At 28.0% G+C, this 121,896-nt stretch overlaps 1 protein-coding gene across 4 annotated transcripts; it reads right to left on the reverse strand.

The window, feature by feature from the left end:
• Positions 1-8,756: 8,756 nt before the first annotated feature.
• Positions 8,757-121,585, reverse strand: LOC136988825 (serine/threonine-protein kinase mig-15-like). 4 transcript variants are annotated; one of them, XM_067286807.1, is made up of 28 exons: positions 121,288-121,585; positions 104,033-104,098; positions 84,068-84,124; positions 78,703-78,747; positions 77,322-77,402; positions 74,556-74,604; positions 72,967-73,028; positions 72,735-72,825; positions 70,152-70,224; positions 59,847-59,904; positions 51,351-51,405; positions 49,699-49,947; positions 46,772-46,850; positions 43,811-43,989; positions 43,537-43,703; positions 42,816-43,075; positions 31,521-31,612; positions 30,452-30,537; positions 27,704-27,982; positions 14,700-14,924; positions 11,707-11,935; positions 11,427-11,638; positions 11,266-11,332; positions 10,940-11,190; positions 10,730-10,808; positions 10,576-10,656; positions 10,361-10,500; positions 8,757-9,281 (listed from the first exon to the last, which is right to left on the reverse strand). In XM_067286807.1, exons 1-28 carry the CDS (start codon positions 121,348-121,350, stop codon positions 9,198-9,200), a joined length of 3,459 nt encoding a protein of 1,152 aa, XP_067142908.1. In that variant the 5' UTR covers positions 121,351-121,585; the 3' UTR covers positions 8,757-9,197. The 4 variants fall into 4 exon arrangements, with proteins under 4 accessions (XP_067142908.1, XP_067142897.1, XP_067142890.1 ...); XM_067286796.1 differs by having other exon boundaries at positions 10,940-11,332; positions 11,707-11,926; XM_067286789.1 differs by having other exon boundaries at positions 10,940-11,332.
• Between the last annotated feature and the right edge of the window lie 311 nt (positions 121,586-121,896).

Genomic DNA, 121,896 nt, shown 5'->3' on the forward strand with positions numbered 1-121,896 from the left:
GGAAACAATAGTAAACTGATTTATCCTGTTAGAGAAGCCGTTAGTACTATCCAGTCATGAAGTGTTAAATAACTCAGAGTTATTTAACACTTCATGAAGCTCATTTGTCCATTGACCACGGGTGACGTGACAGAATGTTGAAAGAACTTTCGCCCAAATACAAGAACGTTACTCGTCATGATATTCAACTGTACATTAATCTTTGTGAGCAGTGCCAGAATAAACAAAAAGGTATTAAAAAAAGGTGGTGTTGTAAAACCTATAGTTTTTTTTTTCTGAATTCTCATTGTCGGGTCGATCTCATTGATTTTTAGTTGCTTGGGGCACCATCCACTCTTCAGTCTGACAACGGTAGAAAATTTGCAAATAACGTGCTGAGCAGCTTGAAGTATTGACCGACACCGAAGATCGTCCGTGACAAGCCTTGACACTTTACAAAGCCAGGGTAGTGTGGAAAGAGCTAATCAAAGCATTGACAATATGCTGTGTACTTACATGCAGGATGAGGCACTACGTTTTGTTCAACTTATGTAGAACAGGGCTTATCATTCTGGGATAAAAAAACACCATATGAAGTTTTCTTTGGTTGTACAGTTAAAGTGGGTCTCACGTCTTCTCTACCCTAAGATGTTTTACAAAACATACAGACTGAGGAGCAGCTAGAAAAAATAATAGAAAGCATTCAAACAATACAAGACGAAACCGATCACTCTATGCAAGAAAAACAAACAGCCTATTGCACAAAACGAGGATGAGACTGTCGTCGACGATGGAAGAAACAAATATGATGATGAATACAGTAGAGCGTCGATAAGTGGAACGTCGGTAAGTGGAATGGCCGGAAAGTGGAACGATTTTCAGTCGGACTGTGTTGTGCTGAATCGAATGTTTTTGATACTAAATTTACTTCTAAAGTATAATTTTCATGTTTTTTTATATTCTTCAATATATTTATTTTGTTTGTACAAAATGCAGAAATAATTTTTAACGATACGATAGCCTCGATGATTATTATAAAAATTTTCGTTAGGCTTAAAATCGACGAAAATTCAACGCGAAGCGACACGCAACGGAGAAAAATTTGAACATCGGACAGGTTAATGTATTTTTCCGTACAGTCAGAAACTGGAACAAATCATTAACTGGAAGGACCCCAGTCCCCAATTGGTTCCACTTATCGACGCTCTACTGTATATGTTTACCGTAGAGCTTCCATTTCTACAACCCGCTGTATGTGTGTGTTTAAAGGAAACCAGTGATGCACATGCATGCAGAAAATGTCGTCGAATAATTCATAGATTCTATGGCCATGCCAGTAAAGATGATTGAAATGAGAAAATTGATTCTAAATTCAATCTGGAAATACAAGCTAAAAAAGATGAAAATGAATTCTGACAAGAAATTTCCTCCTGCTTCTTCGAGAGCTACTGTGCAAGTTTCTATTTCTAATGTCGACAAGGGACGAGGTGATTCGCGCAATCTACATCGGCGGTTGTTATGAACTTGATAGAAGACTGTTTTCACCGACTTGGAACTTCTGAAGGAATTTTAAAACAACTGTATGCGAGATCACAAATCACTTTATACCCAAAGAATTTACTCAGAATTGAACACATTCCTGAACGCGAAATACCTCTCCGGTTAACTGCTATTGCCCAGTCTACAGGAAGCGTCCAAGGATTCAAGTGTCTGTGTAAGAGCGAGTATCAACACATGAAGTGCTTTTGCGTAAAAAGCAATGAAGTGCAATTCAAAATTCCATTCAAGCCTTCCTTGTTGCAACAAATAGCTTAATTTTTTTCTATTTTTTCAGCAAGTCCTTTTATTTCATGTTTTCTTTTTTTCATTTATGTATTTTCAATGAAGGTGTTTCTATGACTCTCTTTTCAAGTTTTACTTTTTTGTGAGAAAGACAATTAAGTGCAATTTAAAATAAAATTCTTTCCTTTCTTGTTGCAAGTAGGTTCATATGTTCATATTTTATTTTCTCGTTTTCCTCAATAAGAAAGTCCTATACTTTGTACGAAAAAGAAAGAAATACAAAATAATCTTTTCAATAAAAGCCTTTTCATGACCCTCTTTTAATACTTTGCCTAAATAGCATTTGTCATTCTATATAATGTCTAGGGAAAGTATATATAATATTAAAATAATTCGGATATTTCATATTTTGCCCAAAAAACGCCAGGCATTCTATACAATGCCGGCTATTCATACATTGTCGGTAATATAACAGCCGGGATACTAAAATGAAATTTTTGCCGATTTTCTTGCTTACTATTTGTCTGCAAGGTAGATCTTGTTAAAACATGTATGGTCTTCCTTTGTATACTTCGTCTACCCATTAATGTTGCTGGAGACAGTTGTTAAGACCCCTTGGAAAGATGGGTGGCATACACGATACACGACTTTCGTTGCTCACTACTACGAAAATCATCACAGTTGATGGAAATTTAGTGCGCATCTGAGGACGTCAAAGAATTTGCACATAACCATCTTTCATTCCTCAGAGATTTTTGGACATTGGACCTATTCGAAGTTTTTCTCATCAGTTTGCAACATTTGCAAAGTTGGCAATTTCTAAATTGCTGTGATCCGCACATATGACAACTATAACTGCATGTTTCATTTGTGTTAGCGTTTTATCTGCCACGAGGAATTTGAAAGACGTTTTAATTGATTTACAGTATAAATGTATTGAAAATTAAGTGTCCCTAAATACCCCTCCCCCTCGTGTTTAATTAACCATCGAAAGGGAAAGACTTAAATCATCAAAGATGGAAGAAATATGGCAATTATTGGCTTAAATGTAATCTGTCGTAAATTTAAAAAATACTTACTAGTTTGAAAATATCATTAAAGAAAATTGCGGATAAAAATGATATAATTTATTGTATGAAAATTACTTACATTATATTGTATTATACAGTAGTCACCACTGAACTTAGACCAGGCCACAGTTAACGTGTCATCAATAAATAGTGTAAGTTCGCCGACCTTTAGGGGGGAATCGTTAATCCCGCGACAGGATGGTCTAGGGTCGTTCGCGTGTGGGTGTGAGGGAGGTGACACAGACGACAAGTGTCTCACAAAAGTCGTTTATTTAGACGTAAAGGAACTTACACCTAACACAGACTTCTTCGAACGATAAAATTTTTCGAAAAGTCTCAGTCACGCCGGCGTTTTCCTGACGTCTTCTACTGTAGGCCCCGGGGCAGCAACAGGTGGAGAGCAACAGGTGGAGATGTTCGCCTCTGGTCACTGGTGGTCTGTCCTTAGTGGCACTAATTAGCAGATCGGCATGATGCAGGAAAAATAAATTGTCTTTGTGCGCGCATTAGCCGTTAGCGGATTCACAGTTTTTGTCCGGCCTCTCCAGGCGTAGAAGGAAGAAGACGTCTCTTCTTCCTCGCTCTGCGATTATCTCGATCTCTCTTTTTCGAATTGTTCATGTTGATTGGCTCTACGTCCCTCTTTTCTCGCTTCTCGATTGGTCCCTCGCTTGTCTCCAAGCGAAAAACGACCCTTGTTCGAATCACCAGAAAGAACCGCCTCGACAAATCTACTTGACACCCTCCGTTTACTCAGGATGGAAAGAATTGATGGAACTTTGAAACTTGCGCTCATATTTTCCCTATTGTTATCTAGTTTGAGAGATTTTTGAAATTCAATGCTTTGATAAGATGTTCCTTTTCATAATTAACTTTTCCCTTTTTTCAAATATTGATTGATCTAAATTTCGTACACGAGCGACTTATCAAAGGTCCATCTCTGCTGGAGGACGTTCGTCTACAATTATTAATCATTACAATTATTGCGTTTTATTTTACATTAGGCCCTTTTTGCCTTTCGACATCCTTCTCCTTTTTTTCATGTGTCCCGGTTTCAAATGACTAACGCGTCTAATCCGATCTTTGATCGGTTTTTGTCCCCTGTAACAATGGATTATTTTCTACATTCGTTTTGACAAATTTTCTAATATAAATGATTAATGTTAACCCGTTTTTGGGACTTCACAATAGGTTAAAAAAAAAGTATCTTTGATTCATTGCATAAATGTTTTACATAATTTAGAACAAATATCTTGCAGGTTTAACAAGATTGAGCCAGTCAAACTTGAGACTCAGGCATCAAAAAACATAGACCGCTGCGTCACTCCCGTCAATGAACATAGACCATTGCATGTTTAATGTTTTGTTGCATCACCTTTGCGGCCAAAACACCTTCCATACGTTTCGGCATGCTGTTCACTACGTGTTCACATTCATCTGCCGTTATGGAATTCCAGATAGTTAAGATGAAAGCTTTTAGTCCTTCAACTGTCCGAGGGCGTATTTTTCGCAGACGTCTCTTCATAATGTTCCATACATTCTCAATTGGTGAGCTGTTGGATGGCCAAGGAAGAACTTCTATGTTCTTTTCTGCAAGCCACTGTTTTGTTTTTCTGCTTGTATGACATATGGCCCCATCCTGCTGGAAAAATGCGCGTTCTATTTGGATATAGCTTTGCGATGGACGGAAGTAAATACTGTTGTAGAATGTTAATGTATATATTGCTCTGAAGCAAGTGTTCCATCGACAAATGTCAACTGAACCATACCACTGGCGCTCATACATCCCAAATCACGAAGCTGGCAGGAAACCACTGAGCGATATAACACTGGCTCGATAGCTTGACGACTGATCGAATGACACGTTTGCTTTTGTCTGTTGCTGATAATTCAAAGTTTGATTTATCAGACCACAGAATTTCATGTCACTTTTGTTGAGACCAGGAAAATGTTCTTTGGCTCACTGTACCTGCTTATTCTTTTGACGTGCTGCATAGAACTGGAAATGCATTTCTTGCAGTCTCCCGCGTGTTGTCGAAACATACATTCTTTCCACTTGTATCATTCCATATTATAGTTACATTCAATATCTGTGACACGGCAGTTGTTTTTACGATTCTTTTAAAACTCCTATAATCAACTTTTGAAGTTTTTCGCTGATGTCCAGCAGTTTTGTTAGGTATAATGTGACCGTGATTAGTGTAATAAACAATAATCTGGTGCACTGTTGTCTTGCTTAGCATTAGCTCTTTTCTAATAGCTCTTTCAGACACGCCACGACTTTGTTTAGCAATGATAGCATTCTTTAAATCTTCTGAAACAGCTTCTCCGCTGGTCATTGTAGACAAAATGCAAAAGTTCGTAAATAAAACTAAAAAAGCACCTTATATCATTCACAGGATTACTTCGGACTAAAGTAAGGCTAAAATAATCAGTTGTTTCAGAAAGACTGCAACTGTAACATTATTTAAATGCAAATTATCGACTGGTATATGTGCATTGACATGGGTGACGCAGCGGCCTTTTTTTCATGCCCGTGACTCAAGTTTGACTGACTAAATTTTGTTAAACTTACAAGATATCAAGTTGATATTTAGCAAAAATAAAGATTAATTACTAAATATTTGTTCTAAATTATGTAAAGCATTCATGCAATGAATCAAAGCTACTTTTTTTTACACCTATTTATTGGATGACATGTTAACTGCGGCCTGGTCTAAGTTCAGTGGTGACTATTGTATGTTTCTGTTATAGAGTTATATTTCTGTTTTTGCTTTTAAACGTACAATACATTTATTTAATAGAAACAAGTTTTAATTTTTTTAAAAAGTTTCTATACATTTTGCACTTTCAAATCAGATTTTTCTTTCTGCATACCGAAAACATTAGCATTTTCTAAACCAAACACGCGTTATAATAATGTTGCTTAAATTATCTGAAATGGTAACTAGGAATTATGTTTCCATTAACAAATAAAATAGATACAAATATCACTTTTGTACTATGTACAGTACGTACTGTACATACGTGTGTGTATATATATATAAACAAACTGCATGTCTCTAGTATGATAATGATGATGATAAAGATAAAATGCAGCTGAAGAAAAGAACTTATAAATAGAAAAACAGCAATAGGCGTAATCATCGTCATCGTTCCTCCAGTGTTCCAGCTTTTTCTAGATCAGCCAAGTCTGTCTTCTTGCTTCCAATCGTTCCACACTATTCTTCCTCCGTTCTAACATCCAATTTTAATAGAAAATAACGACATGCACCAAATTATTACTAGATTTATACAGGGTGGGAAAGAAAGTCACTTAACATCCCTGCTACAGAATATAGAATGCACACAAAGAATGTACATTGAACATATTATGTAACGTGCATAACTCTAACCGTTCGTAGTAGTCAATAAATCTTTCATCAATCAATTTCTTGTGAAATTCTGACCCAAAACCTCCTTTCTATTTACAGTTTCGGAATTGCATTCAAGATGTGGCCGTGCGTGTAACACACATCAATCAGTTTCCCCCTTGGTCTAATGTGTTCCTGACATGAGCGAATTAACTTTGGCTACATTCTATATTCTGTAGTAGGGGTGTTAAGTGACTTTCTTTCCCTGTTATTTATGTGAAAATTAATTGTTAATGTAGAGAAAATTAGAGACGTGCATTTATTTTTCTTTCACTCGTTCTCTCCAGTTCTTTCTAGACTTTATTTTCATTCATGCTCTTCTCCATTAGTTCAATCATCATAAAAACACAGGAAAGGATAACAGCAAAACAAAAATACAAATCAGTAGGCAATTGTATGTATCAAACAAGAGATCTTTCTGGAAAATGTCACGGATTACCACTTTGAATGGCATTGTATTATTAGTACAGTATTCTGATATGTGACTGATCATTTGAGAAAATGCTAATGTTTCCTGTACATGTTAGAAATTATCATCCCGCTTTACGCTGCAACAATGAGGCACAATCATCACTTATGCCTTCTTATAATGGCAAAAAGTAAAGTCTTGTTGGAAAATACTTAAAATTCATTTTTTTTTCGTATAAAAAATTTGAATGTTATTTTTAATGAAAATACAACTTGAGTCTACTGAATCTTTAAAAGCGATAAAATAAAATTATGTTCTAAAATTTACAATATTGAATTATGATATTAAAGTGTCGACTATAAAAGAACAAAAATCGAATCTCTCAGTTAATTATTTCCAGTAATAATAATTAAGCCTTTAGAGTTTATGTACTAACATTCTTTTATTTTCAATAAATATTCACAATGAAATATGTAAAATTATTAATTAATTTTAGCATATTATAGTTGCATTCTGCGACAAACAGAAATTAAAAAGTAGAATAAACTTAAGCAGTTAAAAAAAGTTTAATATTACAAACAAACGTATTATTTTTCTATATTTTTATATACATTAAATTGTTTTGTTCCTTTATTTTAAGTTTAAAATAACTAATCTAAGATCAATATTTTACAAAAACTTTAAAGAAATAAATAAGTTCCTTAATCAAATCGATTAACTTTAAACCGGAACTTAAATATCTAAAAAAAAAAATTGACTGTGAAAAAGTTTGAGGGGGGAAAAGAAATCAAGGCTGGTCTTTTTTCTAAAAATAGAAAACAAATCCGACTTCGAGTAGAAATTTCGGTAGCTGCCGCCCACCCGTCGCGAGGGTCCGAACCTAGGACCACCAAATCAAGAGGCCAGAGAAATAAGGCCCCAAATTGGACTTTAATGAATGCATTGCTAAGCGAGGCCCTCGATGATTGCTAAGTAAGGCTGAGGATTCGTTTCCCTCTGGACCTCGAAATGGTCTTGGATTATGCCTTATTTGTACTTGTTTTTTTTTCCTTTTAAGATACAAATAAATGCTACTTTTGACACGGGTAGTCGTTTAGCTTAAACTCTAAAAAATCTGATTTTTCAAAATCATCGTGCAATATATATACATAATGATGAAGTATGAAGAGTGCTCTCCTAAATTATTAGTAAGGGAGTGAATTAGTGTGATATGGCAAGTATTTTTTTTCTTTAATCATCCAAGAAGTTAGCAAATACCCTTTGCAAAAAGTCAGTGGAAAGATTGATATACAGTATTCAAAATTATTGAGAATAAAACAGAAAAAGACCAGCCCAAATGCAACAGACCATCATTGAACCTAACATTCCAACTCTACATATTTATTTTTGTTTCGTTAATTAAATTACAATTTTTTCTAGCTCATTACTTTTTAAAAAAGGAAAAAAATCCAATCAGTACAAATATACATTTTGTCTTTACAAAATTTATATAATAAATTACGAATTTGCCGAATGTTGGAGAATATGTACAGTTTCGAATGCTCTAGTTTGAATGAAATGTAATAACATTTGTGAGTAGAGACTAATTGGTAACGCATAGAAAAATTAAACGTTTATTTTTTGTATTTTTTTTCACTGTTCTTATATAATATTCATTGAGCAAACATTTAATACAATCAATGTATTCTCAATATCCCATAGTAACAATTTCAGGGGGACAAAGTATATAAAAATCTATCAAATTTAAATAATTTCGAAGGACGTCGACCAGCCAAAAATCCCAACCTCTTTCCTAAACTAGTGGCCTAAACATCCGGAGAATTTTTCTTTTCCTTTTCCAGTTTCTGTCATTTATTTATTTATTATTTTTGATATTACATGTCTTGGCGAGGAACAAACTCATAAATTAATTCGTTAGAATAACTTAACTATTATGCACCCAAATGGTTCATCATTCTGCACACAATACACTGAAGCGCCGATACATACTTAAAAAAACAAATTAAAATATATCAAAATAATGAAAGTGATAAAATATTTCAGAATATCAATTACAGTATAACAAAGACTCTTAATTATTTATAAAAGCTTAGCACCAATATATCAAAGTGAAACAGCACCAACTTTATTAACATTTTTAAATTCTTCTTAATTTCTTTTTAAAACAAAATACAACTCGTTTAAGGCGGACGCCAGTCAACGACAGACAGATAGAGCAAAATCGTTACAAACAGAATAAAAACTAAATTATTATAATTATAAAAAAAAAGAGGGAGCAAGAGAGAGAAAGAGAGAGAGAACTACTTTTATGTACATTATCAAATAACAAAGGATAATCATAATGAATGATAAAAACTCATCGTTAAGAATGTTGAGCAAAGTATAAAACAAACGAAATTTATACAGTAGAGGTGCTGCAGAGTAGAGTTATTTTAAAAATTCCTTGCTTCTCTTGTTCCGTCGAAAAGCAACGTTATATAAAACTACCTTCGGTACTTCTCACAAACATAGTCTATGAACTGTGATTTATTATATTGTACAACGTTACCAGTTTGCCATTCCAGGCTTATTAAGAGTCATGAAATATATTTGACAAGATGAACCACCTTTAGCTGAAGAAAAGAACACCTGAAATTAAATAAGTGATCGTTAAAAGAGTTCTACATAGTTTACAATTAATATTTGTTTAGTCAGTTTAATAATATAGATGTTAATTTCTGTATCAAACTAAATCCTGAATCTTTTGATTAATCTGATTTCCTCGTATTATAATGTAAATGCTAATATGTATTATAATGAATTCTTTTTCTTATTTTTTAGAAATATCCCTCTTTTTGTAAATGATTGTGACAAAAGTTAATTGTTTCTTTGCAAGTATAATTTCTAAAAATTAAATTAGTATTTTAATAAGTCCAATTTGAAATTTGTTATTGACATTTTTTTTCTGAAAAACATTTGTTGCAATTTTCTTCATTTTTCTGTAATTGTGATATTCATATTTTTAAGAAATGATTTTGCATAAAAATATTTTATTTGAAGAATTAAAAAAGATTTAAGTTCTAGATTAAATACTCTTAGATTATACTTTATAATTATAACAGTAAACAGTATATTAATAACCATGTTGTATAAAAATAATGGTAACTTGTAAGAATTAAATTGACAATTTGCATATTAAAATCAAATTTATAATTCTCATTATTTTAACTTTTGGTTAAAATTAAATAAATGTTAGAGTCGAACATGATGAGTTTATTGGTTTCCTCCCTTTAATTCATATTTGTATGAAAACAAATAAATTAAATTTTAAAAATTATGTTTATAGTAATTCCAAATAAAATTAAAATTCCTAAGGTATGTTTGTAAATTAGGGTTACACTGTATTTTAAAAAGCATTAAAGTTGATTATTGTAATTAATTTAAAAAAATTCCTTTTTGAGATTTTTAAAATTTTCTTAATTTATAAATCAGAAACCACACACCGGGTTGTATATAACAAAACAAGATCTACATAACAAAACAAGATCTACTTGAACCAGTTAAAGGTTCAAGTAGGTCTTGTTTTGTTATTAATTTATCACTTCCAAACTAAAGAATGTATTTTATTTATAATGATCAAGAAAATAATTATATGTTATTAAATATATTATTTAACTGAGTTATAAATTAGATAAAAATACATAATAAAAATTAAACAATACAATTACCTTATCATTCCTTTCACATAGAAATTTCAATTTTTGTGCTTTTTTATGCATAAAGACGCCATCCAAATGGCCGGTTTCGACATTTCTGATCTCGATGGCCTTGTTACCCCAACCCATAATCTGTCCGGTCCCGATGTATGCTAAAAATAAATTAATTTAGGGAAAAAAATTCAAATAAAATTTAATTTCTAAATATAATATGGCAGCCTACTTACCCACTGATGTTGGCATTTCTCCCCATTGTAAAACAATATTTTTACTGACTTTTCCGTATGTATTAACATATACACCTTCATCTATTAATCAAACATTAATTATATAATTTATTGTTTAAATATCGTTTCTTTAATTTTACATTTTTGTACTTACTATCATAACATAACAACAGTTGCAATCCTTTAGAATTTGGCAAAGTTACAATTGTATGGGGAGAGATAAGACCTTGGGTCTGAAAAAAAAAATTAAATTATATATTCTGGCTGTTACAAGTTGTGTGTATGCATGTGGGTACTCAAAATAAGACTTATTTTACAATATTTAAACTATTTGACTATGTGCTAAGAAATTAAAAACACTCACATGAGCTGGAATGTAAATATCATAAACAGCACCCGAATCAATGTCAACAGCATGAAAACCTTCTGGAGAACCATATATGACTTTTAATCGTATACCCTCTTCTATTGTCATATCCACCAATAACGGCTTGTGTATTAAATCAGGAAATGATTTAAATGCCATAAACTTATGGTAAGGTTTTGGAGCCCAAGCATAAATTTCAACACTCTCTTTTAAAGCAATGACCAGAAATTTTATCTTTTCATATTTAACTAAAAAATAAAAATTACAAATAAATGAAAAAATATTTAAATTAAAATTAACTGTATGACTTATAAAAAACACACCTATCCTAAAATGTACAGCACCCTGTAAATCTCCAACATTAATCCAGCCACTTCGTTTTTCTACTTGCTAATATAAAAATAATTAAAAAGATATACAGTATATGTAAAATATTATTTATTTATTATGAAGTATTGCTTTGTAAACAAAAATATTTACTTACGCCATCAGTTCTTAGAATCTTGCTCTTTAACCAAGATAAGTAATAAACTCGGACTCTTGATTTTTTCCCCGACACAGTGACAAGGATATTCTGACCTTCTAAAACCTCCATTTGTTGGAATCGACGCCTAGAAATTAGTTGATATACTTTTCCTTGTCCACTTCGATCTAGTAGCATCAAGCCATTTTCAGTACCGATTAGAAGATTCACACCTACAAGTAATTATTATTTTTAAAAAGTTCTCATATATTTTGAACAGATTAATTATCATTTTACATACCCCAAAGTGCTGCACATAAAATTTCGGAGTTAAAACGCTTCTTATATTTCCTAATTTCAGGAGTGTCTGATGTTGTCTCGTGCGACGTAGGTGTAACATTGACGTTAACGTGACTTTCACGACGCGGCGAAGGAGAAGGACCTGTTCCTCCGGCCCCGAAACCAAACGTGAGGAACGAACGTTGTTTGTGTTGAAGTTGCGGCGGGGTTTTACCAATAGCCTGTCGATACTGAATAAAAGTTAACTATACTGTATTTTATAAAAACTATATTTTATATGTAAAAGTCATATATTAAATCTTTGTGAACTACATTTACCAAGATTTAATATACAGCCAAATATTTCAAATATGTTAAGACAGCTAGTTTATAAAATTCACATATTTTTAATAATAAGAGGTAAATACAGTAGAGCATCGATTATCCGACTTAATTGGGGACTGGGGTTGGTCGGATAACTGAAAAGTCGGATAACCGAAAAGTATGAAAAATACATTATTAGTATAGTGTATTAGGCCTGGTTTAAATACTAGCCTCCCTTTCATGGTCGAGCCAGTGCTGCCAGCTGAAACATGCAAAAATTTAACAAAAATAATATTAAAGTAGCCAAGACATAACCAAATATTGTAGTGCCACATCACTACGGGACATTTGAATTTGCCGACTAGAACGCGGTCGGTTAACCGATAAGTCGGTTAATCGGGGGTCGGATAATCAATGCTCTACTGTAATTATTATTAATGCATATTTTATTCTCAAAGTTTAATCTAAATTCCACAATTAAGTTTCATGAAAAATTGTTTTAATTTAAACATATTAGTCACTATTGATTCACAACAATTCATAACTTAGTTTTATCACAATAAAATGATTACTAAACCTTAGAACATCTACATTTAAGAATGCAACACACAATCATATGATGTATATCATATAAATGAATTTAATGTTTTATTAAAATATATTTTATAAAAACTTGTTTGAAATCACCACTCACATTTTCTGGTGTTAACAATTCTCTTGTGTTATTACTGCAATTTCATGTATGCTTTATTACAGAAATCAACCGATAACAAAATTACATTCATTTTATGCAAATCTTAAACAAATGAACAATAGTTAAATGCAAAAGAAAAATTTACTTAGGACAAACACAAACTCATCTTGGAAAAAAATTTTGTATTATACAAGGCTGTCGAAGAAAGTATGAAATGTTCTGCTTACCTATTTAAAATAAGCAAAGTCTATGCAAATTAGGTTTTGTGTATCTAATACAAAACTACATAAATACCCAAAGCTGCTTTGTATGCCTTAGCTGCTATCAGCAGTTTCTAATATGGCACTTGAAATGGTTCCAATAGCTAAACTATCTCTGACATAAAAAAAACTATATCGTTACATTGCTAAAGAACAGATATTCTCGACATTGCATTGTCCAGACAATAGGGTGTTCACAGTCCACTGTAAGATATAAAAGACGTATACAACAAGAAAAACTCAGTTCAGATGTGAGAACACTAACCTCTGAATACCAAGACTGAATGTTGTACCAAATTTGCCACAAGAAACCTCAAAGCAACTGAATACTGTTTGATCCAGAATCAGCGGAACAATAATAAATTGTATCCATTTCATGGGTTATTCCTAAAGAAAAAATTAAGACAAAGCCAAGGTTAACCAAACTGGTTTATTCACTGGCTTAAACAGGTGTTGTAGACCAAAGAATGAAAAAAACTGAACTAGAAGAATAAATTTGTGTTATCTTCAATGAGTCAAAGGTCATCATCAACTATTGTGAAAACTAATACTCATTTGTGAGATGAAGGAAAGGTGAAGGATGTCAAGACAAGCAGGAGAAAGGAAAAGTCAAATTTCTTTAATCTCTTGTGATATCAACTTGTATCTCAACATGATCATCTGAAAAACTCTGCATTCCTTATGTCACTTTGAATGCCAAAGTTTATATAGAGATGCTAGAAGGATTCCTTATCTGAACAAATGGAAAGTAGTTTGGAGACAAACATGTCATCTTCCAAGATGACCCTGTGCCACTGAATGACATCAGTTGCAAAGTATTCTTCACTCAAAGAAATATGGAAAAGATGGACTAATAAGCAGACCAGATTTAAAATCAATTGAAAATATATGGTGTGTATTGAAGGAATTTATGAATTTTAAGCATCCATAAAACAAAGAAAGACTAAAGAACACTATTAATCATGCTTGGAATAAATCAATGCAGAAATTTGTAAAAAACTTGTGGAATCAATGCATAAAAGTGTTAAAGCTGTAATTAAAGCCAAAGAAAAATTATTAAATACTGATTTTGTATGTGATTCCATAGGCACAACCTTGTATACTTCCAAACTTTTTCCAAGATGAATTTGTTATGTTTGTTATAAGTAATTATTATTTTGGATTTAACTGTTATTGGTTGATTTCTGTAATAAAGAATACACAAAACTGTAGTAATGACTTGAGAATTTTATGCCAGAAAACACAAGTGTGATTCCTAAGTTTTTTCTGAGGGTTGTAGTAGTATTAAATGAACCATATTCAATTTTTCAGTTGACAAGAAATTGAATATTCTATAATGATATGAGAAAGATTTCACTAAAGAGCAAACAATATGACATCAATTCAGATTAAAAAATAAAAAAACAACTTTTCTTGCAAGGATGAGTGCAATGCTTCTTGCTGAATCTTTTCAGTACGAAAATTCAGCAAACATCTATTTTCCTCAATAAAATTGCAATTTAATGAATTTGTCGAGCAAAATATGATAAACTTAAATCATACAAATAATTTCATGAATAAATTATTTTATTTTGGTCAAATAAATTTTACATATGATCAAATTTTGAACAATTTTTATGGTTAATGTTTAATATATCAGATGACAAGGTTATTTCAATATACATATTCACAATTTTTATTTATAATTTTCTCAACTACCACAAAATTAAAGAACAAAAAAAATAATAATAATTTTACCTCCTCTGATGTACTTTGATCTTGAGACCTATGCTGAGGTGATGACGGATGAGCTGATGTTGTATGTTGAGGCAACAGATCTGGAAGAACATTACTAGTATTGGATCTTATGACGGTCATTCCAATATTGCTGGGTGAACTTTGTGACGTTTCTATTCTTTGAATGTTAGAGCGGCTTCCACTCTCTCCTGTTGAGCTATGCCTAGTAGATTCTTTATGTTCCATCTGTCAAAATAAATTATATCAATTCACAATTTACATTTATCAAGACACGTTAAAATAATACAGTAAGATGTAAGAATAGGTAGTAAGAACTATAATTCATACTGTAACAAGCAAATAATAATTTACTTATTACAGTAAGAAGAATATAGACTTAATTAGAAAAATAAAATGTGATTTACTTATATAAAAGATTATTGTTATAAATCTTAAATGTTAATTAGTTCTATTAGATATCTACCTATGTAAAAGTCCTGCAACATCTCACATAATCATGGATTTTTAGATTTTGAACCCATGAAAAGTAAAGCTAATTCCAGACATAATAAATAATACATCATTTGAAGACAATTTCATAAGAAAATCAAAAATTTTGACAGAATTAAAATATCAGCATTGTTTTACATGCTATGGGTGAGAAGACAAGGAAATTGCAAAGCCGTGAAATATTTTATTTCTTGTAAATTACAAGTAACTGTTTAAGTCAGGAGAAAGAAAAAAATACAAAACACGACTGCATGTAAAACTTTAATGAGTTTCAATAAACATTAGATATGTTTGAAGATGTACAGACAATTAATATTTAATTGGAAAGCCTTTATTTTTAATTACTAAGGTACAACTGGGTTTATTACAAGTTTTTCAAGTCTAACCTGTAATGTTAAGTGAAACTATAATTTCAAGCTGGTATCACCTAACTGTAATTTATTTGTTGAATTCTTCTCATTCACCTTCTGTTTTAATTTCATCCAAAAGCTTTCAGTTTGATTAAGATCCAGCAATCGTGCAGGCCATTGTAATCTCTGGACTGAATTAGAAACGAACCATCTGTCCACTGCTTGTGCCTGAAAGCAGAATGCATTGTCTCCTGGAAGATAAAATTGCTATTTCCAAACATGTCAACAGATGAAGGAAGCATTTTGTTTTCCAGAACATGGATATATTGGGAAGCATAGTTTTACCTTCAACAAAATGCAACATATCCATTCCACTAGTTGAGATGAAACCCTGAATCATAAAAGCAGTTGAATGATTTATTGCTTGAACAGTACAATAGTATTTGAATATCTGTCATTTTTTTCAGTATCATACAAATGTTGCTCCTTTGTTGGGTATCAAAAAAATTATTGTTTCATCACTCCAAATGACTTTACACCACTCATCATAGTCCATCCTTTATGTTCACATACCCACTGTAGATGAATGGTCCCCTTCTCTCTCTTTTTTTTTTAAGCTTTGAAAGGCTTCTCACAGGTTGTGGGCTCTTAAGCCATTTTCTTTCGGTCTGTGATTTGTTGTCTACCTGGAAATAGTAACCAAACTGCATAGCTGCACTTTTTATAGCTTTAAAGTGGTCTTTCAATCTCAATCAAATAAAACTGCAGTCATTTCACATGGTAATTTTCCTTGGTCTTCCCTTTCTGAGACAATCTTAACTGTTAGCCATATTGAAATGACTAATTCACCTGCTAACTGTCGACTGATGACAGCACATTTCATGGCAATTCAGCACCATGGCATTCCTTCATTATATAGAGTAATAATCTTAGCCATGTAAGCAGTTTGTCTCCAAGCAATACACTTTAAACTAACAAAGAAAAACCTTTCAGAAGTGTAAAACAGGTCTCTCAACTTGAAATGAGTTGTAGTAGATTGAGTTAACAGATTTCACTTTTTGTTGGCCATGGCCACTTGTTTTTCTCAAGAGTATTTCTTTTTATCATAATGGCAATTTTTTTGAATTCCTTACGAAATTATCCTCAAAACAATATAATATTTCTTATGTTTGAAACTGGTATTACTTTTCAAAATGGATTCAAATGCTAAAAATATACATTTATGTGAGGTGTTGCACCAAGCTGTATACAAAATCAAAGCATTATAATGGTATACAGAATTTTAAAAAACTTTTAAATCTTTTGTATAAGTGTATAAAGCAAACAAAGATTTATGAAGTACTATTAAATAAGTCATTATGACATTCCATTTGGATGACAAACTACTCATATTTCTTATAGTATAAATGCCTTTATATTATTAAATATTAAATTAGAATTATGATTACAGCAAAAGTGTGAAGGAATAAAGATATTTATCTAGATTTTACTGAAGTGATAAAAGGATAGCAAGTCAAAAATGTGTTAATCAATCAAATAAAAAGAGAGAGAATGAAATCAATTATTTTGATACAATTATTTGCAGGAAGATGGTAGTGACTCACATACATAAAAAAACTTTTAACATAACTGTTCAGTATGAACTGGTTCATAAATGTATTTTTATATTATGTATAGCAGTCATTCTCAATTTATTTAACTCTCAGTGGAACCTGTCTACATCCCATTCCCAGCAAAGTCAAGCTATAAGTTTATGGCACCCTAACTTCAAAAATGTATATTCAATCAACAGAGATAAAAAGCTAATAAAAAATAGAATAAAATACCAACAATTATTTGTCTTATTTCTAATGTGTAACAGGATTCTCTATACACTATTAGTAATTAAATGATTACTTTTGAATGTGCCTACATACAAATTTAAGACTACAAATAATTTTTTTTCCTGCCATTACATATTTTTATCTTAAGGGATCCCTTCTACAATATCTGTACAGCATTAAAAAAGTTCCATTGTATTCATCAAAACATGGAATACTTTGCAGTTAAAATTCAAGATAAAATAATGCTTTATATAACTGATTTTCAAGATAAATAAATAATTTTTCAGCATCAAAAATGTTTAATTTTTAAAACTATTTTTGGAAATTGCTTTTGCTTCAATTATCAGAATACACAACTAAAACGTTTTGATGCTACCGTGAGGTTCCAAGCCAAGTTCAAACCTATTATTAATGGTACTAAAAATATATATTTAAAACAAAAAAAAGAAACTGCATTAAATGAACGCAGCACGAAGTAATGCAACACAAACAACAAGAGTCTCGAGCGAGACTCAGACATGTGTCAGAGAATAGATCAATGTCAGTCCCGAAGAGTTCAAATTTTGACTGACATTCATATGCAAATGACCGAAGTTAAACTGAATTGGAAAACTGGAAAGTCTAATGAAAGAAAAGCATTGTGTTTAGTAGTTAAAATTCCAAAATGTCATTGTTATGATTTAAAATATGAGTGCAGGTTTTGAAGTTCCATCAACATCATATCAGAGTCGAGAGGTGGCATCGAGTTGAATACAGAAAATTGACCTTTCTCATGACCTAATCCAATCTTATTTTCATGTGAAAACAAGGGAGGAGACCAATTAGGAAATGACAAGAGGGAATCAAAACAAATCAGAGCAAGAAATTCAGGGACAAAATCCCTTAAATTCACCCAGATTAAGGACAGAGGTGGATTTCTGTCATTTTGAACATCACCAAGTGACCTGTGCACTCCTTTCACCTTGTGTTGAGTTCCATTGTACTGTCTTCACTTCGCCAGTGACTATCATCCACCATCTGCCAGACTTACCCACAACACTGCACCGAGGCTGCCGACTACTCCTCAAGGATCCACCACAGAAAATCATCGTCTAAGTAGGAGCATCCCTCCAAAAGACTTTGTAAGCCGCCAGTTTACAAATTTTAATAAATTGGTTTTAATTGTAATGGTGCCCAAGTCAGTGTGTGTCCACCACCACCCACCCACATACAGTCTTTTATCCCTTGTTCATCATGACTGGAGTCTGACTGACTCTCCCTTCCCCAGCTGACAAACTTTACACTATTATTATTATTCACTTTTCCTATTTAGTCGTACATTCAGACAATAGGATCAAATGTACTCTTGATAATATTTAAAAAGAATAAGTAGTTTTGATATTTTCAACAAACAAAGCTAAATATTTGTTATGAATTTTTAAGAAGTTTAGGTATTTTTTATTTTCAGTAGTTCTTGAAAGCAGCTATTGGTGCAGAAAGGGATAAAAGATGACATCTAATAGCAGTAAAAAAGGTTCAAATCACAGAAAATTTAATGGGAAGGAAAAATGATAAGAGAAAATGAATAATTAGATTCATAAATGTGGACATAGATCTATAAAAAAAACAATGACAGTAATGCTTTGGCATGAAGTTTACATATATCATTTGAGGAATTAAAACTGTAAATATTCAAAGATGATAAAAATTTTATAAATTTATAATTATTAAAATAGAATCATATAAAAATAGATAAACACCTTGTATTTAAAATATCAGCTAGATAAAATTTTAAGTTTTTAGATTTACGTTTCTATTCTCTAACATCAAATTTTAACAGAAATGTTTAAATTTATTTCAACATTAAAAAACTGTATAAAAGATAGTGTAGAAAGCTTTTTTTTACATTTGTCAACAGTAACAAATATATATTTGTTTTATTACTGTGATATACTTTTGATCTCTATTCAATATACGTTCGATAAAATTAGATATAGTCAACAGAGAAAGTTTCCTGTATCATATCTATTAAACAGAAGATATAGGAATACTGAGTGCCACATAAAAAGAAATAATATCAAAGCTCTGAGGGTATTCTAAAATTATCTTAAATATAGATAACTTTGAAATATAAGGACATGTTTTATGATGCGTAACATTATAATTATTCAAATTATAACTTAAAAACTTTTAAAACTAGTTTTATTATCATTCTTTGTCATTTGATTCAACATATTGAAATATTAGAGCAATGTAAAATTACTTAAAGATTTGCATTATGATACTAAATGAATATATGCATTCACTGACAAAAAGTTATGCAACAAGATAGACTTGTCCATTACTACAAAACTCAGCATACAGTTATATATAAATGATCACAGTTGTGGCCTGATTATACATGAAGTAATGCCACCAGAGTGCCTTAAAATTCATAATCCAGTATTTTATTTAAAAAAAACAAGTTTACAGAAGATCACTGTGTACAGAATTTTCAGCATGCCTGAGATTCAGAGATCTTCAAACACCAGGCATGACTGCATGATATGGTCAAAAATGTTATGCACAGCTGATGGAGTTTGTTTGACAAATGCTACATCACTGAGCTGAGAGATGCAGGATGGATGTCCCACCATTTGGGTCATTCTGACCTGACTGTGAAGAAGTGTTGGGGTAGTGGATATGTGAGTGCAAATGTATAGGGGAGGCAGGCTCTGGATTTCCCAGACAGATTGCCCTGAGAGATGACTGTTTGGTCATAAGATAAACACGAACAGTTTCAACAGTATCTTGTCCACCATCCTGAAACAGGTGAAAGACTTATTACAGAATCCTGCCTTTTTTACCAAACCATTGGTAAGTGACTAGCAGAGGCAAAATTGCACACTTGGCAACTACTATCATCCTGTCACTATCATTGGCTATGTCTACATGACACAGAGAACTTTACTGTTTACTGTAACAGAGAAGCATGAACTGATAAAGACTGGAAGCATATCATTTTTAGTGACAAATTCTGGTTCTATTTGCAAACGAATAATCACTGCCATGAAGGGCCACTGGCAAATGCTTCAATCCTACTTTTACTGTTGCTGGTATGCTGATCTGGGAAACCATATATAAGTCAGTCAGTCACTCCTAGTAATGGTGCAAGTGACATTGACAGCACAGTGATACATTCAGGAAATCTTGCACACCATGTGTTGCCTTTTACGGCAAGACTGCAAATAGCCATTTTCCAGCAAGATAATGCGAAATTAGAGGAATGCTTGTGATGAAAACACAAAAAAATTAATAATTATCATCATCATCAACAATTAAAAATGTTAATTATGCAATTACAAAAATTTCCGTTGGAATGCATCATATCTTTATGTAAGCTTGAAATAAACAAATCAAATCTCATTAAACAAAAGTTAAATCTTAACTTGTTCTTCTTTGATGTTTATTTTAGTATCTTGTCAGTCTTATATTCTATGACACTGTCTATTTTCTATGCTTGATACTGATATGGAACTAGCTTTTTTTTTTTTCAATTAACATTTGCAAATAATTTAAAACTAATCTCAACATAAAATAGAACCTTGGAGTTAACTTATCTTGGAGAGTACACATGGTGAGAAATGCAAATCTGAACTAAACTTTTACAGTTTGTAGGATGGAGCTTCTTAGTACACACACAAAATATTAGGTGTAGATGGGCTGCCATTCAATAATAATTACCAAAGAAAGATTTTTATGTCCATTGTAAAGAGTGGGATAAGGATGACATTTTAATGTGCTGCATGGTAGCATTCTCAGACCTCCACTACTATATTGTTGTCCTGAGTTTGGATCACAATGTTTTTGGAATTTTTTTCATACTTTTGTTAAAATAATATTTAAACAAAACAACTTTGTAATGTTGTTGCCTGCAATTTTTACCATTTCTGAAATACTTGCTGTTGGATTGTCTACCACTATACTGTCAATTTTCAATAATTCTTCTGCACATATTTTAAAAGTTATTTTGAAACAACTCTTGAATATCTAAGTATATAATAAACTGTGTGAAAAGCATTAGGAAATGAAACTTTAGACAATGGCACTGGCTCAATTTTACAGACAATGACAAAAAAAATTTTGATCTTATCATTTTGATAGCTCATAACCAAATCCGACTACCATGTTTAAATTTGTAAGTACAGTAACAAGGCAATAAAGTAATAAAACTAATCTGTTTCAAATACCTAGGTCAAGTACTACTAGTCAAGAAATTCTTTCTAACAAATTAAATATATATTACTTATAAATAACTAGCTGACCCAGCCACGCGTTGTTGTGGCTCAAAATGTATCTATTATAAATGTGTAACACTTCCCCCGTGGGGGGAATTTCAAAAAATCCCTTTTTAGTGTATATTCTGTTGACGTCACCTATTAAAACGCAATTAAAAACGCAAAAAAACCGCATGTAAAATAATATAAATAGAAGCCGAGTTCTTCACAGTAAGCCTTAATCCTGTCCCTTTCCCCGCTGGGGAATATCGAAAAATCCCTTTTTAGTGTATGTTCTGTTGACGTCACCTATTAAAACGCAATTAAAAACGCAAAAAACCGCATGTAAAATAGTATAAATAGAAGCCGAGTTCTTCACGGTAAGCCTTAATCCTGTCCCTTTCCCCGCTGGGGAATATCGAAAAATCTCTTTTTAGTGTATATTCTGTTGACGTCACCTATTAAAACGCAATTAAAAACGCAAAAAACCGCATGTAAAATAGTATAAATAGAAGCCGAGTTCTTCACGGTAAGCCTTAATCCTGTCCCTTTCCCCGCTGGGGAATATCGAAAAATCCCTTTTTAGTGTATATTCTGTTGACGTCACCTATTAAAACGCAATTAAAAACGCAAAAAAACCGCATGTAAAATAGTATAAATAGAAGCCGAGTTCTTCACGGTAAGCCTTAATCCTGTCCCTTTCCCCGCTGGGGAATATCGAAAAATCCCTTTTTAGTGTATATTCTGTTGACGTCACCTATTAAAACGCAATTAAAAACGCAAAAAACCGCATGTAAAATAGTATAAATAGAAGCCGAGTTCTTCACGGTAAGCCTTAATCCTGTCCCTTTCCCCGCTGGGGAATATCGAAAAATCCCTTTTTAGTGTATATTCTGTTGACGTCACCTATTAAAACGCAATTAAAAACGCAAAAAACCGCATGTAAAATAGTATAAATAGAAGCCGAGTTCTTCACGGTAAGCCTTAATCCTGTCCCTTTCCCCGCTGGGGAATATCGAAAAATCCCTTTTTAGTGTATATTCTGTTGACGTCACCTATTAAAACGCAATTAAAAACGCAAAAACCGCATGTAAAATAGTATAAATAGAAGCCGAGTTCTTCACGGTAAGCCTTAATCCTGTCCCTTTCCCCGCTGGGGAATATCGAAAAATCCCTTTTTAGTGTATATTCTGTTGACGTCACCTATTAAAACGCAATTAAAAACGCAAAAAACCGCATGTAAAATAATATAAATAGAAGCCGAGTTCTTCACAGTAAGCCTTAATCCTGTCCCTTTCCCCGCTGGGGAATATCGAAAAATCCCTTTTTAGTGTATATTCTGTTGACGTCACCTATTAAAACGCAATTAAAAACGCAAAAAACCGCATGTAAAATAGTATAAATAGAAGCCGAGTTCTTCACGGTAAGCCTTAATCCTGTCCCTTTCCCCGCTGGGGAATATCGAAAAATCTCTTTTTAGTGTATATTCTGTTGACGTCACCTATTAAAACGCAATTAAAAACGCAAAAAACCGCATGTAAAATAGTATAAATAGAAGCCGAGTTCTTCACGGTAAGCCTTAATCCTGTCCCTTTCCCCGTTGGGGAATATCGAAAAATCCCTTTTTAGTGTATATTCTGTTGACGTCACCTATTAAAACGCAATTAAAAACGCAAAAAACCGCATGTAAAATAGTATAAATAGAAGCCGAGTTCTTCACGGTAAGCCTTAATCCTGTCCCTTTCCCCGCTGGGGAATATCGAAAAATCCCTTTTTAGTGTATATTCTGTTGACGTCACCTATTAAAACGCAATTAAAAACGCAAAAAAACCGCATGTAAAATAATATAAATAGAAGCCGAGTTCTTCACAGTAAGCCTTAATCCTGTCCCTTTCCCCGCTGGGGAATATCGAAAAATCCCTTTTTAGTGTATATTCTGTTGACGTCACCTATTAAAACGCAATTATAAACGCAAAAAACCGCATGTAAAATAGTATAAATAGAAGCCGAGTTCTTCACGGTAAGCCTTAATCCTGTCCCTTTCCCCGCTGGGGAATATCGAAAAATCTCTTTTTAGAGTATATTCTGTTGACGTCACCTATTAAAACGCAATTAAAAACGCAAAAAACCGCATGTAAAATAGTATAAATAGAAGCCGAGTTCTTCACGGTAAGCCTTAATCCTGTCCCTTTCCCCGTTGGGGAATATCGAAAAATCCCTTTTTAGTGTATATTCTGTTGACGTCACCTATTAAAACGCAATTAAAAACGCAAAAAACCGCATGTAAAATAGTATAAATAGAAGCCGAGTTCTTCACGGTAAGCCTTAATCCTGTCCCTTTCCCCGCTGGGAAATATCGAAAAATCCCTTTTTAGTGTATATTCTGTTGACGTCACCTATTAAAACGCAATTAAAAACGCAAAAAACCGCATGTAAAATAGTATAAATAGAAGCCGAGTTCTTCACGGTAAGCCTTAATTCCTGTCCCTTTCCCCGCTGGGGAATATCGAAAAAATCCCTTTTTAGTGTATATTCTGTTGACGTCACCTATTAAAACGCAATTAAAAACGCAAAAAACCGCATGTAAAATAGTATAAATAGAAGCCGAGTTCTTCACGGTAAGCCTTAATCCTGTCCCTTTCCCGTTGGGGAATATCGAAAATCCCTTTTTAGTGTATATTCTGTTGACGTCACCTATTAAAACGCAATTAAAAACGCAAAAAACCGCATGTAAAATAGTATAAATAGAAGCCGAGTTCTTCACGGTAAGCCTTAATCCTGTCCCTTTCCCCGCTGGGGAATATCGAAAAATCCCTTTTTAGTGTATATTCTGTTGACGTCACCTATTAAAACGCAATTAAAAACGCAAAAAAACCGCATGTAAAATAGTATAAATAGAAGCCGAGTTCTTCACGGTAAGCCTTAATCCTGTCCCTTTCCCCGCTGGGAATATCGAAAAATCCCTTTTTAGTGTATATTCTGTTGACGTCACCTATTAAAACGCAATTAAAAACGCAAAAAACCGCATGTAAAATAGTATAAATAGAAGCCGAGTTCTTCACGGTAAGCCTTAATCCTGTCCCTTTCCCCGTTGGGGAATATCGAAAAATCCCTTTTTAGTGTATATTCTGTTGACGTCACCTATTAAAACGCAATTAAAAACGCAAAAAACCGCATGTAAAATAGTATAAATAGAAGCCGAGTTCTTCACGGTAAGCCTTAATCCTGTCCCTTTCCCCGCTGGGGAATATCGAAAAATCCCTTTTTAGTGTATATTCTGTTGACGTCACCTATTAAAACGCAATTAAAAACGCAAAAAAACCGCATGTAAAATAGTATAAATAGAAGCCGAGTTCTTCACGGTAAGCCTTAATCCTGTCCTTCTCCCCGCTGGGGAATATCGAAAAATCTCTTTTTAGTGTATATTCTGTTGACGTCACCTATTGAAACGCAATGAAAAACGCAAAAAACCGCATGTAAAATAGTATAAATAGAAGCCGAGTTCTTCACGTAAGCCTTAATCCTGTCTCTCTTCCCCGCTAGGGAATATCGAAAAATCCCTTTTTAGTGTATATTCTGTTGACGTAACCTATTAAAACGCAATTAAAAACGCAAAAAACCGCATGTAAAATAGTATAAATAGAAGCCGAGTTCTTCACAGTAAGCCTTAATTCTGTCCCTTTCCCCGCTGGGGAATATCGAAAAATCCCTTTTTAGTGTATATTCTGTTGACGTAACCTATTAAAACGCAATTAAAAACGCAAAAAAACCGCATGTAAAATAGTATAAATAGAAGCCGAGTTCTTCACGGTAAGCCTTAATCCCGTCTATCTCCCCCCCAGTAGGGGGAATTTCGACATGTATATTATATAAAAACACGTGCGTATTCGAATGCAACGTTGTGTCAAAATTTCAAAGGAATCGGTAGGAACAAACAAACGTTATATTTTATTTATATAGATAGGTAGAAAATGATCTGCTTTAGGTCCATTCTCACAGAACAAGCAAGAAGCAAACTTAGGTCGTCTGAAGTTAGCGCCATCTGTTGGACATAAAAGCTTTAATCCATATATAAATATATTTTTGAAAGGGGGAAATGGTGATCTTCACATATGCCACAAACCTTCGCGGGAATGTATTAAACAACTTCCCAAAGTTTCATGGAAATCGGATAAATGGTGTGGTAATGCATGAAGGACACAAACACACACACACACACACACACACATTCGTTTTTATATATATAGATAATCAACTTAATTTAACAAAATAATTTTTGTTTTAAAAAAAGTTAGAAAAAGTTCTAGAAACATTGTGATCTGAAGACAGAACAGCATTACAGCCTGCAAAGGTTTTAGTACGCCACCACGGAGTGCTTTAAAATGTCATTCTTATTGCGCTCTTTATAACAGACACTAAAATCTTTTCTGTTAATTATTATTAAATGGCTGGCCATTTACACCTAATATTTTGTATGTATACTCAGGAGACCCTCACCTACAAACTTTAACAAAGTTTGTAGGTGAGGGTCTCCTGAGTATACATACAAAGATTTGCATTTCCCACCATGTGCACTTCCCTTCTTATTTAAAAGAATCTGCAAAAAGAAAAATTTGGCTTATAAATATTTTTTGTATATAATCACATTTATTATTTATGGAATTTTAGATTATTATTTCTTAATTTTGTATGCTTTTTTTACAAATAAAATATTTTTCAGTATGTTTCATTTAGATTTTTTCTGATTTTTTAAGATCTGAAAGTTTTATATTAGCCTGAAAATATTTAATTTTAATAAAAAACAGATAATAATTAATTAAAATTTCCTTTTCAAAAAAAAAGAAAAAAAATTCTGCAGATTAATGATATTTAGTAAAAAAAAAATTATACAAATATACCAATAAATATGTTATGAATAACTATTAAATTAATTGTAAATCATCAATTGATAAAAACTAGAAATTTATATAAAATAAACATTATGTTATATAAAATATTTATGAAATATAAAATCAGAGAAGAAAATTCTTTAGTAAACAAAAATGAATACATTAAAATAAATATTATTCTTAACTAGTAACAAGTGTATGAGAGATAAAAGTTAGAACACTGAAAATAAAAAAGTATGACATTCACTAGTTCATGGTTGTAATCAAATCAATAATGTTACCTGAAGAAAAGCCAAAAGCATCAAGAATATCAATGAAAATTACATACAAAATAAATTTATAATTGATAATAAGAAATACTAAATGGCAGTTTAAAACATTTTTTGATCAAATAATTAGTTTAAAGCAGTAATCTGTTAATATATAATAATTATTTTAAACTGCTAGATAAATTAGGAGTTACAAGAATTACAGGGAGGAAAAAATTAGATAAACTTTTAAGCAATTTTTATTTAACAGAAATGGAAAACTGTTTTACAATAACTCTAGATATAAATATTTAATAAATGTAAGCCAGACATTCATTTATAAAATATTAATAATAGAAGCTTCACAAAAAAAAATAATGCAGAATAAAAAAATGGGACAGGAAGATTAGGTTTTATATAAAACAACAATCATTTACAGAATTTATTGATAATTTTTCATTAAATTCTGTTATTAATTATGTGGTATTTGAAAGTTATTTAGTGCTTTTAAACAGTGAATTAATGCATATTAAATGTAGCAATTATTTGTGCAAAAATACGTGAAATGAAGTTTCCAGACTGAGAGTAGAACATATTCCATATTCTCTCTATGAATGTAATAAACAAACATAAAGAAACAAAAGAAAATGTTAAAAAAACCACCATTGAAGAAAATAAAGATAAGAAATTATCTATATGTAATGTGTATATAGATATACATATAGAATATATATATATATATATATCATATACTAAATAAACAAAGAAAAATTCTACATATAATATTTAAAGTAAAATGAAGTAAAGCTAATAACGAAAATAAAAATTAATGTAACTCATTATTAAAGATTATTAAAGAAAAGATTCATAAAAGATAAATATTAAATAATATTAAATTAATTAAATATAACCTTCACCAAAAGACATTAAAGTAAAGCAGAGAGAATATGGTGATGTTTTCTTCACTGACCTTACTCTCAGTCCTAGAAGGAGAGTATTTATCCCACTTTTTGGACTCTCTATTGTAGCTCGAAGGACCAATTAGGGGAAATGGTGATGAAGAAGTCTTTTGAAGGGGTGTTCTTTTAGCATCATTCTTATGGGATTCCTTTTCCCTGTGATTTGAGGGATCAGAATCTCTTTTTCGATGATTTCTTTCTAGATTGGCACTTGATCTTTCTTTTACCCTATGTTCTTTTCCTGATGACTCATGTTTTCCATGTCTCGAGTCATGCTTATTTGAATGATTCTGGAACCATATCCACATTAGTATAAAATTAAGAAGAAATTCTATAAAAATTCTTTAATTTACAGAATTATTTTGTTGACAAAATAATACTTATAAGTTTAGTAATGTAAAACTTAAGATTTGTTTTAACACTAACATAATGTATAATATATTTTTGAACTGCAAAATATTCTAATTTAAGCAATAACTAAAATTGTACAGATATTATTTCATAAAATTTTGTTGGTACCCTACTAAGTTCTAATTATCTATTAAAAATTTTTTAATTTGATCTTTGAATACTATTTTTAAAATTATATAGTTTCATACACTATATAATTTTAGAAACATGTTCAAAAATGAAATTAAAATCAAAAATTAACTAATGTTCAAGTATAGAAATGGACCCAACAATAATTATTAATACAAAATTTAAGTTGCTGCAATAATAAATCTCAATTCTAGAATTTCAATGAAATGTATTGAACCTTAATATAAGAATGAAACAGAACTATTCATCATTTTGTTATACATGCAACTCAAATTTTAAACTTTTTAGGTAGCTTTCTGAATCCATTTCAAAAATAAATCTTAAAATATTTTTTGTTATTATTATTTAGAAAACATCCTAAAATTTTGAATAATTTTTTTTGTAATTTATTTTTATGTGGAAAGATGATATAAACTTACAGAAGAACAATTCAGTTTATTTATCAAAACACTTACTGATTTGTTAATTGATTACAATGATTGTCCAAAACTTTGTGCTGATTATTTTTAATTTGATAGTAGTTATGGTGAGGTAATGATCATCATAATCATTTATCAGCATAAACTTGTATAGAAGCATGTATAAAAACAAAATAAAGCAATTCTTGAACGAATAAATTAATTTAAAAAGCATACTTTAAATTATTAAAATAAGTGAAAATACCAAAATCCAGAACGTGACTCACCCGGAGATCACCAAATATCAGAACTACATCATGGTATTTATCATCATGCTCACTATTTGTGAACTCTCTCTGTCTCTTATGATGATAAGCACAGGAGATAGATTTAAGTATATTTATTGATTTATAATTGTGTTTATTTGATAAGATCTAGTAAAATAAATGTTTAACTGTGAACCAGTTTAGAGTGAATCACTTCCAGATTCTCTGTCTCTCCTATCCTTTTTCAAGCCATTTACCCTTATATGCGGCCACTTGTAAACTAAAAAGGTTTCCTGTGAGCCACAAGTCACAGACGATGTCAGATCCTGACTCGGGATTGCTGTTTTTATACCTTTCACGTATGTATGTCTTAGTTAATTCTCTTATTTTGTATTAGGTCCTTTTATACTGGTGAATAATTTAAATAAAAGTATTAATAATTAATTTCATTCAGAATTATTAATTGATAGGTAAGGAGGCATTTTTTAATACTTTACTTATTTGAAAAACAGGAGTAATGGGTAGGAGTAATGGGTCAGGTTATGCTGGAAGAAAGTACAAATTTCTTCAATTTGTACTTTCTTCCAGCATAAAAATTTTTTTAGAATACTGTAGAATTATTAAGAAATCACATAATTTTTCATTTGTGTTCCCTCTGATTATCATAATTTACCTTTCCTGCAAACCTTTGGTAGGAAAAAACTTGATTGATTAGAAAATTTTCAAAATCATACTTAAGACATTTTAAAATTCTAAATCCTTTATATATTAGAGAATCCAGAGAAATATTTTCTACATATCAGAACTGTAAGGAAACCAAAACATACATTTTTGGTTAAATTTCATAACAAAATATGTAATTTGTTTTACTTAGTAGCTGAAAAAAACCAGCACAAACTTTCTGGACAATCCAATAATAATAGATAATATATATTAGCTTTAATATATGGTAAAATATATTCTGTAAAAACATTTGAATAATTATCTTGCAACATATCTATCACAGAGAAAACATGGAGAGAGTATTAAAATAAAATTCCTCCATTCCACATTTGTGTATATATAAGCATACATACATACACACACACATTATATTATTTGTCTATATACACAAACACACAACAAATATCATAAATTTATTTTGTAAACTGACCTGTATATAGTAGTTACTTATCAAAGTTAAATACATAATTGAGGAATTATATTTCGTGTGATTATGACAATAATTGATTTCTGGTATTTATTTTATGCTCAGAAAATATTTTTTTTATAGGATTATAACATAATATCAAATGATTTCTTTTATTATACAATACTTTTCTACCTTTGACAGAAATTCATCAATGTTATTACAATAATCTTTACATATTTTCTCTGCATCTAAACAATCTAGAATAATTATTATGGAATATTTCAAATATATATTCTATATGATTTAAAATAAATTATAATGTTTTATAAGATAAACATAATTTAAGTGTTTATATTCTGAAATATGTTAAATAAAATGCGTTATATTATAAGTTTTCTTATTGAAACAAAAAACTAAACTTACTCTTCTTACTACTAAAGTTCCGTCGTTATTTTCTTCATCTGGAGTCGGAGGTAGAGGACGATGAGGAGCCTGACTGTTTGAAGATTCTAAAATTCAAAATTCAAATGCATTAAATACTATAAATAATTTTCAAACAACAAAGAAAGGAAAGAAAAATAAATGTGAAAGATATAAGGTACCTCCAAATTTATTCTGGAATTTTTAAATTATCTCATTTATGAAACGAGATCTGAATTAAAAAATCTAACATCTAAAACAGTTAATAATATATTTCAACATAAATACATTTTTTCAATAGTAATGAAGAATTGTTTAAAAATATCATACCGAGTTGTAAATGTCTAATATACATATAAAACGTGTATATATTACAACAATGTAGATAAATAACCATGGCAGCATTTTTTTCATAATAAACATTTCAAAATTATATTATTATTATTATTATTATTATTATAAGTTATTTCTCTCTCGAAATAAGGATAAATGCCTTTTATTTGATCACAAAATTTAATAGAAGCTAATCACTACAATAAAAAAAGTAATAATTTCTTTGTTTCTCAATAGTTAATGCAGACATGAATGTTATTAAAATCCAATAATTACTGCATTTATAACTATATTCTTTTCCCATTAGATTTACATTTTTTTATTCTGACAATTATTGAAAAGATAAAAAGAAATGTATTGAAAATATCACAAAAGAAAACTGAATAATTTGTCTTTTCGTGATTTCTTCACAATAAAAAAAAAAAGAAACATTAGTTAAAAACTATAATAAAATAAAAGCTTACAAAATTTTTGTTAAAAGCTAATAATTAATGTAATAACTTAAGACATAGGAACAAGTAATAAGGACAATTTAATAATTGCAGAAATATTAGAAGAAATGTCAAATTTATTTCAGTTTGTGTATCAATAAATTTAATATTAAATATTTCTGAAAATTTTACACAACTAAAATTTTAAATTTTGCTTATTAAATACCAGATTTATTTCCAGAGAAAATTCTCAGACACCCTATATTTTATTAATTTTATACTACTAGAAGGTTATTTATCTCTCTTACCTTCATGGACAACTAAAGTCTTCATAGGATCATGACTATAGCAGTCAGGAGGCCTGCATGCACAAGGCAAATTACAGGAATCAGAAGAAGAGCTTTAAAAAGATTTTTTGAGAGAATATAAACTAAACATCACTTTCAAAATTTCATAAAAATCATCTTGAAAATAAATAAAATTAATATAATTTAAAAACAAAAAATAAATTAATAAAATGATAGCAAAATTGAATTAATGATAAAATAATAATTAAAAAAAAGTATTTCAAAATTTTTAAAATAAATAAAACAATAATTCTCGCTTCCTATACAACATGCTTTTTTAAATCTATTTTTGTATGAAATTATTAAAATAATTTGGATATATTTAAAACAGAAAAAAGGAGTATAATAAAATTTAAACTATAATTGTATATTATAGTTTTTAAAATCAGAAATAAAATAATAATTGAAGAGTAATGACTAATACATAAAAATTTATAAACAGTGATGTCTTTAATTGACTAAAATTTGTTATCCAAGAAGCTAAAATCCGATAAATATATTTAAAATATAATTACTTTTTATCCACAAAAAATTCTAAACTCTTCACAGCCATTAAATGATAATATAGATCAAAATACAAATTACAATATAAGTATAATAAAAAAAAAAAAGAGAGAAAGAGAGAGAGAGAGTAAGTTATTTTTTTAAATAGGTATGTTCAAATATAAAGTAATTAGTATGGTCAGTAAATGAAATGATGATTTTAAAAAAACTATGAACTTTTGAATTGAACTGTGTTTCAATTTTTTAAAAGGTTTCTGTTAATTATTCTTCATTAGATTTTGATATAGATACAGGATATCTTAAAAAATAGATGGCATAACCTCAGAAATGAATTCCTCATACAGAGACAATAAAAATACAGTGATACCTCGGTTTTCGTTGAAAATTCGTCCAAAAACAATCAACAAAATCCGAAACTGACAAAAACCAAGGCAATTATTTCCATTTGAATCAATGTAAATCCAATTAATTCATTCTAGACAGTCCAAAATACATAACAAAAACACATTTTATAGAGAATTAATATAGTGTTAAATACTAAAAGCAATAAGAAATTAATATAAAAAACTTATCTAAAGGAAAGCAATGGAATTGTTTGGCTAGACGTGCAGGGTAATGTCTTGTCTTGTAGAAGTTAGTTGGACATGAGCTTCTAGTCTATATCACCCCGTGGTAAAGTGTGACATAGTTGTTATGTAATAATAGTTGTATGCGTTTATGATGACCGTATTGCTGGGAATAATGCCTTCTGGGAGATCTGTTTAAGGGTAACTGGCCCCTATTCAGGCATTACAGACGTGGAGAAAACCAGAAAACTCCATGTAACCAGCCTGTCCTGGTGAAGCGCAAACCCACAACTGAACTCCCAGTGTTCAGGGAATGGAACCGTTGGCCAATGGTGGGCCGTTGCAGGGTAATGCTCACAGAATGAGAAATAACACCACACAGATGGAAAACACGTGGGTCACCCTTTGTTTTTGAAAAATTAGCAGCAAGGTCACTTGTCACGCCGACGAAATCTGAGGCAATCAACGAAAACCGAGACAAATTTTTTGCGAAAAAAAATCGACAAAAGTCAATGAAAACCGAGGTATTACTGTAGTTTATATACAGGTCCAGAAATGCTTGGTTTCTGAGTTTTAGAAGGTCTGTCTGTAATACAACTGTTCACATCATCTTACAAAGGTCTTTTGGTTTCTGAGTTATCAATGGTAATGTCTTATCTCCCACAGGTGATATTCCTTCATCACAAGATACTGACAGAATCTGATAGCTTTCCATTTGACCATGTACTCTGATCAGGAACACTTTAAATGCATATCTGCTTGCTCCTAATTTGAGTACATGGTCAAATGGAAAGATATCAGATACTGTCAGTATCTTGTGATGAAGGAAATCGCCCATGAAAGATGAGATATTCCTATTGATAATTCAGAAACCAAAAAAAGGCCTTTGTAAGGTGATGTGAACAGTTGTATCATAGACAGACCTTCAAAAACTCAGAAATCAAGCATTTCCAGACCTGTATTGATATAAACTATTTTTATTGTCTCTGTACGAGGAATGCATTTCTGAGGTTATGATGGGTATTTTTGAGACATCCTGTATATAATTTAAAAAGTTAAAACTGAAAGCCTAAAAAATGTTAAATATTACTTGAATAAATACTACATTCATATTGTCATCCAAAGAAAGAAAAAGTGTTTTAAAATCAGAGAATATTTTTATAACACCCTTAACAATGTTAAAAACTTATCATCATCTATGGAATATCATAATTAAAACATCAGTGAAGAGATGACCACTTAGTTTTCTTACAATCCATTTAATATTAAATTAATAAAAACAAATGGTGTGAAATTAATATATTATTGTCATTTACGAATAATTATTTTACTATTAATATTGCATAAATATCATGTTTATTTTAATTTGTATTAATGACATTTAAGAACATTACTTCTTTGTTAATTCTGTCTGTACTATCAATGAAAACTTTATATTAATTAAAACTTTATCACTGTCTTCTGTTAAATAATGCCAATTTCATAATTTATAAACTGTTTAAAAATTCAGAAATATTCTCCCCATGTCAATTAATTATATAAAATATAGCTTTGTAAATATTAGATTCACATTACAAGTTAATTAGTTAAAGATTATTGTAGGGAACAGTAAACTATACATACAGAAATATATTAGAAATTGGATTAGCATAAAATTGTTTTTGCATATTTAAATTTAATTTGAAATTAAACATCAGAATTTTTGTTTTTTTATTTCTTTAAATTTTGGATAATAAATCAATTGGTGCAATGTTACTTGATATTTAAGTATGAGAATTTCTCATTAAACTTCTTTATAAATTATATATACCAAAATTTCAGATGGATGACCCATGGGTTAGCTGTGTTTGAAAAATAATTTGAAAGTAGGTGTGGGTTATTTGTAAATTTAATTTCTAATCATGAGTTAAAGTTGACTCATGATTAGAAATTAACTATATGATTGCCGATGGCAGGAAACAGAATCACTGGATGACAGTTACCAGGATTTTTATTTATATATTTTAGTTATCTATTTATACACTTGTGAGAGATGACACCAAATGTTTAACTATATTCTCTACTGTATTTTACAACTCTGATCTATTTTGATAGATTAAGATTTAGTTTTTTAATAAATACTTGCAATTAAGATACAGATTAATTTTCAGTCTAATATAAAATACAAGAAGCCAAAAAAAATTAAATTTTTATACAATAACTGTAATATTTACCATTAAAAAAAGCTTTAAGAAATAATTTTAATATTGATAATAAAATTACATTTAATTTTAACTTTATTATTATTATTATTATTATGTTGGGTTATGTGAGATATACTCGGTTAACACCGGTGGCTGTGTACTATGCCGGATCAAAGTCAAGGCATAGTAACCAAAACAGAAATTAAAGAAATGTATCAGTTTGTGTCTGTATTCAGGAATTTCCTAACGACATGACATGTATTCGTAGTAGTAACTATATAGTAGTCTTCTGTAGTGGGATGTAAGTGTTTCTATTCAATTGTAATGTGCCCAGCTTTTGTTTAGGGTGTGTGGTATGACACCTGTAGAGGAGAGAACAACAGGTACAGTACAATAAGCATCCTATCTATCCTCCACAAATGCCTTATTTCCTGGGCAAGTTCTGTGTACTTGCTAATTTTTTCAGTGCATGCGTTTTGTACATTGTGAGTGTTTGGAATGAATATGTCTATAATGTATGTGATTTTATTGTGTTTGTCAATGAGTGTGATGTCTGGTCTGTTGTGGTAAATTGTTTTATCTGTGATTATGGCTCTGTCGTAGTACATTTTGTGCGTGTTGTTTTCCAATACTGTCTGTGGGATGTATTTGTAGTATGGTTTGTGGATGTCTACTAATTTGTGTTTATTTGCAAGCTCTTGGTGTATTATATTTGCTACTTGATTATGTCTATGTAAATAATCTGTCTGTGCCAAGAGCTTGCAACCAGAAGTGATGTGTTGTATAGTTCCTGGCATAATGTGACATTTTCTGCATGTGTCATTTGTGAGTGTTGTATCTTTAAATATGTGTTTTCTGTAGTTTTTAGTATTTATGACCTGATCCTGTATGGCAATCATGAATCCTTCCGTCTCCCCAAAGAGACATCCCCAAGCTAACCAGCTGTTTGATGCAGTTTTGTCAACAAAATCTTAGGCCAGATTGTAGGGATGCTTGCCATGGAGTGCCTTTTGAGCTCACAATTGCTTAACGGTGCCTATGCTTTTTATATGTTGTGTCATGTCCATATGTTGTGAGTGTAAATTTAATGGCGGGTTATTCGAGTCTGCTAGAGTTACTGCTTTATGTAACTGTGATGTTTCTTGCTTTTTGTAGAAAAACTCTTGCAGTGTCCATATTTGTTTGTAGTAAAGGTTTACTATGTCAATCAGGCCATGTCCACCATCTTTACATGGAAGAGTTAATTTTTCTGTGACGATCTTTTAGGATGATGATGTTTATATTTAGTGAGTGTGTTTCTTGTTTTCCTTTGGAGTCGCTCAAGATCTGTGTGAGTCCAATGTATAACTCCAAAAGAATATGTGAGTACTGGGATGACATATGTGTTTATTGCTTTAACTGTGTATTTTGCATTTAACTCTGTTCTGAGAATAGCATTTAACCTACTTTGGTATTCTTTAATTAATCTTTGCTTTATTTGTGCATGTTCTGTTAGTTTGGCCTGTTGGAATCCTAAATACAGTCAAACCTGTTTTTATGCAGTGGATAGGGACCGCATAAAAAAAACGCATTTAAAAAAAAAAAAAAAATTGCACGAAACTTCACGAGTGGCTATAAAAAATAGTTTTCGCAGCACAATTAAAAAAATATTTTTTTTTTTATGCAGTGAATAGGGACCGCATAAAAAGTCTCACATAGAAAATAACTCGTTTTAAAATTGTAGTCTTAGTTTCTAAGGAAATTACCTTCCTCTTCGCTTTGTTTTTGCCCTTACTCATTTTCAGGGATTATGTCTAAACAAAATAAAAATCCTAAAATGTTATATCTAAATAGAAAAAATAATACAGTATATTTACCTTCAATTTACGCTTTGAAATGAATCTTATCTTAATGGTCCAGGAATGTGAAAGCACTTTGAAGGTTTAATTAACGTAATTAAAACACACACAAAATTTATTGACAACAGATGTCAGCACTTGTATCGTCTTGTCTATCATCTGTTTTACATATTTTTGTCCAGGTGGTGTTTTGTTGACTTAAAAAATAAATTATTTCATTTTTTGCATATTCATGCAATAATATTACTATAATAAGTTCATTTATGCTATAATAAGTTTATTTAGCTATAATAAGTCAACGTGAGACAAGACAAAACGCATGAGACTAGTCGCCAACTATACCGCACAAATAAAAAAAAATCGCACAAAAAAAGACTGCATAAAAACATGTTTGACTGTACTTGTAGAATCGTCCTCTTCCGTGGATTCAATAACATCCCCATTTCCAAGTGCAAAATCTTCTTTCCTCAGGATTCCTTTTTTTATGTGAAGTGTTTTGCATTTGTCTAGGCTAAACTCCATTTGTATGTCCTTGGTGTACGAATGTGTGATTTGTAGGAGTTGATGAAGTTGTTTTTGTGTGGATGCATACAGTTTTATATCATCCATGTACACAAGATGTGACAGTGTAAACTCTGTTGTTTTTTCATGTCTGATATTGTAACCATATTGCATGTTGTTTAACATGTTGGATAATGGGTTCAGGGCTAAGCAGAACCAGAGGACTCAAGGAATCTCCTTGAAAAATTCCTCGCCTAATGAATATTTGGTTTGTTTGTATGGAAGTGTTACTAACCCTGAGATGTAGTGTTGTTCTCCAGTTCTGCATAGTGTTTTGAAAGAATGCAATGAGCGATGGATGTATTTTGTACATGTGTAGAATATGTAGCAGCCAACTGTGCAGAACACTGTTGAATGCTTTTCTGTAGTCTATACATGCCATGTGTATGTTTCTGTGCTTGCCGTAGAATAACTGAATGTATTAGTAGTGTTCTTTGCATCCCCTGTGATTTCTACGGCAACCTTTTTGTTGTTCTGTGTTCTTCAACGTGTTTGTATATTTTGTTTGCAATACAGGATGTCAATAATTTGTAGAGTGTTGGAAGACATGTAATTGGTCTGTATTGTGTTGGGTCTGTGGTATTGTTGTTTTTAGGTTTCATGTAGGTGATGCCTTGAGTAAGAAATTTTGGCATGTCTTGTGGATTGATGATGTGTTAGGTGTTTACTAGTTCCTGGTGCAGTGATGTAAATTTTTTGTACAAGAAATTGTGATGTTGCCTATATCAGGTGTCTTCCAGTTGTGTGTTCTGTTAACAGAGTAGCAAATGTCGTGTACATTTATTTCAGCACAGGGCATTGTTGGTAGGTTGTGAAAGTTTCTGTTCTCCTCCTCAATCCAGCCTGCATCAGCATTGTGTGTGACAGCACTGGACCAAAGAGAAGACCAATATGTTGTAAGTTCTTCTTCTGTTGGTGTGACACACTGTACTGTGTATCAGTGTTTGTTTTGTTATTAATTTGTCTGTAGAAGAGTTTTTCATTGTTTGTAAATAATTTATTTTGTTGTTTTCGTAGTGTACTGTACATGTTTTGTATCGTTTGAGTCTATGTGCTTTGGCTGTAAGTTTTTGTTTTAGTGTGTCGATGTATTCTGTAATGTGTATGTTGTGATGTTCATGTTTTGTGTGTGTTTTTATTTTCTTGAAAATGTTTTTGAGCTGTTTCTTTAATTTGGGTGTTATGTTGTTTTTAGTGTATTGTGTCAGCCTGCCTAATTGCTGTCTAATGTCATTTATTTGTGTTTCTATTCTTCTCTGCCAGGCAGGCTTGTTATAGAATTGTGTTTTCTGTGTATCTGTCTGTGATTGTACTTTCAGACCATGGTGTGTCACTACTGTGACTGCCCCAGCATAAACTAATGTATGAATGTCTGAGAGTGTAGAAATTGAATGAATGTAGTGTGGTAGTAAGTGAATGTTTATGTAATATAGTGTTTTTCCTACTTCCTTTGACGTGTTGATTTTTGGTATTTGTAGTCATTGTGTGGAATCTGTGCCTGTATATTTAGTGAGTGTTTCCTGAAATAAAGTGAGAGCATATTAACTAAATCTATGTCTACGTTATCAGTGGTAGATGAGGAAGTGTCTGTAGTATCAATCTTTGGTGTAGTTGTTGTCTGTATGCTGTCATGTTTGTTTTGAGTTCTGTGATGGTGTAGTAAGTACGGATGATAAACTCATTCATTTCTATTGTCCATTTCATCCGTTGGTGTAGTTTTCCAGTCTTTGTGGTCTGTGGATGCATTGCCACAGAAACACTAAGGCTAGATTGGTTCCTCACATCTGTTGAGGGCATTACAGTAGTCATGCTTGGCTGGTGCTACTTTCGCCACCAGTAACCAAAGGAGACTGTAGCACATTCTTCGAACGAGCCTCTGCCTAACCCATGCACGCAGACCTTGTTAACCCAGGAGACGTCCGAGCCGGTATCAAACTTAGATCTGGTTACTACCATGCTAAATACCTCCACAGAATGTGGGTGTGGTCACTCTTAGCTTCATTTCTCCCCATAGACCTTAATGGCATGGGTGTTCCTACCAGGAGCTCCAGCCTGCATTGCCTTATGGATCAGTAAAATTACTGGACTCTCCCACCACGACCAGGTGGTGACCACGGGAGAGTTATTATTATTATTATTACTGGACAAAGGAAATTATTTATAAAATAAAAATGATAAATCATTTTTAGTTATTTTTACACTTAATTTACAAAATTCAGACAGTTCATAAATACCTGCAATTGAGTTACAAGGTAGCTAGTGAGTATAAGGGTAAATTTCTCAGTATTTTAGAGGGATTTCTAAGTAACCATTTTGCCATTAAGGCTAAATATATACCATACACGAGATATCTTCAAAAGAATATATGTGCATTAGCAATGACAATACACAAGTGCATGCTTATGTACATACACCACTGTAAAAAAAGCTATTGTCTTTGCTAATGTATTCAGATTAAAAGTTATTTAATATTTTAAAATGATTATTATGGAATATTTAACATAGCTGTTTATGAATACCTACAATAATTTGTTAATAGAAATGAAATAGAAAAAGCAATATTTTAATGCTTAAGATGCCAACTCCTAACTCCATAGTAGTAATTATCTTGCTTTCAAAGACTGATCCAGAGGCACTAGGATGGGTTACACAAAAGTTTTTTTGTTCTTGCCATTTTCTGTGGGTATATATGCGCTGTCACGAGTTTTCTACCCAAAATTATGGTATATATGTATCTTAAAATCACAATACATGTGAAAAGTAGTCCTATATAATATCTAATTGAGTAAATTTAATTACCATAACAAAAATAACTAATTGCAACAGAATTTTTAATTTAACAACAAATAATCTTCAATAATTGGTAGTAAATATGCAAATATTGTATTTTCTAAAGAATGGTCAGTAATCATTTAAATTAGGTTTCAAGCACTTTAAGAAGAAAAAAATTTACACATATTTTATAGAGACCATAAACTTTCAATCCTTCTAAATGCGAAGGCGGTTTTTTTCAAGCTCCAATGGTCCATAAAACAAAGACAAGTATAAATAACAAAATGAATTTATTACCAAAAGTCAGGTACAAACATGGTTACTTTTTGACATAATCACTGTGAAGATAAGAGGAATTTGTCATATCTGAATGAGCTTTTCCATCCCTTCCCTTGTCATAGAATGTTGCTGCCAATGACTTAAGATGGGCCCTAATGTAGTTTTGAAGATCATCATTAGTCTCAAACTTCTGCCCTGCTAGTCACATTTTCAGTTCAGGAAAGAGGTGGAAGTCTTCACACATTAATAAGTTTTAAGCTGGGTGGAAGTCTTCACCACCTTTAAACACCCAGTGTATAGCCTCAATTTAGTGCCAAGCAACTTCCACCTCTTTCCTGAACAGGAAAAGTGGCTAGGAGAGCAGAGGTTCAAAACTAATGACAATTTTCAAAACAACATAAGGACCCATCTCAAGTCATTGGTTGCAACATTCTATGACAAGGGGATGGAAAAGCTCATCCACAGATAGACAAATGCCTCAATCTTCACAGTGATTATGTTGAAAAGTAACCATGTCTGTACCTAACTTTTGGTGATAAATTCATTTTGTTATTTACACTTGTCTTTTTTTTATGGATCATCAGAGCTTGAAAAAAAAGCCTACATAATTTTTGTTAAAATGTCTACTATAATTAAAACTGCTACTAACATTATTAAAAAAAAAAAAAAAAACACACTTCTATATTTTGTTTCTTACATTTGACTTTTGATTACTCATCTCTGATAATTCATGTTCATTTTATGATTGCTTTATTAATTTTCATGAAATCTGATCTACAAGTATTTACATCCTATAAAATTGCATTAATATGCTGTTTAAAACTGTTACACACTGTTCAATTCCAGAACTTGCATTTTCTTCATAAATAAAACTTAATTATGTATTTTCAATAGTTTGTGAATAATCTTAAGGAAATAAAAGTGTATTATTATTACATGGTTGAAACGTTTTCACAATATATTTGTATAACAATATGTAAACAACATCTTTATTAAATCTTTTTGTGATGAGCTAATGTTTTCACTGTACAGTATATATAATGTTCAATTAAATTCTCTTTTCAACAAATTAATTCTGGATAATGTAACAATAAAATCCAGGATAAAAACATTGTTAAAAATATACATGAATTGAAAACAAACATGAAATTTAGTGTTTTCTTAGTACATCTTACTTATACCATGCACAATTCATTTTTTTTTCCCTACTTACCAAAATGTGCACAAGACTCAATGCACCATAGTATATATTTATAAAAATATGGAAAACTCAAAATTTTACTCAATGCTTGAGAAACAAACAATCTTTCAACAATGCTAATGATAAATAAACAAAAATTTGTATTGAGTACATTTTATATGCTATACATATCATCCAACTATTACACCAACTGTTCTCAAATACCATCACAATTCAAATGTCAATATCAAATAGACATACTCACAAAAAGAACACAGGGCTTGAATATACTATAAAGGTGAACTACAGTGTGCCCAGGTTTTAAGAATTTATGCAAATTTGAGTTTCTGAACATCACTTTCATTTGAAATAAAATATGATTACACTCACATGGCTAAAGTAAATTGTTATATCAGTGATTTAAAAATAATTACAAATTCTCATATTAGAAGTAAAAACCATTAACCTCTCTTCTTTGAAGATAACATTAATACAATTATGTGATCCAATATTTTCTAATAAACTTATTAAAAACTAAATATTTTTCATGTTTAGAAAAAAAATTTAGGTAAAATAGTATAATGTTCTCCTAATTATTCTTTATGTATTATAACTGTTTTGACACACAGATTCATTAATCTTGGCTATTGTTCAATCTTTCTACATTTTTCTGGCTATCACTCTGCTCATTGAAGCTTTAAAAAATTTTATTATGCATCCAGTTAGTCATAAAATCAATCAGTAAATACAAACTGTTAAGTATTTTGAATTGCAGTAATAGTTAATTTCCAAGCTCTTCAAATTATCAATATAAATATATTGATAATTTGAAGAGCTTGGAAATTAACAGTGAAATTATTATAAAATTCTATTAAAACTCAAAATATTTGACAATTAATACAACATATTTGTTTTTGCCTTTAAACCTTTTAACAGAAAATTCTGCCAGTATATCCAAAACATTTGTTCATACTGCTAAAAATATATAATTTCTAACATCAACTTGATTTAGGTAGTAAATTAATCAAGTAGCAATTATGATATTGATTGTTTGCCCTATCTATCTACCATATCAGATCCTTCTATTTGCAACCATTTGCAAAGTGCTCCAATTGAATGTAAGTACTTGCAGTCAAATTTCAAAAAAATTAAAGAAGTAAAAATTCATTCCATTATAAAATCATTAAGATATAATTTTTCTCCAAATTTTATTTCTAATTTGAAAATTTAATCTTTTGTTTATTTGAAAAGATTTATATACTAAAATCTGTCAAATGAGAAATGTGCAAAAATTTTTCACAAAATACTTTTTTTTATTATTAATGCATTAAGTTATTAGTTTGTAAGTGAATAATAGTAATAATTCTACTCACAAAGGACGTGGTGGATCAGATGCTAATAACGTTCCATCATTTTGTACAAGACCGTCTTCATCATCATCTTCAGAATCTGAACCAATATTTACACCTAAAGGACCCTGTTCTGGAGTGGTACCATTTATTTTTGAAGTTTCAGATGCACATGATGTTGGAATTTTTCCATTTCCAACAATCATGCGATTTGCTGGACTTCCACCTCCACCACTGCTACTAGCTGCTAATTCATTTAATTGTGCAGCTAAAACTTCGAGATCCTAAAATATAAATAGATTAAAAATCATGAATTAATATCTGTTATATGCAAAAGATACTTACTTAGTTTTGAATCTAAACATTTGCTCTATTCTAAATCATTTACTAGATAACTAGTGAACTAAAAATTTTAATTTAAACTGAATAAAAATTTCAAAAATTGATTTTTTTTATCATCTATTCTGTATAGATTGTTAACATTGTTGTTAATTTAAGTAACAAGAAAACAGAAAAATTAAACTTAAATACTTTTTATAATTTTTGAAAGTATTTTTTAACAATTTGTATTGAATTTTGATTTTTTTTAATAAAGTACACTGAATATATAAGATTCTGCGCTGGAGATCAGCAAGAAATTAAGTAAATAAAAAAAGGAAATGTAGATAAATTACTGTTATTTAATTAAATCTGTAATAAAGTAATGTAATCAGTTAAAACTGAATTTTAATCATGTTTTCCTTACTTCAGGCCTACGAATTTGAGGTTTATATAGTCCAGAATTTCGACTTTTCTGAGGTACAGCTTGTTGCTGATGATTTCTGGGAGGAGTAGCTGGTCTTGTTTCTTTTTTTTCATCTTCTACAGGAATAGGAGGAAGAGGTTTACTGGGTGGGGGAGGATCAGGAACAACTATAAAATAATAATGCAAAATTTAAATGTAATGCATAAATAAAAATAAGATTAGTGTTTTTATACTAAATTATTATATAAAGATTAATTTTTTTTCAAAATAATACCAATTAATCTTTGTGGCACAGGATGCCTGTGGGGTGGTGCTGGAGTTTCTACTTGGACAGAAGGTTGCTGAAAACTGCTTGAACTAGGTCGCGCATCGTTGGATGTTAATGTACGACCTTCTTGTAGCTGTTGAAAGTTCCGCCGTAATGTAGAATCACGTTGAAGAGGTTCAATAGAACTAAAAGCAGAAATTTTTATTAATTAACAATTAAGTACATCATCTTAAAACTACCTATTAAGTAATTTATAAATTATCTCCAAATATTGTAATATTTATAAAGATAAATGAGTAAGAATCTATTATTAATCTATCTATAATGTTAGCATATACCAGACCAAGAAATAACTGATGTTAAAAAAGTAACATTATTAGATCCATAAAAATTTTATGAAAATGTGTTCCAAATAAACAGAGATAGATTTAAAAAGAAAAAAAATAAGATTGGAATGGTCTGGCATGACAAATATGAGAACTGTATATAAAAACAAAGTATGAACTACAAAAGGTCCAGAATTAAACAATGTTTTACTACTTTCTTATACGTATCATAATATGATTCATAAAAGAATGAAAAAATTAGGAAATAATAATATCTATTTATTGAGAGAAAATCTATAATAATTTTGTAGTGCAACAAAGAAAAACTTTTCAATCTAATTGAAAGGATGGTACAAAATAATATGGAAAAATGGAGCAAGACTATTACAGTGGGTGATCGGTTAACGAACATAATCCGTTCCAAGACTTTGTTCGCTATCCGAATTGTTCAATAGCCAATTATTGATTTACCATAGATTTTTTATGAGAATTTGATTAATTCACTCTAGAAACCCCAAAAAATAAATAAAAAAAATTATATACTTTCTTACTACATTTATTTACATGTAATAAGAAACTAAATGCAATCTCTCCATTTTCTCATAGATGGCACATCTTTGTTTCTCAGATGTGATTTTTGTTACTCCTTTAGCTGCTTGGGTGCTTGAGTGATTATATCTTTCTTAGCTAAGATTGTGTCTACTGTAGACCTGTTCAAGCCATACTGCCTAGCACCATCAGACATCTGTCCACTCTCTACCTTGGCTATTATCTCTTGCTTGATTTCTAATGTGAGCATGGTTCTTGACACTCCACTCTTTTTAGGCTTCATAATAATATCAATGTCTTTTTGAAATAAAAAGTTCAGAAAAGCACTTACAAAACTTAAGTGAATAGAAATCAACTACTGCAGGAAAGAATTATGTAAATGTGAGGCCCGAATAAAATTCAAAATTTTGGTGTTAAACTGTTAATGAATATCCAATAGGACAGTTAAACTCTCACCTTTAGGAAATAGAAACTGACGCCAAACTTAACAGGTGCCCAACAGTCTCACAAAGACTATAAAAAATTATATGTCAGAAAGGTAAACAATAAGATGGAATTACAATGAAGTATTTCAAAGTTCGAAGGAATAATATCTGATTGGTATCGGGTTGAGTGTCTCCCGCAATCCAAAAGGTTTCGAATTGTTACCTGGAGACAAGCAAAAACCAATCACTATTCATTATTTTATGTCACTTCTTTTTGTGTTTGTTCTGTGAAGTGTTCATTGTCCAAACGTGTTCATCTTTCCCAAAAGTGTTCATTAGCTGATTTGTTCACTGTCCGAACTGTTTGTTAACCAATCACCTACTGTATTATTATTTTATAGTTATATTCATGGTAAAAAATGAGAGCATTCATAAATAGTTCAAAGAGAAGCAACTAAGTATCATAGCCATTAAAATAAATTAGAAAAACTACACAGCACAGGAAGCAAGCAAATTCTATCCAGACGTTTGAAAATTCTTTATCAAATAACATAAAAATAAAAAAATGAGAACATTTTAAAAAAACCAATAAATTTAGCAGCTAACAAAAATCTTAAGCAGGGAAAGAAAACTAGACGATTAAAAAGAATATAAAATAGGAAAATGTAGACTTAATTTGTATATTCAAAGAAAAATGGTAAAACAATAAGAAGGGTCATAGTTATCCTACAATCACATGTAACAGTAGTGATTTTTGTGTGTTTACTAGTTTTTCATGAGTATTTTTCACCAAATTGTCTTACTTAGCTGCATTTCCATAATATCCTCGTGCTATATACTATACATCTAACTGTATCAAAATTTCAATTTAAAAAAATTTTTTCCCACTTATCATAAGCCCTCAAAAACTGCTGCAAAAATTTGCTGCCTTGAGAATGCAACTGTATACAATTTTTTTCACACAATTACATGCATATGTGATTTTCTGCTTTGAGGTCATTTTTGATGACCTAACACCACTAAAAATGATATTACAGAAGTCTCTCATGATTGCTGCAAGAGGTAGTCATGACATCATGATGTTTGTCAGCTTTACCTAATATAATGACATGGCAATCTTCTAGTTAGTAAGTATGACCCCAAACACTTGTCTGGGTGCTATGGCCTTCAACAATTTAAATTCTTTTATTGCTTTATTTTGTGCTTGAAAAATCATTTTCTGGTTCTTTTAAGAAACACCCCCCACCATTATTTATTTCCAGCTGAACTTATTTCACATGAGCCTACATTATCACAAAGTTTCAATGTCTCCCATAAGGAACTCTCTAAACAACTTAAAAATTAATATTTATTATATATATGATAACATTTAAAGATTGTGATATTATTTTAAAATTCGATAAATAAAACTACAGTATTTGTTTCAGAAAACTTTTCAATCTAATTAAATTTTACTTGTGCACACTATTCTATTTCACACAAAACATTTACAAAATATAAATTTTATTACTTATTATGAATATTTGTCAATAATTTGTTTTCTAAATTTTTTTAAATATCTATTTTTAAATTTTATATCTTATAAATGTACAGATATATGATTTTTTTAAATTTTTAAAATTGTGAAGATTTATTTTTATAAAGTTAAAGTTATATAAATGAATTACCTAGGTTCACCAGCTAAACCACCATCTTCTTCTTCTTCACCTTCACTTCCAGGATAATGGAATTCCTCTTGAACATCACCTAAAACCAACAAAAACTTGATATTCTTACATTTGTTACAATATATTTAAAGACAAAACAGCTCACAGTGTAAAAAATATCAAAACAATTATATATACAAATGAATTATGGAGTGAAAAAAATTGATATAATATTACAACAGTCTCTAAAAATAATAAACATTCTGAATAAAATCAACATTACAAATAGTAAGATTGATGTAATTATTTCAAATGCCCCGAACAGAAATTTCTCATTCAGTAATACAGTATTAGTAATTTATTAATGAAAGGTTTATTTATAATATATATCTATTTTTTATGAATATCATACATACATAAATCTTATTTAAAAAATAGTTTTAAATATCAAAAAAATGGTTATTTAATAGCACAGTTTCATATCTGATTAAATTATACAATTCATAAAAGCACTTTTAAATTTATAAAATATTTACATATATTTCATATATAATTAATTTCAGTTTAATAATGAATCTTACAGAGTAAATTACCCATATAATAATAACTATATATACTCTTCAGCTAATGACTTTTGTTTTAAGTCATTAGCTGAAGAGTATATATGGTATATAAAACAAATTATATGAGAGAAAAGACCTTGAAACAGACACCAGTCAATAAAGTTATATACAGTTATTTTTGTAATATCTATGAACTCTACCATTTTATTTATACATAAAACATTATTGTGCAAATTTCTTTTAATACATTCTATTGAATTTCTATTATTTCAATACGTTTTTTTAAGATCTAATTTTTTGGATTCTTTTTGTTTTACTGTCTCTTCTATTACTGTAATTTATTTCTTAATTTATATTAATATTTTAATCAAATAATAATAAATAAGTTTACTGATTTAGCAAATTGCTTTTACAAGGGGTAAATAAAAATATTATTACAATGGTTTTAGTGAATGTACAAAAAATTTTACAATTTATACAGCATGGTCATACTGGAAGATTCTTCCAATAAATTAGTATAATTGTAATCAATCCCAAAAATAATAGATCTTATTTCACAAAGAGAATCGCAACTCGTGAACAAGTAATTGACCATTATTGCTACCATCATTTACAGAACAAACATTCAGCATTATCTGATATGTTAATTCTTCTGCCATTTAGAGTAATTGTATATTTATTTAAACAAAGTTGAATAAATACTAATTTGAATTTATAATTTATATTGGACAATAAATAAATCAAAGGATTCCAAGGAAACTAAGCTATATTTTCTAAGATTTTAAGAGTAAAATTCTTCTCTTGCAGATAAACAATCTTGTTACTAGTATATATCTCTTGATCTTTGTTTGCAGTCTGTTAAGAAAGCACTATCATTAGAATAACCCAAACAGCTTTTAAACAATAATGCAAGATTGTTCAACAAATTCTCAGTAGTTGTGGGTAACATTTTCCATGATGCCATTTTACTAGATGATAAAAGTTTAATATATATCAGTCGCCTATAATCATTTTCTGGTAGCACAGTAATTTTCCTCCAAAAACAAAGTAAATTTAGTGATAAATTCACAGCGAGAGGTAGTTTACCTAGTTCCATCCTTATCGTAGCCCCAGTCACAGAACAATTTAGACGAAAAATTTGCTTGAAAAAGAATAGTTGTATTTTTTCCAGTTTATCAACTGCCAATCTTTCCCATATTGGAAATGCATATAAAATGCTCGATCTTATTAACAGATCAAATAATCAAATAATCTAAAATAGTTATTAAGCAGTGATTCTTTCATTTTACAACTAATTTATATAGATTCGAGATTTTTACCTTAGTCTCAATTATCACTTTTTACAAATGAAAAGGAACCATGAGGGGTAAAATAAATTCCCAAATATTTAAAATTTGAAATAACTTCTAACTTGTGTTTCTGTAAATAAAATTTATCTCCTCTGCAAAAAATCATTATTTTTGTCTTTTCCAAATTAACTATTAAATATTTATTGTGACAATATTCTTGAAGTATATGTAATCTCTCCTGAAGAGCCATGACTGAATTTGCCATCAAAAGAACATCATTCGCATATAGAAGACAATTTATATTTATATAAAGTGAAATTACAATTGCAAAAGTTTGGCCATCCATACTTGTGCTAATAGTTTTCCCAGAACTTGCAAACAAGATTTGTGTGAGAGTTCCCCACAAAACTCTCTTTCTGTCAGTTTAGAAGGTTTTCCAGATTATTTCTTTGCAGATTCTCTTCTGCATATAATATCATTAACTGGACTCTGGAACAACAAAAATGACTGTGACATTTCATATAGAATACTTAAAAATATGGCATCCCAGTACAAATCAAAACTGAAAGCCTGTTAATTCCACTGAATGCATCAGTTTGCATGGTTCCCTTGCTATGGCCTGTTCAAAATTCAAACAAATGTATTTATAGCTGACAGTGATGTAATGCTTACCTAATGACCATTTTTCACATGATCTGGCAGTGTCTGGACATTAGTAGTAGGAAAGTGTATATTAATTGAAAAGTATTTATAAGATAATACACTATATTATGATAAATAATAAAACTGTAATACAACATACTGAAACTAATAAAATACACTATGAAGAATAGTAATAAAACTAATTCATTATTTAAGTTAGTTGTAAATTTAAAATCATTTCTTTTATTGAGTTTGCTTAAGTTGTTGTGCCTTTTTTTTTTACCCTTTGGACATTGCCTAGGGTCTGTTTTGTAATAAAGGATTAATTTTATAAGCTATTTTTAAGCTTTTGAAAGTGGTTAACATTCCTTGAATTAAAAAGATCTCATCAATAAACATCTTACTTAGATCAGAATCATTTAAAAATAATGAAAAAATAAATTATATCAATTACCTCTTTTATGTTTCCTACATCGATCAATATGATCTTTTAATTGAATTCTCACTTGTCTTTCTGTTGGCTGATCTCGAATAAAAGGATGTTTTAATAACTGATCAGTATAAGGACGCTGCTGATAATCTTTGACAAGGACTGTTTCTATAAAACTATGAAATTTTTTAGACCATTTTTTGGATTTTAATCGAGGCGGTGGATTTCTTGGAATGAGAAATAATGCTCTCATTGGATGCATATCACATAGAGCTGCAAAGAAAAATTAATAAAAACTTAAAGGTATGTTTAAGAAATTATATCTGAAAACTATAAATCACGTACACACCAGTATATACAATTTTAATTTACAGTTTTCAGATTCATCATATTTTTTATAACAGAATTTATAAATTTAAATTTATAAAAAATCCAGAATTAAAACAAAACTAGAAGTTTCAATCATATGTAAACATCATTTATTCATATGTTTTCTAAATCTTGAAAACATTTCCTGTTAAAATTTCATAATATAAAAGTATACATAATGTATATGTATATGGTTATGTCTATATCTGTATATGCTAAGAGCATGCATTCTAATGTTAATATACTGGACTGTTTTGGGCATATAATATTTTTTGCACTTTTGTTCTTAGTATGTATTTTCTGTAATTTTGCATGTTTAGGACCTTTAATCCTGTATGAAAATCTCAAATCCTATCTCTCAAAGAGATTGCTCATTCAGTCTGTAGTTTGATATAGCTTTGTCATCATTACCATCATCATAATGTTAACATTTGTTTAGTCAATGAAATATTACAGTCTTTTTCAAAGTCAAAAACATTTTAATAAATTAAAGATTTAAAAACTATTAACTTTCAAGTATTTACATCACGGATTTCAAACATTTGCTTGTCAACACCTTTTCAAAGCTAGATTTAATTTACTCACTCCTTCTAAAATTGATACAAAATGAAGATAATTTTTAAATAAAATGAATTAATAAGCCAAAAAGAAATTATTTTTCTTTATTAAATATAAAATCAAAATTTAAAATTGCATGTTTTACTTTATTAAAATTTGAAGTTATGTCAGTTATTGTTATTTTGGTTATATTTTTAAATATAATAATAATAAATTTGTTCACCAATCCTCAAAAACTTCTCATGATTTACTGATCTCCGAACAAAGCAATTTATCTTTTGGGCTGCTAGCAACCAGGATGAGAACCTGATTTATATCATACAATTTATATACTGATAATAATGAAACAAAAAAGAATAGCATATAAAAATTTGTTAATTTAACTTTATTTTTAAATAAAATACAAAAGAAATGTGTATATGAAATTAAATTTTAATACATAAAAAAATTTTCATATTGTCCTTCAAATGACTTTGAAAAAGATAAAAAAATATCTGAAGTAAATTCATCATTAAGTTCCTAAATAATTTTATTTATATATCTGATTATATTAAAAAAATTGTAAATAAATAGTTCATGTTGTTTAATAAATTAATGTTTTATAATATATTATATGTAGCATATTTAATTATTTACATTCATATAAGTTTAGACATATACAACTTGGTATATGTCTAAGCTTAATGGCTTACTATTCTATACAATAATCAGTAAAAAGTTTTCAAGTTTAAATAATTACATAAACTTACGTGGCTGTGATTCTGCCATTTCTAAAGCAGTAATACCTAGAGACCATAAATCACTCTGAAAAATAAGTTTTTAAAATAAATGAACTGGTAATTACAGACAACACTTTTGTATTTACTTTAAATTCTTTAAATTATTTTATATATTCAAAGATGAGTTAGAAAAGACCAAACTTTACTAATATATATAATATATATATATATATATATAAATTGTGTTAAGTAAATCAGTTACAAGCAAGATGCTTCAGCTTATTCAATATATCCTTTATTAGCATGAGCCAGTAGAGTATAAAGATATTTCACATCACAAATAAATGAATTTTATAATAAATTAATTAAATAACTTAATGAATTGCTCAATATGTTTGTGGAGCATATGGGAATGAAACCACATCGTAGATTCAAATGTATGAATAATTTAAGTGGTTTAAAGAAGTGTGTAAATCAATTAATAATTCATATCCAATGGATGTTTAGTCTCAAGTTATTTTTATAAAAACATGAATGAGTTTGTACTGCATATTACATAATTAAAATAACTTCTTTTAATAATACAAGACCAAAAATTATATCATCAGCTTCGACATTTTCATTTTCGCTATAACTAAAACAGTACCGTCTGAACAGAACAATATGAAAGCACCTTTTTCGTTTTCTAGGAATTAATGCATCCTAAATTTATTTCTGAAAGTCATACTGTTAACAGAGATACATTAGCATGGCACAGATCACTAAAAAAAAAAAATGGTCTCATCTGTGGTTTAAAAAAAAAAACTAATTCTTTAAAATGATAATGTTCTCAAACATTAGTCATATTCCTGGTAAATGAATACATAGTAAATGACAAAATTCCATTATTCACCAACATTCTTCTGACTTGTCATTTGAAGATTTCTGAATATTTACAAAGCTAAAATTGCTGATAAGTCATCAATTTAAAAAGTTTCGACTAGTGCTCCCAAGGTAATTACAAATAACAGTTATAAGAAAACTTTAATAAATAGCAGAAATATTGAAAAAAGTGATTAGCAAAGTTGATTTACTTGTTACAAAGTTGTTTACTTGTTAGATAAAAAAATGTTTACATATAATGAAAGTGGATATTAGAAGTTTGGTTTCTTTCTGACTATATCGTAAATGTTTTATCTAATAATAATTTAGAAAAATTAATGCGGTAAAATCAATGAAATCTGTATATGATGAAAACTTGTTAATAAAAACAGTTTTTTAAAGTTCTTCTTGTTGACTTGTCTGAAATCAATATTTTATATTTACAATAAAGTTTAGCATACACAGATTTTATAGTGTTTGAATAAAATTTCTGCATCAATTTCATGAAAAATTATTGTTGTTTAAAATATGTAAAGTGGAATCCATTTATTGTAATCACTTTGAAACTTACTTATACTAATAATAGTAACTAACTGATAACAATAAGTGAGATGATAAATAAAATTAGTGGAAATTCTAGTTTTACTGACTCTGATATTAAAAGGACATCAAAACAACTCAAAAATGTATAACTTGAAAATTTATAATATAGTAATCCATCCAATATATAATTAAAGTAAGAAGTGCCAGAAATGTAAATTATTATATTGTGAGTAAAGAACAAAGTGATTATTAACATTCAATGTTCAAAGCACTAGTTAAGAATAATAATAGCACATGATAATTATTGCATTAATAGGCATATGATGAGGCTGAAAGTGTAAAAAACAACTTAAATGCCTATCTAAGATAATGTTTACTTATTGTAATCAGGGCTCAAGCTATAATAAATGTCCTAAGATATCTTGAGACATGCTCACCCTAATAACGTTATATAACTGATAACAATATTCATAATTACAATAGAAACATATTACCATACTTAAATATCAATATAAAAGCTGGCAAGAGCTCTTGCCCAATTTTCCTAGTACTTGAACAGGAGGTTAATGGGAACATTAGGAAGTCTATCAGGAAAATTATCAGACTTCCTAAGTTCCCAATAAGAGTAATTTTGTTGAATTATGATAAAAATCTCCATTAAAAAAATATTTATGTTTAAAAACACTAAGACATAGTAGCTTACCCTTTGATCTTTATCCATAAAAATATGAGAGTATCAATGCCCCATATATAGAAATAATTCTGCCAAGTTTTAAAATTTTTGGTTCATCCAGTGGTTAAATATAATGCAAAATAGATGGGCATATGCATAATTTTGTAAGAAGTTTTTATATTTTTTGACTCCTGGAGTGTTAAAATATCAAGAAATGCAAAAAAAAAAAAAAAAAAAAAGACAGGAGAGCTAATCAGATTACTTTCCCTAACTATAGTGATTAGCCCTTTATTATTTTCATGGTTGGGAAAATAATAAGGATGAAAATATAAACCAAATTTTAAAAGAAAAAAAATTTACAACACATTTTATGAATTAATTTTAATCATTATTATGAAACAAATCATTTGAATTCTTAGATTAGTCTAAATGTTACATAAAAAAAACAACATTATTATTATTACATTATTTCTAGAATTTAAATAGTTATATAAAATACAATCCATATTCAATTTGTTTAGTAAAAATTATTAAATTGCATGCAAAAGCATAAAGCTTTCTGATAAATTATAATATATAAATTATTACTTACAGAATACACATAAAAAAATTAATTTATGCATATCAATGCTTATTTTAATTATAAAGTAAGATCAATTCTGTATTGCCCAAGCACAATAAAATGTTAAAAAATGATATTTAATATACTGTGTGTGTGTTATGTATTGCATGCATGTAAGAATGTACATAAGATTAAATCATGCAATATAGAAAAAAATTAATCTGGAAGTTTGTTATTAATATCCTTGTGATATTCAAAATATAAATTTTAATCCAAATAAAGTATTAAGAGGGAATAATCTCTTAATATTTTATTCAGACTGACAAAAAATTTCACACTATATATCTATATTCTTCTTGTTTATTTGTTTAAAAATTATGTGGAAATAAGAAACACCTCAGCCACAATTTCAACATTATATTGTGAATTCCTTAATTTAAACATTCTCCATAACAATCATAACAATGATACTAAGATGTTACTATTCATTCTTATTTCAATAAAATGATTATATAATTTATTTTTAGTTTACTGATAAAAGATAAATATTTATACAAAAAAAATCTCAAATTCCATTCAAAAAACTGTCAAATGTGAACAACAAACAATATGAGTCATTACTCACTTAATTTCTGAAATTAAGTTACATCAAAAGCTGCTGGTTTACTACTCTAAAAAAAATTTGAAAGATCAATTAAAACTTAGTTTAAAAAAAAAAGAAATTTATCTATATTTTGCATTACTGATAAGAAATTAACGTATTGGAGAATTTACTAAATACTTTATGAGAAAATTTCTTCATTTTTAGTATATATATTATGAAGTTAAACCTAAAGAATTAATATATAGGAGTTAAACCTAGAGAATTATAGTAAATGTTGATGATTAAAGTTTTTAACCAAAGAAATAGAAATCTTTCATTATATTTAAAATGTCGTCTAGTAATTATTGTCATTAAAAGAACAAACATTTAGAATTAAAATTTGCTAAAAGTTTATATATTAATTAAAATAAATTACAATTTATCGAATAATCCCAAAATATTTACATGAAACTTTTTCAGCTTAATTTAGACCATCCTCAGTAAATCAGATTGAGAATATTTCATATGAAATATTTTTGGTTACCTGAATTAGCATTATGAATATATTACAGCACCAAGTTTCATTAAATTTTCAGATAAATATTACAGTAAATTATTAAATATGTTAAAAATATATTTCAAAATTTCCTAATTTAATAAATAACAAATCTTTAAAACAAACAATTTTAAGAAATTCTTTAAACAGAAGAAAAACAAATTGAAAATCGAAAAAATTAACTTCTTGCATTAACTGATTTGTTTCTTACTGAAGTTAAACCTAATAAAACTATCAGAATTTTAATTATATTATCTAAGATACAATTCTAACCTTTTCCGACGTAGTGACATTAGCATTTGTTTTAATTATGTTTTAAGTTTGTAAGTAATAAAATATATTAAAATTTTTATTTTTCAATAATTTCAACATGGAAAAAAAAAGCAAAAAATATTCTCCAATATGAATATAAGAATCAGAATATAAGAAAATCAATAGAATTTTATTAACATTTTGTACTATTTTATATTTTTCAATGTGAACAAAATAAATTTATTGAATTGTGAATTATATTTCATAACAAGAGCTCCAAAATTTTGCACAAATATATTTAATTAAGTTGTTTCTTTACAATAAAAACATTGGACATACTTTTTTACAGTTGTTGTTGAAACCATAATGATAGGAGATGATGAGTTTGATCAGACAATATAGAGTTGACTGGAGTGAGATTGAGAGCAAGCTGGATGAAGAAAATGAGAAGAAAGTAAGATTAACTGGAATAAATCCCTAATATTTTAAATGTGTTAAATCTAAAACTTCAGAATATAGTTGTGTGAAATTTAAATTTAATATAATGGCAAAAATATAGCAATAACTTAAATAAGAATGTACTATGTAATATATATATATATATAGAAGATCTTAAAAATAGAATAGTTATATTAAAGAAAATAAAATGCACCTAATATTTTTTTGTATCTAAGAATGTTAGTCAGCCTTTTGTAAATATAATGTAATTGAGATAAAGTATATCTATAAAAAGAATCAATTGAAATTATTTATGTAATTTATTTTTTAATGAACAATATCCTAATCAATAATGACAAAGTTTTGAAACTTTAAAACTATCATTAAAGACACTACAAAATATAAAATCTAATCTTCCTGAATATTCAGAATTATAAAAACCCATGTCATGTTATTATTTCAAAATAAAATTTTAAATAAATTAAATATTTACAACAGCTAATCAATAAAAAATATTCTTCTCTCCATTTTTATGAATACACAGATTAAAGATGTTTTTTTTTACAAGAAAGTGTAAAAGTGTAACTGTTTCATTATAGGTGTCATGTGTATTTAGACTGACAAGTCTTTTATCTTAAGTTTAGTAAAAAATTTAACACAAGAAGAAATTCAAATAATATTTCAGACTCATCTAAATCCTAGCATTACAAAAATCAAAGAAAAGGAAGAACAAAGAAATATGGATTTTTCTCTGTAAAGGTTTCAAATTTTTATACATTTTTTAGTTTCATCATTTGTTGGTTTACTATCATCATCTCATTTAGCCACACATTCCTCTGCTTACTGTTATTATATTGACAATTAACATATCTAAGTCAAAACAACTTCTAACTCATTCATTCCTTTTATTTAATCACACAAAATTCCTCCATAATATAAAAAAAAAAAATAATAAAAATATCATGTATCTTTATTTTATACATAATACTTGATTCAACTTTATAGTACATTATTGGTTTTCATTAATTTTCACAGTGAATTACTATAATTTTTAATGAAATATATAAATATTTTGAAGCTACAATATGTCTTCATTTTCAGTCGTTCACAACACAAGCAACAGTCCAAAACAATTTTCACTTAATTTTAAATTAAAAATTTTTAATTTTAATCAATTGTATTGTGAATTATGATATTGCCATATTCATCAAAGAACATTTTGCAATTTTGCATTTTTTTTTTTTTTGGAGGAGACATCCTCAAATAAAAAGTTGTCTTTGTAAGTGAAAATTGTTTTTGACTGTCACTAGTATTGTGACAATGGAAAATGAAGACATTTTGTAGCTTCAATATATTTATGTATTTATATATTTTAATGTAAATTGATTAAATTTACAGTACAATTGATTTTGTATTATAGATGTTTATAAATGATGCATAGTTATCATATTTTGATGGGAAAAGAGTATGAAACTTATGTTTTAAAAGTATTCTCTCTTAACACTCACAAATTTTTTTCCAGTATTCTAGATCACTGAATTTCAGAAAAAAGTACTATTCATTTTGTCAGAAAGTAATAGATGTAATTCTGTGGGGAAAAAAAAAGAAGAAATCAAGAGTGTCTGAACTGTACAAAAACTTGATTTTGTACAGTTCAGACTTGATTTTGTCAACACTGTTCTTTGTTATATTGATTATGTTTGAATGGCTATCTAGTGCCACTGTGAGAATTTTGGCACTGTGTGCCAATCTACATTTAACACTTGAGCCATTTATAAGCATTTTACATTTTTCAGAGATTAAAGTGAAGCTGTTTTGAAATTAGTAATATATAAATTACTAATGAATTACTATAAATTATTGACCATGTAATATTTGGGTGTATTACATTTCAGCTCATAACTGTCTGATAATTTTCATGATGTTTTCTTCTTTTAAATTGAATTAAGTTAAACATTTATCATCTAATAAGAAATTGCTTTTAATTCTGTATTATAAATTCTGTTCTCAAATATTAACTTTTTAATTTAGACATGTAATTTTTGATACTGAAACTATGTTTTATTAGAATATTTCTTTCTTAAAAAATATAAAATACTAGTACCATTGAACCTTGCAAGTCAACTTTTCTTAAATTATACTGAATTATATATGTGTATAAACATTCTAATGCCCCAAAAACTTTTATGTTCTAATTGCAATTCATAATTAAATAAGAATAAATGATTCATCAAATCATTGTCTAGCAAGTTAAATAAAGCAAAATAAAAGTTTTAAATGTAAGATATATCAGAAATTCTTTAAACAGATTTAAGTTAGAATTGACAAATATTTTTCCCCCAGTAAACATTTCAAATTATTCTGATACATCTTTACTTTCCATTATTAGCAATTCTCTACTTCTAAAATCAAATTTATAGTTTTCCTATGAACAATGAAAAATTACAAGCTTCTATATGGTAACATTACTGTTCAATTAGTTAATGACGAGATAATCTAGGTTTAATAATACTGAACAAAAATTTAGTATTCAAAATTTAATCATTTCACAAAATGGTAATGCCACTTAAAACAAGAAAAAATTTCCATTGAAAAGAAACACATCTAATTTAAAAAATTATTTTTAAAATTCTATTTTATTACTTCCTTTTAACTTTTTTAATACTACATATAATCTTTAATTTTGTGCAAATTAAAAAAATTTTTTTAAATTAAAATATTCCATCTAAATTAGCTATAGAATCACAAATAAAGAACACAATATATAATCAAATGAACACAATAAGTTTGTTTTTATGAAAGTTGTTGTTATTATTATTATTCTACAGAATCTCTCTCTCACTTTTTTCCAATTCAAGTCAGGAATGTTTAAAATGATATAGAATTCTATGAACAGATTCTGACAAGAATAGAGTTTAAAATATTTTTCTCTTTAAGACAAACAAAAACCTGATTGTATTTATTCGTATACATATACATTGGCTGACTACAATAAAATTTCAATAACAAATCAAAATCGTCATAAAAATAGGAAAAAAGATCAAAACATCATACAGAATTATTATATACTGTTACTTTAGAATTAAAATTAATTACAATGATTAAACTTTTAGATACATCCAATATATTAACGATATTGATAAGCATTATTTTCATTTCTTATATGTTCTTTTACAAAAGAAACGATCGTGAGATAAAATATACATTTAATATAGTTAAATTACTACATGAAAAATAATAATAATAAACATGTGATTACACCTTTCTTGCCACGGTAATTTCACTCAATATCACAATAACATTAGTATTCAATGTTTACTTTTGTTTTTTATTGAAATGAAAAAAATTCAATGTTTAAATTAGATAACTAACAATTAATTAATACATTAAAATGACAAAACATTCTACATTGCAGAACTTTATTTCTTTCATAGGCATAGTAAGTGTGTTGTTATAAAATGTCTTCTTCTTTTTCATAATGTTTAAATTAGAAAAATTTATAAATATTTTATACGAACTAACCTTTAGTCAAAAATTATTGTTATTATTCCATTCAACAATCTGATAAAGTACAATTATTCAACATTATGACTTAAATAAATCTATTAATCCAAAATTAGTACTATCATAATCCAAAATTTAGTACTATCATAATTTAAATCCATCATCAAGTTTTGTGATAATATGAAAAATTAACAGCAGAAAATTTATTTTAAAATTCTAAACTTGCATCATCAACTTCATTTTTGTCCTTTTAATTTTTTCTCGTAAAAAATTATAATAAGCAGTCAATGATCAAAATGATTTGAATTATTACTTAATAAAAAATATGGCATTCACTTTAACTTCTTTCATAGAATATTTTATAAACCATGTATTTGTAATATAGTTTTCTATACTCTCTTAAAATACTAATTTAATCTGATAAACAAAAAGAAATATTAAAAAAAGTTAATGGATTTATGTTCTTTATTAATGTATTATTATTTATATGATATTATTTTTTCTATTAAAGTGTATAAATTAAAACAGTTGTTGAATTAAAAGAAACTACATACCCTATTATCATAAGTGGCATCTGGATTTTCATCACAGGCTATTACTTCAGGAGCCATCCTATTAAAACATTTTACAATTAAAAAATAAATATTCAATTATTTCAGCATAAGTACAAAACATTTGAATTATTCAATACAGTGTCCTACCCAAGAATTTTTACTAACTATTGCTAGAATAAAGTAGTAGCCAGGTTTTATATACAGGGTTCCTACTCAAATTCTTGTTTTGAATTCCCTGACTTTCCCTGATTTTCCCTGACCAACTTTGTCCAAATTCCCTGACCCTCACATTTCTTACAGTGTGGAATATCGACATAATGAAACAGCATTTTATTTACCGTGAACATTGATTGAGTATATCTATCCCTCTTTTTTGCACAGTTGATATGTTTCAAAGACTGCCACATTAAAAAAATACAGTACATACCAGTTAATACTATTTAGTACATACCGGTACATCTTGTAGAAAAATGTTTGATAGAATCCAAAACTTCAATGTAATGAAAAAATAAGCAACAAATGAAACATGAGCTTTTTATTTTATCATTACTTATCATTATTATTTGTATGTAAATCTAGTAAATACAAGATAGCATAAAATCAACAAACGGTATTTGATATACAGTACAAATAGTACTGTACTGTGCTTAAAATGAACTCTCGACTTAGAAACACGTAATTTTAAAACCAATCTTTCAACAAAAAGAGTAACTTTTTTTAAACAGCAACATAATTTTAACAAAAAGTTAAATTTAAAAATTTTCAAATAAAGCATTTTTTCCCTCAAAAAAATTGATCATGTAAAAAAAGAATTAGTTTTCTTTTGTCAACCACATTATATACAATCTATTTTTACACAATTTTGAAATAAAGAGGGATAGGTGTAAGTTTACAGTATAGCTTCTCTAACAAATGTATCTAATTTATTGTAAAATCTTTTTATTTTTACAAAATGGACAATCAAAATACAGAGAAACTTCTTAGTATTAATTCTCTGTTTTTCAAAATACAGATAATTAGAAAATAAAAAATTAATTACAATTCACAAAATAGAAGAACTATTAATGTAGTTTTAGCTTTTTCTCCTCAAGTGTATTTATTTTCATTTCAATCTCTTTTTCTTCCTTTTCATGATCTTTTCTTAACATTTTCTTGTGTTGTTTTAAATCCTTAAGTTGTTGTGTAAGTTTTCTTTTTTCTTCAGCCCTCAATGCCTGCTGCTTCTGAATATCTTTTTTCTGTTGCAGAGATGCAATATATCGCTGTCTAGATCCTCTGACTGTTAACAACATTTTCTGGTCTATATTTATTTGATCAATACCACCGGCAAAATGGATCCCATCATAAACTAAGCGTTGAGCAACTAAACTTTCTTCCTTAAGATTTTCACTCAACAGTGATTTGTTAACTGAAAAACCACTCTCAACACTTGCATTCCCATGTGAGAAAGAAAGAGAAATTTTGATAATAGACCATAGATCTTGCAGTTGCCTATCATCCTTCATAATTTCACAATAAAATGTGTCCAGACCATCATCATCACTCCTTTCAGATATGAAGTCCTCAAACTTTGTAGAATAGGGTTTTATGGATACTTTATTGCAGAGTATATTATACTGTTCTTTTGCTTTGACAGCACATCTTTCATCAATCCTGTTTGTATCATGTAGAATCTCCAGTAAAGCATTGAAATACAATTTTCCAACATTTGATTGCATTTTAATAATTTCTGGGTCTAAGCTGCTCAAAGCCTTCACACATTTGTACTTGACAGGTCCCTTCTCAATAATCTTTTGTGTCATCACTTTCAGCACTTTTTGACAATCTCTTAGAAAACACAGAATATCTTTATCGCTTACTTTCAATTCTTTTAAAACCTTTTTTGCTCCAAAACCAATATCCAAATTCTTAAGATGTACCAAGTTTTCATTAGCATTTAAATCTATTTTTAGAAACTGCTTGTCGGTGACCCTGTCATTTTTCACAAACTTTCTCATCAGATTCATTAATAATTGAACAACTGCTTTATAAAGATAAGGTGCAAGAGGTTTGTTGCTCTGAAATCGGGTGAGAAAGCTCTCACTTTGTGTACATATTGACTGAAAAAATAAAAGTTTAACTTTAATAAAGGGGTCATTGAGTGCCTGTCTCAAGAATGTAGCCACCTTGCTGTCTTTCAACTTTGTACTGTTGTTTATGTATGTCTTCACAGATTCAATAACTTCTGCTGCACGTTCTAAGCACTCTCCATTCTCCAACCACCTTGTTGAACCAAACTTTTTGGGAAACAATCTGCTTCCACTTATAGCAATGTATTCAGCACGCCGAGTGGGTGAGTCTTTTAGCAAATAGTACAAATTCCGTAGCAGTGGTAACAAATTCCAATCTACTACTTTAAAACCAGCTTTTACAGCACCATGGACTACATGTAAACCACATGTTCCCATTCTCACAAATGATTTACCAACATTCTGTGTCTCCATGTGATCTTCTAATTTATTCAGAAAACTTATGTTTACATTTGGTCCGTCCATACAGATATGAAGAATTTTTGCTAAGATCAAGATGAGTGTCTGAAAGGCCATTGAGAAATGCAGAGAGAAGATCATCTGCTGTACTATGATCCAGAAAGACACTATTTAAATATCTGGTCATAACCTTATCTTTACTCTCATCCCAGTATTTTATCACAAGATCCATTTGAGTTCTTTGAGCAACTTTGTTTAGTGATTCGTCAAAGGAGATAGTAATATTATCACAACTTGTAACAGCATCAATCAATTTTTCTCTGAAATAATGGGCTAGGCCATAATTTATTATATAGGAAGCTTTATCTGGACCCAATTGAAATTGTGTGGCTATAGCACTGTCAGGAAACATTTTTTTGAAAATGTTTTTAATATCAGAGCATGAATTGAGTGACATCTTTTTCTTTACAACTGCCAATGCCCAAGTTATCTCTGCTTTTATTACATCATCTTTTATCACAAAAGGTGTCAATGTGCTGCTAAGAAATGTTGATTTGGTGAGAGACTGTTCATTAATGATCTTAGATCTATCTTCCACAACAGAAGCCGTTTCACACACATTTTGTTGACTATTAGAAGAGTTTGAATTTGTCGGGGTTAAAAACCTTACCAGCGAAGTTTGTTCCGACTTCAATCTTTTTATTTCAACATGACTAGAACTATTTGCATGGGATATTAATGCAGGCTTTCCCATATTACTTAACGAGAAAACTTTACAACAAATGCAGCAAAATGCTTTTGTATCATCATCTTTTACAGTTCCTAACCAGGAATTGAATTCTGGATGAATAGCTGGATCTAGCCATTGGAGATTAAACCTCGTTTGTTTCCGTGCCATTATAATTTAAGAATGTAGAAAAACACAAACCTCGAACATTATTATTAAAAGACAGATGAACCAGATCAGATAGCAATGTGTAAGACTTGTTTTGTCACAATACTAAGTACAACATTCAAACGACATCCAATCCGCATCTGCATATATATTAATTAAAAGTAGTGTTGCCAACCAACTCAAAATTCAAATTTACAGCTAGACATTTTTTAATAAAAATACTCAAATCATACTGTTTCCATTAGAACTGTTTGGTTATTTTAGCTAGATTGTTCATAAATCCACTAAATTAGCTGAATTGGCAACTCATTAAAAGAAAAAAAAATGTTCCGTTGCCGCCATTTTGATTTCGGTTTCGATGTAAAGCCAGAGTTTTAATAATTATTTTTAATAATTTTTATTTATTATTTATTTAATTTTGCATTAAATTTCATCTTTTCATAAAATTTTCTTAATAATTCAGACAAAATTTATTTATTTTAACCCTTAATTACAATTCTTATAATTATTGCAAATCATATCACAAACCATCTTTCTCACTTTTATAGCAAATTTTAATTAAATGAACTAATATTATAGAATTTAAATAAAATAAAATAAATACAGAAATAAACATCAAACGAAATTACAATTATACATTAATAAAATATAGAAGTTCAGCGCATAGAATCGTAACTATAAAATCTCGTTCTTTTGCAACATAACTATAAAAATAGTTTTGGTGTTGTTTCGCACTAAGATACTAAAAAATTAAAATACATTTGATTAATTTTTTTTAAAATTTACCAGCTTTTTAAATTTATAATTAATTATAAGCAAGTTAACATTGGTTAAACTATTGGATTATCTAGTTCACTGTTTCTCAACCACCGGTCCGTGGACATTCTTGATCGGTCCGCAGAGAATTTTTACCGCTCTGCATTAAAAATTTTCTTATTGAAAAAAATAGTGATAATTTAATAAATAAAAATTTTATAATGTATAAATGATAATAATAATTTTACAATTTACTTCTGTAGTAATTCTTTAATATATAGTAAAGTTTTTTGTTAAAACACCACCGGTCCGCAAAATTTTTTTCACAAATTTTATCGGTCCGCGGGCCAAAAAAGGTTGAGAAACGCTGTTGGTCAGCCATATTCAGCAAACGAAATCAACGAGGCAGCTAAGGAGACAAATTCCCTGACTTTTTGACAATTTTTGACAAATTCCCTGACATTCCATGACTTTTTCCGAAACTAATGAAAATCCCCGACTTTCCCTGATTTTCCCTGACTTTCCAGGTACGTAGGAACCCTGTATATATATATATTATATATATATATATATATTGATGCCTTCATTATCATGCTTATTAGTTTTTTCTTAAACTAACTTAACCCTTTCCCGGCCAGGGTACCGATCTATCGTTACCCTGTTCGTTTAGCAAAACGGCCAGGGTACCGATTGATCGTTACCCTGTTAACAATCGATTTTTATAAAATTTATCGACAACAGATGTCAGCACTTGACGGCATCGTCTTGTTTATCGTTCATTCTACATATTTTTGTCTAGGTGGTGTTTTGTCGACTTAAAAAATTTTAATTATCGGTTATTTTTTCTTAATTTTTCATGTTCTGATAATTTTTTATTTTATTTTTAGCATATTCATGCAATAATATTACTATAATAAGTTGATTTATGCTATAATAAGTTTATTCAGCTATAATATGTTAATATATCGTAAATATTTAAGTTATGACCTTCAGTTCTGATATTTTATATATTTTTTTTAATTTTTAATTTTTAATTTTTTTTTAAATTTAAAATATTAGCAAATGTTACATCTATTGCTATTGGTAATCATATGTTTATTACAAAAATATATAGTCTTGTTTGATATGAAATGAATAAAGTATATTAGTTAATTATATTAGATTAAAGCAGAATAAAGTTCAGATTTCAAACAAATGTTTGATATAATGTGCGATAATTTCACAACAAATAAACGTACGTGCATAAATGTAATATCAAATTGTACAGAACAATATTCTACGTCATTCTGGCTCAGTGACAATAAGAATAAAGTAACCAGACAATGTTAATTTTGACAAAAAGTAACAAATTTTCAAGTTTGAATGTCAATTATCATATATTATTTTTTTTTTCTCATAAATTTTTCAAACAAACTTTATTGAAAAATGTCGTATTTAAAACTAACTATATTGATAAATATATGTGATTTTTTTCATATGAATCAAATAATAATTTAATTTTTAGTGAATTTTTAAAATAATATTGCCTGATTTACCTATTTTGACCTTGGCCGTTTTACAAAATAAGGGGGCGTGGCAAACGGCAGGGAAAGGGTTAAGTAATATTGTTTTCTGGCTTATCTTTAAAACACAGTTTAATAAATACAAAGTTCTGTTTACACATTGATTCTATTTTTCAAAAATACAGAATGCCTAGAATAATATCTACTATTGATACTTAATAATCAAATGATGTTAGAATTTAAAGTTGGATGGTAGTATGGCTGATCAATTGTGAGCCCAGACTAAATAGAAAAATTTTTATTCAACAATAAATTTTCAAAGAACAATGTCAAAAATTCATACATGAACGTTAAAATTATATATATATATAAAATTTTCCTTAACACAGTAAAGATCACAGGAAGTGATTGTACCTCTCCCCAGATTCACTTCCTTGCAACCATGACACATTCAGATGATGTGTCACTTTTGACTATGTATTGGAAACCCAACACCAAAATTTGCCTATTGGATTAATAACCTAACATGTCCAAAAACAGAAAAATTAACTAAGGGGGATTATCCCCAAATAAAAGAGAATTGGATGATGACAGAGTTCATCGTCATCAAGAGTTTACAACTATCCTTCAAGAGGATTCAGCCACACACTGTCGCCTAGCCCGTCATTGCCTAGGCCAACCTACCATTTACCAGTCCACCCGACAATATTCATCTTCCTGTTTACATATCATCAGAGGGTACTACATCAAACTATCTAACATCCTAGAAACCAAGAATCTGTCTACCTATTGCCAGCAAGTAAAGAACCTACCCACCAGGTACATACTATGACATCCAAAAACTCTGCTTTGTTGCTGCGAAACATTGCCAAACACTCAATTGAAACATCCTCATGATGCTGTTTTTATCCCAATGTGAGCAAACGTGGCACCCATCTTGCACACAGCTTTCTCATGTCCAAATTTTCTGTCAAAATGCAATGTACAGCACTTTTTGAAATGCCTACCATGTCTGCTAGCTCTCGCACTTTGAGTTGATGGTCATCCAATACCATTTTGTGGATTTTTTTCACCATTTCTGGCATGGTCACCTCACTTGGTCAACCACTGTGATGTTCGTCTTGGCAGCTCGTACGGCCTCGTTTAAACTCTGCCACCCAATATTTTATTGTTGTACACGAGGGAGCAGACTCCCTCAGAGTAGAATCTAGCTCAGTTTTAATATTGGTTGGACTGAAACCTTTCAAATGAAAGTATTGTATCACATAACAATGACCAATTTTTTCCATGTTTACAAATTCAGTGAGATTGTTCACTATTGATGGCTGTCAAACAAATACTAAACAATGTAGCATCTTCTAACTTCAAACTTAAGCTTTATAAGGTTGATACTTTCGAACACAGTCTTTTTTTCAAACAAGTACTGCCATCTATATGTCAGGTCAGGTGTAAGGAACTGAGTCCGAGCTGTATTTTTATTTTATCTTTTTGTTTTCGTTATGAGTATTTTTATTTTGGGGCTTATGTTTAGTTAGGGCGAAAGTTTCCCACTCACCCTCCGGATAAACAAAAATTAAAAAAAAAAAAAAAACCAACTTACGGTCACCGACGAAGCGCCGTAAAACAAAACAAACGCGCCATTGCGTGCCCGATATCGGAAGTCGGACGGACGATCCGATTGGAAAAAGGGGGAGTCCCCACATACACGTAGAAAGTAAGAATACTAAACGACTTAAAAAGACATCTCAAGTATGGAACTACTTACTATTAAATATTTTGTAAAAGTCTTTAGTAAATTGTAACACTCGCTGCCCAGATAAAATTAAAGTATTTGTTAGACAGTAAGTATGTAAATGAGGGGGTGGTTTCAGCCAACAAAGTGTAACGTCACCGTACCACTATAAAGCCAGCGAATTCCGGCAACAGAGCGAGGTGAGCTTTCCCTGACTACGAGAGGTGTACTATCGAGAGAGGATCGAACAGCTGATTCCAGATTGGAAAGGATAAGAAAGTTTCGAATAGAAGAAATTGAAGAAAGGATTCGGATAGTGGAGGTGACGGATAGATTTAGATTCTAGTTTTGCATTGTAAATAGTTTAAATTTTGATCTTTTGTTGTCGGAAATCTCAGGGGATTAGTTCTAAGTAATAATTGATAAGTTTTCTTTTGGTTGTCGGTTCAATGGCATGTCCTTTATAGAATAAATTTGTTTTGGACTTTAATTAGTTGTGTAGTATTTGTTCAGATTAAAAACTTGACTTTATTTTACTTTGTTTGACTAATAAATTTTAGATATAAGTTCCGTATCCGCGAAGTTCAGGCCTGGCTTCATCTTTCGCGAACCCACGTAAAGTACCCGTTGGGTCTTAAACATAGTGATTTCGTTATTCGGTGTTAATTTAGTACTTTACACAGGTACTTCTGGGATGACCCTCGTACCTGTAGTAATGCACTGTCCTTAAACCACACAGTCTCTTAAACCTCCTCCATCCTGAATCTGACCCGCCTACATACACATCTGCTCACATGAACCTAACAGCCATAGTGGTTTCTGTATCTCCCCTAAAGACCTAGTGGTGTCAGTTCTGACATAGTAATTGCTAACGTGATATTGACCTTTTGATCAAGTGATGAGGAAGCAGTAGGGGGCGCTTTGTGCATTTTCACACAATCATAAGTCAAACATAAAAATAATGATGATAATTGGGTTCAGTTCCTAATGTTGCACATAAGCTTATATATTATAGTCAATTACTGTGCATATGTACCATAATATAATATAACAGATGTATTGAACTTCAAACCAATATTTAATATTTTAAATTGAATAATTGGTATTATTATTAACAAAGAATCACTGAAACACAGGTAGTCAACCATCTTCAAAGAAACCAAAAATTATACTGAGAGAAAACTGTAATCTTCATAAGGAATTAATTTTATTTTCATTCTTAATTTGTATTATTATTTATTTTATTAATACTCTTTAACCTTGCCATTAGCAAGGATAATCAGGTGTTTTGGACTCAGTTTTTTTATTACAAAAGTTTTGGCCACTGACCACACATTTTCAAATAGCTTTCAAATATAGCAGTGCATTCATGTTTCCCTGTAAGAAGTCAACATTTCATTTTGTTATATCTGCCACATTCATCTATTGATGATGTTTCATTTTTTTATTGGATAACTTTCCAATTCTGCTTAACAACAACAGAAGTTAAAATATTTTAAAATTTGATTTTCTGGATTTTTTTTCCTATGCTACAAAGACAAAATATTTCTAAATTAATATGCCTCAATGTCCTCTATTTATTATAATCTTATTTCGTCCCCTAGTATATATCTATTGTTGTTGTTTTATTTAATTTACAGGTAAATTAAATAAAACAACAATTTTCTAATCTGTGAAACTGAGTTGCTGTATCCTTAAAGCCAGTTTAATAAGTCCTGTTAATAGATACGTACTATTGGATGAAATAAGATTATGATTACAAAATATTTCTCATTTTTGTTTCTGCATTATTTTTTCACAGATTGAACAGCATTTTATAATTAACAAGAATCATTATTTTGAAATGGCAATTCACTGAAGTAACTAGCTAGGCAATCAATGAACAAAATTACCTTTTTCTCAATAACTGGAACAAATTACTAAACACAATCAACAAAACCTTTAACACCCAGCAATGAAATTTTAATGTAAAAATTGACAAACATTTTCAATCTCAAACAAGATCTGTATCAGGTCAACTATAATGTTCCAAACTGGAATATCATTATTGACCTGACACAAGGCAGTCATTAAAATCAGCTGAGTGGAGCATCCAGCCAAAGGCCTGGGAAGAACACTGCAATGTATAAATTAGAGTCATGATAATGAACAGATAAAACTCTAACTTTGGCATGTGCGAAATATAATTGAAATTCTTAGAACTAATTGGCAGTGAAAATAGTTTTCGGGTGAGGAATATTTTTTTATTCCTTTTAAATTTTTTTTCCTTTAACTATTCACCATAAATCAATTATTTAACTGAAAGAATGAAAAATTCATTCTTAATATAAATAAATCATTCCATTATATAAAGTCAAAAAAATCTGATAAAACAGAATATTGAGACCTAAAATAAATTAACAATTACACACAAAATAAATCATATATATTATGAAATAGTAAATAAAAATGTCTTATGTATTATACTAATATTTTATACAGTATTTCATGTATTTATTTTTTTTTTTAAATACAGTAGAGCATCGTTTATCCAAATCAATTGGGGACTGGGGTTGTTTGGATAACTGATTTTTTCAGATAACCGATTATGTACGAAAAAATATATTAACCTATCTGATGTTGAAATTTTTCTCCATTGCATGTCGCTTCGTGTTGAATTTTTGTCGATTTTAAGCCTAACAAAAATTTTTATAATAATCATCGAAGCTATTGTATCGTTAAAAATTATTTCTTTATTTTGTACAAACAAAATAAATATATTAAAAAATATAAAAACAAAAAAATTTACAAGTTAATCTAGTATCAAAAACGTTCGATTCAGCACAACACAGTCCGACTGGAAAGCTTTCAGTTAACCGACATTTCGGTAGACCAGCTTTCAGATAAACAATGCTCTACTGTATTACCATTTTTAACATATTTAAAACAAATATTTGAAATGAACTAGTTTACCAATAAGGAGTTCCTATAAAAGTGTTTCTCCTTCCAATTGTTCGATCTAACTGAGCACTTACACCAAAATCCACTAAAGCAAAAAAAAAATTTTTTTAATGAATTTTTTTTTTAATATTAGCAAAGTATACAAAATTTTATTTAGAAAATAATTCTTATATATTGATTTATAAACTAACGCTTAACTTTAATCTAAAATAAAAAAATAATAAAGAAATATATAAAGTTCCAATTTTGACATTTTCAGCTTTATTATAAAGTACAAACATGTTTTTATTTTTCTTTTTTTAATATTAAAAAATCACATCTTATCTTAAAAAACTAAGAAAGACAGACGTACATGTGTGTTTGAGATGTGTGTGTGCACATGCACACACACACTCTCAAACACACAATAGACATTATAAATAAAAATAATACGAGGGCTGTTTCTTTTTCAACCTCTGATGGTCCATAAAACAGAGACAAATATAAATAACAAAATGAATTTATTACCAAAAGTTAGGTAAAAAATTGGTTACTTTTCGACATAATCACCATGAAGATTGAGGCATTTGTCTATGGATGAGCTTTGAAATTCCCTCTTCATAGAATGTTGCTGCTAATGACTTGAGATGGGCCCTAATGTTGTTTTGAAGATTGGCATTAGTCTTGAACCTCTGCCCTCCTAGCCATGTTTTCAGTTCATGAAAGAGGTGGAAGTCTTCAAACATTAAAAGTTCCAAGCTGGGTGGAAGTCTTCACCACCTTTAAACACCTAATGTATAGCCCCAATTTAGTGCAGAGTGCTTTCCACCTCTTTCCTGAGCAGGAAAAGTGGCTAGGAGGGCAGAGGTTCAAGACTAATGATGATCTTCAAAACAACATTAGGGCCCATCTCAAGTCGTTGACAGCAACAGTCTATGAAGAGGGGATTTCAAAGCTCATCCACAGATAGACAAATGCCTCAATGTTCACAGTGATTATGTCAAAAATAACCAATTTTGTACCTAACTTTTGGTAATAAATTCATTTTGTTATTTATATTTGTCTTTGTTTTATGGTTCATCAGAGGTTGAAAATGAAATAGCCCTTGTACTTTAATAACACTTTCATTATGCAAATCAGCTATGTAATAGAATACAAAAGTCATTAATTGTTTTTGCAAAACATTAAAAAATAAAACAACAGTAAAAAAATAATACTAATTAAAAATAATTAAACAACATAATGAAACAGAAAGTAATAAACAAAAATAAACACTAGAATTAGTACATAATCTCCATTTAGATATAGTGTTGAACACAGCTCCTATTTTTTTACAGAGTTTCCTGACAATAGTTAAACAGCTATTACTTAGATAATTGGTATTTCTCAAGTACCAAAATATCTATTAATATTCACAAGTTTTTAGCCATGTATTATCCAAGTCTTTCTTCTCAGAAGAAAGATGATGATAATCTTTTACAAGTTTAGCAAAATCTAAAGTAACATTCACTATTATAATATTGTTTCTGATAACTTAAAATTAGCTTGCATAATTAAAATCAAAAAGTAACATTTTAATAAAACTGTTAGTTAAATGAAATAAAAATATTCAAAAATTTATAACAAATGTGAACTTCATTATGGACACAATAAATGAATTATGGCCGATTTCATCAATCTTCATTTAACCCTAATTGATGCATTAAAGCTATTTAACAATTAATGTATTTCACCAAACCTCAGTAATGCTAAGAAGTTTTAAACTGATGTTACTTTAAAAATCTGATTTTGGAGTGTTAAGTTGTAACAGTTCATTACACTAAAATCAATTATAATAGATTAGAAATGAGTTTGACACAGAGCTGTTATAAAGAATGCTAAAAATATTGAACTGGATAAAACTACCATTCAAACAGAACAACTTTGAACATTTAGATGATAACTGCTTCCCCACTGTTTCAGTAATACATGCATTTGTGTTAAAAACAAATGAACATTTTACCATTTGTTTCTTTTCATTTAATTGCAATACAGGCAATTTGTATCTTTTCAATCAGATCCTTGTATTTTTGAATCAAAATCATTAAAAACATTATTCTCTGTACATTTGTATAATTTGAAGTTCTTACTTGTTTCAAGTTTGGCATGTTGAGTGTATTTAAACAATATACAAAATGTTTAATGTCTAAGAGCTATGCAAAAGTTAAGAAAATATTCATATCTTCTGATACAAATAGAAAAATGCTGTTAAAAAATATCTCATCAAATTGAGTTAGAGAATGTTAGTGAAATAGAACTGTAATTAAACTTTATTTCATTTAGGAAGATATTGGATAATGGAACATTATTTTAATGAAAGTTGATAAAACCGGTCATTAGAATAAAAAGAACATACATAAAAAAATTATTTTGTAGTTTATATAAGTCACATATTTATATTTTACTAGAGATAAAATATTTTAATAACAGCATAAATTATAGCATTATTATTATATTAATGGTTTTGATTATACTGTTATTTTGATTATAATTACATATAGTTTTAATAATATTTATTTCAAATATTTAAAATTATACAATTTATATTCTCTAATCAGTATTTTAAAAAATTCTTACCTAGTTTTACTTCAGCATTATCAGTTAATAATACATTCTGTCCTTTAATATCTCTGTGAATGATTTTATTCCCATGAAGATGACTTAAACCCTGTATATAATATAATATTTGTAAATATGTTTTATAAAATAAATAACACAATAATTGTGATTTTTAAGATAAATTGTATGCAATTTTAAACACAAATTTCTTTTATAAAATATTACATAAAATTTATAATTTTTACAATACCCTGAGAATTTCTCTACATATATAAGCTATCCATTCTTCTTTTAAACATTGGCCCTTGGTGGCTGAAATAAATTTTTTTAATGATATTTAATTATTTTATTTAAAATATAATACAGTGTTATAAATATCAATGATTAATGTAGTAAAAATTCTTTATTATTTAATAATGATAATATTTTGTAATTTATAAACCAAAAAGAAATAAGAATAAATTACAATATGTATTAAAAATATATTTTATATTATTATATAATCAAAATATAAACTAGCTATACTAAACTTAAAAGGAAATTAAATTATAAATTAAATAATATTAATTTAAATTATCAACCAAAACTCAGATAATTCTACTTATTTAATTAATCCAAAACAAAATATTCATGAATCTCTTAAGAATGATCTTTTAAAATTTTTTAAGGGAAATTTAGTGCTCATATTTTATATATTTTGTACCTTACAATAAAGTTCTGTTATGTAAATTGTTAGTAACCATACAACAATTAGAATTTGATTATAACTCTGTAAAGCTTTGCTCTGTAGCTATATATATATATGGTAAATTTTTTGTTTATATGTAATTTTCTCAATTTAATAACATTGAATCAATTTTGTTTCTTTTTAAATACATTAGTTATTTATACTATCCATGTAATTTTTATCTAACCTCATATCATCTTTTGAACACTCTTAATTCTTCAAACACTGTAAGACTGGAATAAAGTATGTCAGAAAAAATGCACACTGATGAACCTTATAAATGAAATTCCAGTAAAGTATTTTATATAGTATTTTAACTGCATTAAACTGTACTGGAATTTCATTTATAAAATTCGGTTTGCACTTTTTCTGACACTCTTAATATTATACTATTGTATGAATTTCTTTGTACCTTTGTTTGGGTTGTGGACTCCAAGCTATACTCTGCAGTAGAAGAAATTTCAATAAATGAGGAGATAGTGGTAGTGTATTTAATTTTAGTATTAGCTACTCTTTTTTTTCTCAAAATTTTGAAAATCAAGAAATAATTTCCAAAATTTAATTTTTAAAAATCACCTCATGGGTTTCAAGATCCACCATGTATATCTGTATATTCATACAAATATTTTCTAACAATATTTTCAAGTGAAAAATAAAGAAACAATCATTTTAATTATCGAGCCCACCAGTGGCCAAGTGGTTTTCATACCCTGAACACTGGTAGTTCAGTTGTGGGTTTGCACCTCGCTCAGACATGTGGAGTTTTCTGGGTTTTCTCCACGTCTGTAATGCATAAACAGGGGCCAGTTTCCCTTAAAAAGACCTCCTGGAAGGAATCCCCTCTAGGCAGATCGGCCAAGTGTTGCATTGCCATAACTTAACAAACAACAAACATTTTAATTATCTAGCTTATATTAAGTTACAGTTCATGTAATTAAAATTAATTACATAATCTGTGACTTACTATAAAATGACAATGACTATTATAATTGGATATGAATATTATTTGAATCTGTGAACTTTAATAATTATCTTTACTAATAATGGTAATAACTGGCATACATGGCCATAAAACTAAAGTTATTACAAAAAAAAATGTTTTAAAAACTTACATTTTACTAAATCAGTTACAGAACCTGCTCCACAATATTCCATAACCAACTACAAGAATAATAAGTTTAAAAATATTATTATTTTTATTTTGCAAATATTTAAAAATTCTTATGTAAGAATATATAATTGAAATTACTAATGAGAAACTTCATACAGAAACAATTTTACAATTTATGATCACACACATTCAACATAACCACCAACAAAATATATTAAATATTATAGATTTTAGTTTCACAAATTTAAACTGAAAAATTATGTTCAATAAAAGCTACAAAAACACAATCTAAGAAAATCAGCAGAAAAGTTTTTGATTATAGAAATAACATATCATTCTAAACTCTACATTCTATAAGAATAAAATTAAATTAACTCTGTTAATTAATCAGAAATTTAAATGTTACAAATTATATTATTTCTATAGATATATTATTAATTGATTTAATAATTAATACCTCTAAATTTCAATATAAAGTTGAAAATAGCATTTGATAAATAATTTGGACAATATTTATTTTCTTCATTCAACAAAACAATTAGATTAATTTAAATCAAATTATTGAACAATAAAGTATTGAAATAAAAAAAAAATTAATAAGAAACTTTGGTTGTACATTTTTGGTATTTATAGTGATATATCAATAAAGTCAACTATGTTTTTTATAGCCTGAAATAGAGGCAAAGAAAGGAACCAATAAAATAAGTTCCCTAAGCAAATGTATTAATGAAAAAATAGATAAAAATATCAAAACTTTGTTTCTTTTCAGCAATGGTGCTGCTAGTCAAAACAAATAGCATATCCTAATTGCATTTCTTTCACCATTAATAAAAATAAGTAGATTCAATAAGAGAGTGCATCTATTTTCTATAATAGGATACATAATTTCCAACATTTGACAGACATGAACAAGTTTGCTGCTGATAATTTTGACTTAGTTTGCAAAAGAAAAGGATTGTAAATGTTTAATCAAACCAACACAAATTTATGAACAAAAAGAGTTCCCTTGCACTAGAATGAGGTCATCTCACAACTGGTCTGAAAGTTAAGAGTTAAATGCATCTTCAATAAATAAGTTAGTAGTTTAAATTCAATAATACTATACTGATTTGTATACAACATACATCTACTTTTCAAAATCAATTAAAATGTTATAATAAATTATGAAAATAAAGTTATAAAATTTCCTTAGATTTGTGTAAAAAAGAGACCTATCCACATAGTAGTACCTTAAAAATATCAATGATTTTAATGATAAATACACAAACATTTTTATATAAAATATTGAAGATTCAACTCTCATTCTTAATTATATTTTTAAAATACAAAAACAGTGGTACTATGCAAAGACATCAGTGAATATTAAACATTTTTGTCTACCATGTTGGCAACATATCTCACTATATATTATCATCATTCTATTTTGTTGCAATTTATTTTGTATTTATCTCTCTTTACATTTATTTAAAATACATGGTTGTGTAAAAAATAAACGGAACTTTTAATATAACTTTTATTAATTTAATAAAAGTTATAAGTATTTATGGAACTCCTTGTACAGCTACACATTTCTCCAGCATCCATTCTACTTGTCAAAGCAGTTCTGGAAGCCATTTTTTATGATGTCTTTAAGGGCTTTCATCACTGCAACTTCCCCATTTAGCTTGTTAATGTTGTTAATGAATACCTGATCAAGCAATGCATATAAAACTAACACTGCATCCTTAACCACTTTATCTGTTGATCTTGCTTGAAAGACTATCTGTTTCCTAAAATAAAAGAGGGATTGAAGGATTACAGGTTTCAGTCAGCAGAAGACATGAAAACCATAACAAGGAATGCATAAAGACTTCACAAAAAACTTCCGAGCATTACTTCTGACAAGTGATATGAACACTTGCAGAAGTGTGTACAACAGTAGTAACTTGTTTTGAAAGTGTAAGAGTTTTGTATGTTGAGGAATAAAACCTGTGCAAAAACATGATTTATTTTTGACTACTACATAAGTTTATAATAATGCTAAAAATATCTTTTCCAAAATAGACTGTTTAGAATTTTGAATGCAGTAATATAACTGAAAACAGTTATTATTATTATTATACTGTGCATCATTAAACTGAATGTGCCTCAATAAGAAAAAAGTGCTCCATTAATTTCTTTTCTGTATTGCTTTGCATGTATCTTTCATGCTTGCAGATTTAAAACAAAAGTTTCAATACAATTTTCTTTTTATCAATACTTTTTAATACTTTCAAATCATTTAAAACATTTTCATGATTTTAATATAATATTAATGCATTATACTAATTCATCAAATGACTAAAACAGAAAAGCAATTAATAAAGAAATGCATTACTAATATAACAGTATTTTTATTTTAATTCTATAAATGCTAATTCACAAAAGTTAAATCTAGTTTTAAAGGATTTTCTTCTCCAAACCAAATTTCAAATTTTTTCTAATTTTTGATTTTTCTAAAACTGTTCTAGAACAAAGGATTAAATCTATATGAAAGTAAATAGAATTGATTTAAATATTAAAGGAAGAAAATATTCAAAATATTTTTTGCCTTAATTTCTTTTTCACATAGTATTGTTCTCTTATTTAGAAACACTTCACAAAGTCAAAAAGAAAAAACATCAAAAAACTTATGGTCCACATAAATTCAAATAGACCATACATTAAAATACAGAAATGTACATAAATCAATACTCAATAGGTAATTATAAAGATATTTTGTTTATACAGAATAATAGATATCACTTACCCATAACTTATCATCTTTGCCTGGTGGACTCTTTTGAATAAAGGCTCCATAGTAAGTGGCAATATTGCGATGGTGAGAAAACTGAAAAAATTAAAACAATTTCTTCAATAAATGTTAATTTTTTTTACATGGAATTCCATATTATGTTCCTATATATGCAATTATTGATTAAATAATAATTAAATTAATTAAAACACCTACTTATGCAATTAAAACTTTTCACATATAAAATTATATATTAAATAAAACATGTTTATGTATCTTTTTCCTTGATTTATTTTGATGTAAAATAGTATTATGACCCTGAAATCTATTTGACAGCTTTCAGGCCCATAATGCTATTTCCAATGTTTCATTTTGGGATTTATTTTTCATATAGGTAGGGTTTCATTTTTTAGGTGGTCAATATTTTAGAAGATCAACTTTAGACACGTGTAAAATGTGTCTAAAGTTGATCTTCTAAAATGAACTAATTGAATTGATAAATGAATGACATCAATGTAAAAAATGTATTGCAAGTACAGTAGAAATAATCTGCATTTGCATAAACTACGTTTACTAATTGAAATATTTTATTATTTTAAAATGTACATGAACAATCATCAATCCCAATTTATTAATAAGAGCCTGATCTGTTAAGTTTGGTAATTAGGTATTTGATTGATCTCTCAAAATATACATATATATTACTAAACTAATTAACTATGTTCAAATGATATAAGAGAAAAAAGAAGATAATTTGTATGAGAAACTTCGTCAAAAATTTTTATACAGTAGAGCGTCGTTTATCCGAAAGCCGGTCAACCGAGACATCGGTTAACCGAAAGCTTTCCAGTTGGACTGCGTTGTGCTGAATCGAACGTTTTTGATACTAAATTTTTCTTCTTCTTCCCCCAGTTCGTATGGAGGCTATGGCCGATTGTCGACTTCTCCTCCGATGGGCTTGATACTAAATTAACTTCTAAAGTATAATTTTTTGTTTTTATATTTTTCAATATATTTATTTTGTTTGTACAAAATAAAGAAATAATTTTTAACGATACAATAGCCTCGATTATTATTATAAAAATTTTTCGTTAGGCTTAAAATCGACAAAAATTCAACACGAATGACACCAATGGAGAAAAATTCCACACGAAGCGACACACAACGGAGAAAAATTTCAACATTGGATAGGTTAATATATTTTTCGTACATAATCAGTTATCCGGAAAAATCAGTTATCTGAACCACCCCAGTCCCCAATTGATTCGGATAAATGATGCTCTACTGTATATGAAAACATTCAATATTGTTAAGGAATAAAAATATATAATCCTAAAAGTTTATTAGAATTAAGTAGAATTGAAACATTTATGAATTTGATTTTAATATTAATTACCTTTTTCAAAACATTAATTTCAAGTTTAATTTCTTCTTCTTCATCCTGAAAAGAAAATTTTTGTTTACATTTAATATTCTTTTGAAATTTTCCACTACTTATATGGTAATTAATTAATCTTAAATTTAAATATTAAAGCTTTTTATCAGGAATAAACAACAAATAAAAAATATAACTCAAATAAATTAATATATATATAACTCAAATAAAAAATGAAAAAAACGAAAAAACAGTACTTCACAAACATTTTCAAACTGAGGCGTACACATCACGTAGCCATTGACCATGAGTACCCCAAGCTCATCCATAAATTGATTGACAGATTCCACCACTCCCAATGTGCAGTCCAAGTTGACTCCCATGGCAAAAACCAACCCAAAGATGAAGAAAGGATCCCCAGTCACTTACAACCCAAACCTCAAATCACTATATACCAAGATAGCCAAGAAGCGCCGCATTCTCATCGCATACAGATGTCCAACCGTATTTGACATCCTTTGTAACAGAAAAGACATTCCCACCTAGGACAGGCTCCCCAGAGTGCACAGCATCCCACTTAGGGATCACAGACGTGATAGAGTCCTCATCTACATCAGCTCCACTAAGCACTCCTTGAAGGTTAGAATGAAAGAGCACCTCACTGACATATAGCATGCGAGGACCATCACCATTCTTGCCATTTACACCAGTGATCCAGACATTGAGCCGGATTTTAGCCACATGAGAATCATCATCACCTCACCATGCACAAAACATCTAAAGTGGTTGGAGGCCATTTGTATCTACAGATCTAGCCTCACCAACACATGTATCAACCACAAGGAAAAATTGACTCTGTCCATAGCATGGCAATCACTAATGGACAACGACTTGTAAATCTCAACAGATGCTACCAGCTAGAGCGCGCATTCCCAGTATGACAACATCAAGAAACACGTATTCGAATAAACTTTCAAATTGTCATGTTCTTATTTAGTTGCATTCCATTGGAAATTCACTGTTTCACCTGAAGAAGAACAGTTTCTGGTTCAAAAATGTTTTTGAAGTACTGTTTTTTTTTTTTTTGGTTCGTTTCATTTTTTTATTTGAGTTTCATACCAGTAACAGGCTTTGGTAAGTAGTTGACTTCACCCTGGTGTTTAGTGTAGAAATATATATATAATAAATAGAATTCAAATATACATTCAATTCTGTTTTTGCATGATATGTATTCTTTGGGAACATGTCTATAAAAAAGTACTGATTCTCAAAGTGATACATAATTTATAATTAGGGGCATTTTCGAGAAATTCTTCTTTTTTTTTTTTTTTTTTTTTTTTAACAGTTTGGATTGACCATGCTAAATCAAAACAAATCGTGTAAAAAAAAAAGAGAGAAATTTTTTTATTTGTATTAAATCAAAATTGTGTAAAAAAATCTATGTAAAAGCAGAATTGAGTATATAAAGAAAATTATAATTACATATAAAACCAAACCTGAAAGAGTCATAAATAAATAATACCACCAGATCTTAATCAGGCTATCTATATAGATAATTAAATATATTATATAACTTGTACTAAAGTTAAATGATTAAGCTGGCATCTTGTATTAAATATGAAAATTAGAAATGAATTAATTAAGAATATTACAGAAGATAAGATGAATCCAGAATGAGATTCAAATCTGCAGCTCCTGCTTACCATACATAAATGTGATGCTAATTATGCTAGCCAAACCTCTGTCTGATTTTCACTTCCAGACCAATTAATTTAAAAGATATAATCATTTTACCCAATTAAAATTAGGCAATTTGTTTGTTTGCAATTAATAATACCAATCTTTTTATGCTAATCCAAATGTCATTTCATAAAAAAAAATTCAATTTTGGTTTATAGTTTCTATAAACCTAATGACATAGAATAAATTGATAATGATTTCATAATGCAAATCCTAGGTAAGTATCTTGGGCATCAGTAAATTTATTTTTTCATATTTATTATTCAAAGGTATTTCTAATTCATTTTTTGGCATTAATATTTTCAAATCTCAAATTTGAAAATTAGATAAAAATAACAATTGTTATTTCCTTAATAAACTTGAATCTATTCAACTTATGATGAAAAAAATTTTTTTCGGAACTTAAAATTAAATATAAATTTTTAAAATCTGAAAATATTTAACAAACACATAGCTGGTTTATGTAAAATATTTTAATCTTTCATTATAATCTAATATAATAACTTATGTCTATACATTTTCAGCTCTATACAAACCACCTTTTATTGGTGGAACACAAGTTTCTATGGCAACCACATTTGAATTCAAGTTCTTATAATAATCTGTTAAATTTTAATGGTTAAGTAACTGACCATTAAAATTTAATTTATCATTATTATTTTTCAATTCATTTGCATTCAAGAAACTAAATTATGTCCATTGCATGGCTCAGCTTAAAATTGATAAATTTCATTTCTTTTCCCATTTCACTGTCCAACATATAGACTTATTAAAAAATTTATTTCACTTTTTTGCTTAAATGATTTTCAAATTAATTCAGACAGGTCTCTTTCAAAGTAGTTGTCCTCTGTTTGTATATCTGCAAATTTACACCAACTGTTAAAATTTAATGGATTGTTCTATGAGGTAAGAATAATTTAGTTGCAGTAGAAACACATGTTCTAACAATAAAAATCACATTATTATAGTTTTTATCATTACTATTCAATAAAATTGGTAAATTTTTTTTTTACAAAAACTTAATGGAGAGCAAAATCGATTATTTTTTTTTAATTATTTGATAAATTTTAACACACTATGTTCCATTTGCAGTGTATTTTAGTTCATTTTAAGCTGGGTCATAGCATCAGAAGTAATTGATTTTCTTGAATGTAAATAACTCAAAATTATTATAAACTTATAATGTGAATTTGGCATTGACAAAATTTACTCAGTAATGATGGATAACATTTTACATTCCAAATTAAATATACCAATTTTTACTAGATAGTGAATACTTAAATTCAAAGATTGAAAAAATTGAATAAGAGATGTCGCTAAATGATAAGTTTATATTTAGAATTCAGACCGAGACAAATAATTAGAAGATGACACAGTCTTTACAAAAAATGATGCAATAAAAGATATACTTATAGATACAAATAAACCTGATCTAATGCAACAATCATTTAGCTTTAATATAACTATCAAGATTATGGATGTTTATATACACAAGACACACACACACACACACACACACACACACACAATACTAGAAATAAAGCATTAGCAGGGGTAATGATTCTTAATAAAACTACGCAAGTTTGAAAATCTTGCATAGTTTTAATAAGAATCATTTTTCATTTATTTTGTTATTTTTCTTATGGTTTTTCCCTCACCATTAAGTTTTTATTAAAAAATAAACAATTTTACTAGACAACTGACAGATTGAATTTCTTCTCACATCATTTTCGAAAGGTTACCGATTGTCATAAAATATTCTTGTTATTTTACTACAAATTCTCATTATGGGTGACAGAAAAATTTGACAAGATATTTAATGTATATCTGTTTTTATTTGGAATGTTTCATAAAAATTTTTCTGTAAAATGTTTTCTCAGCTATTAAATATATTGTTTTTAAGTATTATAGTAAGTATTTTTCTTGTCATTGCCTTAAGTGTCTAATGAGAGACATTAGACACTCAAGGCAATGACAAGAAAAAATTATATTGCATTTTCATTATTCATTTTCCAAGAATAAATTAAAAATCATCTTAGATTTTCCAATTAATTTAATATTTAAATAAACAATCTTATTTGTTTCACATAAAATTTTGTCATAATATCCTGATGAGTCATAAACAGCAACTTATGATTCAATTGAACAAACAACTAAAATGCAATTTTACTGTATTTCATGTAAACAATCCAAATAGAAACTGATTCCATTATCATTTTAAATAAAGACAAAGAGATAATCATATTATACATATTACATAAAATTTGAAAAAAAGAGAGAGAAAAATTATTTCATTTTAAAAACATCAATTCCAAATTCGTGTAAGAAAAAAAAACCACATATATTGTTGATTTTCAAAAATTCCGAAGATCAATTACTGAAATTAATTAACAAAAAGCTATCTTCTGATACACTGAAGAGAAGTGACAAAAACTTATTTCCACACACAAATCATATAATGAATTTAGAGTATGTGGTTCATACCTTTTCTCTATCAGTAAGAATATTGTGAAGATCAGATGCTTATATGGTAATTTCATACTAAAAAAGAGCATTTAGTGTTTGTTTTGCAGAAAGCCATTTTACAGGCAGTGTGTACTCCAAGCAGTAAGCAGCATCTCTAAGCTCTTTCCTCAGAAACTAAATTCAACATCTCAGCATCAAGCTGCCACAGCTTTGAACTATGTCAATGAGCATCTGTGCCTTATCTTGATTTATTTTGAGCATCATTAGCAAAATGTGTCTTAAAATGCAAAATTGCCCTTAATGCACATTTGGTATGATTTGGTAGGTTACTTTGGTCTGGGAACATTCAAAAATTTTTCACATATAAATTAATGGTAATTGCTTCTTTGCTTTATGCCATTTTGGCTTATGAAAAGCTTCATAGGAATGCTCTACATTCAAATAGTGAGGAAAATCTGTACTGATAAACAGGTAATTGGGTTTTGGTTTTGCATACAAACAATAAAAACAAAACTCAAGTAACAGAGAACATTACATTATAAACACTAAATAACAATTATAAGTATAAAATAAAATATATATAAACTTAAATTAAATTACTTAAAGATAATAATTACTACAGAAGATTTCCTGAACACTTTTAGAAAATGTTATAATTTTATGTAAAAGTATCAAATGAATAATATTTCACATAATCCAGCAAGTTTGTAAAAGCATAATCAGGTTAAAATATAAAATTTTTTTAAATGATCCTTATTTATATATATAAATATATATATATACTATCCATTTTATGTTTTTATGTCAGTCTTTCAAGACCTAATGTATGTGTCTCTGTATCCAATGGTTTTTATAAAAATTTTGTTTATAGTTTGAAGTTTCTTGTTTGTACACAAACAAAAATTTCATTTTATTAAAATTCAATATTCAAATATTCATTTATTTATAAATATTATATTTTATTAATATATTTTAATAATAATACAATAATATATTTTCTAAATATATTATTATATTTATAAAATAATTCCAATTTATATTCATATATATTTATTTTGAAATTTTTAGTTACTAATATAACAATTGAAGTAACAAAACTGAAATAAAGTAAAACTATCAAATTTTTTATATTTTTATATTTAACAATTTTATATATTAGTTAATAAATATAAAAAATTACCTCCGTGACATCCATAATTTTAATTGCAGCCAACTGTCCAGTTTTTGTGTGACGACCCTGAAATAAATATTTTGCTTTTAAAACAATCCTTAGAGCACAAAAATAAGAAATTTAGTTTTTATTATAATTAGTACATATAGTTTTATAAGAAACATAGTTTTAATTATAATTCATGTTGATTAAGTACAATTTGTAACATTTGTGTAAACATGAGAATAAAATTTTAACTGCTATAGCTTGATAATTTTTGATTTATTTAAGTAAAACAAAAGTTATAGTTCACTATAATTCAGTTATCAATATCTTTACTAATAAAAACACTGAGATAAATCCATCAAATTCAGTCATTTTTTATTCACTTTCAGTCTACCTATCTCAATTTTTTATTAAGAAGATTAAAAGTTATCCCTTGATAATTTTATAATCAGTATCCTCTCTTATATCTTTCATTTTTGAGTATAATATTGCTTTAATAATAAAGTAAAAGGTTTAATAATTAAGCTTATTAAACTACAACAAACAATAACATTATGTATTCATAGAGACGGACATGTTCAACAACAAACCGATGTTATATTTTTATTGCTGTGTTACGAAAATTAAAACAATGAACACTTGCACTTTACTGTAATGTCAAATTATTAATACTAATCATTAAATTTAATATATTCGATTTTATGTAAAATTTTCTCTTTACATAATTTCTTTCAAGCAATAAATGCTGTACAATCAAATAAATTTTAATTAAATAACCAAAGTGAAACCCATGATCAATATACTTACAGTTCCTTAAATGTTATGAAACACAGAACTATAATTTAATACAGGAGACTCATCTCTCTCTATTATGAGAATTACATCTTGTGACATCACTGTACCATCTCTGACAAAACTGTATTGGACAAATTTAAATCTTAACATAAACTATTAATACTATCCAATAAACTTATTAACTAGTCTTAAAATAATCCAACAGATCATTTGGTTAATCATCATCTTGTAAAATAAAATTAATCAAAAGAAACTTTTGAAATATTTAAACTCTTAAAGATAAAAAAAACTTTAATATGATATCATGAAAAAGTTTGATTTATAATATAAGAAAGTGTCATTAATGTATCAAATCCATCTAACAAACAAAGCGATAATAAATACAAATATGTTGCACTAACCTTGTATAGCTTATGCAGATAATATTTAGAATGTAACAATGTTTTTAACCCATTTCTAGGGTCTTCAAGGTTTTCTATAAATTTTTCTGGTGCAATATGAGTTCGATTCCAATTTTTAAACGTTCCAATTTCCAATTTTGAAGATAAAAGCATTGGAAACTGGAATATTTAAAAATCGGAATCAAACTCATATCACACCAGAAAAATTTATAGAACACCTGAAGAGCCTAGAAATGAGTAGAAAATGTTAGTGTTGCATTCTAAATATTATCTGCAAAGCTATACATGGTTAGTGCGACGTATTTGTAGTCATTAATGTATTTGTAAATAACTTTGTCAAATTATTGAAAGATTGAGAAAAAATTCTGTCACTGAATATAGGAATTGAAGAGCTAGTCTTTAAGAAAAATGATTCGAATTTTACCAGCAATGCTAATGCAACAAGACAATTTATAAGCTATTATCTAAATTAAAAATTATTAGTGTTACACTATTATTAGATACTTCCAAGAGATGTTATATAAAGCTATAATTTTCAATCTTGATTTCATTTAAAATCAGATTACTGACAACTCTTGAGTAATTAATAAAACATTTGATTAATTTCTTAAAGACTAAAAATTCAACATCAATCAAAATTATAAGAAAATTAGTACATCAACATTGCTATTGTATTAGTTTTATTATAATTTATATTGTACAATTTTCTGGCAGCCAATTGATCATCACTCAAAAGCTGAACTTTTTAAATCCTTGATGATTAATTTAATGTAAATAACATTACCAAATGAGATTTCCTGTAATCTGAATTATTTAGTTCTTATTAGTCATTGTTGAATTCTAATTCTGAAAATCTGTTTCTACTACATTTTTCAGATGAATCATAAATTCTCAAAAGGTCAAATTACTTCATAAATTATTTAATTATGAAGTAATTTGACCCTTTTTCCAAACATTTTTCTAAAACAATAGAATTGATATTATATTTTATAGAAATACCTTTAATATAATATGTTTAATTCAAAAACCATATTCCAAAGCACAATATATTTTCCAATATTTAATTGCAAGTGTTCTAAACTATAAACAGAAAATTTATTTTCTTTTAGCAGCTTCCATAACCATAGCAATTATTAATCTTATATTTCAAGGAACAAAGATAATTAACAATAATAAGGAACTCAAGATAAATTATTATTATTAAATGTAAATAATAATAATTCAATTAAAATTATTATTATAATTTTTACAAAGATATATTTAATTTGATAGTCTTATTAATAAAATAAGACTATCAAAATGAATTTAAAAATTTAAATTTAGAAAAAAAATTAATATATAATGGAAATATCTATAATTTATTCTGCAATATCCAACTTTACACTACTTTATTACTGGAATCTTGTAACTAATCTTTCAAAACCTTTGTATTTCCAGTAAGTTACAATGTTTACTTGAGTGAACAAATGTTTTCGAATCAACACCAAGATCATATAGCATGGCAATATGCATACAAGAAAGATCCCCAAAATTAATGGCATTTTATTCACATATTTTCTAACCAAAACATTAGTATGAGGAGTGTGGCCCTATATATTACAGTATGACATAAATATTTGAAATAGTGTGTATTAAAATTCGAACACTCAAATTTAATTGGTTTTTAAAAATTCGAATTCCTGGCATTCCAAGGTTGGAACGCCATCGAACCTGAAGCAGATCTCGGTGGAGATTCGAAAATGTTTGTTCACTTCAATTAAACATTGTAACTTACTGGAAATACAAAAGTTTTGAAAAGCTAATTATTTATTCTGCAATAAATAAATTTATTAAATATTGCTAATATCACAAGTAAAGTATAATCTTGTATTTAAAAAATAATAGTACATTTGGCATTCTAAATTCACTTATCCCTTAATATATGGACATTGACTTTTAACAAACAATAGCAATTTATCAATTTTTAATTATGTAGATTACTTTTCAATATTACTGATAAGTTAAAATGAATAACTAAATTTATTAGTAACAAGAGAATGATGATACTTCTTTTTATATGTCTGTATTATACAGAAATATTTTAAGATTTTTTTTTTTAATAAGAAACAAAACTTATCAATAATTATATTCTGTTTCTGTTTACTTTGAATTTCTGAATAGTAATTTTTTGATAACTGAAATTAAAAATTCTGTTTTATTAATATTTTGAATAATGAGAAAATGAAATTATATAAGTGTGTATAACTGAATGTATGAGTAAATTATGAATAACATAAAATTCTAATAAAATAAATTCTTATATATATATATAAAAATTCAATAAACTATTGCTAAACATGATCTTGTGCACAAGATTCATTAGTTTAGCAATAGTTTATTGAATTTAGTTTAATCATTAGTTTAAATAACACAGTTAAAATATTTGTGATAAAAAATTTGTGTATTGTTGAAATAAATATACAAGGTAGCTTCAAAAAGTTTGCAGATAAGTTGTTTTATTTTCTTAGTGAACGGAATTACATACATTTAGATAACATTACCCTCAAAGTATTGGCCTTCTGCAGCAACATATTTCATACAGGAGTTGTACAATGATTGAAACACATTCTGGAACCCCTCATTTGCAAATGTGCGCATAGTGCTTTTTGTAGCAGCAATCACCTTGTCAAAACTGTTGAATTTTCTGCCTTTCATGTGTGTTTTTATCTTAGGAAAAAGGTTAAAATCACAGGGGGGCGAGGTTCGGTGAGTAGGTTTGTAGTTCAATTCACTAATAAAATAAACAACTTTTTGAAACTACTTTATATATATACATATACACAAGGGTGAGTCAAAAAAGTGAGAATGAATTTATTCCTCAGAAAATACATTAAGCAGGATCTAGGTTAATATGGCTTTTTTGAAGTAGTTCCCATCAAGTTGAATGCACTTGGCCCAACATGTCTGCTAGTCTTGGAACACATGCTGAAACCCATCTTTTGACATCACCATCAGTCTGACTTTTTAAAATGGCCATTGACGAGTCTAAACACTGGCTTCATACCTCCAATTTCACACAACAGAACAAAAGCAGTCACATGAAGCAAGGTACAGCATCCATTCTGTTTTTGTCAGGCCAACTATTGGACAATAATATTGGAAAAATGAGGGCTGTATTACTGTGGTTCAGGCACCAACCAGATTGACAAGCTGCTCAGGGCTTTTTTGTTGGATGTGTTTAGCCAGTTTAAATTGTTCAAAATTATCAGGTGATACCACCCAGTAACCATTGTACGCAGGGGCATTTCATGTTGGTAAATCATTCCAAAACTGTTGAAGAAGGAAACTGCCATTACCTTTCCCACAGAGTGAAAAACCTTGACTTTCTTTGACCATGAAAAATATGTATCAAACCATCAAGCATACATGTTGGACTTTGCTCTTTGGAACTCTTTTTCATTCCCTCATCTAAAATCAAAGCATGGAGCCAGTGTTTTGACATCAACAGCCATTCTGAAGAAACTGGAGGTGGTTATGAAGAGTGTGAAATCTGGAAGTTAATAACCCAAAATTCTAAATTATTTCTCTCCTGTTATACAACAGCTTAATCGACAAAATTCCTTAACCAAGAAAATGTTGACCCTTGACTAGCAACAATCTTCCCTAAATGTCAACAAGCTATTGTTCCCTCGCAGCATGTAGCTCAGCTTGCACAATAATTTACAGTTAGCGTCCGAATTCGTCATTTTGTTTTGAATCCCAGGAACACCTATGGCCCTAATCGCAATCCACTATCGATCACGTGACCAATTTTCTCATCAAAAAGCTATAAAAGACGCTTCCTTTCCCCCTCAGAGGGAGAGTCTCGGATCTTCTGTCAATCAGTGTATAAAGCGACAACCGTCTAAGTCCCAACTTCTTCGGTGAGCCAACTTGAGTTAAATCATCTCTACCATCTGGGTTATACTTCTAGACCTTGTGCCATCCAGAGTGGACATTCCGATCTATGGAACCTGCGGCAGATATTTCTACAGAACTTGCAAAAAGAGGTATGCAACCGATATTGTAAACTCTCTCTCCCCTCTCTCGTCTCTATGAGGGTAGATTTGTAGTTAGGTAAATTTGTTGTTAATAAATCTTGTTTTGTTATAACAAAATAAAATGGTGTCTTTCTTGACTGTCGGCTTTGCCTTATTGTTGACCCCATCTTTCCTCCTCCTCCACTCGCGTAACGTGTAACGTAACAGCCATCCTTGACAAGTGAGCGGGTCCTCGACCCATCACCAAAAAGGGAGATAAGCCTTCCTCTTACCTCCCTCGGGATCTCACAAAGAGAATGTCAAAAGATGGATTCCAGTGTGACTTCCAAGACAAGTACACATGTTGGGCCAATGCATTGAACTCAAAGGGAAATACTACAAAAAAACACTATATCAACCTTGACCCTGCATAATATATTTTGTGATTAATAAAGACATTCTCACTCTTTTTTAATTTGCCCTCTTGTAAATGAATGTACAGTACATATTGGTGATTCATTTCTCTTACTGAAAAAAAAAAAAAAGTCATGGAAGCATCCTTCAATATTGTAGTTTTGTATAAAACACATCATTATTAATTAAATGTGCAAAGTACACTAAAATTTCATTTTTTTTAATCTTCCTTGTATCAAATAACTTCATTATTTCATATGTAAACTTAAGAACCATAAAATATGTTAATAAACTTCAAGCAGTCACTGGCTTATTATGATAACAAGGCTCTACATGAATGGTTTTAGGGGTTTTAAAAATAATTAAAATTAAATAACTTTCATTTACTTCTTTCTTAAAAAACTTTATTTTGTACTTGTTCAGTTCCTCCTTAGTTTAATGAAAAAAAATTAAGGAGAAACTGAACAAGTACAAAAGAATATTATGTTACTTAAAATCATAGAATTTTTTTTTTAATGGAAAAACTGTAAATTTGATTCACCAGTTGCTACGTCAATAAATAGCTCTGTAAATACATTTATGCTAGTGCAAAAAAATTGCAGAAGTGGTTAGAGAAAAAGGCAGTTATCAGTATTTTAAAAAATTTCAAATTTTATTAAAATACTGATTTTTCAGTAGCAAAAATACAGTACCATAATGAGGAAAGGATCCTTTATTAGAACAGTTTTAACTATAAAAAATAGAAAAAGGTAGGGATGGGATTCTAATAAAGATAATACAATAATTTTTTCTGCATTATTTTAAACACTCACAATGTACAAACATTTTGAGTGTTTGAAATAAATATGTCTATAAAGTTTGTGATTTTATTGTTTGTCAATGAGTGTGATGTCTGGTCTGTTATGGTAAATTGTTTTATCTGTGATTATGGCTCTGTCATAGTATATTTGGTGTGTGTTGTTTCCAAATACTGTCTATGGAATGCATTTGCAGTATGGTTTGTGGATAATTTGTGTGTCTTTGCAAGCTCTTGGTGTATTATATTTGCTGTTTGATTATGTCTATGTAAATAATCTGTCTGTGCCAAGAGCTTGCAACCAGAAGTGATGTGTTGTATAGTTCCTGGCATAATGTGACATTTTCTGCATGTGTCATTTGTGAGTGTTGTATCTTTATCTTTGAGTATGTGTTTTCTGTAGTTTTTAGTATTTATGACCTGATCCTGTATGGCAATCATGAATCCTTCAGTCTCCCCAAAGAGACATCCCCAAGCTAACCAGCTGTTTTATGCAGTTTTGTCAACAAAATCCTGGGCCAGATCGTAGGGATGCTTGCCACGGAGTGCCTTTTGAGCTCACAATTGCTTAGCGGTGCCTATGCTTTTTATATGTTGTGTCATGTCCATATGTTGTGAGTGTAAATTTAATGGCGTGTTATTCGAGTCTGCTAGAGTTACTGCTTTATGTAACTGTGATGTTTCTTGTATTTTGTAGAAAAACTCTCGCAGTGTCTGCTATCAGACCACATCTACCATCTTTACATGGAAAGTTAATCTTTCCATGGCTGATTTAGTATGATGTGTTTATAGTTAGTAAGTGTTGTTTTTGTTTCCCTTTGGAGTTGTTCAAGATCTAAGTCCAATGTATAACTCCAAAAAAATATATGAGTACTGAGACAACATATGTGTTTATTGCTTTAACTTTGTGTTTTGCACTTAACTCTATTCTGAGAATAGAATTTAACCTACTTTGGTATTCTGTAATTAATCTTTGTTTTATTTGTGCATGTTCTGTTAGTTTGGCCTGCTGGAATCCTAAATACTTGTATCAATAATAATAATAATGAAGGTGTGTTCTACAAGATATAAAAATAAATATTTATAAAATGAAAATGTCCAAATTATCATACAACAGATACAATATAAGAAATTTTGTTAGTTCTTTGTAATTCAACTTAATTTTCTAACAAATTTGATGAATAGTCTTACAGAATTAAATTAAATTAAGAAGAAAGAAAGAAAACTCCAGTAATCCAAGAATTATTATAAAATGATGTTTTTAATAAATTACAATTGTCAATAATAAATTTATACTTTAAAATATTTTTAAAATTTGAAATTACAGATAATTTCAATGTTAATTCTTGGTTTTTGCTAAAATTTGTATTTATTCATAAGAAAGACATTTAAAATAATAGTTTTAAAATTTATGATTTATAATTGCTTTTATCAACCATCATCATCCATTCTCTTTTTAATTAACTAAAGAAGACGAATAATCTGTCACTGAATTTCTACTATTCTGATTCATTCTACAGAAACTTGTACTGAATAATGATAAGTTATCTTTTAATTTTCATTCAGTACAGACAGTTTGTCAAACTAACAAGACATAAATATGAGGCAAGCAGCAGTTAAAGATTATTATATTCTAGTCAGTTTGAAATTAAATTGTGGGTGGTTTCATTATGAATAACTACAGTAATCTATCATCTTTTTAATAGATTCTGTTAAGAAAAGTTTTCTAATCATAATGTTTAAACAGTGTCAGAATTTTTATTAATTTCTAACAGTAGAGAAAATTTACAACATATTTCTCAATTAGAATAATTTTTTATTTAAAAGAATTCAAAATGTCAAGATGATTAAAACACTGAAAATTTAAAATTTCTATATTTGTCAAATACGTTAAAAAATTAAATATTAAAATATCTAAAAATTCAGATGGTTGCATTAAAGCCAAACAATTGCCAGATTGGAATGAGCTATACGATTACTACTATTAACAATTAAATTGAATAATTTAATTATTGACAGCAGCATTAATATAGCCTGATCTAATCTGGCAATCATTTGGCTCTAAATTCAGATGTATAAAATTTTGGACATATTCATTAAGATAAGTGCATGTTTATTTTAATATTTTAGATCATTCCTATTTGGTTATTAGTTCCTTAACAATCTATAATTGAGATTCAGAACTATTTTTGGTAAATCCTAAGCTCATTTAGATCTTTGTTAAATTACTTTTAGCTTGTCTAAATTCCAGAGATTCTTACTAAAATGTGATAGAATGACTAAGATAAAATAAGACTGCATTTCTTTCTTGTGAAAATTATCTTAGTTATTGTGATTCAGACATACCAGTCTATAAAAACTCAGTCTTAGAGAATAACTAGTAATGTGAATTTAAGCTTAGTAATTTATTTCTAAAATTAATTTCTGATAGAATTTTATTTTAGATTTATTATTAGTCTTATTTTACAACTTGTTACTTCATTAATTTTCTTTATATTCAAATTTTGCTCCTTTTCATGTTAAAAAAGCTTAGTCATTTTTGTTATTCCAGTTACCTAGTCCTGTAATTGGAATTATTGGAATTAGATAGCATTTTCTATCTCCAAAAAGTTCCTCAATGTCACCTTATACTTGTAGTTACATGTTATTTTTATTAAAGAATAACATAACTATGAATTTTTAAACAAAACACATGAATAAACAGTTATTTTCACATAAGTGTTTTGCACTGTTTATGTAACTAACTCTAAACTGGAAACAACTTGAATGAGCAACATAAATTGAATACTACTAGAATATCAAGGTTAATATAATTAACATTTTTGACCACATTTTTGACTATTGGGTATGATTCTTAGAATAAATAAATGGAACACCATTCATTCATTCTAAGGATTGGGGATGATCTTTAAAATAAGGAATGTATTCGAGGATAAATATTTCCAGTAAGTAAAAATAAAATTATTGTATTTTTACAGAAATGGAATCTAAATTATAAAACTTAATTTAGATTAGTACAGAATAACTTTTAAACAAAAATGTGTGTACATAAATAATACAAAAACTAAACCAGCACCTGATCACTCGCTGAGAGATATTTATTCTTAACACAAACGTTTTCAATCCAATCAATGGATCATCATCAGGTAAATTAGAACATTACAAAAAATAGAACAACAAGTTCAAAATACAAAAAATATAATGGCTAACCAATATGTAACTAACAGCACAATAACGTTTCTAAATATCAAACAATTAATAAAAATGCTGCTAAAATTAAAAATAAAATAATAATATATAACAAACAAATAGTGTATACAAAATATTAATACTTCTGCCTTAATAAACAAATTAATAACACTAAATGTTAACACTGCCTAATAAGCTGTACAGAGTTTTTCATTTAACAATACATATTAATAAAGCTACTGCTCTTATTTGAAGTTTACAACCGCAAACTTCCATGCGGAAGGAAGTCCCTCGGCATCTCTTGCGTTGATGCAATTCCCTTTAAGCTTGCTTTTATAGATTTCTAATTTTTCGGCCATTCATTTATTAAGGCAGAAGTATTAATATTTTGTATACACTATTTGTTTGTTATATATTATTATTTTATTTTTAATTTTAGCAGCATTTTTATTAATTGTTTGATATTTAGAAACGTTATTGTGCTGTTAGTTACATATTGGTTAGCCGTTATATTTTTTGTATTTTGAACTTGTTGTTCTATTTTTTGTAATGTTCTAATTTACCTGATGATGATCCATTGATTGGATTGAAAACGTTTGTGTTAAGAATAAATATCTCTCAGCGAGTGATCAGGTGCTGGTTTAGTTTTTGTATTATTTTCTGCTGAGCACGCTGTAGGTTGTTTACATGTGTGTATATATTTCAAATAAGAATTTCAAGTTTAAAAAAAAAAGTTTAACATTTTGAAATTAAACAGTTTTCCATTATAAATTTAAATTTTCAATAATTATTAATATCACTTGAAATAGCTAAAAAAATTATTAATACTTCTTAAATCGCCTAACAAAAGAGTTTGGTTTTTATTTTAGATTGTATATTCAAATATCATTTTATCAAATTATACAAATTAAAATAAACTAAAAATTTTTCCATCTAATTAGAAACCTTACAGCTTATCTTTCTAAATATTTCATTCTCTATAAAAAGAAAGCTTTTGTAAGCATTCAATATAAATTACATATAAATAGAAATACATATACTAAAGTCAAAGTTAAAATAAACCATTTGTCACTATTCAATACAAAGTGCAAAGAAGAATTGATAAATGATAAATAACAAAAGAATTCTTGAAATATATCTGACAAAAAAATCTTTGAACAGCAAATTCTTTTGTTAATTGGAACAGAATAACATTTCAAAACTTTCCTCAATATGTTTCAACTGAAATACTACATCTTTTCATAAAATATACTACTGCTTCTTTATTGAGATACTATAGTAATTATTTTCACAGAGATATTAAAATAATTATATAAAGATGGTCCAAATAAATAAATTTTAACCAATTAAATTTTTGCATAAAATATTCTTGTTTTAATTTTGGCAAGTTAATATCTTTCAAATTATAAAACAAATTTTATTTAATAAAATATCTTATATCTGCAATACTCTCTATTGTCATGTTTTAATTTTATAAAGTTTATATAAACGTAACTGCTGATTACATAAATATATACTGTACTTCAAAATTTATTATTCTACCAGTACTTTTTCATTAAAATTAATTAACTGTTTTATTAGTTAAATAATTTCAAATATTTTTAAAACACACTATTTATGTAATACTAAATATGTAATAAAAATAAGATGATCCTTACAATTAGACTGCATTAACATTTAATTCCAATAAATTATAAAGAAACAAATATATAAAAATTTATAAGTTAAAAAACTATATTTATTTGCTTCAAAATTTGGGACATATTTTTAAAATTTAACTTTTGCAACTATAATATTTTTTTTTTTTTTTTTTCAAAAGAATAGTTAAATTTCAAACAGAAGGTTAAAAAATAAAAATTAAATCTATATGTACACATATATAAGTGTATATTTTAAAAACTCATTCATGTATGAAAATTTTAAAAGGAAAACAACCAAATAGATATTACAGATAGTAATTCCAGGAATTAGGAACAAAGACATTACCTACGAAAAGAGAATGTATCAAAATAACTAAAGCATTTTTTAACACTAGAATATAAAAAGTAAATTATAAATTTAAAATATCAATGTTATTTTTATTATAAATTCTAATACCTTTATGATTCATATAAAAGGTGTTCATGATTAGTCTGTGGTAAGGGAGGTAAAGTTTTGTTTCGGATGCCATCATCATAAAATCCTATATTACAATTTTAAGTTTAAAGGATTTTATAATGTAATAATTTGATTTTTCAATCAGTATATATACTTTTATTTATTTATTTTAAGTCGTAATACTCCTAATTTCAAAAAAATTCTAGTTTGTATTCAACTCCTAATAAGGAAATAAACCAAAATTTACCCTTGAAAATTGTGTAAAAGAATATTTTATTATGGAAAATACCACAATTATTTCATACATAGCAAAGACTAAAAATAAGCTTTTAAAATATTAGCAAGTTAATACAGATATAAAGAATTTATTTAAAATAAATAATTTAAAAATGTAAGAAATACAATAAATGCAAAGTTAGAGACAAGTGAAATTTAAAATCATTAGATAAAATTTTCAATTATCTAACATATTTTCTATGATATTTCTGAGATAATAGTTTCAAAGTACAGTTATCAGAACAGCAGACAGTCAGTCTTGAAAAAGACCATCATAATTTGAAGCTATTTATAACTATGAAAATTTCAAAACATTCTGTTAAGATATCAGATTAAAAAAACTTGGTTATGATAATAAAATAAACCTCACAGAAACAAAAAAAAATTTTAGTAACAAATTTAACATTATATTAGACTGGATTAAATAACTGTTTTAAATAATTTTTAAACTAAATGCATAAATTATTAAATATTGAAAGCATCATTTTTAAATAGGCCAAGTTTGATCATTTATAAAATAACATTTTTGAATTATAAATAAAACACAAAATAATTAAACTAGGCTAAAGGAAGAATGAATCATCTCATTTATTCTACTTAAACATGTAAATTGCTTTTTAGATTGTCAACTGATATTATAATTAATGTTAATTTTATTATAATAATACTTGTAGGAAATTAGATTTACTTTTATTTAAAAAAGAAATTATCAAAAGATGTATAATTTATAATTATAATTACTTAATGTAAGAATATTCTTCTATATTCAAAATATTAATGGAATCATTACAAAAATTAATTTTAGTAATTGCTTATAGTTATTAGATTTTTTTTATATTTGAGTGAAAAATGTTTCTAAATTTATTCTTAAAATCCAATATTTAGGTATCAACTAATGCAATCTAATTTTGACTTTCTTAGGTGTGTTGTTATTTTTTTTCAATAAATTTGACAACAAAGCAATTCAACACAATTCTTTAAATAAATAAATAAATTTATATTATATATATACTTTTATTGAATTGTTGAATATATATATATATAACCAGAAATTTGACGAAATATAACCAGAATATAACAAATAACCAGAAATTTGACGAAATATTATTTTCAGCTTAAAAATATACTGAACACCAATATGGAACAAAAATTCAAAACAAATAATTATAATTGTAATGATATAGGAGAAAATAAAATTATATAAAAATTTAAATAATATGACATCAACAGAATTTAAATTAGTTCACAAATAAAATAAAAGATTATAAAATGAATAAGAACATCAAAATCCAACAGTTATATATTAAAGCCAAATGATTGCCAAATTATTTCAAGCTAGATAGCCCTATATAATTCATCATTTGGCTTTGATTATAAAATGACACTATTGTCATCATGTGATGCAGTTAATGTGTTAATTAACAAAAATACTCAAATATATGTTTGCAGTGTATAATTTTGAGTTAATTTGTAATTATTTTAACATTCTAGAACAGTCTGACTTATCAGTATATAGTAATAGAAAAAACTGTGTGTCCATAATAGTCTTATAGTTGAATTAAATAGTTATGTATTATTGCAATGAGAAACCAAAAATTAACTTTGTTAAATTTCTGTTTTCTTTAACAATCTCAAAATCCATGTCCAAGTGATGTCAATGTTACAGGCAACAAGTACAGTACATTCTAACATTAAAACATCTATTTAAGATATAAATGTATCAATATTCTAAAATTCCCATTCTCATTATCCACACCCAAAAGCTTCCTATGAAATGTCACAACAAAAATGTTATCATAGGTAAATTTTTTAACCAGCATTTCATAATCTTTTTCAAATAATTCTAATAGTTATTTTTATGTTAAAATGCATCCAACATTATACTTTTGAAATGGAATGAAGATAAAATACAAGACTACAATAAAATAGGTATTTATCTCATTAAGCTCAGCAAAGGTAATTCTGACTTATGTCAAATCAACCAAAGAACAGCAGGCAATAAGAGTTAGAAAACATTCCTCTTACATGTCTAAGAATATCCTGATCCAAATATATACATATCTATATAATTATATATTTGGATCAAGATTATTCTTAGAATAAATATATTAGTATCTATCAATCAATCAATCTGATACGAAAGTTCCGTAAAATAAGCTTGTTCTATTTAGAGAATTGTAGGATTATTCACCAACCAGATTTTTAAAACAATTATATATTAATATCAGATATTTTAAATATAAATATACATGATGCCTATAACATGCTTAAATATGCTAGTAAAAATGCTTAAAAAATGCTTAAAAATGCCTCAAAATGCTTAAATATCAATTTTGAAATCTTTAAAATTCTCTCTTTATACTAAGTAAATTTCCAAATTCTCATAGCCTTACACAACAATAGTACTTTAATTTTATTGATATAATAAATTATACAAAATGTGAACTATAGTTATACAAAATTTATAATTAAATAAATTACAAGAAATGTTAAAACAACTGAACATTATTTTGTAGTAATAAATTATTTTACTTTATACAGTGGTGCCTCATACTCCAAATTTAATTCATTCCAAGAGGTCATTCAAATGATTCAGAGTTTGAATGGCTCTCCCTAGCTAGCCCTAATAATAAATTAAAACACAAAAACAATACATACGTAAATAATGTATAATAAAATGAAAACTGCATTTACTGATCACAGACTACTGACTTTTGCATCATAAATATGGCTGCTAGTTCTGCTACATGTGTACTGCTTTCATGCTTTGCAATAAGTTCCTTCTTCATCTTAGCCTTTTTCAAGCCTTCCTCTAACTAGTTAGATTTTGTTGCTTCCATACATTTCTCCAATGCAATGGTTAATAAGTAAAGGTTATAATGGGTTGAACAGAAAATTTTTGGATATTTTTAAAAGTTGTGGTTACTTAACATAGATGTGTGATCTAATTATGACAGTTGTGAATTTTAACACATTGCTAATTTGAGATTATATTCTTTGTTCAGAAGCTTGTTTTATGCTTCAATGCATTTTTAATTCTGTACACAGTTCGAACTCCAAAGTGAATTTTTGTAAAATTTAGCATTTGAACTCTGAAGCATTTGAAGTACAAGATACCACTGTAGTTTAAATTTAAACTCTTGAAACTCTACTAGTTCTAATATAAACAATTTTTAATCTTTCTTTTGGATTTCATGTTCCATAAAATTCAATGTATTTGTAAGCTGAAGGTGATCCGAATAATGATTAAAAATATAGTAAACACCTGTTAACTTGAACAAACTCAGACAAATTTTTTTGTAAAAATGCAAAGTAATTCTAAATTTCTTAATGACAAAAAAATTATAATTTTTATAACTGAATGAAAAAAATCACAACTTTAGCAAGATCTACTTATAAAATAGAGTAGCTAAATTGGAAACACTGGATGCACTATCAACTCAACTATTGTGCTATATGTAACTACAAGATAATCTGATCTGTTAAGGCTCTCCAAACAGATAAAGTCATTTTCTGCCAAATGATTTCCAGTGTGCTGAGATTGTGTCATATGTTACATTGAGCTGAACCATTCATTTTTTTTTAATAGTCATAGCTTTAAAACACATAGCCAGAAACACTTCTTGCTCAAAAAGAAAGCATAAGATAAAGATGCTTTAGTAAAACCTACTAAAGCTCATTAAAACTTCTGTATAGAGCTGATCATAATAAATTATTGTACTGTATATCCATCTTCTTGTTTTTCACATTGTTGAAGAAAATATCCCACTAACTCAGACTTTTGTAAACGTTGACAACCTTTACCCCTGTTAGTCCAAGTTCATGGGGGAGTTTATTGTAGTTCTGATTAAATATCTTGTGCATATAAATTAAATTAATACCACCATTGACAGTTTCATATCATGATTTATTGTTTTTATTTCACATTATATTCTTATACTATAACTGTATGTGTTAAAAATAATATAAGGTTTAATATTTTTTATATGTGGATAATTTTATCTTTCAATAAGATCAATAAAAAAAATAAGCAGTAAGTTTGTCTTTTTTTTTTTTTTTTTTTTTTTTTTTTACATTCTGCTCACAAATCAGTTTTATTCTATTGTTTGATCATGATTTTTATAAAAGTAATGGCTGTTTGATAAGTCAACAGCTGACTCTATTATATAAAGTATATAAATCTGAATGTATACTAGCTTTTAAATTAAAATAATGAAAATATAATCAATAAATGATTACTGTAGCATTAACAAATTTTTTATTAAAATATGAAAATTTAATTATCAAATTTATATAATTTTTATTGTGCCTAACTCTATAATAAAAGTTTCAATATAAAAATTAGAGCATAATGTCTCATAAATATATATAAGTTCTTCATTTATATATGAAACATTCTGCTTTAATTTTCATATTAAAACTTTTTAATTTTTTAAAAAAGTCCTTAGATACATGGTGTATAAATTACAATCTAATAAAAACAAATAAATTGATCTGGAATGCGATCTTGCAAAAATATATGATCAACAAAAAAGTAAAATGTAGTAAATGCTAAAAGACTGACTAAGATTCATATGATTTCTTTATCACATGATCATGATTTTTTATTATACAGGATGTCTGTTTTGGTAGTATTAAATTATTTCTAATTATGACAGACACACAGTACAGCCAGATAGTTTATTTGGAATAATATAAATGTACTATTCTAAAAGTTACATCATTAAAAAGTTCAATACCCTGCTTGCATGAAAAAGTTCAAACATGTCAATTTAGAAGTTGCTTCTAAGACAGAAATTTCTTGAAATGTAAAATAAATTCATATCGAAAACAAACACGAAGCAAAGATACATTTATGTGATGTTTTCATGATGTGACTTTGCATAAACTGATAACATATTGACAAGGTTTAACCGTACTTATTTGGAAACTCTAATTTTGAAGGAAAATAAAAACTGCAATTGAATAATTAGAATAATAATATCATAATAACAACAATAATATTGCTCACAAATCAGTTTTATTAAACTAGTTTATAGTTCAAAACAGTTTTATTGAATTAGAAACTATCAAATAATGAAATAAACTAATCAAATAATGAAAATGATAACATAATCAACACATCGACTGAAGAAAGGGATAACTTTTCATTAAAAATTTAATTCTTGTTATTAATTCTACAATACTTTTATCAAAATTAAACAAAGCAATTGCTTCCTCTTATTCAAATATTAGACAGTTTCAAATATAAATAAGTCATCTGAACAATACTTATTAGAAAATATAAGTGTTATCATATGCAATAAGAACTACAAAATACTATCTACATTCAAAATATATATAAAATTACAGTCTATAACATTTACAAGAAATAATTTCTAAGTTTCACAAATCAAGCTTTAATGAAGTTATCATTTTCTTTTTGATTTTTATGAATATTTGCTATATTGAATGCCATCTGAAAGTATCAAATAGATTTATATGATTTGATTTTCCATTTGATCATCTAAGCATGCAAAACTAACATTAACATTTTTACTAAACATGTAAAACAGAGATAATATCAATGTAAAATTACAATTGCAGAGAAAAAGTGATATTCTAAACTTTCTCTTTTGCTCTACATCAGATTCGTGTGATTATATTTAAATTAGTAATGAGACAATTAATCGAAATTGGAAAAAAAAATTGGGCCTTTTCCAGTAACCAGAACTGGAATCGAGCAAATCTTGTCATAGTTTCTGGTTCTTCTACATTTAATAAAAAAATTAGTTATTTGTTCAATCAAAGATTAAACATTTTTAAAATTACAATATTAACAATTAAGTATTAGTTTATTGGAAACTCTCACATCAATAAAGCAGAGAGTATGCAATGCCCCATATACAAGGTGATGTCTGTCATGATGAACTTTTCATCAAACATTTTCTTTCATGTAGTCAGAGCAATGAGATTGTACTAACTGTTCTCATTTCAGGGAAGATGGGTGAATTTAAGGTTGCCATCTGGCCAGCATTGGGCCAGCTTAACCAGCAATCTGTATTCTGTATTTATATATTAAAAGCAAAATGTTCCGTCACCGCTACACACAAATAATGTACATTTTTAAATTAATATGATTTCAATTTGAAAATTTCAAGACAACTTTTAAATGGTTTTTAAAATCATTGTTTTAATTTTCAATTTATTTGATTTTAATTTTAATTAATTTTATTTCTAACTTTGGTTTCATTGTAAAAGCCAGAGTTTTATTTATTCATTACTTAATTTTGGTTTGATTTTTTCCAGCTATTTTTAACCCTTAATTATAATTATTTTTAATTAATTGAAATACATTTTTTTATTTTGCATCATATCTACAGAAATTGTTTTGTTGTTGTTTTGCACAAAAGATAATCAAATTTAAAATTATTTTAATTTTTTTAATAATGTCATTAATTGCTGTTTTATGAATTTGCCTGCTTTTTTTAAAATTTTAATTATAAGCAAGTTAACATTGACTGAACTATTGGGCTATCTAGTTTCAAATCAAGGCTGGCAGTCAGCAAAAATATTTAAGTGTCAGCAAAACAGTTTAAAATATAAACAATTGTATAAAAATTAATTCTGATTAACTATAAAATTAATATGTAGTATGTTTACTTATAATGATAAAAACAACTCTCTCATTATAATTATGAGTGACAATGCTGTAATAGAATTACATTTGAAAATTTAATGTAAGTAAAAATACTTGTTCACACTAAATCTACAGCAGTTTTAAGTTTTAAAAATTGATTTTTCAAGATGAGTCAATATAGACTTATGTGGCTCAAGTCAATAAATTCAAAAATTGGTTAACTCATGACAATGATGATATTTGTTTGACTCATTGCATCATTTGCTGAACCAGTGTTAAATACAATGGAATTAAAGCATTTATGAGGCATACCAATGGAGAGAAGCACAAAAAAAAAGTGCACCTTCTCCTTTATCTTCCCCCCCCATTATGCCATTATGGTGTTGGCCAACAAAGTAATTTTGAAAGATGAGGACCCTAGATGACATGATGGGATAGTTCTTTCAGTAAAAGGAAATTAGTTGTTAGGGTAGATTGCAATATTAACTTTATCCAAAATAAGATTACAAATTTATTTTGTAGTATGCAACAGAAGCCTGCATATCCAGATATAAATGAAGAATTTTCACATTTTTTTTTGCAAGATTGATTTTGGATTTTCCAATCATTTTCCATTCTTAAGCTTAATGTTTATAAATTAGTTAATTAATTAATAAAGGTACCATGCTCATAATGTAAATCATTAATTTTTCTAAATGAAAATAAACTTTAGAAAATATTCAAAAGAATTAGAATTGGGAGTTTTCGGCAGAATTGGAATCAGGAGAAATTTTGGTATTGTCCCATCACTAATTTAAATAAGAATTTTAAAAATATGCACAGGCACATTTCTTGATGTAAATAATTCTATTTTCAATAAATTTTAATAAAAAAGAAGATATTAAAATTTCATAAAAGATATTAAGTTTCGTAAGTAATACATGAAAATAGTATCAATAGAATAATAATAGATTTCAAAGTCAAAAATGAAATTTATTCTAGACAGACTAGAAGAACTTAACCATTTATATTATAATACAGTATTTCAATTATATGGCCAAAACTGGTACATCTACCCTATTATTTATTTATATCTATTATAATATAATTTTAATACAAATCAATAAATTCAATACTAATAATATAATATAAATAGAGGTGCATGTTAATTTATTTATTAACATGTTTTAAGTTTTGTGAACTTATGAAATATTAAGTTGTTAACAATAATTTCAAAAAAATATATTCAAGATAGTATTTTTATTTACACAACTTAAATTTTTAAAACTAAATTTTCATTCAATGATCATTTATCTCATAGATAGATCTATACAAACAATATAGATTTAAACTATATTTATTCTTAAAATAAATTTACCTAATTAAATTCCAGTCATTTCATTTTAAAAAATGCAGAAATCTTACCTTATACACTTGTCCATATGTGCCATTTCCTACCACTTCAATCAATTCAAAAATTCCAGCAGGATCCTATAGCAAAAGATAATAATAAAAACATCATTATGATTTGGTAACTTTTTAGAATGAGCCTGAAAATTTAAATCATCATTGTTATGATATTTATTATTTCCATTTCAGAATAAGTAAAAATAATTTAAATAAAAAAAATACATTATTTTTACATGTTATGATGTTACAAAAGAGATATTACTAATGAAAATGATAATAAATCTTAAATTCAAACTCAATATCTAAGATACGTCAATGAATTATATTATATTAAAAACACAAAACAACTTCCACAATATAAAAAAATCAATTACTTTTTATTTTTTTAAATAATGTAATTGATTTTCATGTTATGAAGTTAATTATTACTTTGCATACATATCAAAAGGATTATAAAATGTGTTTTCTCATAGAAGATATTTTTTAAAACATAACAGTTAATATAAAAAAAAATTCATTCAAATCAAAATTAAAAAAAACCACAGAAGCTCTCATTACTAGAAGAAATGAGTAAAATTGAATAATTTCAAAGCATTTTCAATAAAACTGAGAAAACAGAACTGCTCAAATGTTACTATATGTGACACTTAATATTTTGTTAAACATTTTGTTAGATAAATAATTATAGTTTTCTATTGGGTTGTACGGAAAGTAATTTCGTTTTTTTATTACTAGAGGAATTAGATGCATTTTTACCAGCCAATTTCATTTTAAACCACATTTTCATTATATACTTTGACAGCTGACATTTTAAGACTTATTTCTAAAAAATTTTGTTTGATTCTGTACAATTGTTTTTTTTTTTCTGGTGTCCCATCAAATATGGAAAAAAGAAATCATCATTTTCAGCATATTTTGCTTTTTTATTACCAAAAAATCAAAATGCTGTTCAAGCAAGAAAAAAATTGTAGTACATGTATGGAGATGTGTTGAGAGAAAGACAGTGACAAAACTGGTTTACAAAATTGCGATCTGGCAATTTTAATATCGAAGATAAACCACATTCTGGATGGCAATTTAAAGCCAATGAAAACAAAATAAAGATACTGATTGAAGCAATCTGCCGTATAACAACACATGAAATCACTGAGATTAAATCTGTTAAATTGAACCATTTATTATTACTTAAAACGAATTGGTTTCATTTCAAAGCTCGATATACGAGTTCCACATGTTATTAACGATGGTTGGATTTTAAAGAAATTTTTTTTTTGAGCTTTTACCAGACAATTTAACAATTGATTCAAAAGTGTACTGCCATCGAGTAAACAAATTGAGTAATATCATCAAACAGAAAAGGCCAGAATTGATCAACAAAGTGTAGTGTTTTACCATGATAATGCCAAATTTCACACAAGTTTAGTAACTTGTCAAAAACTGTTACAGCTTAGATGGAATGTGCTATCACACCAACTGTATTCGCCAGATCAGGCACACTCAGATTATTACTTGTTCCAGTCTATACAAAATTCTTTTTAACTGTAAGACATTTACTTGAAATGAAAATGTCAAAAATCACTTGGATCAGTTTTTTGTAAGCAAAGATCAAAACCTTTACAAATGTGGAATCATACTACTACCAGAAACAATAGCAACAAGTATTTGACCAAAATGGTCAATATATAATTCAATAAAATATTTATTTATTATAAGAATATTGCGTTTTTTCCACAGGAAAAAAAACAAAATTACTTTCCGAACAACCCAATAATTTATACTTTTTATTACTATTGAAACTGTAATTATTTTCAAACTCAACTATAACAAGAATTAATCACCTTTTATCATAAACAGAAAGTAAGGAAATCGTTTATAGAATTTTGTGGTTGATCTTTAACAGTTCTTTAAAGTTAATAATTTTACAAAGTTGATGAAAGAATAACAAAATATTAATAAAGTCAATACCGCCATATGTCATCAGGCTATATAACGGCTATATTAATAATAAATTTCCAAACAATTTGACCCTAGGGGGAGACATTAGGCGTCATCTCGTAATAAATTTAATAATTATAATTTTAATTAAATAATTTAGATTAAACTGGAAGAAAAGAATTGGCCTGGAGCAGGACTCGCCTACTGCTTCCCTGTAGGGTCAAATTGTTTGGTAATTTTTTATTAATATAGCCATTATATAATCCAATGGCATAGGCAGTGGTTGGTTTTATTATAATGTATTGGATTTTAGTACAGTTGTTAGTTTATATTTAAACAAAATACTAAAAATTTTTATTGATGAAAAGTAATTTTTGCCTATAGAACAATTAAAGTTTCTTTAATTTAAAACTGATTATATTTAAAAATCTTTTTGTAATTGATAGATCCATTTGTAAATAAAATCCAAATATTTTTAAAAATCCATAACAAACTATGTTAAATATTAATTATTTAACAACAAAATGTAAATTTCTTGTGTGCTACTCGTATGTAATTTTTCTAATTTAACACTTATTTTCATATTTAAAACAACTGCAGTATTGATGTGTTAATTGGATTTTTCTGACAAATTAATACTGATTCTGCTAGAAATAGTGCTTTAGTTTTAACTGGAGTGAACAAAAACTTAGTCCAATTGAGTTCATATTTTTACATGCATTTTTACTTTCCTGACTGTTATATATAACAGAGGAAAAACATGACAATTGATCATAGAATGACCTCTCAAGAATTTTACATTTTTGTATTCAGGAAATCTTTAAATGTTGAGAAATGTAAAAAAATTCAGGGTTTTCTGTATATATGAATGTTAGTATGTGTGGGGGAGCATGATTTTGTTCATCCACTTTGAAGCTTAACAACAATGTAAATTTTGTTTCCTGTGTCTCTTGTCAAAAATTTTTGAAATTTTGCAGAGAGGTTTGTGTATTAGGGAGATTGATGTCATTAAGTTTTGGTGGTTCTAGGTCAAGGAGATAGTGAGATGAAGGGAGTCATGTCATATCTTGATTGAGGTTGGGACTTAATGAAGATTTTTACTCATTATTAGTATTTACAATTTTTTTGCTTTTATAAAACTCATCTCTAGCTTCAAAATTAAGCTTTTTGCCATTTTACAATAATTAATAAACACAGTCAAGCTGCATTATAATGATATTTTGGGGACCAGGAAAATAGTATTGTTATACCAGGGTTATTGTTGTAGTGATATCTTAAATCTTAAGAACAGATATCATTACGGAAGTGAAAATTAGTTTAAATACATTTTGTGCCCACATCTCAGTAAACCAATGAAATGTTGCATGGTTGACATCTTTACAATTAGGTGTCTTTAGACATTTCCAAAATGTATGTTTCCACCCGCTACACTGCACTCAATTGCCTTATGTTTCTTTACAAATCTTGCTAGGATTAACTGAACTAAGCAATATTTCTTTGCAACTACTGTTTGTTCCATTCTACTACCAATATCTTAGAAAGTTTCTAACTTCATTTCCAAACTTACCAGTTTCCAAGCTTTTCCATTTTTTTCTACTACATGATGGTATTGCTACCTTCTTGGCCCTTAGCCAGAACTCTTCTCTGGTGGGAAAAAGAAATCCTTTGCGGTCGGTCAAGAGCTTAGAGTTTCTTATAGGATTGGCTGAGGCAGTGATAATGGTCACAATGCTGCCAATTAGCTAGTTGTGGACAAACCATTCTGGAGCATTGAGGGTTCATAAGTAACAAAATTAGCAAACAGGTGCACTTAGCTCTTCACCACATGGTTCCTGCATCAGTCACCATGATGAAGCATTCGAGTCAACTGTGGGTCGTGCCAAGTTATCCTGATAGTCATGTCACTGTATTAGAGATTTTACTATTTTTGTAGCAGATAAAAAAATTACAGTATTTGTATAAAAATTTGGATAGGCCACAGAAGTTCTATCATTGTACTGGGGTTTATTGATGTGAAAATGTACCATTTATCAATAAAAGTAAGACTAGTTTTAATCCTCTCTGCCATCTAAACCATAAAAGACTAAGCTATAGTCAGCACAACTAGAGATGGCCATTGAGTTGATTCATTTTAGTGTGGTGTAGGGCAAGATTGATAGTCTTTTTTCTGTTAATTTGTAATCAAGAATTTTTAATAAATATAAATATTTAATAGATAATAATGCCAATGTAATTAACTAAATTACACACATGCACTCAACTCTTTTTTGAGATAAGCTGAATCCCAAAAGCATATATGTGCATTCATGAACATTTCTATCTTCCCTTAAAGACACAAATATGAACCAACCCAAGAGCCAACTCTAGTTGCACTGACTATATATGAATACTAACAGGTTACTAATTGTACTAATTGTTAGGTTTTACATCTAGTTATTTATTTTCTTTTTCTACTTTTTATGATGCTATAAATTTATTGGCTGCATTTACATACAGTCTTGATAGTATAACTTCTATATTTTGTATGAAATTGGCCATTATCTGTTCTATACTCCTTTATTTATTCCCTCAGATTCTTGTATCAAAAACTAATATTTAAGTGTATAAAAATAACTTTAAAAAAAATCAAACCTATTACTTCATTAGAAAAAGTATTAATCTCTTTAATCTCAAAAGACACTGTGGCCATTTGGCCTTTTTCAAGTGTCACAAAAAGACAAAAACAAACAACAGAGGAACAAAAAGCATCAGCAGAAAAAAAATACAAATGCATTATTAGCTAAGAAAAAATTTCACTGCACTAAAACAGAAAAGCATAATTTATCAGTTGTAGTCAAAATCCCTTCAGAAAAACAGATAAATATATTTAAAATAAAATAAGATTACATTGAATACAAGAAAAGATTTATCTTGCAGTATTAAAGACTTGCCTACATTAAAAGAAAATAGTACCATATATTCTGGTGTATAAGATGACCCCCGACTTTTACAGTTAAAATATAGAGTTTGGGTTATACGGCGAGTATATGACTACCCCTCTTCCAACACACACCAAATAAAAGTAAAAAAAAATCAGATTTGATTTCAATATGGTAATTTTAATTCAAATGCTTATGACATGCAGGTACTTAGCAGGTAAACTGTCACTTATAAACATAAGGCTGTTTGTCATCAAACAGAAAAAATTTGGCGGAAAAACACACTCACGATAATCACTATCGTCAATCGCAACAATCTTTTTCGCTATCAATTCTTTTCTCCCAATAATTTTTTTTATTTCAAGAAAAAGATTGATTCTAGCCCGATTTTGAAGCAAGATGTTGCAACATACCAGCCCACCCTTGTATCCTATTACCATACCCCCCTTCTCTGCCTCTCAGATCTCACACATGTGCCACTTCACTGCAGTCCTCAGGAGTAAGATCTGAGAGGCAGAGAAAGAGGTACGGTAATAGGATACATACAAGGGCGGACCGGACAAGTGAAAGATGCGTGCTTTTCTGGGCACAGTGCCGCTCTATCTCTATCCATACCCCAGGCGTCCCAGCTAACTGCAGCACCCGCCCTATAAGACAACACCCAGTGTATAAGATGACCCCCGACTTTTGAGAAGATTTTCTTGGGTTAAAAAGTCATCTTATACGCCGGAATATACAGTATATTTAATAGAACAATTGTTAATAAGAACTTATATCCATAAATGTGATGTTAGAGCAAAAAAAAAAAAATTATAAAACTATACTAGAAATCCAAAAATTTAGCAACCAGAAGTATTTTTCTATTATTGGGTGTATAAATATGACTCCGCCCTTTTTAATAGATGACATTAGTAGTACTGCTTGCATGCAACTGCTTCCGGCAACACTTTCATTTGAAAGGTTTCACAGCATTCTTCAAAAATAAATCCCAAACATCTGTTTAAAGTGTAAACAATAATTATTTTTATTTGATTAAAAACGTTGGGTTTTGTGCCAGAAAAACAGCATTTGCAGGAAGTCTTGCTTCATTATTTTATTTCAAAGAAAACTGCAGCAGAAGCATATCATTTGTTGGAAATTTACGGTGAACATGTTCCATCCAATACAACATGCAAAGAGTGGTTTCAACAGTTTAAAAATAATGATTTTTATACACATGACAAAGAGCATGGAAAACCACCAAAAAATTCCATGATGAAGAATTTGAAGCATTACTTGACAACAATCCTTGCAAACACAATTGGAACTGGCTGCTGCTTTAAATGTTTCTCAACCATGTATTTCCCAACATCTACGTGCAATGGGGATGATTCAAAAACAAGGAAATTGGGTCCCATATGAACTGAAAGAAAGAGACATTGAATGTCAAAAAACCATATGTGAATTATTGCTCCAAAGACAAAAAAAGAAAAGCTTTTTGCACTGAATTGTTACTGGAGATGAAAAATGGATACACTTCAACAATCCTAAACAACCAAAGGCATGGGTGCATCCAGGTGACCCAGGTCCATCAATGCTGAAACAGAATATTCATGGAAGTAAAGTTATGTTGTGTATCTGGTGGGACCAAAAAGGTGTTGTGTACTAAGAGCTGTTGCAACCAAGTCAGACAATCAATGCTGAATGTTACAAACAACAGTTAATCAAATTGAACGAAGCATTGAAGCAAAAACATCCAGAATATGCCAAAAGACATGACAAGGTTGTCTTCCAACATGATAACGCTCCCCCACATGTTGCAAGATCAGTCAAGGAAACTCTAGAAGAACTTTGCTGGGATGTATTGCCCCACCCACCATATTCTCCAGATGTCGCTCCTTCAGATTACTATTTGTTTCGATCCATGAAGAGTGACCTTTCAGGAAACAGTTCAGATCTTATGAGGATATTCAAAATTGGGTTGATAATTGGACTGCTTCAAAACAACCAACTTCTTCCTTCATTGAATCAGTTTTTTGCCTGACAGATGGGCAAATGTTGTAACTTCTGATGGAAAATACTTTGATTAAATTTTTCTTTCATTTTAAAAACAAACAAATGTCTTATATTTACCAAAAAAGGGCAGAGTCATATTTATACACCCAATAATAGAAAAGTCTGTTTAGCTGTGTGTATATAAAGATTTATAAAACAATCTTCTATTTATTTTTACATGATCTTTTCAACTATTGTTATTATGTAGTTTTTCTTTTTTTAGTTTAGATATAAAATACTAAGTAAACTGATTTTTTATTCTTGTTTATTATTTTTACTTAAATATTACAGTTTAACACTTCTTGTATTTATGATTTATGTTAATTTTTTAAATTTGTCATCAGTTGTATTATTTTAAAAGTTTTTACTGATTCTGAATATTCAAAATCATCTGTTCTATTTTCATCTTTTAAACAATTTTCCAAAATTGAAGTTTTAAGAATTTGAAAAACCTTTAACAACATTAAAAATGATTTAAACTCAAGCCTTTGTGTTTCAAATAAACAATAATTACTTTACACTCTTTAAATACAGGATGAATGTCATCATAGTTGTTTCAGGCCAAAAACAGTTATATTCCCATGAAATAATTGAGGAGAATCTCAGACTAAAATTACATAAATATATGCATAGGAGACACAAGCTTGACAGTAAAAACTTCTCTTTACCAGATAAATGATATCTATTAATTCAGAATAACAAAACTGCAAAAATCTACAGACTGACAGAAAGAAGACATTTGATGATGTAATACATCTAAGGCTATGGCCTTAGATTATGGAAAACCTAAGGCTATGGCCATGTAGCTGCAAGAATAGTAGTGAACATGAAGTTTGTAGCAAATTTGCTATGGCAAAGTAGATCCATGCATGAACAAGAAATGAAATATCTTCTTCACAGGACAAAGTCTTGCTGTCACTAATATCTGGTACTATTTGGTTTTTTATCATGGTTTAAAGTTTTTGTTTATACTGGCATGGTTATGCTTGCACATTAGCTCTTTACCTCATTTTTGGTTGTGCACGATTCAAACATGGCTTCTTCACTGTGTATGAGTAGAAGAAAAATGATCAAAGTTTTCTTAAAGAGAAATTAATTAATTCAATCAAGATGTGAACCAGTGATCTTGCAAATATGAGTAAGGCACACTGCCACCAAACCATGCAGTCTTTGATGAAAGATTCTACAAAAACTAAAACTCATAATTTGCTTATGATTTTTTAACTTCAATTTTATTGAAAATACTTGAGAAATGTGCTTTCTCCTTTGCTTAATAGAAAATTCATTCTACACATACATTATTACTGTAATCCCTGAGGACCACATTATAACTTTTCCTTGTTAGAAGCCATAACTAAAGTTAAATATAGTGTCAGGAGTGTCAGTGTAAACAGTAATCCACATTTAATATATGTTTAATTCAAGTTTCTAACAGTTCAAAACTTTGGAGATGTGAAAAGCATAAAAGCAGAGGTCCAGGGCATACTGTTAAGTTATTATGGGACCTCAATTGCCTTGACAAAGCTGTTAATTTGTCAATGTTTAGAACAAAGCACAGCAGAAAATCAGTGGTCAATCTATATACATAAACTTGTAAATTTATATAACCACATTGCTTTATTTAAATAATTACATGAACACAAGATGCACACACAAAATTATAAACTAAAGAATAAAAATTTATTAAGTGATGTATAAAATGAATTAGATTATGATACAATATCAAAAATTCTAGATATAAAAATTATTACTAAAATTTTAAGTTTTCATTATTATTAAATAACAACATTAAAAAAATTACTTATGATTATGAATGAAACAAAATTTAGATGCAAATTTTTGACTTTGATAAATATTTGTAGAATAAAAAAAATCAAAAAACTTACTACTGTAAAACAATAATAATAATAATGAAAAGTCGTCATAATTGTTTTAATAAATTTTATGTTTATGAAAAATTTTTAACGATTCATAATATAAATATATTGGCAGAGTATAATAAATAGGGAAAGTATCAAAATAATGTTTAATAAGTTCTCACTTAAAAAAAAGATTAATGATTCAAAGGAGTTAAATATAGTTACTTCTAAAGCATTTGGTATTCTTTGGCTAACTAAAGTTACAAAATATTCTGCAAAATCACACTCCTATTACAATGTCTCACAACTCAATAAAAAGAAGAGAGAAACAACTTCCTAAAACAGCATTTTGGATATAAACAAGAATAGTTAAAATCGCATGCATCATTTTGATTATTATCTATAATTTTATATAATTTGTAAAATATACAAATATAAAGAATGTATTACAGTACATTTATAAATTGATATATTTTATCACAAATATATCAATTGAATATATACAATATAATTTTGTACTAAATATACTTATTTATATTTAAAATTAATAAATATTTTCAAAATAAAATTATCTTATAATTGGTTTCATGAATAAGCAATAAAAGGATATGATTTAAAACATGAAAAAATTTGTTTATAAATTATGTGAGAAATTTTAAGATTCAAGATATATACAATTTAGATAAGCATACTTAAACTATCTATTAAACTTTTTATTTAATTTAAATGATTTATACTACTGCCATAATAAATCAATTAAACTGTTATTTTATCTGTATGTTCAAATGCCAAGTTGAACAACCTTTATAACAATGATTTTTTTATAATTATGAATTCAATTATATTGCAATTTATACAGATATATTTTAAAGAAGAAAAAATCATAAAATTTTTATAATAGCTTTTAATAATCAAGTAAAATTTTAAAATAAATTTTTACTCTCCAGATATACTGGTATATATCATGTCAAAGTTAGGTATGTATCTTAAAAACATCTACAAACAAAACTTTATTAACTCATTAACTAAAAGTAGAACTTAGAATACAGGAATCTGAGATAATACACATGTAAATCAATAACAGAAAATGGAAAATAAACATTATGCAAATTTATATTACAACTGTATTTATCATAAGTTGATCTTTAAGTAACCAGATCAATAAATTTCAAATATACAGAAAGAAATAAAAATTACATTCATTTAAATAAAAAATAATAATAAAATAATTTCATAAAATGACTTATTCGGAGAAAGTAAAGCAATGAAAAATAAATTCATGTTTTTATGAAAAATTATTTCAGATTTGATTTCATATTATAATATTGTTTGCATTTAATATAAAGTATTATAAATGTTTTGTTTTTTTTCATTAAATACAAAATTTCTTCCCCCCCTTTCTTTTTCAAATTATTAAATAATGGATGTAGTATGATATAGAATTTTTGAAACATGTTTATATCATCTTACATGATAAATCATCACAGATATTTAAAAAATTATATTATGAATTTTTTACTCTGATAAATTTATTTTGTCAATAAGAAACAATCTCTTCTTTGTTGTCAGAATTAGATGCATTACTTCATAAAGCTGAAATACTGACTTTTCTGTTTTAATACTTTTATGAATAAAATAACAATCATCACTTACACTTTATTTCAACCATGATTACTTCCGTTGTGAACAGAATTCATTTATTTTTATATACATCATAGATGAAGTATAGCATTAAGTATTAGAGAGGTAATAAAAACATCCAGCTGCTCTACAGATAAGTTTAATTACATTAAATGTTGTTAGCTTTGCGATTCTTTTCAGTTTCATCACTTATATGAAATAAATATTAATTGTCCAACTACTTCAGCTTGTTTGTTATACCTCAACTGCTTATAAGCTTGTATAGCCTTATAATATAATGTGATATGATGAAATAGGAAGCTTCTTTGATATTGTTAATTCAAAAGAATCTTATAACTTAACTTAGAATATTATATAGACACAACAGATAAATATGCACCAAGCTATATTACCACTATTTATATATTGCTAAAAATAAATTTGAGTTTATGAGTAGATTGTACAATACATTATATTGATACCACATGCAATCATTTGACACTGCCAAAACCCCTGTATATGTATTTGTGAAATCAGAGCTTTTATTAAACAATTCATATAACTCTTCTACTGTTCAGATTATTTGGCCATATTATTAATAATTTCTTAAATTATCTTCTTTCATATAATTCAGATTTTTATAAATATAAATGTATTTTATATATTAGTCCCTTATAAAGTGTTTGAACAATACAGTCAAACCTGTTTTTATGCGCTCTTTTTATGTGCGATTTTTATTTGTGCGATTTTTTTAATGCGAATTTTTAATTTGTGCGGTATAGTTGGCGACTAGTCTCGTGCGATTCGTCATGTCTCACGTTGACTTATTATAGCTAAATAAACTTATTATAGCATAAATGCACTTATTATAGTAATATTATTGCATGAATATGCGAAAAATGAAATAATTTACTTTTTAAGTCAACAAAACACCACCTGGACAAAAATATGTAAAACAGACGATAGACCAGACGATGCAGTCAAGTGCTGACATCTGTTGTCAATAAATTCTATTTCGTACGGTTTTGAGTTATTTTCTATGTGAGACTTTTTTATGCGGTCCCTGTTGACCGCATAAAAAAAATATTTTTTTAATTGTGTTGCGAAAACTATTTTTTACAGCCATTCGTGAAGTTTCGTGCGATTTTTTTTAATGCGTCTTTTTTAATGCGGTCCCTATCCCCCGTCCCTTATAAAGTGTTTGAACAATATATATAAATGATGAACAAAAATACAATTCAATAACATTTATGTTTTGTAAATTTTAATTTTCTTCATTGTGTACTGTACAATCAGAAATCTGCATTCATTTTTTTTTTAATATTCTACTCAAATCATATGCATATCATCATCAATTTTCCATTCATCAAGGTCAGGTTGAGTATTCTAATTTTATCAAACTTTCACAATTTAGTTAAACTAGTGAATGAGGCTGGATTTACATGTTGGTATATGCATTTATTTTTCCTATATTATCAGTTTTTATATCTGAATTATTAACATTTAAGAAAAACCATTCCATATGTGATACTAAAATATTAACTGAAGAACCCTGAATACAAGACAAAATATATCAAGGAAAGAATTATCATCATACAGAAAAATAATGGTTTAGACCAACAATTCCGAGCCTTTTCCACTCCAAGTACCTCTCTTTCACAAAAATGGGACATTTCACATAATCATAAACATCATAAATGAATATCAATAAATAATTTCATGCATTTTCAAAAGTTACTTCACAATGATTGATTTTCAATTATTAATTTGCAGTTTAAAATACTATAGAATTTATTTTAATAATATAGACATGAAATTAATTGACAGAAAAGGTTAATTTAAAATAACTGATCTCAGAACTAAAAAAATATAAAATATTGAAATCCATAAAAAAATTAAAAACTTAGCAACTTTTTTTAATGAGTCTAGAAAATTTTGAATTGTTAAGATATGAGCTTTCTTTTAAATTAAAAACCTTACTGTTGCCAAACAATCTGCTGGATTATTCATTGAGCTACTTTAAGACTATTAAATAATTGAATATAAATCATGATGTGGTTAGAGATAGGCAGTTATGCTACCATATTATGGTAAATTTAATAATTAGAAATAAATTAATTTTTTTTTAGAATATCTAGCAATTGAAATAAATCAGGCTGATTTTTGTTATGAACAACTTGCTGATTTAATATTTCATTTGACAACCACTACAGATTTTTTCACTTCCCAACAGCATGTTCCAGATTGGGAATGCTAGTTTAGACTCGTGGATCATTAATAAACTGAAGAATTTAACTCAATTTGTCCAGATGTATGCTAAAATAATACAACTGACTGAAACAGTTTAAGTTTATATTTAGATAAAAGTTTGAAAAATGTGCTGTTTTGAAAATGAAATGGTAAAAAATATATTTTTAACAAAATGTTCATAATCTTTTTCTATTTTTATTAATTAAAAAAAAAAACAAATATTGTATATTAAAATATTAGCTGTTCTATTAATATAGAATTTTAAATTTTTTGGACTGTTCCAAATATGAGAGATGAGTCTTTCAACAGTGCTTTATAGTATTTAAATTTCTTAGGTATAAGCCTGAAGTCTTTTATCATGAGCATAGTCTACAAAAATAAAATATCTCCTTAATAATGGTTAAGTTTTGAAAAATTTTTTAAATATATTTCACATCCTAATTTCAACATAATTTATACATTACTTATTTTTTTTATAATAGTTCTCTCTCATTTGATCTTCATAAATAAAAAAAACTGTATAATTTGTGTGTTAGCTGAAGTTAAAAAAAATATTAAATAAGTGTTTCAAATATTTAAGTATTTTAGCTTTTTAATAACAGTTTAGTTTTCTTACAATTTTTTAAAATAAAACTCATAAGTATATATAATTCCAAGAAAAAATCCAAAACCCAGACAAAACTTTTTCTTCCAAATTCTTTCATATTTATATATTGTTTAAATATTTAAAACTGACTAGAACTAAAAAAAAAAAAAAAACATTTATGTATCAAATTGTTATATACTGAAGATATAATAAATTTAGAGAAAGTTTTTGAAAAAAAAATGATGTCTGGGTCATTCTTTCTTTGGACAGACATGTGGTTTATATATTAGACTTTATATTTTAAGTGCTTCTTGTTTATAACAATTTAATTTACTGAGTTAGTTTACAAATAACTGAGTACTAATTCTAGTTTTATTAGTATTTTTGCATCAATTAATCCACAATTTTAATCAAGTGAAGTTCTTAGTATGCACATTGTTAAAGCAGTATGCTAAAAAAACATCAACTTATTTTTTTTATCTAAAAAAATAACTTTATATTAAATAATATTAATAAATTTTTTTCAACAGGGGTGGTAATTTTATATATAATAAAAGAAAATATTGTTTTGGATTATATTATCTAATTGATAGTAAATAATTAATTAGAAAAAGTATGAAAACTTAAAATTTTGACATAAATAGAAATTTTAAAAATTCTTAAAGTTAAGTACTTATTACAGAGATTTCAAAAGCAAATACTTTTGAAATCTCTGTAAGCAAAGACTTATTAATAGATTTTTCTAACAAACAAGATTACACCTGTTAAATATTAGAAATCTTTTAATCAAATAAATATTTTCTCAGTGTTTTAGATAATAAAGAAAGTAACAAAATAAAAAAGTTGGAAGTTCAAACAGTTTCTAAATCACAACAGTTTCTAAACCAGTTTAAATCAAAGATATTAAAAAAGGAAAACAAAAAATATACTTATATGTCTTTGATTACTTTCAAAATAGTTAATAAAGATATTAATGTATTAAGATTAAATAAATAAAAGAAAATTGGTAATGGATAGTTATTTGTTTACAGTGCAGAAAATAGTTCAAACACTGCAAGGCTGGAATATCTGAAGATCTCCTATGTAGATCAAAAGCATTTGTTTTTATTTGCATTAAACTATGCTGGATTTTCATTTGTAAGGTTCAGAGGTTTGTGTTTTTTAGTGCAGAAAATTTTAAATAAGTTCAAATTCAAAACAATTATAAGTATATTAAACAACCTAAAGCCCAATAATATGTAGATACATAGCCAAACAATTACCTTACATACTTGGGCTATAAATCTGCTATTTTTAATAATTAATATTAAGTAATTTGCTACTAGAGGTATTCTAAATATTGTAAATTTATATAAATAATTTATTAATAATTATAATTTGATTAAAAATTATTTAATTTAAATAATTTATTAAATAATTTTTAATCATCTAAATTTTATCTAATATTTTAATATTTCGATCTAATATTTAGATTACCTCTAGTAGCAAATTACTTAATATTAATTATTAAAAATAGCAGATTTATAGCTTGAGTACTTAAGGCAATCATTTGGCTATGTATTCAAAACAATTTTCCTATATTTTCAATAAACTACAGAAACAGAAAAATTGTTGGCATACAATATGATAAAATAGCCTCAAGTGATTTAAATACAGTGAAATTATGAATACAGAATACATAAAAAAGCATCTGTTGAAGTTTGGAAATAATTATATTTATGTAAAAATTCAAAGCAAAACAAAAAAAATCATGCCAATAATAATAATATAGTAAATCGGTATGTTAATAATTGTTCTGTTTGATTTGTTAATATTGCATAAAACTGAGATTTAATTATATGACTAAAAATAGAATAGTTTATTAAATTATATATTATATTATATATATATATATATATATATAAAGTATATTATATTTTAATATATTTTAGTCTGATTATTAAATTTCAACATATATTTGGTAAAATGAGATTAAATCATTAGTCAGACTTATTGTCTAACTTCTGTCAATAATATTTTATCATCACAACTTTCATATATTTATCTTTTGAAATGTGTTTATTTGAATTTGTTATAATTGCTTGAATAATAAATTTAAAAATACATATTTTTTCCTACTTATTAATGTAATGAGGAAATCTTTAATAAAGCTCAAAAGAGATTAATTAAGTATAATATGAATTATTCAAATACAGTAAGTAAAATAAATTGATATACAATAATAAGAACATTTTTGAATAATAGTTTTAATTTAGTTACAATTAATTTCTTGAAACTTAATTTTTAATTCTAATGACAACTTAGAAAAATATCATTATATTATATTTATGCTATAATTAAAATAAAACCTATGTATTGGTATAATGACATTTAATATTCAATAATAATATCCTCAAAACAATTAATATAATAAAACTGCATATGTATAGATTACAAAATGATAAAAATTGCAAATATCCTGTAGTTCTTCATAAGATTTGGTTCTTTATTAGAAGTAATGTTTGTTTATATAAATGCCATAGATTTTGATTATTTGATACTTAATAAAGTTCAAACCGAATTGAATTATTTAAAAAATACACAAACTTAAATATAATGAACTAATTAATTTATTACAAACACATTTTCAGATTTGATCAGATTTAAAAGTTTTCAATAAAGATTTTAAATATAAAAAACATCACACTTTAAACCAAATTCTAATTTGTTTACTTAAAATGTTACAGAATAATTATATAAACATCTAGTACTAGAGAAAATAAAGTATAAACATCTACACTATAAGTTCTTAATGAGAAAGAAAAGTTTAAAGAAACATACTTCACAAAGTATGTTTTTTTCAACTTTAAAAAAACAAACTACAAAGTATACTAATACTTCATATTTCAAAATTTAATTCAAACTGTTTGATAAGAATCATCCGTCAAAATACACTTATTATAATTTAAAACTTAATTAATTTAGAATTACAAATTTCGTGTGCACAATCATCATCGTCTCTGTACCAGTTAAAACAATAATTATTTCCTATAATTTAATATTACTAACCCGTATTCAAGATATATAATTTCAATAAATATGTTTAATCTGCATTAATAGTAATATAATTATACAATAATTGAATGTTAGAAAAAAATATTTTAATTTGAAAATTAAGTATACAAAAATTTTAAACAATAAACAAATGGTGATGCCAGTACATATAACGTTCAAATTATTATATTCATTAATCATAAAAATTAAAAAAAATAATAATAAGACGACAGAATCGCACGCCATATCCAATCTAAACAGCACTGCCATTAAAGGAAATCACACGGTTTAAAAGGACATTTTTGTTTAAGTCCCCTACAGAGAACCTCCATCACTTATTTTTTCTTTTTTAATTCAAAAAAACTTTATCAAACTAAAATAATACTTGCTAAAATATATATTTTTTAATTTTTTAAAAATATCACAAAGAGATTCAAATACTAAATCCTTATTAAGTTTATATTCATTGGGTACAAGGTCTTTTATAAGTTAAGGATATAGCATGGGTCTTTTAATACCCCTGCCTAAAAACCTATTGAACAATAACTGAACTTATAGCCTTGGGATGATGTCAAGGTTTTAAATGATGACTCAAGTTTTGGATATTTCATTGAACTAAACAGAAAAAGCAAAAAAAGTGTAATAAATGGATTAACTGTGTGGGATTCAAGAATGTTTCAGTTAAAATATTATATATAAAAGTAAAAAAATGGAAGAATCAAATGATTTAGTTTTGCTTATACATTATCATTCAATCTATCAATCAAATATATAATTTTTTTTTTAATATATATATTTTCCATCTCTAAACAATCCTCGCGACATAATCCACTATTCTGTGTTTGTACGATTATTGGCATTTAAAAAATTCAACAATGATCAAACATCCGTTCTAATGCATTAAATGCCATCACAAGTAGGCTTAGTGTTATCACTTATTGACAGTTAATTCCGTTAAATATAAGTAATCGCACGGTCGTACAGATGATTAATAAGGAAAAGTAGATTATTTAGATGATGTATAATCCGATTTACCTTTAAACTGTTGAGATCAATGTCGTCTAAACTGCAATTGACACTCGGTTGGGTCAGCGCCATTTTCCCAATGGGGCGACGATCCCACAAACAACGAAACAGACGATACGATTCCGGTTCTTCTTCGACGACTAACCTCTATGACCAACAACAAATTCCTTATCCTCGGCAGGAACATCCAAATTTTGTCACTGGATAAACATCTTTGTGGCCAAGCAACCAACAAAATGTAAACGGTGATGACGCACCCAACATCACCAAATTATCACCACCCTTCCGTGCTTCCTCCCCCTTTCCTCTGCTTCACTTTTTTTTTTTTTTAGCCCCCTCTCAGTAACTGATCTATCATAAATGTCGTACAATAAATTTTAAAAAATTGATTAAATATTTTAAATGTTTTTATTATTTAAAATAAATAATTAATACGAATTTTATTGTAAGCGAATCGTAATTTTAATTTTTATAAAATTTTATTATACAGCGCGTAAATTTTGAAAAGATGGCGTTTACAATAAATCAAAAAAATTAAATTTGAACTATGACTTTAAAAAAATACTTATTTCTATTCATAAATTGTATAAATCGATAAAGTATTTCTGCCTTTTTTTT

Source organism: Centruroides vittatus, unplaced genomic scaffold (genome assembly GCF_030686945.1).
Source record: "Centruroides vittatus isolate TY-2023 unplaced genomic scaffold, ASM3068694v2 contig_1276, whole genome shotgun sequence".
NCBI lineage: Eukaryota > Metazoa > Arthropoda > Arachnida > Scorpiones > Buthidae > Centruroides > Centruroides vittatus.

What these genes read in the sequence shown, in the direction of transcription:
- LOC136988825 (XM_067286789.1), bottom strand. Translation starts at nt 121,350, where the DNA reads ATGGCGCTGACCCAACCGAGTGTCAATTGCAGTTTAGACGACATTGAT. An exon ending in TCTGATCCACCACGTCCTTT is followed by an intron (nt 31,613 to 42,815) that starts GTGAGTAGAATT and finishes ATCTTTTTAAAG; the next exon opens with CTCTTCTTCTGATTCCTGTA. An exon ending in AGATTCTAAGAACTGATGGC is followed by an intron (nt 11,333 to 11,426) that starts GTAAGTAAATAT and finishes TTTTTATATTAG; the next exon opens with CAAGTAGAAAAACGAAGTGG.